At 37.5% G+C, this 121,896-nt stretch overlaps 1 protein-coding gene across 1 annotated transcript; it reads left to right on the top strand.

Moving 5' to 3' along the window:
* Window positions 1-18,250: 18,250 nt before the first annotated feature.
* Window positions 18,251-61,375, top strand: gipc2.S (GIPC PDZ domain containing family member 2 S homeolog; the record flags this gene model as incomplete). The annotated part of the gene is given in 6 exon segments (NM_001088817.1): window positions 18,251-18,694; window positions 37,081-37,266; window positions 40,164-40,344; window positions 49,274-49,380; window positions 52,480-52,561; window positions 59,257-61,375. Coding segments are annotated over 6 exon segments (996 nt in total). The 3' UTR covers window positions 59,409-61,375.
* Window positions 61,376-121,896: the final 60,521 nt, after the last annotated feature.

Genomic DNA, 121,896 nt, shown 5'->3' with positions numbered 1-121,896 from the left:
TATGTGACATAATAAAGAAGTTTACCAAAATTGGCTTATAGAAATCAACATTTCCATTTATCTTAAGCCACCATGTTTTATCTCATATATTTTTAAAGAGACCTGCCCTGCAAGTATTTCCTTCTTACATCTTTTTAGTGTTTACTTTTCATGGCATATAAAAGTATTTTAAAGTACAAGAAAGCTTTACATAATAGTACATCAATATTATGTCGTTATTACTGCAGGCACTGAATTGAAAGTTCTGATGATAAGTCATCCTGCATTGTTAGTCAGTCTAAGAGCAGAAGTTGAATGTTGGAATCTTATCAAAAGAGTAACTGCACCTTTTAAGGAAATAATTCATACTAGATCTAGTATTAGGCTGTAACATAGGTCAGGGGAATTGAACATAAGAAACCAGTTGGTTTTAACATTGCACAATGTGTCATTTCTCTTTTTTGTTTCTTTTTCCTCTTCTTATATGAAATAATTTGGCAAAACATCAGACAGAAAATTGTGTGAGATTGATATAAGTACATAAATGGACTGAGCACAACAGATTGTTTTATCAATTGAGAAATATAATAAACAGAGTATTTTAGGGGAACACAACCTTTTGACATACCATTAAAAAATAAATAAAAATGAAGTGTATAGCTTATTGTGTGAACAGAACATTTCCTCATATTTGAGTTTTTGAAGATTTTGGACTTTTTCATGTCAGGGGCATTTTCTGGGAGGGGGGACTATTAGTTTACTAGGGAAACTATATATCATTTTTTTCAGGGCAGTCAAAGCTTTCAAAATATGTTTGAATTTTTGTGTAATTCCACTTTTATAGAAAGATATTGGCTTCTAGATCTCATCTCTGAAAAAAATGGCCAATACCAAACATTTAAAGTCTTTCTCATTTGAATGAGATTTGTATGTATGTCCATTAGTAAACAACCAAATTTCCAAAGCACAATAGATTTACCCTGGGTGTAACCCATCCCCATGTCAGAAACCTACCTCCCGTCTGAAATCATCTCAAAATTACAAACAACATCCAGAAAATTTCATTACAATAAATAAATCCATTATAAATTCATTTTCAAATCTAAAATTTCATTACAATAACATCAATATATATATATATATATATAATATATATATATATATATATATTTACCAAAATTAATCATGGATATAAGTGAATAATAAGTAAATAATCCATCAACCGCAGTAAAATCTTTTTAGGGAGCGGTGTGGCTACCAGCTTGATGTTGAGAAGATTAAAGTCAGCTCTGCTCCGTTCCAGTGGTCTCAATTTGTTATACCTACAAGCCAAGACACTGCCATCACGGATCCGACAAGACAGGTGGTATGCAAGCAAATGCAAACAAGATGGCGCAGAGGCCACGCCGGAGCTCTCTGTCTCAACATCAACTATGCCTACAGCTGAACCCACGCTGGCAGACCTCGCTGAACCCATGCTGGCAGACCTCTTTGAAGGCACACTTCTTTGTATCGCCACAAGAGGCTGCCATATGGATAGACGGCCGCAGTCCGACGCAAATGAAGTAGCACGCCTGGAGTGATTGGATACATGGAATGGATTTCGGCCGGAGCACCGTTCCTCTACTAAATGTTTCTATACTGGCAACTCTAGTACGTGACAATCTAGAAGAGGCAAGCAACAGCTATTGACAAAAAAAGCGCCGGATTGCCTATGTCTTCACCACAAGCATGCACATCAGGAGCCACCGGAGTGGCCTTTCTCCTCTCGCTTTTCTATGGCTTGCCACTGGTATTGGCCAGTACAGCCAAGCTGGCTATTATTTGTTATCTACACCCTCAGGCATCTCTAGAAGGATGCCTATGGAACTGGTTCATATTGTTCCCCTCAAGTTGGAGGAGGTTGTTTGGGTACATTCTGCTTTACTGTTGTTTCTTTTTAAACAGAACGGGCAGAAAGGACAGATGGACATAACATCTTAAAGAGACTTTAAATGGTTAATTTTCTACAGCAGCAACCATCTGGGCCTGGGTTTGATTATAGTTGGGTTGAAATAGTGTTGATCAGGCAGATTGGACAGAGAGCAATAAGCAAGTGCACAACCCTACAATGGCATATGGTCTTACTACTGTATTTCATACAACATAAATGCATAATATGTCTCTTGCTGTATTGAGCTGGAATGTCAGAGGGCTGAATGATCTAATCAAGAGCAGGATTGTTTTAGACTACATCAAGAAACAGCACTGTGACGCGATATTTTAACAAGAAACGCACTTCACAGGGGGTAAACTAGTGTCTTTTAAAAAACCATGGGTTGGTTGGTGTTATCATTCAGCTTACTCTACTTATACAGCTGGCACCACTGTGCTACTCAGGAAAACGGTAAACTTCCAGCTCTTTACATTGAAGACAGATCCCAGGGGTTAATTTGTATTTATACAATGTCATATTAATGCTTCGAAATTTGTGCTAGCTAACATGTATATACCTCCTCCTTATGCAGATGAATGTATACACCAGTTAATTGCATTTGCAACCTCCAAGCCACAAGCAAAAGTAATATGTGCAGGGGATTTTAGTACAGTACTAAATCCGCAACTGGATAAACTGAATAAGAGACCCCCCACACCCCTGCATCTCCCTCTAGATTAGCTAACTTGATGGAAGCAATAGGGCTCACAGAGGGCTGGAGGTATTTACACCCAACTTACCTTCAATATACCTGTTTCTCTACTTCCCATCTCTCACTGTCTCGAATAAACTATATTTTTCTCTCAAGTGGACGCTTTGCAGGCTTAAAGCAGGTGACTTATTTACCATATCAGATCATGCACCTCTACTTGCCACTTGGGAAGCTCCCACAACCAGTATAGTTAAGAGGTAATCCTTAAATCTGGTATGGCTGCATATAATAGACAATGATGAACAAATAGCGGATGAAATTCAGTATTTTTTTAAATTTAATACTAATACAGCTATCCCCTCAATACTATGGGATACGTTTAAAACATATACCATGGGAATGTTGCATAGAGAAATCACATCGCAGAAGAGGGGGATCTGGCCCATCAGGTAGCTGTAAGTGAAGCAGAGGCTGTTCGCCACCCCACGCTTCAACACTTCAAACCTTACAAACAGCTCAATCCAAACACACTACACTTCTTGGCCAAAAAGCGAAACATAAGCTGCTTTTCACTAAAGCTTCCTTTTTTGAGCAGGGAGAAAGAGTGGGCAAGGGCAGACAGTTCCCCCCCCCGGTTATAACCGAGCTACTAGATAATTCTGGGACTTCCCATACCAACCCCAATAAGATTGCATCACTGTTGACTAACTATTATACTGAACTATACAGTACTAACCATACTACAAACGAGGCCGAAATACAGGACTTTCTGACATCTCTTAATCTCCCTCAACTATCCACAGAACATCGGGAGACTCTGGAAGCAGACTTTTCCTTAGTGGAGCTGTATAACTTGATAGATTATTTTCCTTCACACAAAACTCCAGGCCCTGATGGGCTCCCAATTGAATTTTATAAGCGCTTTAAAAGTTCAATTGGCCCTCACCTTCTATGATTGCTGCAACATGCAATAGATGAGGGTACTCTCCCAACCTCCCTATATAAAGCCTCTATTGTCTTATTACACAAGACAGGGAAAGACCATAAGTGGATAGACGCCTACCCTCCCATCTCGCTGCTATGCACACATATTAAAATATGGGCAAAGCTGTCCTGCACACGGTAATATCAGAAGATCAAACAGGCTTTATGCCGGGCAAATCCATGGCCCTAAATATAAGGCAGCTATATCTAAATTTAGCAACCAAACATGATAATTGTAGACATTTGGAGAGCGGTGGCGGCCTTAAGGTGGCCATACACGGAGAGATCCGCTCGTTTGGCAATGTCGCCAAACGAGCGTATCTCTCCCCGATATGCCCACCTTGAGGTGGGCAATATCGGACTGATCCGATCGTGGGCCCTGGGGCCCAACGATCGGATCCTAACGATGGCTAACGGGCGTTCGGATCGCGGGACTGTCGGCAGCTTTTATCGGCCTGTGTATGGCCACCTTAAAATATAGCCAAAGCCTTTGATACTGTGGAACGGCCATATCTATGGCAAATTTTGAGCTTTTTTAATATTGGTTCTATATACGTACATGGCATGGCTAAAGCTACTATATCATTCACCTAAGGCCTCTGTAGTAGTTAATGGCATCAACTCACAAGCTTTTCAGCTTGGTCGGGGCTGGGCTGCACTATGCCCCCGATATTATTTGCCATAGCCATGGAGCTATTTGCCCAAGCTATAAGACAGCATGCTGGATTAATGGGTTGGCAATACAGGTATATATATACCTGTATACACACAATTCTTAACAGAGCTTTCATTTTTTTAATTAAATACTTGAACCAATTGATTTTACTAGTTGTTTGCTAGTGTGGTCTTTAAAAGATTGGGGGCATAGTTGTGATGAAATATTAACCAGTTTTATCAGCTCTGCTCAACTCATGCCTGATATGTACTGTAACTGTTAACACTGATGATTCAGATATTCCAAAAGTACGACCGTGTCTGGGAAACAGTCTCCACTAAAATATCTTGGAAGATAAACAAGAATGCAGGCATATGATAACAGGGCAACAAAAATATTTTCCAGATGAAACTAGCGATTGTAAGCTTCAAGGTATTTTTTTAGCCAATGTAAACGGTCAAAGTTGAAACTTTTGTTCCTGTTTGTATTGCAATATTTTTCATTTGGATGTTGATTACAAAAACATTGCTAGACCTTTAATTAGTTTATCTTATAATAAGCTATATAGACTGAACAACCATGTTATATGGTGCATCATTATTTATTATTTATTTGTATTTTATAAGAAGAGACAACAGAAAACAAAGGGGGGAATGGTAAGAATAAAAAAGAAATATGAGCAGTGTGGAGTCAAAGGGAATATTAAACCGTAAATATAATTACAACAAATTAAAAACTAGAATAATGTTGAGTAACATTTCACGAATGTTTTGGATAATATGTATTCTCATCTTAACTAGCTCAACATATAGACTATGGGGGTTATTTACTAATACCCGAAATTCCCCAAAATCCAAAAAATCTGTGATTTTTTTAATAAAATCGGACTTTTAAAAAAATCACGAATTTTTCGGAATTTATTAAACCCCGAGGGCTAAAAAGCCTGAATATAAAACCACGGCATCTCAAACCTGTCGAGGTTGCATAAAAGTCAATGGGAACAGTCCCATTGATTTTTGGTTGTGTCGGGGGTTTCGGGCAATTTTACGATGTTTTTAGAGCTTTCGAAGGAAAAATTCGGAGTTTTCAGGGAAAACAGTAATTTTCGGAAAAATTTAATAATAAATAAGCGTGGAAAACCCGAGCTAGATTAGGTGAGATCGGAGTTTGTAGCAGCCGATATTGAGATAAATTCGGACCTTGATAAATAACCCCCTAAGGGTTTGCTTTCCTACTTTTTTTCCTAATTTATTCCTAATATATTATCATTCAGAGTGTATGTCTGGGACCAGAACCTCCTGGTTTTTACTAAATTCCAATATTTGTGTAAAAAAAGTAATTTCTACTCTGCATTTTCTGAAAGCACTGGGAATAGATAGAGGATACTACTTAGCTAAATGATTAGATGCTAAGCACCACCTAATTAGTAATTTGAAGAGTCCCTTGAGCAGTGTTTTTGCAAAGCACAAAACAGTGAAGAGAAAGCTATTTTGCCAGTCTTGATAAGTCATATCTACCCTCAGTTTTCCCCTGTGCTAGTATATGCTTTAACATAGGCCATATACAACTTTTTTTTACATATAAGATTCTAAGTAACAAACCCTTAAAGGAGAACCAAACCCTTGATTATAAAAACCCCTACCCACCTACCCAACATAGACCTCCCCTCCCTGCTCCCCCCAAGCCCTAACTCTTTACTTACCTCTTTTTGCAGATTCAGAGCAGTGGAGCTCAAGGCCGCCATCTTCTTCTCTTCGGTCTTCTGAGTGAAGTAAGTGACGTATCAGTGTATGCGCAGTTAGGCCGGTCTCCGGGTTTCTGACAACTGCACATGCGCCAGAAGAAAACCCGAAGATTACCGGAGTGCAGAAGATGGCGCATTTACTGAAGGTAACAGCTAGGCTAGGGGGGGAGCAGGGAGGGTGTCTATATAGGGTAGGGAGGGGGTAAGGGTTTTTTTAATTAAGGGTTTGGTTCTCCTTTAAAACTGGAGGGTGGATAAAAGGACTTTCTTGAACCCATAGATCATTTCTAATGTTTGATCTCCTAATAAAAGAATATTTCCTCTGCATGTGAAATATGTGAACTGAAGAAAAAAAAGTCTATGGATATAATATATCTGAACAATATCTTACACACAAAGTTTTTCTTTCCTTCAAGCCACCTAAATGCTTTTCTATTTGCTCCTGGACAAATACAGTATATCAGTAATTTAATCTATTATTTATAGTACAGTATAACTATTTTTTAGATTTATCTCTAGGGATGCACCCTATCCACTATTTTTGATTCTGCCGAACCCCCGAATCCTTCGCGAAAGATATGGCTGAATACCGAACCGAATCTGAATTCTGAGTTGTATATGCAAATTAGGGCTGGGAAGGGGAAACATTTTTTACTTCCTTGTTTTGTGACAAAATGTCACGCGATTTCCCTCCCTGCATATGCAAATTAGGATTCGGATTCGGTTCCGCCAGGCAGAAGGATTCGGTCAAATCCGAATCCAGCTCAAAAAGGCCGAATCCCGAATTAAATCTTTTAATAAAGCTTCAATAGAAATGAATGCGAACATGGCGCCAGGGCTAGATGACATACACCCAGGGGCGATCTGCCAATGAGGCGAGCTGAGTAGGGTGGGTCTCCAGGGGTGGCAAAAAGCCGCTCCTGGTGCCTTTAAGAGCCGAATTTCCGGGTTTTAAAGCAATTGCTCTCTCTGCACTATCGTTGCTGCCTCCCCCTGGAAATGAAATTGGGCTGGGGGGCGGCATTACTGGAGCCGCCTCAGGCGGCAATGTACACGGGAACAGCGCTGCATACACCCCGGTTTCTAAGAGAGCTTAGTTCCATTTTAGACCGGCCTCTATTTCTGATTTTCTCAGTTTTCCTTTTATCTGGTATAGAACCTATGAATTTAAGGAAAGCTGATCCGGGGACTAGTCCAATTGCCGTTTTGGAGTCAGGAAGGATTTTTTTTTTTACCCCTGAGGCAAACTGGAGAGGCTTGAAATGGGTTTTTTTTTTTGTCTTCCTCTTGATCAACTAACAATAGAGAGAATTTAAAAGGTTGAATTTGATGGACATCTCTCACCCGCTTTAACCTTCTGTTTAGGCCATTTCTTTAGCCTACAATTTTCTCTTTCTTCAGTAATTCAAAATAATTCAAAATGATTGGGGAAATTCCTTAACTGTCACATTACAGTTCATATCATACCTAATTATTACATAGGTTGAAAGTGTGAAGACCTAGTGCAGGGTATAGCAGAACTACAAAGATCCACACAGGGATTCCAGAATGCAGGGAAGAAATTAACGTTATTCCTGGCTGTTCTCTCCATACACCCTACTCCTTCTAACTTCCTCTTCTGATGTTCACAACTTTTCTCAATAGTTCAGTTCAGTGCACAAAATACATATTACAATGTATTACAAACCTTGCTACTTGATAGGAAACATATTAAATACATGCTCCTGGCTGAATGGATGTTCTGGTCAGTTTCTGGCCAGATACATGACTAAAGCAACTGGTCCCATGGAACACCAGAGGTAAATCAAGTTCAAAGAAAGCTCATTTCAACAGTTTTTTTGTGTTTTAATGCATAACTATTTCTACCTCTTAGTAAGATAAGGACATTGTGCAGGACTAGTGGGCCTCTGCAAAATACATATTAGTATGATAACATTGTACTGGAATATCTAAGTCATATTATTTCCTCATAGAAATAAATGGTATTTGCTTAGTTTTTCTTTGTTGCCATTATTGACTTGTGCTCTAAAGCTGTACAGTGAATGAATGGGACTGGGGGTTACACAAGGTCTAAACAAGGTCCCTTTCATCAAAGAAAAAACACAAAATTGTAGTTAAGGTAGTTATCTAAATTCCCAGAAAATGAATTTATGCAAAGTGGTACTAATTTGCAGTATGGCACCTATTCATTACATTAGTAAATCTGCTGCATAATCGTTAGACATTTAAGGTGGCCATACACATAGAGATCTGCTCGTTTGCCAATTTTGCCAAATGAGCAGATCTCTCCCCAATATGCCCACATTGAGGTGGGAGATATCGGGCTGATCCGATCGTGGGCCCTAGGGCCTAACCATCGGATCATAATGCTGCCAATACGGATGGTCGGATTGCGGGACGGCATCTACAAACAGATGCGGCCGCAATCTAACGGGATTTTTAACCCTGCTTGATCGACTGCCAGATATCGATTGGGGAAGCTCGTTGGAGGGCCCCACACACGGGCCGATAAACTGCCGACTCTGTCAGCTTTTATTGGCCCGTGGATGGCCAGCTTAATAAATCAGGATAGGGATCTGTTATCCGGAAACTTGTTATACAGAAAGCTCTGAATTATTGAAAGGGCATCTCTATTTTAATAAAACAATTTTTGAAAATGATTGCCTTATCTTTTGTTATAATAAAATTGTACATTGTACTACTTGATTCCAACGAAGATGTGATTGATCCTTACTGGTGGCAAAACAATTCTATTGGGTTTATTTACTGTTTAAATGATTTCTGGCAGAATTGATGTTAAGATCCAAATTATTTAAAGTCCTCTTATCTGGAAAACCCCAGGTCTCAAGCATTCTGGATAACAGGTCCCATATTACAAATATAAGGAAAATATGACAAGTCAATGACCCCCAACCATTACATGCAAGGATATATATATATATATATATATATATATATATATATATATATATATATATATATATATATATATATATATATACCCCGTCTCACTTCTCATGCTTCTCACAATTATTTCATCATGTCAAATCTGCACCTGAAAAATGTGTTTATGGCAATAGGTAACTTTCTCTGGTAACATTTATTATTGGCCACAAAGAGATAGGTGACAATTCACACTTTGTTCATAGGTGAGTTTCTCAACTCGCCCCATGGCAGCAGCAGCATCCCTGGTTAAGGGTAAGGGCACACGCTAAGATTCTGGGAGATTTAGTCGTCCGTCGACAAATCGACTCTTCTTCGGGTGACTAATCTCCCCGAAAAGCCTTTCACGCCTGCTAGAATCTAAATCGCAAGCGGGATGGCTCAGACTCAGAGCGATTAGTTTTCCGAAGTCGCCCAAAGTTGCCTTACGAGGAAACTTCGGGTGACTTTGAAAAACAAAGCGATCCGAGTGCCATCCTGGCGGCGATTTAGATTCTAGCAGGCGTGAAGCCGGATGGCACTCGGATCGCTTCGTTTTCTGAAGTCACCCGGAGTTTCCTCGTAAGGCAACTTTGGGCGATTTCAGAAAACGAATCGTTCTGAGTGCCACCCCGCTGGTGATTTAGATTCTAGCAGGCGGGAAGGCGTTTCAGTGTGATTAATCCCAAGAAGAAGAGGTGATTTGTCGCCGGGCGACTAAATCTCCCCAAATCTTAGCGTGTGCACTTACCCTTATATGGAAAAATAGCACAGTATTTTTTTTTAGAGAACACTAACATATCCTATATATTGTTTGACAGGAATTCCCTTTGTGCTCATGGAGGCAATGGATGTACTGTCCAACAGAACTGGAACCTCAGATATATAGGCAGTTTAGCTGGGCCTTTTAACCCCCTGTTGAGTTTATTAAGTTTTCTGTCTCATTACCTGTGCATGAGTTATAGGCCATAGAAATGTGTCAGTCATAATCTGTTGTAAAACAATGGTTAAATTGGCAGCCATAGTGAGAAACGTTTTTTTTTTGTTTGTGTCTTTTCATGTGATAAAACTTGAGATAACCTTTTCTCACTGAATTGAATCTGGGCCAATATATGGGAAATGTGAGCAAAAGGCCAAATGCAGGTGCAGTTTGAACCGTAATCCTATAAAGTAGATTAGTATTTCCTAACTAGCCCAATTAAAGTATTCCTATATATTTACATTTTTTTCCTGTCCCAAGGCCAAATTATGGTTTGGTGTAAATAGCGATGTAATATTTTGAGCTTAAGCAGTTTCAAGATGCTTCTCTTTTTAAAGTAAATTATTTGGAGAAAAAAAAACATTTAAAGATATTGATATACTTGAATTGCAAGTAAATTTGTTAATTCACCTTTTATGTACTGTAATGACAAGTGTTATTCATTAGGGCACTTTGCATACAGCAGCTGCTTGATGCTTATACTCTGTGGCTGCACAGCTTGCAAGCATGACTCGAGTTACTCTGAGATGTTTATCAGCTTCTTCATGTTTTATGAGATTCTGAGAGGCTCTTTCATTCTTACAGTCATGTTTTCCAGAGGTAAGGTAGGTGTGACCTGCAAATGTCATACAGTTCCAGTTCTATCCTGAATCTAAAGATGCTGAATCCAATTGTTTGTTGACAATTGGACCGGCGAGGTTCTCTCCACTGTACTGAAACTGCACAGCAAACCAGCTTTGTAAAAGGGAAAAGTAGTTTAGTGATGTTATTAAGAGCTACAAGTCTTTATAACTGACAATGTTTGTATGGACCAGTGTACTTATATTTTCTAACAAGTTTAAAAAGAATACGCATGGGAGAATGTATAGACTAATACAGTGATATACAGGTATGGGACCTCTTATCCAGAATGCTCTGAACCTGGGGCTTTCCAGATAACAGATCTTTCTGTAATTTAGATCTTCCTACCTTAAGTCTACTGAAAAATCATGTAAACATTAAATAAACCCAATAGGCTGGTTTTGCCTACAATAAGGATTCATTATATCTTAGTTGGGATCAAGTACAAGCTACTGTTTTATTATTACAGAGAAAAAGTATATTTTTAAAAATTTTGATTATTTACTTATAATGGAGCCTATAGGAGACAGCCTTTCCTTAATTCGGTGCTTTCTGGATAATGGGTTTCTGGGTAATGGATCCCATACCTGTATTTGTATGGGGAACTGTTTAGGTGCTGCTGTTCCTATTGCACTACTGTGCTTTGGGGGTTGACAAATACATAATTTTTCCAGGAGACGGCTAATTAAAAATAAAAGGATGCTAACATTTGACTTTACATGAAATAAAAGAATTGACTTCCAGGTCTCTAAAATGGTGCTTAAAGAGATACTGACACCAGAAATTAAACCTTTTTTATTATCAGAATATTGTTTTTGCATGCTATATATATAATTTTGACATTTATGACATTTATTGACATTTATTAATGCACAATTTTTTAATGGTGTCTATTTTGATACCAAAACCCCCAGAAAGTCAAGGTAAAAAAAAGACACAATTTTTTTGATGATTTATGATGCCCCGAAGTTGTTCCAAGTCCGAATCTGAAAATACACCATCTAAAACCTGTTGAAATCATGTAAAAGTCAATGGCAGATGTCCTCTTTACCATTAGAAGATGTTTTTGGGGTTTGACGCTGGTTTTTCCGCTAAAATGCAAATTTTTTAAATGCGGAAAAGTTTTACATGTAACAATCTGAAAAAGTCGTGTTTTTTTCCCAATCCGATTTTTTCAAGTTTTTTTTATTGATAAATAAGGGCAAATCATGGATTCTAGTTTGGGCTGACTTTTTTCATTTAAAAAATCTGAAAAATTCAGATTTTGGTAAATAACCCCCTTGATGCAGATTAATATTTTGAAAAGTATTTTTTTTGTGTCAGTATCACTTTAAGGAATTTTATTACATTCCATTATTATTGTGTATTTACTGTATTACATTAGCTGGGACAGTGGTTATTACATACATATATCTATTTTTATGCACTAAATATAACCCAATTTTTAAAGCTAAAGTGACAAATATATAATCCATGGTGTTTATTTAGTTCTAATCATGTTCAAACATGGATAAATCCAGAAATATCAGTAACTATGCTACAAGATCAAACCTTGTTGCAAAGCTATTAAAGCAATAGTTTGTATAGCATAGAATTGTGCTGTTTATGTGGAAATGGTACAGCTTATTCTGTTATCCATTATACCAATGATATGTGCCTTTCTCAAGAATGAAGCCAGTTACATAGCGATGTGTTTAACAGAATTTCACAACATTGTTTTGTGTGTGGGCAACCTGGCGCACAGTGTTAAATGATCCATATGCTGTCCCATCTGGTCACATTTGGCCAGTAAGGACTGAAAACCTGGTTGGCTGATCACTTTTTTTGCAGCTGAAGGTGATCCCCCTGAGACATGAACGGATTAATCTGACTGAAATGTAGTCTGTCGATCTGAACTGAAATTGTCAGTCTATGCCTCCCATGTCACTTATTGGAGGCCAAATGCTGTACCTCCTCCCAATAATTTGGCCACCAATCTGATTGCCAAAAAACTGACTCATGGATTCAAAAATGTATTACCTTTATGAGAATGCATTGGGCAGGTTTGAATATTTAATCAGTTAAAGAATCATGCCTGCCAGTGTATTGTGTATCAGAAGATGAAGCCCTCTTCCCTTTCTGTTGTTCCGATTCTTCAGGCTCTTTTTTTCAAATATCTTCAGAATGCTATCAATATTTGAAATATGTGATATATTTATGAAACAAAAATGAGAGTATGAGAAAAAAACATTTGGATGGGTCTGCCCCAATAGCACCTACCTGTTCCCCCTTCATCCCGCCTATTACCTTTCTCCTCAGTCACTTAAGCCTCAGATGCCATGGCCCTGCCCTGGTGCATCATAGCCCCATCTAGCTATCCTATTCCATGAATCTTCCCCTTTCATTCCTGCTGCTACTACATCATCATCTGGTAAGGAGCTGATGAAAAGATGGTAACCCCTACCTGGGGAAAGGAAGACATTTCTATCGGCCTTGGTTAGTTATCCATACAACCTAGTGTAAAGAAGGGGAATCCCAAAATCTCAGACTCTGGGCTCTGATTTACCATATTGTGGAGAAGAGTGGATGGTACCAGGAAGCCTGAAAGGCCTCAGTAAAAAGAAAAGACCAGAGAGGTTTGCAGAACATTTCAGTGGAAGTTAGGGAAAGGGACCCTGTGTATGAGAATAAGAAGGTTTGATACTAGTTTCTAATATAGCACACTCTGTAAGTGTGAGGGAGGTATAGGATAGCTCATAAGAGTGGTTTTGTGCTCCATGAGAAGAATTGTAGTGGGGTAGTTCCCTATGTTATGGCTGCCAGAGTAGGGACTCAAATTAATAGGTCCAGCATAGTGGCCAATCCATTTAAGCCAACAATGAAATCAAGGATCTTTGTTCTTTTCACCTTTGTGTGAGAATAATTTAGAGAGAAAGAGAGAGGAAGAGAGTTGTATCTAACATCTGCTCTTCTCATACAGCATCAAGAAGCTGCCTAAAAAAGGACAATATATTATTTATTAATAAATAAATAAATAAGTAAAGCTAAAGACTTCTTATCTTACTTTTATTTTTATTATTAAAACCAGTGGCGGAACTACCGGGGGAGCAGGGGGTGCGAGCGGGCCCTCACCCCCTCAGGGCCCCCCGCCAGTCCGCGCGCCGCTTTGCGGCGCATATTCCCGGCCAGTTCCGGGTGTATGGAGGGGGGCCCGGCTGCGCGCCAGGGCCCGCCCCCCTCTAGTTACGTTTCTGATTAAAACTTCATTATCCTTTAATGTAAATTAATTTTTATATTTTTCTGTGTAATAGTAACTTCATCTTAAAAATAATAAACACAGGTTGGAATGTTAGGGCTGTGGTTTGCTAAGACTAAAGTGTTTTGGCAGCTCTTGTGTGTGTTTCAAGTTAAGACAAATAGGAGATGAATTTTCTCAGATAAATGGCAAAATGGGGAAGTATTTATAATCAGGGAGACTGCACCATATATTAAGCCATTGCAATATTTATGTTCAATTCCACCCTAAAATTCTAATGTGTGCTTGCCTCTCAAGTCAAGTCAAATCAAGTCAAGTGGATTTAATTGTCATTTCAGCCATATACAGTAATACAGTACATAGTAGAAACAAAATAACTTTCCTCCAGAACCCATGGTGCTATACATAAGACTATACTGGGTACATCAAGTGTGAATTATTGAAGTGAACAACCCTAGCAGGTACATGGTCCCACTGGGCAAAGGTGGACATACAAGGCGGCATACATTTATGTAAAATATTACAGAGGTTTTATTATGTTCCTTATGAATGTATTCAGTTCAGTCCTTGGGAGTTGAGATGCCTGATTGCTTGTGGAAATAAACTGTTGCACATTCTGGAGGTCAGCGCCCGAATACTGAGGTATCTTTTACCAGATGGCAGGAGTGTAAAAAGATCGTGTGCAGGGTGGGTGCTATCCCTGACAATGCTGGTAGCCTTCTGGAGACAGCGGGTGTGGTAAATACCCATAATGGCGGAAAGCAAGACCCCAATGATCTCTTCCGCTGTCCTCACCACCTGCTGCAGGATCTTGAGATCTGATTTAGAGCAGTTTCCATACCAGGTAGTGATGCAGCTGCATAAAATACTTTCAATAGAACCACTGTAAAAGATAGATGGTGGAAGGTGGGCTTTTTTCAGCTTTCGCAGAAAGTAGAGACGCTGCTGTGCCTTCTTCACTATAGAGCTGGTGTTAAGGGTCCAGGAGAGGTTCTCCGCCAGATGTACCCCAAGGAATTTGGTATTCTTGATGATTTCCACCGGAGATCCATCAATGTACAGTGGAGAATGATCCCCACATGTTCTGTTGACATGTTCTCCTGAAGTCAACAACTATCTCCTTTGTTTTGTTTGTATTAATAGACAGATTGTTAACTTTACACCAGTCCGTTATCCATTTCACTTCATAAGCTGACTCGTTTTTCTTGCCGATGAGACCCACCACTGTTGTATCGTCAGCGAACTTGATGATGTGATTCGACCCATGACAGTGGACTAAGCACACCGTCTTGAGGAGCCCCCGTGCTCAGTGTGATTGCACTGGAGATGTTTCTTCCCATTCGGACTACCTAAGGTTTCTTGGTCATGAAGTGTCAGGCCTCACCTGTCTAGAGTCCAGATGAAAGGAGACAAGGTCCAGCAGGGGTGTCACAAGCTGTGTCAGACAATAGTAGTAAGAAGGAATAGGCAGAAGAGTAGTCGGAAGGCAGGCCGGGGTCGGTGCAGGCAGAGTTCAGTCGTTATCAGGAAGGCAGGCCGGAGTCGGATGCAGGCAGAGTTCAATAGTAAACTGATAAACATGCTGGGGTCAGATGCAGAGTTCAGTCGTAAGTCGAGATCCAAAGCCGAAGTCAAAACCAGAATCAAAAATAGTCAGGGTTCCAAAAGATACAGGAGCAGGTTTTTATCAACAAGCACAGAGCCTTCCCCTGAGCGTCCTTTTAAAGAGGTATTTTGGCGCCAAGCGTAATGACACCTGCGTCCTGCGTCCTCACGCCGTGCACGTTCACGTTAGTGGACGTTTTTACACCCCACGTCCGTTTTGGCGCGCAACGTAAGATGACGCACATGCTTCTGCATTGGCGTGCGTCTGCGTCGGCCGTGTGTGTCGGCGTGCATCTTGCCATGCGCTGAAACCTCACAGGAAGTCCAAAATCCAGTTGCAGATAGAGATGTTCAGGCCCAACATGTTCAGCTTAACACTCAAGTGCTGAGGAATAATTGTCGTGAATGCTGAGCTAAAGTCTAAGAACAGCATTCGTACATACGTATCTCTATTGTCTAGGTGAGTAAGTGCCAAGTGCAAGGTAGTGGCGATGGCATCGTCCGTTGAGCGATTGGAACGATAGGCGAACTGCAGTGGATCCAGAGATGGTGAGAGCAGGCCTTTGATGTGTCTCATGACCAGCCTCTCAAAGCACTTCTTTATGGTGGATGTTAGTGCGATAGGATGATAGTCGTTATGGCAGGACACATGGGACTTCTTTGGCACAAGAATAATGATGGACTCCTTGAAGCACTTTGGAACAACAGCAGTGCTCAGGGAGATGTTGGTGAGAACATCAGCCAGCTGGTCTGCACATTCTCTGAGCACTCTTCCAGGGATATTGTCTGGTCCCGCAGCCTTACGTGGGTTGACTCTGCGGATGGTGTTCCTAACATCAGTCTTGGTTAGACATAGCACCTGGTCATTGTGTGGAGGTATGATCTTCGTCACCTTCGTGTTGTTCATTGCATCGAACCGGGCGTAAAATTGATTTAGCATATCTGGAAGGGAGGCACCATCACCACAGGCTGTTATTGTCATCTTGTATTTGGTGATAGCCTAAAGCCTTCTCACATGCTCCTGGTGTTCCCGCTGTCTTGAAATTGGCTATGTATTCTTTGACTATATGCATGTTTGGCTTCCTTGATAGCCTGGGCAGTTTTTCCCTTGCCGTTCTAAGGGCTGCCTTATCACCTAGTCTGAAGGCAAGGTTCCGAGACCTCAGCAGTTCACGTACCTCAGCAGACAACCACGGCTTCTGATTGGGACGTATGGTGATGTTCTTGGAGATAGTGAAATCATCGATGCACTTGGTTATGTAGCACATCACAGTTGCTGTGAACTCTTCCAAGTTTGTACTATCCTCAACAGTCGCAGCCTCTCAGAATATGTTCCAGTCGGTGTACTCATAACAGTCCTGAAGAGCAGGGATAGCATCTGCTGGCCAGGTCCTCACCTTCCTTATAACTGGTTTGGAACGTCTGACGATCGGTCTGTAAACAGGTATTAACATAAGAAAAATGTCATCTGCTTATCCCAGGTGCGGGCGGGGCTCTGCCCGGTATGTTTGTGTAAACAAGATCCAGTGTGTTTTCCCCCCTCGTAACATGTTGGTAGAATTTTGGGAGAGCCGACTTGAGATTTACATTGTTAAAATCTCCGGCAACAATAAACAATCTGTCCGGGTGTGTGTTTTGCAGATCACTAATAACTACGTACAGCCCACAGAGTGCCCCTTTAGCATTTGCACTGGGGGGGATATATACCCCAATGATGAACACAGTGGTAAATTCCCGTGGCAGATAGAAAGGTCTGCATCTGACAATCATGAGCTCTTCCAGTGATGAGCAGTAAGTGGAGACTAGTACAGAGTTATTGCACCATTCCACATTGATGTTAACATTCCCTGGGGGGGGGGGGTTAGGCAGCTAGGCTGGGGGGGACGAGGGAGGGGGGTCTACGTAGGGTAGTTAATGGTTGAATTCTCCTTTAAAGGAGAAGGAAAGGTCTTCTAACTTGGGGGTGCAAAAGTTAGGCACCCCCAAGTGATTGCATGTTAAAAAGCCTCTTTGATGCGCGGCAAATTTTTTTTACGCGGGACTCCAAACAAGTCTATGGGCGTAGTTTCTGCAGAAAAAATTTGCCCATCCCTAGAGCTTCAGTGCATGAGATCAAAGAGAAACTCTTTTTAATAAAAATCCAGGACTGAGAGCTGAGCTGTCAAAATCGGGACTGTCCCACAGAAAACAGGACAGTTGGGAGGTATACAGAATTTCCACTCGTAAAGATATCAGGATGCTTTTTGCCTCCCCTGGTTATGTATGTGGGCTGCAGCCTAAAGGCACAATTCTCACCTTGTCTCATGATATCAGCACCCTTGTCCTGCGCTTACATTTTTAGCATTGGAAGGTTTCTCAACTTGCCTCACACCAGTGACACCCCAGGCTTTTACGTCCCCTTAAAGGAATATTACCACAAAAATACGTTTATGTCACTAACAAAGTGACAAGTGTAATAATAAAACAGTACCTTGTACTTGATCCAAACTAAGATATAATTATTCCTTATTGGAAGCAAAACCAGCTTATTGAGTTTATTTAATGTTTAAATTATGTTCTTTAAGGATTTAAGGTATGAAGATCCAAATTACAGAAAGATCCATTATCCGGAATACCCCAGGTCCCAAGCATTCTGAATAACAGGTCCCATACCTGTAGTTTGTGATTCAGTTTAGATATAAAGAGGTAGCATTCCTCGTTATAAAACTATATGAGTGACTAGCTGAATTGCCTTGCAGTTTTGCCAAATGCAGCTGATTGCAGGGAGGGGAGGAGAGCTGTGGGGATGTGCAGGGACAGAGAGGAGGAGGAGGGAAGCTCCAGGTTGGGGCAGTGGGAGGGGAAGAGAGGGAAGTTTTCTCAAGCTGACTGAATGAGGAAGTGTCTGTGCAATTGGTGCGGTTACCTGGGAGCAGCATGTGAGGAGTCAGGACTAAGGAACAGGAGGCAGGTGTCGGATAAGTGACACCGTCACAAGGAGGAGGGGGAGGGTGAAGTGGAGCCAGAGTCTTAATTAATTCAAACTCATTAATTCATTTCCTTCGCTGAAAGAAAGATGCCTCTGGGATTGCGCGTAAAGAAGAAAAACAAGAGCAAGGAGGTTTCCTCTAAGCTGGTGGATAGTGACGAAATAGCCAACAGGGCGTCCGGCTCTGCTGGCAAAGTCTCTTCCAGTGCCAATGGTGCGGCTGGCCTGCCGCCTCCTCCGGTCAACCTGCGACCCAAGCTTGTGTTTCACACCCAGTTGGCACACGGCAGCCCCACTGGCAGGATAGAGGGCTTCACTAATGTTAAGGAGCTGTATTCTAAGATTGCAGAGGCATTCCTAATCACTCCTGAGGAGGTAAGTTCCAGAGTCAGGCACATGGGCACAACTCTCTAGGGTGCCAATAAAAGTCTAGGTGCCCTATAACGCTACATGATAAAAAGCTATTCCTGAAAACAGCCTACATCTCTCCTACATTCTCAGCTAGAGTTTATTGGGGGGAAGTTGAGGGCTGTAGTTCAGCTTCAGTTCTGTGTTGGGCATCACAGATCTCAATGACTGAACACGTCACATTATAATGATATTAATAGATTCTAACACAATGGTAAATTTAGGTTTTGCAAAATAAAAAACTCATGAGCACTGTCTAAAGGTCACATACAATTAATCTCGCTTCTGTTCGCGTCACTATGTCATAGGTATAGTAATAAACTCATTATCATAACACTCTTATCAGGAGAGTACTGCTGGAGCCCATTTGCTGTCTGAATGAAAAAATGTGATAAAAGGCATAGGCAACTAGTTCTTACTCGTCTTGTTGGGCCAGCCCTTCCCTTTTAACCTGTTGTATTTATTATAATGACTTGACACTTTCCACTTATCATAGCTGTGTGTACATTCAGCTGATTAATGGATATAATTTATTCTTACGTCTATGAATGTTTAAAAACACACACATACCCACACAGTTTCAGGAAATTAAGGATGTAAAAAGTTACCTGTTTATTATATGTTACATTTACAGAAATCTATTATTTTAAAAGCTTTTTCAAATTATAAGTTTAAATAATACAAAGTAGGCAGCCCTATACATTTATCTAACCAGCCAACAGGCATTTGTTTGTATTCTGGTCCACTTTATGGATACATTCCCCTGTCCCAGACTAATTAGTGTTTACATTTTATAGAAAGGCACCAATAATAGCCAGGTCACTTTTACCCTTCCCCCACCCGCATGGCTGTCTTCTGTGTTTGTAACATACAGTTTTTTTATTACAAGGGACAAGAGGAAACTGAGGAGGCTTTATTGCATCTAGAATTTTGTAGGCTGAACTTGGTGAACATTAGGAGGAAAGTACAATATCCTCCCCATAGATTTACATGTGTGGAGGTAGTTTGAGTTTTATTGATGGTGCTATTTGTCAGAAAGAACTACTGTGATGAACCTCGCTTGTAATACACTTTCTGTTTACATTTATTGCATACAATGTTAGACTGGGTCACAAAGAGCCCATTGGAAAACTTGATATCAAGGGCCCACAGACCACTAGTGAGCCCACAAATATTTACTGAGAAAAACATTGCTCCACATATTACTTTTCTGAGCCCTCTGCATTTAACTTGTAGCCCTCCCCCCACCCTGAATGTCATATTGTGACCACCCCTTTCCTCCCATGCCCATGAGTCAATAGAGCAGATGGAATGGGTGCAAGCAGTATGGAAGGTGCTGGGACCTTTCTGATACTCTGGCCCTCCATTTATTTGCAGGGTCGGCTTATACATAGTGATGCCACTGTCCACTTTGAGAGATTCATTGTTCAAGTTAAATTGTTTTATATAGCAAAATAAGTTGCTCGTTAGACTTGTGTAATTGTTCAGTGAAGTCAATGGGAAATATTTTATACATAGAGATTTGACAGCAAAAGGCGTGGCATCTACCACAAAGACCTGTTCGGCACTAATGCTTTGTATTCAGCTTTGTATTTTTCTGTTTTCTATTTGTTGCTTAGTCCTCCATTTACTGGTAAAGCTGTGTGAGAGCACAGAGCAGTTCACTGGATACAGACTGACTGCAGGGGATAACACAGACAGACAGTGAGAAACTAAATAGGCCAAACTTTTCTATGCCTGTGTTGTTACCGTCCAGATAATATTGATTGTATCACCAAGTACTATGTAAAGCATTGGCTCATGCAAATTATACCTGACAAACTTGTTCGTCCTGTATAACTGTAGGCTCCCTGGATTCTAATACTTATTTGTGCCAATAGTGCACCTTGCACCAGTTTGTAGTATGGAACAATATGTGAAGTGCAGCCTGCACTGACATTTGGGGCAGTCATATTTCTGTGTATGCCATGTGTAAAAAGTATGGGGCTTCGATGCACCCAACAGAACAGTGCTCTAGATCTTAAAAATATGAGTGCAGCTTTTACTGACAATTGCCACAAAGTGCTCTGTGCATGAGTCTTACAGGGGAACTGAATTGCTGTGCATGTGTCAGGAGCGCCTGATGCCACAACCGTCTCTGACAGTGCCGCATCCAAGATGGCAAGATGGACCCACATGGGTGAAGATGCTGGCGCGATGACTGCATGCACTTGGTGTGAAAATTTAAAACATAAGGGCTTCCAGGTCACGGGTTCAATGCCCAATTATAGGAATTGCTACCTTGGTTTCTGGGTGTTCCTAAATTGTTTCTGGACTTTGACTCTTGCCTGAACCTGTTTTCACGATCCTTTGCTGCCTGCCAATCAAACTACTGCCTGGAGTTGACTACGATTACTCTTGAACCCTTTTTGATTACCATGAACTTGAACTTTGTCCAGAAGCTTACTCCTTGGTCCGGACTGGCCCCTGACAGCATTATATAACTATTGCTGCCCCTGTACAGTCCCACCAGTCCTCTTCTATACAGCACCATAATGTCTATATGGAATGCAACATGATGCATTTGGCCACTAGGTGCACCTGTGTAAGAAGAAAGATTAGACTGCATTTTGGCCTGTGATCCCCTGCAGTGGAATGGAGAAAAACTTACTGCAAAGGAATGCAGGGTGAAATGGCCATAAGCAAAAGCCCTAAAAGGCTGCCCTACACCCCACATAACTGACCTCCTAAAGGAGAGTTGAGCAGCATCGTTGGCACCACCATCTTCAGGTTCTCTTGCTGTCATTATCAAGCGGTAGCATATGGAGTGGAATCCAGTCTTGTGTTGGCTTCCACTGCTCATCCTCCTGAGTGGCGATAACCTCCAGGAAACCAACGTGCATGCTTAACATGCATGGATTTATAAAACCGCAACATATTCTGCAGCGTTGTACAGTAATTGGGTGTATACATTAAACAGACAAAAGCAAGAAGTAAAGAGGGCCCTCCCGAAAATCACTTACAATCTAAACATGCACTTTTCTTTATTCTCGTTTTATATGATGTTCAAAGTTTGTGCAGAAGTTAATTTCATCGCTGTAAAATTTAGGGGGATTTTACTGGTAACATTTTCAATTAGAACTATGCTCTAGATGTAATTAAGGTTGGTACAGATATTTTACCCTTCTCCTACCTCTGCTTTTTTTTCAATAAAGTTTCAGACAGAACTGTATATAGGCCATCTTATTTACATATTTGGGGCTTGAAGGGGTGATAAGCTCAGCTGAATGGGCCACTTAGCCCATATATTTGGGTATGAAGGATTGATAGGGAGTTTAAAGTCACTTTTCAAGCTTAATTAATTTAAGTCTAATTCTCCAGGGTTGCCCCATAGGTATATACATCCCCTCTACAGCAAGTACATTATACATGTATTAGCAAGAATATAAAAATGCATTGTATTGAATTTTTGCCAAAACATTAAGGAGGCATTTTCAGTGGCAGTATAGCTATTTTGAGATATATATCATCATTTGAACGTGCCCCTCCCCCCAGGGTATAATGAATACTATACTTTGCCAGTTTCATTCTGGGCTAAAAATTATCATTGGCTTTAGTAGCTGATTGGTTCCTATCATACAGTGCAGAGTGCTCAATGCCACCAGCTCCCCTGCACAGCGTGGGAAAGGAGGCAGAAGGAACTGGAACAGAAGGATGATTTTAGTAGGAATTTTGAATAAATACATTTTTAATAAATTAGCCCAACACACAACATTTCTCAGCATGTTCCTTTTATATGTAGAGACGTATAATGCACTTTTTTTTTTTTTTTACAAAATATGTCCTCTTTAATGGGCTTATTGTAAATTGAATTTGATAACTTTGTCATCTGTGGGAATGTCTGCACCTAATTGCAGGTTAGTATATAGGTGACAGAGAGGGTGGTACACAGGAAAAATGAGTGGAGGCAAATCTCATAAGATAGCCATACATGCCTAGATATGTCAAGCTGTTTTCAACCTCTAATGTGATCTGCTGATGTAGTTTATCCCGGACTTCATAGTGTTACAGATGAGGAGCTGCAGCTTCTCTTCACTTCTTGTCAGATCTGATCATTTATGCTTATGGCATCAAGAGCAGCATCTGGCCATCCACGTATATGGCCAATTTTACAATACCTGTCTTTTCATCAGATGGATATCTTCAATGGTTGGCCCATGTATGGATACCAAAAGACAGACCTGGTGCACTTTCAATATTACTTATTCCTATGTGATATATTAAATGAAGAGAAGCACTCCAACACCATACTGCTACTGTAAGTGATAATTTATTCAGGTGATGTGTTTCATCTGTGAAAATGTAAACAGTCGCAGAAAACGTAGTTCACTGGTAAAACATGCCCATGTGTCCCACCCCCTCCCCCTCAAATCACAAAATTCCAATCCGGTGTAACGTAAGTGTCCATTACACAGTCCAATAAGTACATAGCAGAGGCTTGGTGTGCCGGAACTGCAATTAGTGCCATCTTAAATCTTAAAAACATAATAAGCCAAACATTCTGAAACCCAGCTATTATTAATCGTATCAAGTAATATGAAAAGTACCTTTTTTTTTCCATAATCTACAGGATGGAATGCATGCCTTAGGTTCCGTATACCAAGTATTTCGTAATGTTTATGAACATGGTTTTGAACTGCAGCATTCGTCATTCATACCCTTTAGGAATGTGGAATAAAATTTCTCAATTTGTCCTATATTTGCAAAAGAGCTTTATTTACTGTAAATAGTCCCATCTCATGGATCTTTTGACCATTTTTAGAATACAGTTCACCATCTTAGCTGTGTAGCATTCATGTTGCATGAAACGCTGTGCAACTGGGGTGTCTTTTCTACACAATTGCCCCTTTGGTCAAGTCTACATGGGAAAAAGTTGAAGTTAAGGATACAGGAATAAAGAAGGGATGCTAGGAATTTTGAGCCTGATACTGCAACAGACACCCCAGTAACACGGCATTTCATATCATATAACCAAAAATGACTGCCGTGCTTTTAACATTACCAGGACCCCACTGTTTTTTGCCTAAATGTTTCTGTGGTTCCTTCTTTTTATCAAAATGCCTTTTATTAGATATATAATTGTTACATAGTATACAGTAGAAAAACGTAAATTTGTTTGTATACCATGTCAAAGGGTTAGCAATCATTGTGGTGGACACATTGTGGCAGTGAATAAAAGGGATTTTTTTTCCTGTTCATCTGTGAAAGAATATTGCAAAATTGTGTGTGTACATTGCTAAAGTTAGAATAATAGACAAACCTGCTCTCAGGCAGCTGATGTAAGGGGTACTTTCACACATTTGTTGAAGAACAAAAGACACAACTATAATGTACATTTCTGTGTTAACCCTAAATAACACAATATTTTCACTTCCTCATGGAAAGTCTAAAAGCGCACGGGGCATTTTGACTACAGCAAGATTGCTGATTTTCTAAACTGCTTAGATAAGATAGGTAACACAGATGACTGCATCAGCTTCATCTCTTTCTAAGCACTGTCCACCATGCTTTAGAAAAGTGTCAAGTTGTAACAGGCATCTGTTACAATATGATACATTTGTTCCTGGTATATCTCTGATATATGGAACATCAAATGTACTCGGGCCTTTGCTGCTAAAAATGTATGTAAAATATAATGTTGTTGCAGTTCATGAATATTATTAGTTCTTCTTTACACCTGGTTGTTGAAAGTATTTTAAAAATAGAAACCAGACAATTTTCACTGTCTTTTCTATGAAAAAATATAGATTCTGATTATTGCTGTGAAATATTTGAGCTCCACCTCTGTAATATATGTTAATGTCACATTATGTTCTTTAAATATAGGATATCCTTTCCTTTTACACTTGTTAGACAGTATATATAGTGAATAAAGTACCCCCTATTGTAAAATATAAGTGTAATACTTTGGTTTGTGACTTTTATATTGTCATGAAACTCCTTGATGACTTATAATATCCTCATTTTTCAGGAGGGGTTACTTTATTATAATACACAAGTTTCAGTGAGGCTTGTGAAAAATCACATCACTAAGTTTATAACTGATTACATAACTAAGCAATGTGTGAGGTGTTCATCCCACAGGAGGCTGCCCATTAAAGTCTCCAGTGTGTTTGTGTGTGTGTGTATATATGTATATATATATATGTTAAAAATAAAGAAAGTGGATTGCACACTCTATATATTAAAAGATCAATGTTTTATTAGCCAAAAAAGTTACATATTGAGGTAACTTGTCCTGTGCATTTCTACTGTAAAGCAGTCATCATCAGGGGCCTCTCATTTTGTATTTTTCGATATTTTGTGCCCTTGATGAAGACCGCTTTACGGTCAAAACACATAGGTCAAGTAGCCTCCTTTAAATGAATATTAAAATGTATTTATATAGCTCCAGCATATTTCTCAGCGCTGTATATATAAAGGTATTAGTAGTCCATGTGTAATGGGGGCAACTGCATTTCTGTGCCACATTATATAACTTCTACTTCTTACCGACCTGTAGGGTGGGGAAAATCAATCAAAAATCTGTATTGTCAATATGCTTGTTACAGTATATTGAAATTTTCTGTTTCTCACCCAGCCCCCCCCCCCTTTGGTGCAGACATAAAAACAATATATTTAAAATGATGCTAAAGTTCAGAGTTAAAACTTTGACAAATCTTTCTTAAAAAGAGAGGAAAAATATGTACCATGTACTGTTGTAACATTTCCTTTCAGATGTATGAATATAATTTCTAAAACCACCCTCCTCCTTTCACTTTAATATAACCAAGTGACATAAACCTTACACATTCCTTTCACTAGTAATTAATTTTTTCCAACCCTACCTCTTACAACCTCAGTTTTACTCAATATCACCAAAATATGTTGAATACTTTTGCATCTACAAATAATTTACTTTTTTCTATACTACCCCATATATATCCAGTGATAAATATATTTTAATTTCCCCACACACACACCGCTTCATGATATGTGCAAAGTTATACCAAAGTGACATGTGCACCCTTCTATAATAAATATCAATACCTTTAAAAACCATTTACCTATCAACCCATTTACAGTATATAAATATCCATAACTCTAATCCAAAACATGCACACTGTGCATACCACCCATATATATCCAGTAATAAATGTATTCCACTACCACACACACACCTTCATAATAAGTGCAAAATGATACCAAAGTGACGTGCATCCTTCTATAATAAATACCTTTAAAAAATATTAGTGATTGGCTGTTGTAGTCTGAATCCACCAGAATCTTCTGCCCAATGGTAACAAAGAAAACAGTGTATGGGATGGATGGAAAACATCCTTAACTATACTTTTCGCCCGTCGGGTGACATGTTTTTTTGTATAGTTCAGAAATCGGTAGTAAAGAACCTATTATTCCCTCTGCTGTTCTAACTATTCTCTGTAGGAATTTTTGTTCAGCAACTGTGCATTTTCCGTACCAAACTGTAATATAACAGATCAAGACACTCTCAATATTGCCACGATTAAAAGATGTAAGAATGGAGGAGGAAAGACTAGCTTTCTTTAACGTCCGCAAGAAATACAACCACTGACTTGCTTTTTTAGTAATCAAAGCAGTATTTACATTCCATGAGAGATCATCTGCTAGATTCACCCCTAGGAACTTCACATTCCTAACTACCTCAACAGCCATTCCCTCTAAGTAAAAGGTCCTCCAGTAACGACACACTGCAGCGAGTTAATGTCATGGCATACATCAGCACATCAGTTCACCAACAGGGCTCTATCCCCTGGTCCTTCAGGTTTACCTCTCACTGGAATGCTCACTCTCTCAGGCACCCATCCTTGGGACATGACCGGCACTATCAGCCAAACCTTGCCTCTTAGGCCCTGACTGGCAGGTACCCCGCTGGACACACTATGCCCACTATCTCCTTGTTGGGGTTTACAGCTGCACATGCTAGTCCCTGGCTAATTTATGCCCACTGTAATGTACTAGTTAACATCAGCTTCCTCACTACCTAAAGTCACTATCTCTTCCAGGGAATGGCTCAACTGTCAGAGAGTCTGCTGCTCTCTTTCTTTCCCATGATAAATCTCTATTTTTACCTGCAACCTTCCCTTTATCATCTTCTACTCTCCACCCACTGGGGATTTTCCCTAGCAACAGCTACCCTCTAGTGCAGGGGTGTCCAACCTTTTGGCTTCCCTGGGCCTCACTGAAAGAAGAAAAATTTTCTGGGGCCACACTTGAAATACACACTAATGCTAGCTTTTGAATTAATTTATTGTAAAAGTAAAAGAAAAGAGGGTATCATAAACCTAGTGAGATTTTTGACATTTTGTTTGAGAAACTAATGTATCTGGTTGAATGGAAGTAGTTGCAATTCTCAGTGAATTCTCAAGGTGCTCATTAGATAATCTGGTTCTAATTTTACTCTGTGTTCATTATTGAAAAAAGTTGCTCACAAATGTAGGTGCTGCATATATCCCTAGCATAGTGGGCAATGCCGCTGAGGAATGCTTACCTGCCTTTGTAAGTAACTGAACACTCACTTGTTAATTGCTTTTTCTGCTCTAGGAAGCCACAAACGCACACCCCATGTAAAATTTAAAGCACACACGCACACAATTAGCGACCACATACATACACATTGTATCACATTGTAACATGACGTTTCCTGGATTGGTGGAAATTCAAGCTGGGCCGCATTCATATTCATCCTGTGCCGCATGCGGCCCTTGAGCCGCGAGTTGGACACCCCTGCTCAAGTGGTTCACCTGGAAATACCTGTATTAACTATTTATTACACATTTGTACTTAAACAATTGCCAATTTTACCCTACTACAAGTGGACTTGTATGAAAGCACTCAGGCCATGGCCTTGTGCATTTATATAAGCACTTGACTACTAATATCTTAATTATCCTCTATATAATAAGATATTTAAAAAAATCCATTATGCATAATAATAAATGATTTGATTTGTGTCTAGGGGACAGTTTTTGACACTTAAGTGCATCATCTGATGCACTTTCTTTTTTTTTTAGTTGATGGTAAATTCGTACGATCGTTCTGAGAAGATCGTGGTCTCACGATCAGGATCTGATCTTTTAAAAATCTCAACATCTATGGCCAGCTTTACATGAAAAAAATACTTTTTTAATATCAACATGCCAGTGATTAGGCTTATTTAAAGAAGAGTAAATATGAACACCATTGTTAAGACACTATATCAGTATGAAAAGAAATAATTGTCATTGCCCCATGATCTTTCAATGAAATTATACTTATTGATTTCATTATTTCTGTTTGAAAGTCATTTTACATAGAGATGTTTGTAAAGTCTGCAACTGCTGTCTGTTACAGGGGTCAACTGTAAATCTGTTCATCATTGTTTAGCTATTCCCTGCCTATGCCACATCATCTGGTTGTAATTGTTGTCTGCAGCCATCCTTATAGTTTGGCCCTCTGACCTTATATTATAACAGTCCCCATGATGAAACTGTGTGGGTTGCTTCTTTCTCTGGGAAAATGTCCTGACTTTACTAGAGGTCAGAGGTTATGACACATTGCTTAGGAGCCAAGGCGCTGTGGCAGATAAAAGCCTGTGAATGTTTTGTGTGTCTTGTCTAGATACGTAACAAAGCATGTTTTTTTTTTTTTTATGAAATGCATCTATTTATAAAGTTAGAAAAGGTAAACACACAATATACTCCTGTTCTTCTACTTTCTCTAGTGTAGTGATAGACATAACATCCAATTGTCCTAAGCAACAACTCTGGCTATCCCAAGGTATAAAAACAACCAACCTTAGGCGAGGATACATGGCTTATTTGGCAGCTTAGAAGGGCCATGTCATATGTAGATTCTACTGTGGGCAGATATTCTTGATAATTGTTGCTGGGCAGTGACTGTGAGTTAGGATGTGCGCCCTCGATGACATTACTGGTTATGTCATGAGAAGACTTATTATTATAGACTAAGAATAGCAGTAGTCGGAGTGAGTGTGTCTGATTACATTTTGCTGCTGTGGCTGCAGACTTGGTTCAGCGAGGTTGATATTTCCTGGTTTGTATCTTCAGTCTCTTTGACTGCTTGTTGCCAAGTGTACAAACCAGGGACAAATGCTGTCATTAACAGAACTTTTTCTTTGTCAATACCTGAATACAGGAGTCACCTAAACACATGTTGCTATCAGGGACAGTGTTAGCCTTAACCCCTTTAAGTTCCAAGCTGCTTCTTCTTTATTTTGCTGGGAGAACACACATTAGGTTTAAGGTTTTGTATGTCATGCATGTTACATTAATTGTAATTTAAAGTTGCAGTTCACATAAAATAATTACATAATTATGTTAGTAGCAATGTATGGATCAGTATACCATTATTTATTTACATTATTCACTACTGAGTGATAATGCCCATCACGTCTTTCAATGTTTTCCTGTGTGATGTTATATCCAGGCCTTTTGACTCATTCTGCATGCCATGGGGATGACTCAGCCTTAAAACGTCAAAACTACAAAAGCAGCTGAAAAAAACAAGTATGAACACTCACTTAAAATGGGTGTGTATATGTTCGCATATATAAATCAGCAATTAACGTGATGTTGCCCATGTACTATAAGATTTGCTTGTATGTAAGGGTGCAGACAATATCTATATATTGACCCAGCCAGCTCAGCTGCCCAGTTCCAGAACTGGTCCTACACCTGGACCATCACCTCTCCCTGCCCCAGCCATCCCCTCTTCCTGATTGGTCATAGGCAGAAAAGGAGGTAAAAATGTATGGTGGGGGGGGGGGTTGTGCGGGGCCTTAAAGTCAGTCCTAGTAGGCCTCAGACGTCCCTGTCTGACTCGGCATATATGTAGTATAAATCATGAGATTGTTAGACTTCATTTGCTCTACTAACTTTAGCCTGATTTCAGCTTCACTATGCTGTTGGATGTGTCGGTCATAGCTATATAGTGAGCCTTTTAATCACATCTGACCAGTAACCATGTGCAATTCAAGGTGATCCAGTTCTCACTAAAGCCTTTTCTGTAACTAGTAGGTTCAGTCGCCACTGTGGGGTAAGCACACGTCAGTCAGCCTGTCTCCCCACTCAGGACAAAAGCAGTGTTCACATACCTGTACCTATCCAAATCTCATCAATAGACCCTGGTGGGCCCCATGGGTGGTCAAGTCGGGGTGTAGTTTAATATCCTTTTACTTCATGAACCTGATTAGACCTGTGAGTTATCTTTGGTAATCTAGAACATCTTAAATTTACCTGTTTGCCCTTTTTAGCTCAAGAAATAACCAAAACCATAGGCTTAAGTGGGCTCAAGCCCTATTTACTGAAATAATGTCGGACAAAGGACAGGCTATACTGGGAAAAAAAGAACTCTCAAAATTAATCTGGTTAGAAATACTATATTTTATATATTGAGCTTACTGCAGCAGCCGGAAGTTTGTTATTGCAGTAATGATCCAGGCTTGTAGTTGTGTACAGGGGGTCACTATGGATGCACACATGCAAAAAGCTAAGCTTAGGTGTCATCTCATCTCAGAAAATAAGGTTTGTATGCAATAGAAACTGATGCTACGTGGCTGATTATTACATTTTTATGCAAATTGCACAGGTTTCTGAACAGCCATGTAATTAGAATGTGAATTATTTATCCTATATACACATTCTGTTATGAGTTGGCCCCTAAGCTCAGTAACAAACAGCAGCACAGAGCAGTGAATTAGCAGAAAAGAAGATGGGGAGCTACTGGGGCTTCTTGGACTCGCAGGTCTTCTCTGCTAAAGGGCTGTGGTTACCTTGCACTGGTAATGAATCTCAAAACATAATATGCAGCATTTCTAGCATAATTCTTTGTTATGCTTTGGTTCTCCTTTAAACTCTGTGGAAAGGACTTATTTTTGTTGTTTGGTAGTTCTTTGAGAGGGAGTATAGCACTTTTTTAATGACATGTAACAATAAAAGGGTTCTTGTTAGTGTTTGTCCTCAAAACGTCAACTGGAACAAGGTGAAGCAAAGCACACTCTGGTATCTTTCATAGAGAACGCCTGGTGCACAGTGAAGAGAGTACGGCAACCCCCAATGTATAATTGAAGTAGAAATACGCTGGCACTCAAGGCAAGTGAAATGCAGGGTTACCCCTTGCTGTCTGTTTTTGTGCGAACGTGCAACGTTTCAGGGCGAACCCATTTATCAACCATGATAAAGGGGTTCGCCCTGAAACGTTGCACGTTTGCACAACAATAAACAGCAAGGGTTAACCCTGCATTTCACTTGCCTTGAGTGCCAGAGTATTTCTACTTCAATCCTCAAAACATCACTCATCCTTTATTTGTGGAACTGAAATGTTGTTCCAGAAAAGGGCAGAGGTTTGTTGTAAAGAGGAGGTGGCAGATGTCAGCGCAGAAGTATGTAGATCAGCTGGTGAAGAAAATGCTTTGTGTGACGTGGGCCTAATCCCAGACACAAGTGAAGTGGGACCAATTCTAGGCTTTCTAGGGTATTTTATTGATTTATAGCTGCACATTGGGTCCTTAATAATAGCTTAAGGCAACTAAACCCCTACTAGAAGAATAAGCAGAAAGTGGCAAACCACTATGACAATACAATGGGCAAAAACAGACAAATAGGGGCAATTCCTTTATAATGCTTCATTTACTGTTTCTTCTATTACCCTTTTCTTTCTCTGGTTGCTCTAGCATTTGACAAACTGATTCATAAACATCTTTTGTCAAGCAAAAGATCTTATTTTATAGGACACCTAAAATAAAAGAAACCATAAGGGCAGCAGACCAAATATATGAGATTATTTATTACTGAAGAGAATAAAGACAAATATGAATAGCCACAAACAACCCAAAAATTGTATCCTCATAGATGGTGCTTATTGATGTCCTCATTTACACATAGAGCTTATGATGCTTCTTGTATCACATTACTCATGATATTATGTGCTATAAGTAATAATTTAAAGTGTCACATACTATGCAATGAACAGGATATAAACCTGTCTGGCTACATCTATCCTGTTTAATTAGGAAGAAAATTAGGATGTTATGAAAGAAAGTACTTGATTTCACAGTGACTGTATACATTTAAACATCAAAAAATATACCCTTAACATAAATAACACATTTGCCAATGCTAGTCAGGTGTAAAATGCGTGGATAATTAATGTATTCACTTTTATTTCAGGAATGCATATGATGGTTTAAAAAAATAAAAAAGTTGCCAACCTTTGGTAATAATTTCCAGGAGTAATTTGTTACAGGACCTTTGCACCATACTAGCATTGCTTAAAAGGTGAGCAGCAACTGCCACACCTAGCTTATATGACATGCCTAATAGTCATGATTATATCATTACAGTTAGTTTTAAGCACCACGTAACTATAGGTTATAGAATGCAGAGACAATTCTAGTCATTGAAATTCCCTGGTCTGTTTTTAAAGCAAAGGTACAGTGTGTTTCCAGGGGCAGAAATTCCCATGGAGGGAGAATCAAACAAAGCACTGCTTTTGGGAACATATTTTTAAGTGTTAAAATTTGTCATTTTCTGTTTTATCAGAATGGGTATTTAGCATTACCATGAATTAAATGAGGACAAAGGAAGAAATTATTGTGTCAATAGTTATGGAATTAATTTCAAGTGCTTAATAGGAAACCGCTGGTTTCAGTGTTTTAACAATCGTTGAAGCTGTAGGGTGGTGAACATGCAGTTGTCAGTGTATATAATGAGGATTTGGTTACAGAGGATGAACTGTAGATATAACATTCTGACTTGTGTCTAAGGTTATGGTTTTAAATAGAAGTGTGCAGATTGGACTTAAAACATTGCAGCAAACACAAGCAGTGTGAATTAAATGACGAGAGGGTCCTGCACTTCTAACAATCCACACACATCTCAATTACACAGTTGTACAGTTTGTTTAAATAAGTAGTGATAAATCAAGAGGCGGTTGATATTTACAGCAGTGGGTGTGGCCTGATGATGGTATACTATATGCCATAAAGCACAGGTGCATTAGGAAAAACCTGTTTTTCTGTATTGTTTTAGAGAGCCCGTATTGCTAGTTAGTTTCCTTGACTGGCTTCATTATTAAGTGACGTCTTTAGTATTACTGTGTGACTCATAGTTTGTCTATTGTAGCTTTACGTCACTTACTCCAGGAAAAAAAAATATAGTTTACATAGTTTGCTACTATGTTGATGGATTTAATTGCAGGTGTAGCAGCAGAACGTGTAATGAAGGCATCTGTTCTGTGGATAGGTACAATTTACCTATACTGGCATTGTAATTCAGCTCATTTCCACCACACTGTATGTTTGGGAAGACTGCAGTCTTGCTTACGTGCCCAGGTGCTTGTAGTTCTATCCCATATTTGCAATAGAGCCTACAGGCCACAGAGACAGAATGGAATAACAGTGTTGTTTAAACAAATTATCCCCCCACCCCTCCTTTTGTGGGCACGTCTTGTTGATTTAAGGTGAGTTCTTTGTGGTAATGATATTTGTCTTTAGCACTCATAATCATAAATGAAACTTTATATCTTCATACATCCCATTTGTCCCGTTTTCTGCGAGACCGTTACGATTTTGACAGCTCAGCCTACAGTCCCGGGTTTCTTATTGAAATTTTCCGACTTTCTATTTGATCTCCTACACTGACTTGAGAAAAAAAATAGATACAATATACAAATATTAACCGATTCATGAGATATAAAAGGCCCTGCTTATTGCAGTTTACAAAAGCTTTGATTTTAGTCTCTAAAGAGCAGCCCCCTTGCCTGAACATAGGAAGATGATGCAATGCTAAATCTTTTAGTATCAACACTAAATATGAAATACATCTCCCAGCTTGGAGACCCGGGGGTCTCTCTCTCTCTCTCTCTCTCTCTCTCTCTCTTGGAATCCTAATTTGAATATTAAGGGTGGGGAGGGAAATCTTGTGATTTTTTGTCACAAAACAAGAAAGTAAACATTTTTTCCCATCCCTAAATTGCACATGCAAATTAGGTTCGGTATTTGGCAGAATCATTCCCAAAGTATTCGGGGGTTCAGCCGGATCCAAAATAGTGGATTTGTTGCATCCCTAGTGGGAACTAAATACCTATAGTACACAATATATTATTCACCCAAGGGGCCCCTGCAAGTGTTGTGCTATGTTTGTTTGTTTTTATGGGATAGGGTAATTTAACCTTAGTGGAGTGTACATAACATTTGTTTCTAAAATAATTTTTGTAATTTTGTCATACATGGTTAATCATTATTAATCATTAATAATTATGCTGCGATACTCGGGACCTACTGGAAAATAGTCTTTATTTGGTGGGGCTGGCAAATAAATGTTTTTCCTTTCAAGATCTTTGCTAGCGGTAACAATTTGGTTTGTATGTATCAGCTTCAGTCTATATGAGGAAATGGCTTATAATTGCTTTCCTTTTTGGTATTGTTTTTTCTTTAACTGGAACCAGGATAAAATAAAAGCAAAAAATAATCTATCTCAATACATGGGGACTTATTGCTACCAGAAAGTAGATGCATTTGTGTTTCTTCCCGAAAGCATCCACTTTCTGGTAACAATTTGATCTATAATATCCAGGGAATATGTACATTATGGCGCTATTGTCTCATGTAATTCTGATTTAACTTTTATTAACTATAATTCATATGGATTTACTGTGAGTAAAAAGTATAATTTTTTCATTATACCACCTTGCCTTGACATTTTGCAGTCCAAAGTGTGCAGAGTTCATGATCTATAGAACAACTTAACTAACTCACAGATGAGTGGATTGTTATTCTTTAACCTGCATGCCCTTTGTACTGAGCCACTGTCTAGGAGAAGAATTTTGTGAATGACAGTCTGAAGAGCTGGAATCTAATCCAAAAGTGCACATGTTGAATTTCCCAGTTTCATTCTGAACTTCTTAACTCACTTTAATTCATAATATTCAAATCCAAGCAAATTGTACCATACCAAACTCATATATTTACTAACACAAACCAGCTTTCTGCATATTAGAAAACATTTTGTAAGAAAAATTATATAGACCTCTGTGTTCCCCCCAACACTGGGGGTAAGAAGTGGTAGGCAAAAGAAAATCTGCTTCCTCCAGCCAGGTTCAAACTGGGCCATCGGGATACTGGAAAAATAACCATGGCTCTTGTGAGTACTGCCGTCCCAGGCCTGCTCACTGCCAGGAACTTTGGCCACTTCACTCTCTCATCCCTGATTGTGGATGCAAGTTAGACTGAGTCCTGGAGTGGAGTGTGGTGAGGTTCAGGAGTGGAGAAGTTCACAACTGGGGTGGTGGGGCCTGAGGTGGCAACCCCATTGGGCCCAGACAACACAGTTTGACACTGCCCCAACCGTGCCTGCTGAAAAAGAGTTTTTGATAGAAGCCAGCAGGACTGCGTATTTATGTTTTATGTGTGCTTCTTGTACTTAAGCTGCAGGGAAAGCTGTAGAAAATCTCAAGATGATATAACAATACTGCTATAATAAATGCTTCTACATTAGGTCTGTGGCACATGCAGATGTTGAGGGCTGCATTTTATTTGAACATCCTTTCATTTTGTACACCCACACTAGTATGTGGTCATTATTGAAGATTGTATTGCACTATTTTCTTTTTTCCTTTCTTTGTTGTTTTATTCCCTTTTAGCCTATCTGTTGACTAACTGACATTTTTTAGAATTGTTGTTGGTTTCCTCCTTGCCTTCTGTTCTGGTGGGCATAGAGTACTGTTTTGAAAAATATGGTACTATAGGTGGGGTGGGTGTCAAAAACCCAAAGAGCCACCACTTGGATTCCTACCACACATGTAGAAGTGTTGTGAAATATTTCAGCTTAGGTTACAAGCAAATTTTTGCCGTTTGTTTCTGCATCTGTGCCTGGACTTTACTATCACCAGCCATTTTCAATTGGCCATGCACCAGTGCTTCTAGGTCACACTTAGGGGATTATTTATTGCATGTCGAATTTGTGTGAATTTTTTTTACTCTAATAAATTTGAATGTACTCACAACTCGAATGGGATATTTATGAAAAAACTTGAATGTCTAATATTCAACCAAATAGTTCCCATCCAAAAATTCAAATCGAATTCTAAACGAGTTTTCCTCCGGAAAAAACTTGAATGTTAGGAAGGCAATTAACATATTCAAAATGATTCAATGGACCTCTGCCATTGACTTGTAAATGAACTCAGCAGGTTTTATTATAATATTCGAATTTAGGTGTGCTAAATCTCACATTCAAATTTACATTCGAATTGGTGCTTTTAAATTCGAATTTGTTAGTTTTGACACAAAAAAAAAATTAGGAAATGTGAATTTACCATTCAAACCTTAATAAATCTGCCCCTTAAATTTGGCAAATTTTTTTAATAATAAGGATGCTTAACGCTAAAGCTGAATTTTATGCAACCGCTAGCTTATTCATCATGAAAGTTTACTATTAATTACGCCATAAAATGAGAATACACAGAAATATCCCTTGGTGCTCCGGTTTCCTGGATATATGGCATGATATCACCACACATAGGGTAAAAGCATGACTAGAAACTTCATGGCATTGAAAGTTTATTCCCCTAAGGCAAATAGCACCCTGGGTCTTTTGACTGTTGCTGCCCCCTGGCAATGTATGGCAGCTGTCAAAATGCGCAACATTTATGGCAGTGTATGTGTATGGCAGCTGACAAAATATGTTTTGGTGCTATATAAATACTTGTTAATAATAATTATAATAATAATAATGCTCTATTGGATGACATATTTTGGTTCTAAAGTCTGCCTGTCACTTTTCTGTGGTCAGACTCGTGCTTTATATTCTGGTCACCCAGGATTGTTTCATTCTAAAAGTACCAGATACAAGTTTAGTAACATTACTGATTGGTTCCTAGGACAGCAATCATGTTAACCTCGGCCCTTTCCAAGAGTTTTTATTAGTTGCCAGAGATGAACAGTGTCAGAATTCTGAACTCATTGCACTACTCTGCAATATTTTATTTTTTCATACATTTTTCCTCCTGACAACACATCTGTAGGTACTAGGCTCAAAATATGTTACATTTTTGGTGGTTTGTCTTTTATGCAATCTTTTATTGAATGTTTTAATATGTGCCATGGCAAAGTAGTCAGATAGATAAACGGCTCATATATTCACTATGAAATGATGAGCAGGAGGTAGGGGTGACACAGATAAAGTCAACAGGACCCAAAATGACTGATGAATGCAAAACTGAAAAGCAGCACTGCTAGAAATTGTCTGTAGTCTTTCTAAATGTCTGTATTTTGATTATTGTTTTTCTTTATGTAGATCCTGTTTTGCACTTTGAACACCCACAAAATTGATATGGATAAACTCCTGGGTGGACAGATTGGGCTTGAAGATTTCATCTTTGCTCATGTAAAAGGAACAAAAAAGGAAGTGGAAGTTTTAAAATCAGAAGATGCCTTAGGACTTACCATTACAGACAATGGAGCAGGAGTTGCTTTCATTAAGGTACACAGGTTTCCTGAATTGGGGACTTCTTCTACTGTTAAGTGTTATTTGATGTTTCAGTCCCATGTATATCCACACACTGTTCTTTTTACAAAATGTATTGGCTCTGATTTAGTAAAATGTGAAGTTACTGTATTCATGCACTTGAAATGATGCCGAAGCACATTATTTACCGGAGTAAAAGTTTAATAAGAAAATGACCATCTTGTGTCATCTACTGAAGTGCATGTCTGAAATCTGTAACAAATCTTCTATCACCATATTTAGCATGGAAAGCTTTGGCAGATGCACTTATGTCAGCATAAGTGGAGCATTGCAACAGCTTTATACTGTTTATAAGTGTTATTTATTATTATGATGGTTATTTACTTGCATTGGTGGTGGCCAGGGGATCCAGTCATCATCATTTATCTATTCAATAGTACTTTAAAAAGTACTTAAAATGAGAAATGAAAGGGGAGGATTTGAGGGTCCTTCTTCTAAAAGCTTACAATTTAAAGATTAAGAGGGATATGTAATAAAAGTCACAAAGAGAAAAACAATTCACATAAATAAGAATAAAAAGTTGAATTTTGCAGTTGTAATATTCTTCCTTAGACTATTATAGGTGGTGTAATCTTTTGGTGCAAATATAACAACTTTATAGGTTTTATTATATATAATGCGCACTGGAGCAAACTATAAAATTTGCAATTTTGCTTTCTTCCACTGTTGGAGGTGGTCGCTAAACAGTTTCCAGGTTTGCAAAAGCTATATTAAATTTGCGCAAAGGAAAATTTGTTCGGACAAAGGCATACATTTTTGCATTGCACATATGCAGAAAATGTAAAGTTTGGTGATACCTTTTATTGGCTAACTGGAGTTAACCAATAAAAGGTATCACCAAACTTTACATTTTCTGCACGGTACAACATCTTAATGCATTGCACATAGTAATTCCTTTACTGACTTTTATTGCATTCTGACAGTGACTGGAAAAGTAATGGACCTGAAAGTATATTATGCAGGTAAGTTGCAAATAACAAAAATCTCCTGGTGGAGAATTTTCAAATGCATGAAGTGCTCAATATGAGAATTCAGAAACACATACACTGTGTGTTAGTATGATAACACTAATAATGAAGGGATTGTGATCCCTCACAACCTCTTTAGTGCTGCAGGAAGGAGGAGCTGTACACAGAGTGCCTTTGCTCCACCTAGAGAGGATGCTCGACTGCTTCCTGGATCCTTGTGTGAAAGAGAGGCTTGGCAGAGGGAACGCTTTGTGGTTCGGTGACATTGTGATGCACCATGAATTTTCTGTTATAGTTCCCCACAGAATATACTTTCAAGCCCATGTGTTTGTCCCACGTTTGGTGGGAGCTGCATTCAAATAATTATGCTATGAATACAGCGCTGATTTTTCTGCCTTTTTGTTGGAAAAGTAATACACAGTTACATAGTTAAATCGGAATTAAACAATTTGTTACTTCACAAGAATATGTCACTCACCACAGAAAAACTCACTCGCTTTCTATACATTCCTATGTGTATTTTAAAGGCATATTTATCGAATAGTGAACTCCATTTATAAATACAATTCTAGGAATCAATAGAAAGTGAGTGAGTTTTTCTGTGGTGGTAACTTCACGTTTTGATAAATTTGCCCCTATGTGTGTACAGTAAGTCTTGGCTTGTGTTATTCGCTTGTGTAAAGGCACAATAAACATTAAAAAGTAAATAATTTCCCATTGTGTAATGGATAAGGGAAGAGTATTTAATTTTATTTCTTTGAAACAGAAACATTATAATTGAATATCAGGGCTGGGCCAGAGCGGCTGTGCACCCCAGGCAACCTGGCCGGCCGCCTCACCCCCTCCACCACGCATGCATGTATATGAGCGCACACACTTGCGAGCAGAGAGCAGGACGCTTTAGACCGGACTTGGGTAGGCAGGAGTTCAGGTATGTACCGGGCGCCCCCCAAACTTTGCGCCCTAGGCACATGTCTACTCTGCCTACCCCTAGTTCCGGCTCTGTTGAATATCCCTACTGCAACATACTATATAGGTACTCTTTAATTTCTATAGCCCTTAAAACTTCTCTGCAGAGAATGGTTTCTCTGAAAGAAAAGCACATAGTTGACTTCCTAGTACTTGTTATTGGAAACTCATCTTTCCAACGACCTTGTATATTTCTTATTAGTTATTAATGAGCAATTGTTCTGAAACAATCTGTTCATTGGTGTAAACATGTAAAGCTTGTAACTACATAGCCAACACAGTGGATAACTGAGGATCCCAGTAGCTTATGCCAGTGTTTAACTATTATATTATTAATCTACTCATGCTGGCAGGACTCCTGGTATCTGCTTAGGTTTATGATTTTCTGTCTGTATATAACATTATAATAACACATCAATAAGCCATGAAAGCTTGGCTTTTGTTAGATTTAGATTAAATGGGATACGTTTCAGACCTTCTTTTAGGGAGTATAGGAATTAATTCTATAGGAATTAAGTTTATCAAATATTATGCTGTCTTTTATGAGTATTATACTGTTCATGTTAAACTAAGAATCTTAAGAAATGCTCTTGTTTTATCTCAGTGACGGTAAAAGGCTAATAGCTAAGAGTTTATTTGACCTTTAAATGCAGCTGCACTTGTAACTGTGTCCAAGGAATTAAGAAATAATTTGTATTCTACTGAGCAATATTCATTCAAATTTCTGTCTCACCTCTTATCAAGTGATAGCATTGCTACTGAGCCTTACCTTTCCAGTAAAAATCATCACTCGATACAGTTATCTTATACAGCCTCTATTCTTTTACATGCTATTATCTAGCTATACCTGTGTTTGTATCTGTTACAGTTCAGATGCCTTATAATATAAACATGTGTCAATATTTTGCTTTGTAGCGCATTAAAGAAGAGAGCACGATTGACAAAGTTAAAGTAATAAATGTTGGAGATCATATAGAAGCCATCAATGGAAAGAATATTGTTGGATCACGCCATTATGAAGTTGCCAAGATGTTAAAAGAATTAGAAAAGGGACAGCCATTTACGTTAAAGTTGATAGAACCTTTGAAAGCTTTTGGTAAGTAGAGGTATCGGCTATTTATAATGTGTATGTAATTAAAGGCAATAAGTTTGCCCAGGAGTAGATGAACGGTAAATACGTGCGGGGTTGCATGATCTACCTGTGTTCTGTGTGCTGTGCTATCCCTTTTTCTTAACTTACACTTAAAGGAACAGTAATATCTAAAATGTAAAGTGTTTTAAAGGAACGACAATATAATTTACTTTTGCCCTGCACTGGTAAAGCTACTTCAGAAACACTACTATAGTTTATATAAACAAGCTGTTGTGTAGCCATGGGGGCAGTCATTCAAGCACAGCATACACAGTAGATAATAAATAGGTTCTGAAGAATCCCATTGTACACTACATAACTTATCTGTTATCTGCTGTGTATCCTGTGCCTTTTCTCCTTTTTTCAGCTTTGAATTGCTGTCCTCGTGGCTACACAGCAGCCTGTTTATATAAACAGTAGTAGAGTTTCTGAAGCAAATACACCAGTTGTACAAGAACAGAGCAACAGTACATTATATTTAAATTACTTTGATATACTTTCAGTTTTTGGTGTTAAGGTTCCTTTAACTTACTTGCTGGAAGTAAGCAGGAATCAAAGTATCAAGTCTTCTCTAATGTCCCTCACATGGCAATGAACAATTGAACATTTTCTTGTGGGCATGCTGGCATACTGTGGAGTGTCTAATGTTGCCTTGACCCAGCACGGCTTTTTGCTGCCAAGGGATTTAGAAGGGAGATGAAAGATTGCTGTGCACTAAGTAACAGTTCCCTTTTTATTCGTTTTTCTGACTCTGATACTGCCTGTATTTGCTGCCAGGAAATCTGAAAAATAATACATGTTGTTTATTAACTCATGAGTGTTTGAGAAGGCCTGTAATCCTCTTAATTTTCCATCATGAAGAGTTTTTAGCTGCAACTCTCCTGCCTACATATTTGCTGATGTTGGAAGCAATTTGTTAAGCAGAGAAAACAGTAAGCTGATCCTAAGAGAAAGATGAGAAGGAAAATGGATAGAGAAGATACTGAAAAGTGTGTTCTGGAGGTCTGGGGAAGGAGTCAGGTTCTCAAAGGTGGGGGAGGAACAAAGGAAGATCAGAGTTCAAGCAGACAGCTATAACAAAGTGAAGGTCTAATAATATATCACATGCAATAGGGTCAAAGAAGAAGGGTTTGATGTATAAAAATAACATTTGACCTCATGGTTAAATTACCTGTTTGTTTACATCCTTTGTGTCCCAGGGTGCTATGTCACATCAGTTGTAGTAGCCCAAAGACAAGGAGCAAAGTGCCAAAAATTGCCATATGATCATAATGTAAAAGTGCTTGCCCTATGTACTTTTTGCCAAAGACATGGGTCAAAATGTCTGATATAGCCTATCTTTGCTTTCATTGCCAAATATGTTCTGAAAACAAGTAACATTAAATTTCATATTTCATTAAAGCATTTGATTGGAGGCATAAAAATGGTAGTCCATTTGGTCTCCCATATTCATCTCATATCAAGTTACCTTATTAGGTTTCTTTGTGTGCAAGTTTTTCCTCTAGATGGTGCTGCTACATTTAAAAAAAAAATATGTTTATTCGTTGAAAACTCCAGTATGTCCAGTATGCAATTTCAGGTCCTACCGTCTTACATTCTGTATTCATTCTTTGGCAAAATTATCTGATTTAATCAAATACATTTTACATAAAAGATCAGCATAACATTGGGCTAATGTTGAATAGCTGCACTACTCGATTCTGAAAAAATAAATGGCATTTTCCCGTGTCAATTGAGCAAACAAGTGATTTGCTATGTTAATGTATATGTAGGTTAAGCTTTAAAGTTTCAATGGTAAATAAGCATATAATAAACATTTTACCCAGGAGCACCATTCCATACCAGATAGGCTCTGAGACTGCAGTTTCAGGGCAGTATTAGGGCATTTTATACAAGAATTTAGACATTCATCTCCTTTATCTCCATAGCTTATTTTACACAAGTATTTTATTTGAAAAAAGAGAGATATAAAAGTACCCCAAGCGGGTGCAGATTTAGCAAGCAGAGCACTGGCCTAGAGTATCAGGTAAGTTATAAGTAGGTGATTTCCTCCAGTTTTTCTTCCTTTTTTGCCCATTTTACAAAGGGGCCCCATGTAATACCAGCCTTCACAATCATCACACCACCACTTTCCTCATGCTTACACAGAATCATTAGTGATTCTTAATCATGTGGCTTATGTATCAACACAGAACACCACACTAGTCTATAAAAAAATAGAAACTTAGCATGGTGGACTGTGTAAAAATGTAGCAGTGTTGGCATGGTAAATTAACCCTGCATAAATTCCAGAATGGCTCTTTCTCCTATAAAGCCGTTCATGAATTATTCAAGGAAGGGAATACACAGTGCAGTAGACCCAATCCTTGCAATATTATTCACTGCTCTGCAATTACATATATATCTATATATCAGATCAATAAAATACTATTCAGTGTTCACTTCATCTTGGCCTTGTAATTAATGAATCTCCATTAGTTATTTTTGCATTGATGACAGATCTAACAGTATGGCAAGGCTACATACCATGTATTTATTTTTTAAAAAACTATTTTAAATGAAGGGAAAGTTTCTGTTAAATGGATTCATATAATTTGTGCTAACAACTGTAGATTTTACAATTTGTGGCAGACGACAGATTAAAGGAACATTAACACCAAAAAAAATTGTGGGCTTTAAATGACAATTTTTTACTGGGATGGGTAAATTGGTTAACTACTCTCAACAACCTACAATTAGGACAAGGAACCAGAGAGTTGCCATATGAAAGTGTAATCAGTTTATATCATTCCATGAGATGAGTAGGTGGCAGCCAGCAAATCTTGAACAGTGAAATAATTTTATAAACTTAATCTACCACTTATAAAAATGTAGTATTGTTATTGTTGTTATTACTACATATTTATAAGGTGACAACATATTTTGCAGCGCTGTACAAGAACTGTTTCTTGTAAACCAGTGGATTAGAAAGGGCAATTTTTCTTTTTAAATATGTTTTCCTAAGTTGTAACTAAGAAAGGAAATTAATTTCTTAATAGAAGACTATTGTATTCGGTAAATGTAATATCCGTAAAAAACGAAAGCCTAAATGCAGGTTATTATTCAATATGTGGTTTGTCTGCGGTTAAACCATGTTACATTCATGTTCATTAGTAAAATGTATTAGTTGGTGCATTTAGGTCAAAAGCTTTTTCCCATATGCTACTTATTAACTCTCTTGGGTAATTATGTGTCATTTTCTCTTTTTTTTCATTTTGTAGCTTCATATGTTGATTCCTGAGTTTTTGTTCCCTGTCCTGTAAAGCCCTTCAAATGGCTGAAAGTATAGCTCTTAACTGCTCCCAACGGCCCAGCCTATTCTTTCATTTCTCAGAAATAACTTTTTGATATCCTGGCAATGTCCAAGAAGCCAGTCACTTTCTTTAATGGTCACAAAAACTGAGATACACATTCAGAACAGTTTGTTGTATTTTTGGATTATAAAGGATATCTGTAAAAAGAATACTTTTTTGTGATATTGTTTGGTCTACATGTTTGGCTTTTAATAATCATACTAAAAAATGCATGGATAGTCATGTAATGCCCAGGCAGTATAGGTTTTGCAGGAAATTCCCTTAAGTACATACAGTATGTTATTGTGTGCTTCTGAGTGGCTGTGGGCTCTGCTTTGCTTGCTGAACAGAGAAATCCAAAGTGTATTGATTGTATGGGCAAGTCTTTTCTGGTCTGGACTTTTCTTTGCAAAAAAATAGCATTGACAAAATACTTTGTAATTGCACCCCCTGCTGGGAAATATTGAGAATGACACACCAGAATAAATATTGCCTGAAAACTGATATCTGTGTTGTTACCTAAAATATGTTCTATCTCCATTCTCCTATCTACAGTATATGTACTGGTAACAGTCAGAGGAAGATCTATGGCAAATGGCCATATGTAACTTTACTTTTAACAGTATTTGTATGTTTTTTGTATAGGCCTGAAGAATATTTTGATGCTTTTAAAATACGTTAATAGTAATTTTTATAACCATAGTGAATCTCTCTTGAAAAAGCAGATTAAGGAATTACAGAGAAAATGTTATTTTAGTAATACATAAAAGGATAAAACTATGTGAACAACACATTTTGCAAATGACTTTTAAGTTCTACCCCAAGATTGCTTACATGTGCAAAACTCTTTTTTAAATAGGGAAAGAGCGATTTATTGTGCTATACCTTTTTATCATCATTGCCTATTACACCAATTGAATATCCAAAGAATATCCACTTCTGTCTGTGTTTGACATGACTGTACTGATGCTTGTTGTAAGTTACGAAGTTGTGCCTAAACTGTACTTTTCCATGTACACCTCTAGGCCAGCCTCTCCTCCGCTTCCCTTCTGGTGTCCACTGAAGAGCAATGTTGGTGGTTGAGTCTGTATTACACCTTAGAACATGCCCAATCCACCTTAATCATGTTTTTTAAATTCAAAATTCGACCCTTGATAAATCTGCCCCTCTATAAATCTGTTTAAAATCTGTGGCCAGATGATGCACAGAATCCTTTCCAGACCTGTGCGATGTATATGCATAGCTGTAAATAAAGCTAATCAGGGCCGGAACTAGGGGTAGGCAGAGTAGGCACGTGACTAGGGCACAAGGCGGGGGGTTCCAGGCACGTACCTCCTGTCGCCTACCCCAAGTCCGGTTCCCGACTGTCTGGTTGTTATTGTGTCTTTTTTCTGCGCATGCGCGAAAACTCAATTTCGCGCGTGCGCGAGCGCAGGTTCACACATGCGCACGCAAGCGTAGATTCGCGCATGCTCAGATTCGCGTAGGCGCCGTTACTGCCCGGCTTGCCTAGGGCCACTGGCCAGCGTGGCCCGCCTCTGCAGCTAATGCCCTACATACAGGGACTAGGTTATTATTCAGATGTTTACAAAGCTAGGAGAGGCTACAAAGAGGCCAAATTAAATGCTGCAAGAGCTGCATTGGCTGTTTTTTCATAGATCGAACTGAGAATGCAGAAAGATTCCCTGCAGTTTGACCTTTTTTCTAATTTATCAACACTTTGCTGACTGTCAGGATGTTGTGTTAGAGAGCTGATATTTCTCAAAGGAGATGAATGAGTCAGTTTGTCTGAATGTGTTTGACTGAGCAGTTGGGACATTCATATTGAATGGGGTGTTTATAGTAGTATATCCCCAACAATTATCCCTGAAGCTATGCATGGATTTATGATACGATAACAAATCATTAAATAAAATTAACAGTAGCTTTTTAATAAGCAGTGAACATCTTTTCCATTCTATAAATTTAACTGATTGTTGGGAATGAAGTCCACTTTTTTTTGTAAAGACTGCTATACGTATGAATGTGCTGAACCAGAAATATCCAAAGCAGTTCACAGGCGTGTGTGATGAAGTGTATAGAAAGAAAGCATTCAGTTGTGATTAACAATAGAAAAAGACAGTTACACTTTATAACACAAAACAACAATCCCTACTGCAGCATACAAACATGCAACTACTGTTCTCCTTTGTAAGAAAAAAAAATTGCTGCTTGGTTGTTCCATGAGACTATTTACTAAGCTGCTGTGGCTAGAAATGTTATAAGGGTATATTGTGCAGTTCAGAAAAACCCCAAATATAAGGCAGATTTATTAAAGTGTGACTGTACAACTCACCACAGAAAATGTTACTTTCTATTCATTCCTATGGGATTTTTCAAAGCATAAATAACTTGGGTCTGATACTGCTCAGACACACCTCCCCACAAGGTGGGATCCAGGAAGAGCCTTGAGCATGTGTTCTCCCTTTTAAACTTTTGAACACCTACTGGGCAAACATTGAACTACAGTGGACCCAGGAAAACAGTAAACCTCACTGTTAGTGGCTGAGTAATGGAGTATGAGTAAGGACCTGTGCTTCCTGCATGAATACAGCTCTACCTGCATTTAGCAATGCTGTATTCATCAGAGGTGGACAGTGGGAGGCACAAAGCCACCCCCTATCCTTCCTCTTCACACCCCTACTTTGTGCCTCATTCAGACATACAAGTTTGGGAGCACCGGTGGATGCAGGATGCAAAGGAGCCTTTTACTTGCCACCCGAAAAGGACAAGGAAAAGGACACTGGCATTGTACTGCTCACCTCATAGTAGATTTTTAATTTCAGGATATTGTCCTTGTGGTTTAGTGGTGATTACATAAAAAAATATTGCTGTGCAGTCCAGTAACTACAGAAGAAGGGGTGCTTCTCCTTTAAGTTAACTTTTAGTATGTTATAGAATGTCCAATTCTAAGCAACTTTTCAATTAACCTTAATTTTTTCTTTTTTATAATTATTTTATAAGTTATTTGCCTTCTTTTTCTGACTCTGTCGAGCTTTCAAATGGGGGTCACTGACACCATCTAAAAACCAATGCTATGTAAGATGAAGAATTTATTGTTATTGCCAATTTTTATTGCTCATCTTTCTAATCAGATCCTCTCCTGTTCATATTCCAGTTTTTTAATTAAAATCAATACATGGTTGCTAGGGGAATTTGGACCCTAGCAACAGATTGCTGAAACTGGAAAGCTGCTGCATAAAAAGCTTAAAAACTCAAAAACCACAAATAATAAAAAATGAAAATCAATTGCAAATTGTCTCAGAATTTAAAGGTGAACACCTAAATCCAGCTATTCGTTTTATAAAATTTTTGGAGGAGCACTAAGGTACAAGGTTTTAGGGAGTCTCCAAAAGTTATAAACTGCCTTATACTGTATAAGTACAAAGCTGTAGGATCTCCCATAGAAAGCCATCTACAGGTTGCTTCTCCAATAACAAATTTCACCCCCCCGCCCATGCCTTGCTCTAAATAACCACTTATTTCTGATTGATGAATCCTGCTCTGTAACCTATATTTTAGACGTTAAGTGAGAAAGGCTGAATAAGCATTGCATGTTTTTTCTTCAAATTTGTAAAATAACATTGGATTTGCAATAAAGATAGAAAAATGCAAAAAACTGCATTACAGATCTCTACTGTCGAATGATGACTGGGACAATTTTGTTATTTGGAGCACCATAAATTAAGCCTAAAACCCAGTTGGTTTGTTTTGCTACCAATATGGATTTAAGCAACTTAGTTATCATTAAGTAATATATACTGTATTGTTTTTTGTTATATTATTACAGAGAAAAAAAAACATATTGGCTGAAAAATAAGAAACAGTGAAAAATGTAAAATCACATTTTTGTATGTAGGAGTTTTCTGTAAATGCTTTTCTTGATGTTTCGTTGTTTGTTAATACTGAACAAAGGTGGGCATACATGGACCAGTCCCTCAGGGTATTTCACTAGGATGGTATTTATGCCCAGTGCTGCCCTAGGAGCTGGACCTCAGCCTACCCCATCCTTCAGCCATCAGTGCATGTGCAGACATTCTTGCTGTACTATGCAGCACAGGTCATTGTGTTTCAAATCTACCCTAAAGACAACCAAGGGCTGCCCCACAAAAACTGCTACCCTAGGTGTGGGCCCTGCTGTTCCATATTCGCTGGTGGTGCATTGACACATACAATTTTCAAACCTGCCTAACCAGCCTATATGTATGGTACAAACATATTAGTCAGGGTTTATCTGTACAGCATACACTTGCTGATACATTTTAAAAGAATTAGGCACATTCCTGATTTCTGCGTGATGAAACATGGTTGACTGACACTGTAAAGATGTGTGTAAGATTGTTATCTTTGCTCTTTAAAATTAGCCACCCGTGTAAATGATGCTAGTACTAATACTGGTAGATCGTCATGCTTGCTGTTTTTGAGTTTAGATTTTGAGAATTGATGTCCTCCAATACATCAGGGAATGTTACAGGGATGGTAGGATCGTAGCTCAACATCGCACTGTAGGCTACCTTTTTATAGGCAATTGCCAGATTTCTGCTGGTACATCAGATAAATACAAAAGGCACATTTTGTAGTTATTTGATTTGTTTCTGCAACACCAGCGTAATAAACATCACCTTTTCACCATCAAGTTTGACAGATGACCCACTGAAAAATATAACCGCTTCGTTTGGAAGATTGTTATGATTTCTTGTCATCTTTTTATTTGTCTTTCAATTGCTGATGCTTGAAAATAACTGGATGTGTATTGGTTCTGCTTCCTCGGGCAATACTAACAGTTGTGAATAATAGACTTGTAGGCCATGTTCCAATGTTTTCTCAGGTTTCTTGTATTTATTCCTTGTGGCAGTCAAGTGCTACATGACACATCATTCATTCAATTGATCAGTGGTGTCTGTTCAGTTACTACTGGAGTGACAATTGGATGATTATGTACATAATATACACTGGAAATATACTTGAGACATGACATATTCAGCATATTGAGTCTGATAGCATTTGGAACAGTCTTATTTTTCTCAGTTCTGATATTTGTTCTATAATTACAAGCTGTGGAATCCCTTGCTAGCTGTTTAAAGTTTGTGCTGCAACTAAAAATAGTGAGGCCAGCATGCAGTGTTGTGGACCAGGCTGAAGTGGCAGCTGGACACCGTTTGTTCCAATACCCTTACTTAGATTGTAAATATCTGCCATTACACTGATGAAAGCATAGACGGTTCAATAAAATGATGACTTCAAGAAAAAAATATAGGCACATGCTGGAAAGAAGTTATTTATTTAGGTGCATTCAAATGGCAGCTCCTCTTTTTTGTTGTTGTTGCGACTGTCCCTTAAAGGTAAGAGTCACATGACGTGGCATAGGTAGAGATAACCCTCTCCCTGAGGTGTTTATGACTCATAAATAAAGTTTGAAAGTGAGAAAAGTACTGTGATGTTTGCAACCATCCCTTTTGCTGTGTCAGTATATCCTGATTTTATTAGACTAACTGAAGTCACTGCTGTTATGCTTCTTGTAGAAATGATCGAACCAAGAGCAAGAGGTGGTAAAACAGAAGGAAAGATTTCAACGGGAAGAGAAACACTACGGTTACGATCAAAAGGACCTGCCACTGTAGAAGAAATGGTAAGTGAAATCTGTATCCACAGTATTTTTTTGAGGTATAGGTTTTAATCAAATTTTTAATTAATTTGATATAACCCTGTATTTGATGACAGTCACTAATTTACAGGAATCTTCCCTTTTTTGAGCTCTATCTATCTATCTATCATCTATATATCATCTATATATCTATGCTATGTATGATATATTATACATAAGATATATAAAAACTTGCCTGAATAATTATCATCCAGAATAATTTACAGCGCTTAATTTACAGTTTACTTGGATGTCCAGTTTAATGAGTTACAGTTTAATTCCATTCAATTCTACATTCTGGCAGATATACCACTTAAGTTAGGACAGTATCTGCCAACATCTGAAAATTATTTCAAAGAGCTTTTTTATTTCTTAGCTGTTGCATCACACAAAATTGTGAAATGGTGCCTCACACAATATGAAATATGCTAGAAAAAAATATACACACTCAAAAGTGAAAATGTGAGGTTTAAAGGTCAAAATTAATTATAATAAAAAATAACCTGACCAGCACTCTCTTGTTACAAGTATGTGTCCAACATTTCGGTTTTCATTAGGACTTTTTTCAAGGATTAATTATTCAGGTATGATACTGTATCTATTATCCAGAATGCTTGGGACCTGGGGTTTTCTGGTTAAGTGATTTTTTCATAATTTCATAATTTGGATCTCCATACTTTAAGTGACCTATTTATTCTGGTAGTTTTTTTAAAGGGGAAAAACTCAAATTTATAGAGGAAAATGCTGTGAAGCTGCTAAATATCCGAATCCGAAAATACTCCAGCTAAAACCTGTTGAAGTCATGTTGAACTCAATGGCAGTTGGTCCCTTTAGCGATTGGAACATGTTTTATAACTTCAGGATTCTTGATAGTTTCGGGCTGTTTCATGCTGGTTTTCGTTTGATGATCTGATAAATTCAAGTTGTCAAAACGACAATTCGATAAAGTCAGATTTTTGGATGACAATCAAAAAAGCCTGAAACTATTGAGAATCCTGAAGGTAAAAAACATGTTCTAATTGTTAAAGGGATCATCTGCCATAGACTATTACATGATTTTGACCGGTTTTAGCTGGAGTATTTTCACATTCAAACTTTGAGCAGCTTAATAAATCTCAAAAACTTCAACATTTGAGTTTACCCCTTTAAAAACTTGACCAGAAAAATTTGAGGTTTGATAAATAGGCTCCTTATCAATACTGTTCAACTGTACTCCAAAATGTGTCTTTAGCACAACTGCTATATATATATATATATATATATATATATATATATATATATATATATATATATATATATATATATATATATATATATATATATATATATATACACACACACACAAACTTTTCATCAATGTATTATCAATTTGCACAAAGCCTGTTAAAACTGGTCAGTAAGTATGTGACATAGGCTAAGGCCACAAAAGGCAAAATTAGCCTGCTGAGATCCACAGGCCCATTTTAGCTCTTGACTGCTTGCTGAATCCTCTTCTGTGTTTGTGTCCAGATGCCTTGTGTTGGCTCGGGTGCGGAAACACTCTGGATTTCAGCGAATAAATGCAAGCCTTTTTATTTTAAAACTAAATCCACTGTGTTCTCCCCAGAGCCAACACAAGGTTTCCAGACGCAAACACAGAAGAGATTCAGGCCTGTGGATTTCAGCCCCTGTCTGACCCTTGCTTTAAACTGTTAGATCCCAATGGTGGCTTGGGTTAAATAAAGACTTTTAGAATAGACTGACTCACCAGGTGCTGAGGAAAAAGACATCCATTGGTTCTCAGGTCAGGCTCGGGCTTGCTCCATTTTACCTTTTAAAACGAAATTTAAGAATCCATACACCAAATGTAATCAATATTGAAGGAATTGTTCAGTGTTAAAATAAAAATTGTGTAAATAGATAGGCTATGCAAAATAAGAAATCTTTCTAATATAGTTAGTTAGCCAAAAATGTAATGTATAAAGGCTGGAGTGACTGGATGTATAACATAATAGCCAGAAGACTACTTCCTGCTTTATAGCTCTCTCGGTTTACACTGACTGGTTACCGTGGTCAGAGACTTGAGGGGGGGGTCATATCTGTTGCTATTGAATCTGAGCTGAATGCTGAGGATCAATTGCAAACTCACTGAACAGATATGTCCCATGTGGCCCCCCTTCAAGTTGCTGACTAGCTCAGAGTTATAGAGCTGAAAAGCAGGAAGTAGTGCTCTGGCTATTAATGTTAGACATCCAGTCACTCCAGCCTTTAAACATTACATTACACTAACTATATTATAAAAATTTTTTATTTTGCACAGCCTATCTATTTACACCGTTTTTATTTTCACACTGAACTGTTCCTTTAAATTTCGTCAGTGTCATCAAATCAGTATACTAGATTACTTAATATTGCACCATCCAATAAATTAATTGTTCCTTAAAATCAAATGGTTCATGATGGCTATATATCTTTAATGAAATGCAGGTGACATAGATTATACTAGTGGAATATAAGAATTTTTAAAAGTCTCTCCCAAAAAATCAAAAGAGTAATCGATTTTTTTTCCACCAAGGTCAAGCTCCTGCTCTTACCATTTGCCATTGATTATAATAATAATGATGCACAAATGTACAGAACTTTGAAAAGGAAAATAAAGTCCTCTCATGTTGCTAAAAGAAAAATATGGAGAGACTTTTTTTCTCTTGGGGAAATTTTGTTCTCTAAATTCCATTAAAGGCACCATTATCATGAACAATTTAACTAATGGGATGGTGTAATATTAACCTAGTATATTGATTGAGGGGTGTTGCAATATTGACTAAGTCTGGTGTATTGATTCATTCATTATGTTTTAAATAAAAATCTAATGTAATACATTGTATTTATTTATGCAGTTCAATACGTGAGTGCCAAAGTATGGATTCTTTCCTTATTACCTGGTGAGAGGGTCATTTGTTTTCTTACATGAGAAGGTTGGTTACTTAGCTACAAAACAAATAGTTATCAAAAAAGCATTGATTTTATGAACAACTTTGAAAGCTTGCATAGAATTCTATTTTGACTCTTTTCTAAAAAAATATGTATTTGGTTGTAACTTTCTAGCCCTCTGTATTTGAAGAAAAAGCAATAAAAAAAGTTGATGACCTTCTTGAGAGTTACATGGGTATAAGAGACATTGAACTGGGTAAGTTATTTTCCTTCATCTGTAACAAGTTTATCATTTTTGTAGCACATCCTGTTTAAAGTGATTTATGTAATTTGTTCTGCTTTATTTTAACTATAACTCTGATAAAAAAAACTCTAGTTAGAATAAGATGTAAAAAATGGAAAGTAGTTTATGGATGTAACTATGGCAATGCCAGCTAGTTATTTTGACCATGTGGGACATGGACCTGGCCAGGCGCTGCATCTGCTTGAGTACTTTTTTCAGATGAGTGTATATTAGTGTGTGCTCCTGTAGAGATTACATTCTAAGGTCCCTTGTACAACAGCACAAATACACACACAATCTATGATTAATTCGATCAAAATACATTTTAGGCATTCAACAGACCCATGCTAGTTATATTTAATATTGTACTCTATTCATGCATTATTTTAAATCCTGACAAATCCACTGTTTGTGCCTTATTAGATGTAAACACATAACTTAGTAACCACATTCTTAAGATGAATATTAACCTGGAGAGAAATATCTAATGTAGCCACTAGTTTGGGCCAGGATTAATAATTGGACTCTATATATTATATTATAGCAGCAGGCGTGTACTGTATTTTCTTAGATTCTAACCTTTTTCTCGTGCCAATGCAAATACATGCTGAAAATGGTGGTGGGGCCTGGCTCATCTGCCTGCACCGGGGCTGTGGAGTTGATTACATTATTGGTTGCACACTGGGAAGTTTTGGCTTGAGCTGAGCAGTGCCTTTGATATGTGTCTTAATTCTAGTCAAAACGTATTTCTTTATTTGTCTTATAAGTGCCTTTTTCATCTGCATCTGCAAATTGCACAAACTAATTATTATGTATAGACAATAGTAATTCAACTAATTACACTACCTAATTACAGCAATTGTGTGCTCCAAACTAATTTTAGGCTTGTTGTTACAAATTACTTTAATTCTGAAGAAGCCACGTTTCTAAACTCAAGATCTGCAATGTTATTCCTGTACTGAAAAAAAATAGTATGTGCAGATAACTAAAGGTTCATATTGATTGATTATGCATTCTGAATGCAATCTAAGTTAAATGCAGCCTTTCTTCAGATCTTTAAGAGTACTGCTATGTCTAAAGCTGGAAATACACTTACCAAAAAAACCTTTCCTATAATTTCTGCATATGTATGATAGCCAGATTACCTATGTACCATATATATTAGATAAACAGAGCACTGGTGTGTGAGAAAGTGAAACAATAGAATGGTGGTCATATCATGTATGGCCACTTATAGAGTTCTCTACCCTTTTCTTGTTTCTAAATGGTACACAATTTTATAAATAAGCCTCTTCATTGTGCCATATTTCAAGTACTTTCAGTTCTGATCAATAAATTGCCAGTGTACATAATTTCTATTTTATCCCTGCTGCTGTCCATTAATCTGAATCGAACATGGCTTGTGAAATCAATCTATAATTAATTAGTATTTTCATTGTCATGTAATACAAATATTTATCAGGCACCAACAAATGGCCCAGTTTGTTTTTTTTTTTGGCAAACTCCCTCAGCTCTGGTCTTTTAACTTGATTTCTTTTTGTTCTTGTAAAGACACACATGTTACAAGCAAACTTTATTTTTAATTGCTTAATTGATTTAATAAAACCTAGCAACTTTAGCATGACTTTTCAATTTAGTAACTTGGAGTAGAAAAAAATCTTTACCCAATTTATTTAAATTTGTCAGAATGTGAGCATTTCCAAAATGTATGGTTTTCTGTGTTTGACTGACACTTTGGATCACTTCTGGTCCTGCATATTTCTGGGTTGTTGCTTCGAATATTTTGTAGTGCACTGCTGTGGATTTTGGATACTTAAGAGCTTTCAAATTCAATTGTATTTTACTTATACAATAAAATATATTTTTGAGATGTTTTCTATATTATGGCTGATTCTAAAAGTTTTTTTTCATAATTAGGTTATTTAGAATCATATGTTTGTAGTTACAAAATTGAATTTACACAAAAATAAACCTAATAGAAAGCCTGGAAAAAATAGTGTGTTTTCCTAGCGAAACTCAAAGCCTGTCCCAGCAAATTCCACTAAAATGAAAGATCACCAAGGGGCACATTTATCAAGGGTCGAATATTGAGGGTTAATTAACCCTCAAATTCAACCCTCGAATTTAAATCCTTCTAATTCAAATATCGAATTCAAAGGATTTAGCGCAAATCCTGCGATCGATCGAAATAAAAATCGATAAAATCCTTTTGATCTAATGATTTGAACGATTTTAAGCGATCGATCGAAAAAAAGGTTAGAAAAGTGTTGGGGAAGGTCCCCATAGGCTAACATTGTACCTCGGTAGGTTTAAACTGCCGAAGTATGTAGTCGAAGTATTTTTTAAGACACAGTACTTCGACTATCGAATGGTCGAATAGACGAACGATTCTAGTTCGAATCGTTCGAATCGAAGTCAAGGTCGTAGTAGCCTATTCGATGGTCGAAGTACCCAAAAAAAAACCTTCGAAATTCGAAGTTTTTTTCATTCGAATCCTTCACTCGAGCTTAGTAAATGTGCCCCCAAGTGTGGAAATGAAAATAAAGCACAAACACTGACTGGAACTGATAGGGGGTTTGTATTCATTCTGATAAATATAAGATTCTTTTTTTTTTTTAATATAAACTTTTTGAAGTAAAATACAACACGCCTGGCTAGAAAGAAATCTTACTAAATAACTAAACAATCACTTAGATATGTGTGTTTTTATGGTTTGAGCAAATAAGTGAACAAACTGTTCTCAGCAATTGATTTGTACATAATGTTTCAATAGCTGCAATTTCATTTATTAGTCCAACCTTTAATTATATGCACAAAGCAGATGAAAGACCTAACTGTAACAACTATAACTGCAGGGCATTAGTGCAAAAACAACCCTGCACAAGCAAAAACTATTTGCTTCCTTTATACCAGTAAAATATGTATTACTAAACTAGAAAATAGTGTATTGAATGCAACATTTACCATAAGCTTATGGCATTTACAATGAAAATTGTATTAAAAAATAAAAATTGATAAAAGCTGACATTGCTTTTTATGTACACGATAAACTATGTTTCTAGGAGTATAAATACACATATTTGGGCACAAGATCTTTTAATATCTCATGTTCTCAGTTGGAACACTCTCTGCCAAGTTTCAAACTGTTTTCAGAAGCAGTGTCAGCACAAGAACTATTTTTCTGGAAAAAAAACCCTCATAAAAATCATAGGACCCCTCCCCACCCCCTTCTGTACAGCACCACTGCAGACCCCAAATACTGTTTGCTATACCTGTTCTAAAAATTCAGAGCAGTGCAATGGCGTCCATGGCAGTCATCACAACACAACACCATAACACCAAGACATCTTGTCCCAGAAACATGTGCAGTTAAAGTCTGGACCCGAGTTCAACAGTGCAATCGCTTAACAGAGGGCAATCACTGAGAAGAAGATTTGGTGTCTGCCTACCCCACTGTGCTAAAACCAACCCCTTTTAGGAGGGAGGATTGTTGAGAGGCCTGGGGCTTTAAAATGGTTTCATTCTTGTTTGTAGTGATGGGCGAATTTATTCGCCAGGCGCGAATTCGCGGCGAATTTGCGCGTTTCGCCGCCAGCGAATAAATTCGCGAAACGCCCGGGAAAATTCGCGGCAAAAATTCGCCGGCGTCAAAAAATTTTTTTCCAAAAAACGGGCGCCGGCGTCGAAAAAACGGGCGCCGGCGTCAAAAACGAGACGCCGACGCCGTTTTGCGAATTTTTCGCCGTTTCGCGAATTTCGCGCAAAATTCGCGAATTTTTCGGCGAAGCGAAACGGCGCAAATTCGCCCATCACTACTTGTTTGATTGGTGAATACCTTCACACTAGCCTACAATCACCATTTTGTACCATTTTTGTGTTGTAAAGGTAACTGTCTGCAGTGGAAATGTATTCTTACTCCACATGCTCAGTTCAAAAGAAGGATAGGTATATAAATTTTATTTAACAATAACAAGCTTTCTGCTTTTTTTAATTTTTTGTGCCCTTGTAGACCTTGTAGACCACACATGGTGAAAAGCATTGGGTGTGTTAAACAATGGCATTATTATTTAAATAAATTTGCCCTTCTTTTTTAATTTTTTGTAGTCTGAGTTCTCATTTTTTCTTTTTAAAGTGATCAGTCTGCTACACATGTTTGGGTTTGACTTGTGTTGGGACTTGGGAGTGTGACAGAGGTGGAGCAGGTGTGGCTCAGATTTACACAGCTTCGGTTGGCCTCTCTGTAAAGCATCAGCAGATCTGAATTGTGCACTGCAGCTTTGAGCAAAGGAATAAAAAAGCAATTGACAACAATGGTCAATTAGTCAATGGACCCATCCTACTATGAGTGGCTGCTTTACTATTCCAAAAAATAAGACAGGTGAACAAAGGATTGGTCAAGTTCAACCTTCCACAACTCTCTAAGGCTCTGGGCACATGGAGCGTTCCATCCACAGCTGAGAGAAATGGATCTGTTCTCTTCTGCATCTCTCTGTAGCTGTACTGACAAATACACCCAGGCTGAGAGCAACAGAGCCAACATTCCATGTGCCCTGGGCCTTAAGCTAGTGACACAGGGGGCCACAATCGGCTTTCTGAAATATAGTGGCTGAATTCAGACTCTATGCCACCTCTGCTTTTCACATTGGAAAACATGTAGGGGCTGAAATCAGACTACATATTGCAGAAAGTTGATTTTGGCCCAGGTGTAGCACTAGTTGATATGGTGCAGTGCTTTTTTTTTTTTTTTAGTTAGTTTGAGCCCCACTTGAAGGTCAGTTCTTTGCAGAGGCCTCTTAATACAAATAATTATGTGCATCAACTTGCATTATTATTTTCTGTGCAAATTTTCATCCAGTGACCTATTCAAGTGATAAGGCCATGAACCAAAATATCGCAATCAATTGTGTTATTTTTGTGTTTTTCATCCCTTACTCTAAACATATTGTCGCAGATGTAATAAACCAACACTGTAACTGTGGTCATTTGTTTAATAACAAAGCCTCCTTTGTTGTTTCATAATAATATTATTTCACAATTTTATTAGCTGTTACAAAAATATACTTACTTTATACTTTTATATTTTTCTTCCATTGCTGAGCACAATTATTTTGAAACTAATTTGTAAAATGTGTCTGAATATTTATGAGTAGAGCACTGTGTATCATTTATATACATTTCTGTAAACTAAAACACTGCATTAAGCACAGAAATGTTTACTATTTATTGTAAAATCACCAAAAATATCACCCAAGCCTTGAGCTTACAAAAGGGATTCCTTATATTATGGTTGTATGATTCAGGCATCTCTATATTCCTGTACATTAAATCATACAGTCTCAAACTACAAACTACTGCTTGGTAAATTTTTTACTTTCCTCTAGATGTGGTGGTTGCTTATAAGCACAGCTGTCCAAAGTCTTGTGGTGGTTTTACAAGGGTAGTCTAATAAACATGACCTGTGCTTGTTTGAATTTGTTTCATAAAATGAAAAATAGTACATTCTTTCTCTAATTTATACCTATCTGCAAAAACAACTGCCAAATTTCCCAAATCTTTACTTTCAGCCACACTTGTAAAATACAAATGATAGAGTCCTAAGGAACCCAAGTTACACCTCTTTGGGCTCATACATAGAAGTGTCATTTTACAACTACAGCTCCAAGTATTCCATGACACCTGCTGCCAGCTGTAGGATAGTATTTGCTGCAACTGTCACATGTTAAATCTAACTGGCTTTTGGGAGAAGCTATAAACCTAGACTAGGAGCAGCATTTTTAAATTAAGTCAAACATTCAATCCATGTTCAAAGGAAAGCCAAAAACACATACCTCCTGACAATTAAAGTGATGTTTAATTAAGAGAGAGGCCCAAAACACCTTATGGAGATCTGATTTCTAAATTAGGACATACTGAGTCAGGTCAGCACAAGCTGTCACTACTGTGTACTCTGCCCTGTCTCTTCCAAACTCATTAGTTCAGCAATAATTTTATTTGCTGGCAGTATGATTATCTCTATGCAAATATGCCAGGAAATGAATGGGCATGTGATTTACTGCTGGAAGCTTGAACAACCCTGTATCATCTCGGGGAAACAGCTGCTGATCACTGTGTGAAGGTACTGAATCACTGACCATTATTTTGGCAATAGGTACAGAAAGGGTAGACATCCACTAAAGATGAATTTCCTCTTTGAATTATAATTAAGGGGTGTATATTTTAGACGGTAATGGTTTTGTGAAGCTTGTGGACAGGGATTACTCTACTATTTATATTTCTAGTACCATAGTTTAATAGTAAAGGTGTATGTACATTCCAAACAAATGCATCATATTTATTACAATTTAACCAGCTACGATCAATTAAGGCCCTATTTGTTGATCTTGTTGCGGTGTTGTAGTTTTCATATTCTGGTATATTTATATTTCTTTGAATAACTCAGTATTTCATGAATTCTGAATTCAGTGTCTTCTATTAATAAGGAATTATAACCACACAATTGTTGGTGAGATACTGTTGAAATGATGTCATCAAATCCATTGGAGGGCTACATTTAACCTCAGCCCTAATTAGGTTCATAAAGTTAACGAACACTGAAAAGCTCATGTACGAAGATGTATTTTATCCATGAAGTTGCAAGTTTTAATCTTAATTTTCTTTTGATGTTTTAGCTGCTACAATGGTTGAAGCTGGGAGAGATAAAAAGAACCCTGATGAGTTTGCTGTGGCACTTGATGAAGCTTTGGGGGATTTTGCTTTTCCGGATGAGTTTGTCTTTGATGTCTGGGGAGCTATAGGAGATGCTAAACAAGGACGCTTTTAATGCACCACACTGTGAAACTTTTAATTACTTATGTAATTACATTATCTTAATTTTTTAATAGTATTACATCTGGATAAAAAATGGATAATAGGAATTGTATAAACCAGCCACTAAGGATATAGGGCGGTGGCAATTAAACAGTGCAAAGAACCTTTTTTGGTTCATATAGCCCAGTTCTCTGTGGGAAAATAATAAGAATTCAACCCAAATAGAAATGTGCCCACACTAACCATAAGCAATTATACAGGACCAGCAAACTTAGTCTAATTTATTGTGTAACTGCATAATACCAAACTAAATTTTGCTGTGACTTTTTTATGTTTTGTCTTTATTACTTCCAAATAAAGCAAATATGATCAGGAGATTATATAAAGGCCACCGCATGAACTCTGGAGTTCAAAAAAACAAGAACTGTCACACATATATATACATGGACCTATATTATTCCGTATTGTTTCTTGGTCTTTTTACTTGACTTTACTTGATTTTTGCAGATTCATCCTATTTCTTTCTTCCTATATACAGTATGGCACCTGAAAAGGGGTGAATCAGGTCATTAAAGTTTTAAATTAGGAATGTTTGATACTCTGTCTTGTCATCCTCCATATATTTGTCTTTTTATGCACCGGGTTTTATACACTACTCCACACTTCCAGTATATGTACATTTCAAACTGTGTATAATAACCAACACCAGCTTTACAGATGTACAAACACAAAAACAGATTTACGTTGAAACCACCTGATGCATAAAGCACCAACTACAATATGGTAATCTAGGAATAATCACAAACATTGTACAGGTTATCCAGAATGCTCGGGAACTGGGGTTTTACGGATAACGGATCTTTCCGTAATTTGGGTCTTCATGCCTTAAGTCTAGTAGAAATTCAAATAAACATTAAATAATCCCAATAGGCTGGTTTTGCTTCCAATAAGGATTAATTATATATTAGTTGGGATCAAGCACAAGCTACTGATTTATTATTACACAGAAAAAGGAAATCATTTTTAAAAATTTGGATTATTTGGATAAAATGGAGTCAATGGGAGACAGCCATTCTGTAATTCGGAGCTTTCTGGATATTGGGTTCCAGATAAGGGATTCTATACCTGCAGTTCTATCTGCATTTTAATTTACTTTATTAAATTAATTAGGATTTTTTTTATCACATCCCTACATTCTTATATGCTGTATATGATTCATACATTCCTATATATACAGTCAAGGTTTTTCTCCTAAAACTGCAACTGAAAGTAATATGTTTATTGTAATTCTTATTAGTTTAGGCAGTGATGTGTAGCACATTTTCTTCAGTGAAATGCAAATATAATCAATATAAACATGTTGCTACTTTACACAGCATATTGAGGGATATGTGTAGAAGAAATTATAGTTGTAAATTTGATCATAGTACTTTCATCAAAACGACATGAAATGGTTTTGAGGGAACTTTTCAGTTTGCAGAAAATTCATTAATCAGTGATAGGAAAAAGTAGTAGCTACGTCTATTTGTCTCACTGATTTACATTTGTTGTTGCCTAGTTTGTAGGAATTCTCTTATCCCTACGTTGATGTGAATAAGTAAAAATTATAAACAACTTTTCTTATTATTATTAATGGTACTGTGATTTTTTTGCTATACTTTTTCTGATAAATAACAATGGTCCCCTTGTACATTAAACAAAAATGTTTACTTGTATAAATGTGATTTCATGTAGTGCATTCCTTAAGCCTTTCACACAGTCTTATTCTTACAAGAAATTACCCTTAATGTGATTTTTAACCTGTATGTTTTGTACAAAGTATTGTTTGGAACATTGTTATATATTTTTGTTGCAATATCACAAAATAATAAAAATATTACAGTGGATAATGTCTGATTTACACGTCAATTTTTAAGTATTACAGCATTAACTTTTATTGCCATTTATCATACTCTGTTTATTAAAACTGAAACACAGTAACAGTATCACGTCTTCTCAGTTTATTGATGAAAAATTCAATTGCAATAGTGTGATCTAAAACTCTATATAGAATCACTGTGTACAGTAGAAAAAGATTTAGGCTTATGGCACACAGGGGATTTTGACTGCTGCTGCTGTTTGGGGGAAAATAAAACATGCTCTGTTTTTCTTTCCTCACTACTGGTCCTTCAAGCTAACTTTTCTTCTTTGTTCGCAGAGTTCCTTCAATCCCATGGGCTTCTTGTGTTAGTAACATTAGCAGTGATGACAGGGATGCTTTTGACTGCACCCGTGCTCCCGTTTTGGGTAGTTCTGTTGCTGTATCCACTGTTTTTTTTTTATCCAAAGGCAAAAAATCCAGCCTGATGCCAGTGCCAATTATTCCTTAAGAGTCAAAAAATTCCTTCCTGACCCCAATGGTGATCGGAAATATTCCTTGGATCAAGCATTTGACATTCATTTAACATGAATTACTACAATGCTGACTCTCATTTTTACTGTGTAAAGATACCATACAAAGCTCCATACAACTGTTCATTCAGGAAAACATCCACATTCACTATTAATATCTATATGAGAACATAAAGTAGAAAAACTCTTGAGATTTTCACAAAATATGCAAAAAAGTGGAAGGGTGGGATTTCTACCTGCTCAGAAGAAACAACTTTTTCCAGGCCTTGTACTTGACATTCCCATGGTGGGTAGTGGTTATGCACAAACACAAACATTTATTGCAGTTCTACCTCCTTGGCAACATAAATATATTTTAAATAGTGTATGATTGGCAGTCATTGTTGGGCTGGTGGGGGCTACTGTACAGAAGCCAAATGCAAATGTTATAACAGCAAAGGATATACCAAAATCCATTGGCAATTGCTAGGAAATCCCTCCTAAAAATATACCATGAGCTTTTTATGGTGTTAGACCCAGTGAACTCCTGTAATATTTAACATTTTATTATTTCTTACTTTATTCCTTCTACTGAACTCTCCTTCCATCTTTAGTTTAAGTTCAGACAGAGTCCAAGTCCGGTTTCTTATTCCATTTAGATAACTGCAACCAAACATATTCTATCAAATTTCTCTAAAATGTAAACATTTTATTTTGCCTGCTCAATTCTCTCAGTAGTAGGCTGTCCTCTTTAATTTGTCATTCATTTGGCCTTTTAACTTTATTAAATTACTCCTAATCTTCTCTTTTCTAAAGACAACAGAATCCATTGATTGACCAGTTTTGTCAGTCTTATTCCCAGTTAAGGACCTGCAAGCATTCTTTTTGCTATTCATTTGCTGTTTGTCTGTTAAGTCAGGTAAGTCATTAAAGGTTACAGTTCTTCTGCTAGCATTATTCCAGTGATTCTATGATTGTGAATTATTTTGCCTCAGAAACTCTACTTGTTGAAGCATGTCTTTCAGGGTTGCATTATACTGAATGGTTTATGCGCCCGTTAAGAGCCCTATAAAGTAAGAATTCTATTTGTCATATTCTTTGATGTCTGCTCTGGTTTCACTATTTGATTAATATCATTCTATCTGCTACCACTTTCTCAGTCATGGATTTGCACATTGTTTATGCCTTATTGCTCTGCACTGATGTTCTCTGTTCGTTTTTACAGCTTTCCTATAAAACTGTCACCCTTGGTTCTTCTTTTTCATGGTATTGCTAGGATTATTTCAGAAAGAATTGTTTTCCCTGTATATACAATCCTTTCATCTCCACTGACCCTCATTTCCTCAATTGTTTTTCAATTTATTTCTTCCACCTTTATAAGCCACTATATAGTTATATACTACCAACTAGCTAAACCCACCATGTAGTTAAATAGTTCTCCTATAGTATCTTGTTTTAAAAGTCCTTATAGGATTTACTATTGGGGAGGGAGTGTGGGTAATTATATTTTAATCTTTTAGAAAAAGCAGATCTCCATTCAAAAACGAATTCTGCATTGTGGAAAACACTGTTCCGTTCTTAAGTAGTCCAATTATATTTATCAGGCATTGCTAACTGGAGCATAGGATTAATTAGAGACCTTATATTTCAATGCATTTTTAAAGATTTTTTTGGAGTAACAATATACAGACCTTGTGCACGGGGCACTATTAACTTTAAACAGGAAAGGGCATTCCTCACCTGTTGCCACAAAGTATACATGGAATTATCAAGACTATTAGAGTATACTATAGCATTGAGGTTTGCTATCATTTGGACCATGGGGCCTACCTTGAAAACAGCCGCAGACCATTATTTCTCTTTAAACAATCTTTATTAATTAAGTAAAGTAGCTTTCTCATGGCACCCACCTAACCTGTAAATGTATCCATTAGTTTGTGGCATCATTCTCTGCCTTTGCCTTCTTTGGTTTAAACTCATAACATCAGTCCCATCTGCAGATTGTTCTGCAACTAGGAAGCCGTCTAAACCTACCTCTCTCCCCCTCCTAGTTCATTGAGCTTCCTTCTGTGATTTAGTGTTTATAACCTGGCCAAGTTACAGGAATCCTCAGAAGACTAAAATGTCCACGTAAGTGTGTCTTTCTGCTCTGTCCTTATAAAGTAACTTCTGATTTCCTTTTTTGGACCCCTGGCCTGTTATGCACTTGTTGTGCATCTTTTATCTTATGAACTTGCTATTGCTTACAACTTGCACTGACCAATGGCCAACTATATGTTGACTAATCACTTTGCCTGTCATCCTTACCATTGTCTGCAGTTAACTGTATAGAGAAATTGAGCAGGCACTTCCAGGAACCAATCCTCCAGGCAGACTTTTCAATTAAAAAAGTATTTTATTTATTAAAGAGCACTAGGACACCGCCTAACGCGTTTCAAAATAACGATAATAAAACAATGTACATGGCTCACCTACAAAGGCTCTTTCAAATGTGGCAGTACGTAGTGCATTACCTGCCGTTATGTAGTAGTGGGGAATACTTTCCTATCACACACCACAAAAGAGACGCACAGACTTAGGCAATATAAGAGCAATGTAATATACCTTATTCTTGCCTATTCTCTGGGAAACTGTATGTGGGTCAAACAGGCAGAATTTTATAAGAAAGAGCCCGTGAGCATATAAATAATATAAAAAACAAGAATGAAACTAATGTGGCTAAACACTTTTTATTTAGCTAAACCTTACCAACAAGCCAGGAATTCAAAAATAACCAGCTGCTTTGGGGACACTGGGCGCAACATTCAAGAGGATGGTGAGCAACTTTTTTCTTATGAACCGCTGGTTGGGGATCACTGCCCTAAAGGGCTTTTGAAGCCACAGATTAATTCCTCTTAAATACTGTATATTCTTATGTTTATGGTGCATAGGAGAAGCCATTTTTTCATGTAGAAATTAATTTCATTCTACAGAATTATGACATATTCAACAGCTCAGAGGTCAGGAAGTTTGCTGTACAAATGTCATTAATAACCCCCATCATTCACATGCAGAAAAACATGCAAAGAAGGCTTGTCTTTTAATGATACATTATTTTACACAGGAGCAGTAACTCATAGCAAACAATAAGATGTTCTAAGATGTGCTTTAAAACAAGTGACCAGTAGATGCTACCTGCTGATTGCTTGCTATGTGCTACTGCACCTGGGCAAACTTAGTGCCTTTTATTAAATACCCCCCTAAGACTGCAATTCAAATCAAAAACATTAGAAAAGTAATTTATGTAATTCTTTTACATGTATCTGTACAGCCAGAAAAACATGACATTTCACTTCCAGGCCAAAAAGAGCCACATCTCTATATATTAGGTTCCACACTGGACAAGTTGTACCATAAGGATCCGTCTGTAATAATGTCCTCCAGTTACCAGATAAACAGGCCTTAGAAGAATTCTGATGGCTGGAATCAGACCTTGTATGTTATGCTAAGTTACTTATTTGGACATTTGCTGTGCAATGATTCTTCACAACACATTCCACCACAGCTGAAGCCAAGATCCACCACTTGCTTATGGTGATTAGAAGAGGTTAGTGATTGAGCAGAAGTTTTTTCGAAGTAAGACTTCAAATAATAGTATTCTTCACCATTTTCTATAAGTGATAGATAAAAAAGGTTGCTAATCTAGTAACACATAGCTGATTAACTTCATTGCTGTAGTAATTTTCACAGAAAGAGCCAGATTCAAATCAAAGAGAAAACATTATTTTATGGTTTATTATGTAACATTTTTTAAAAATATTTTAAAATACTAAATTTATACAGAAAAATGTATATGTTCGAGACGTTTAAAAGGAATAAACTGGAACAAATTCAACATTGTATATCATTTTTTTTCCGCTCTTCATCTCCTTTTCTTTATATGGACATGTTTTGTTCTGTATATGAAGCTGTATAAGAAAATCAACCGCAAGAGGGAAGCTGTCTGTGTCTTTTTTGAAAATTATAAATAAAGAATTATAAATTTTTTTTTTTAAAATACTGCTTTTTAATTTCATGCAGGAGACAAGTCTAACTATAGTGAACAATGACAGAAGGCATCAGGTAACTCTTGGTAAGCTCGGATAGGGTACAGCACAGACCACACCTGGGACTCATTCAGGGATCTCTTTTTATAGTGAGACCTCATGAAAAATATTGTGGTGCTAAAGATGCAAATTATCAAGATGCAGGGAATTCTTTAAAATATGAGAAATACTTAAAATACATAGTATTACTGCAATAAAACCGGCAATTAGGCAAAATTTGCAAAAAAGTATCCCTTAGCTCAAAATTTCATATTATTCAAAGCTACACATTAAAAATTTCATATGTGCAGACCCTACAGTACTCTGCCTTATGCATTTTGTACCCATCAGTACTTAATATTAATCATTCATTGAATCACTATGGTGTCTCGTGGCCTACGAAGTACCAGTGGGTACGAAACGGGGAAGGTACTGTGGGGTATTGTTCTGCTTATGGTTTTATGAGTCTCTCAGAAATAATTCACAGACTTTATTACAGGTAACTTTAATAAGAAAATGCATCACCGTTTGAGTTAGCATCATCATCTGCACCAAGCAACTGGGAGATGCCAGTTCAGTCGACAGAGAGGTCTCAAGCGGGAGCCAATGGTCCTGGGAAGCATGCATGTATATTCCACAGGAGAGATCTCAGCCAACAAAATGGAGAACCCCAGTTAAATGAGCTCATATCATTTTCAACGCTCTTAGTCAACAACAGATATTGCTTCCCATGCGCTCATCAGGATCTGGCCAGGCTCCCAACAAGCACTTCCGAAGCAGAGATCTTATCAGTTAGCAGTATTTGAGTACATATTCTGCCCCAAGCTATAATAAAGGAAGTTCCCATGGGATTTTCCAGAAGTCATAAACATAAGTAGCTCATTGACTAATTGAGTTTAATAGTTCTTTCCTTACAAAACTGTCATCTCTCATTACAGGTATTCACTTATGTATCTTTAATATGTAACTTTGACTAAAGACTTTGATATTTTTATATGAAATGTTGAGCTATGGCTAGTGATGGGCTAATTTATCGGCAGGCACGAATTGGCGGCAAATTTGCGCTTTTCGCTGCCGCCGATTAAATTCGCAAAATGGGCGCGAAAATTCGCTGGCGTGAAAAAAAAATGTCACTGGCGTAAAAAACGGATGTCGGAGTCAAAAAACGGATGCTGGCGTCAAAAAAGAGACGCCAGAGCCGTTTTGCCACAAATTCACCCATCACTAGCTATGGATAATTTTTTGATAAACTGCCTTTCTCCTTTGCTTCTGGGGGCTCATCCTGTTCTCTTTTAATGGCCTTATATGTTTTCCAATATTAAGAATATTAGACAAAATGATCATAAAACAATTCAGCATAGCAAAAATAATGGGACAAATATTTGGGATCTCGGCTATCTGAGTTTGCTGATGGACAACACCTATAAATTGGTATTCCCTTTGTAGGGAAAACTCGCCTTATCACTGAAGCTTCTATGTTGGGTTGCCAGATGTCTGCTTGTATACAATCAGGGTACGTAATAACTAAGGTTACCCTGACTGGCAAGTAGGTGCTATTTCACTCCTATTACATTGGCTGACTAATTTTAGCTAAAAACTAAGAATTCTCTTGGGGAGGGCCTACTCCATGGAGATTAAGGATTTATTCAATCTGAACATCCGCTTGCAGCAGTTCCCTAAAAAGTACAGTAACAACAAAATAAAACTGCTGTTCATCTTTTATATAGAGCCATGGAAGTTTTATCCCTCTCCAAAAGACAATTGATGACACCATTTTTGTCTTCACATATCAGTTGAAATTGGCAAAAAGGATGGATATGTTGCACACGTTGATGCAACATATAAGATATATAAAGATACTTTCTTCCAAGGCTGCTCCTTGCACATGGTTGCACTATGTCCAACAACCAGATCTAAATAGCTCACAAATGCATGGACTGATGCAGGGGTACCCTGGAGCTACTGCAACCTTGAACATGCTGGAAGCTCAAAGGTTCTCACAATAGGTTGCACCAATATATGCAATTCACTTGTGCCTACAGAATCATGAGCTAACATTATTTTGATGCAAAGAGTCTGGAATTATGCTATCCAGACTTACTGCATCCCACTGCAATTGCATAAGTAAATTGACTCTTGCTGTCTTTTAAAGTTCAATTTCTAAACAATTATTCACAATTAAAGGGATACTGTCATGGGAAAAGATTTTTTTTTCAAAATGAATCCGTTAATAGTGCTGCTCCAGCAGAATTCTGCACTGAAATCCATTTCTCAAAAGACAAACAGATTTTTTTATATTCAGCTTTGAAATCTGACATGGGGCTAGACATATTGTCAATTTCCCAGCTGCCCCAAGTCATGTGACTTGTGCTCTGATAAACTTCAATCACTCTTTACTGCTGTACTGCAAGTTGGAGTGATATCACCCCCTCCCTTCCCCCCCCCAAGCAGCCAAACAAAAGAACAATGGGAAGGTAACCAGATAGCAGCTTCCTAACACAAGATAACAGCTGCCTGGTAGATCTAAGAACAGTACTCAATAGTAAAAACCCATGTCCCACTGAGACACATTCAGTTACATTGAGAAGGAAAAACAGCAGCCTGCCAAAAAGTATTTCTCTCCTGAAGTGCAGGCACAAGTCACATGACCAAGGGCAGCTGGGAAATTGACAAATGTCTAGCCCCATGTCAGATTTCAAAATTGAATATAAAAAAATCTGTTTGCTCTTTTGAGAAAAGGATTTCAGTGCAGAATTCTGCTGGAGCATCACTATTAATTGATTCGTTTTGGAAATGTTTTTTTTCCCATGACAGTATCCCTTTAAATGAATTTGAGCTCTGCAAAGTTTATATAATAGTTGTATATTTAGAGGCACATTTATCAAAGGTCGAATTTCAAATTCATGTGAGTTGTTTTAAACGCCTCTAAATTCCCATAATTTGTTAATAAATTTTTTCAGTTCAGACAAATTGAATAGATTCGAAAACTCAATTTGAATTTGTTTTGCATTATAAAAACTTGAATCGAATTTAAAAAACTCAATGTCAGGAAGGCTTGAAACATCAGCAAATTGATCCCTGGACCTCTCCCATTGACTTATACAGCAATTAAGCAGGGTTAAAGGAACAGTTCAGTGTGAAAATAAAAACTGGGTAAATAGTTAGGCTGTGCAAAATAAAAAAATGTTTCTAATATAGTTAGTTAGCCAAAAATGTAATGTATAATGTATAATGTGTAACACAATAGCCAGAACACTACTTCCTGCTGTTCAGCTCTCAACTAACTCTAACTCTGAGTTAGTCATTGACTTAAAGGGGGCCACATGGTACATTTCTGTTCAGTGAGTTTGCAATTGATCCTCAGCATTCAGCTCAGATTCAAAAGCAACAGATATGACCCATGTGGCCCCCCTCAAGTCTCTGATTGGTTACGGCCTGGTAACCAGGGTAACCAGTCAGTGTAAACCAAGAGAGCTGAAAAGCAGGAAGTAGTGTTCTGGCTATTATGTTAGACATCCAGTCACTCCAGCCTTTATACATTACATTTTTGCATAACTAACTATATTAGAAACATTTTTTATTTTGCACAGTCTATCTATTTAGCCAGTTTTATTTTTATACTGAATAATTCCTTCAAGGTGGCGAATAGTCAAATTCGAGTTCTTAGAGGGCCAGAGTATGATAAATCTCAAAATTCTAATTAAAACTCGAATTGAGTTTGGATAATTCACAATTCAAATTTGAGCGTTTTGACCAAAAACTTTGAAAAGTCTTATTTACACTTCTACCCTTAATAAATCTGCCCCTAGTGTGTAATTAGAATAAGTAACCCCTGCAAGATTAAAACTGTGCTCAGCTATCAATTCAAACATATTATAAAGGGGTTACCAAAATAATAGCTCTTATAGGCTTAGTTCTTAAATATTGGGGCTTATGTTCTTTTGGATGCTGATTGCTATGTTTTTTTCCCATAATACAGTGTTCTCCCAAAATGCCAATGTCATTGTGCTTACACACTAAATCACATCTGGAACAATTGTGGAAACAGCAGTATAGATTCAAAAGTAATGTCTGTTTCATAAATTGTGTGTAAGTTGTGTTGTCTCCAAGAAGCAGTTCTGTTAGCCTGGATACTAACTCTAGAAACTGTTACAAAGTCATCCAACAGTTGATACTAAAGCTTCAAGTCAGGCGACATGTTTGAACTAACCTTATACAGTATATATAATTGTACCAATTTATAGAGCCAGCGACCAGGCCTCTTGAGCTGCTACTGGTAAGGGGTAAGTGTCTGTGTGTTTATAGAGGGGGATTATTGAGATGGTTTTAAAATATACATTAAAAAACTAAAAATAAATTGAAAGCAACATTAGAGTGGTTACAATAGTTACCATCTTACTGCAGAAATTGTAGACTATGTAACATAGTAACATAGTAAGTAAGGTTGAAAAAAGACGAGTTCAACCTTTTTTTTTTTTTTCTTATTAACTACCTATCTGCCAGTTGATCCAGAGGAAGGCAAAAACCCATCTGAAGCCTCTCCAATTTGCCTTAGAGGGGGAAAAATTCCTTCCTGACTCCAAAATGGCAATCGGACTAGTCCCTGGATCAACTTGGACTATGATCTATTTCCCATAACCCTGTATTCCCTTACTTGCTAAAAAGCCATCCAACCCCTTCTTAATATTGTTTATGTTAATGAGAATTGGCTCAGCCACTCAGTGCCAAGAGCTGTAATCTTCATTTGCTTGTTATAACCACCCATGGAAATTCAACAAATTTCAGAGAAATCTGTTAAGCAAAGATTAGTAAGTAAACCCATTTTGGCTCTGCTCTATTTATCTCACAAATAATGAATCAGGCATACAAAACTTTCTTTTCCTGCTGAGAGATTATTCAACTGCTACTCAACAAGACTTCAAAACAAGTAATCACGCTAAATGCCACTGATTATGTTTAAATAATTATCTTGAATTAAGTCTGTTAAACTGATCAGAATGTCCAAATCAGAACTTCCAAAATTCTACTAATCACTATAAATCTTTGTGCTGACTTATATATCACTTGTGCAGTCTGGAAGTGTTAAGATTCAGTATGTGCCACAAGTGTGTGCCAAATGCTGCAATCTTCATTTACTTTTTATACACTGCATGGAAGTTCAGTATTTTTTTTAAACATTTCAGAGAAACATCCTTAGCAAAAATCAATTTTTTAGCTCTGCTGTTTTTATCTCCCCCCAAAATGAATAAAGCATACAAGATTGCTGAACAGCACTGGGTCTTGGACTGTTCAAAGCAGTTACATACATAGTGGCAAATTCTCACAGGTATCAATGGATTTATGAAGGTTATGTAACAGTGTCGGACTGGTATGCCAAAGGCCCATCAGAAAGCCTTAGACCTTGGGCCCTCCAGAAAACCTAAGACAGTGGACCTTTTCAAACTATTATTCCTGCTCACTCAACCTCTTTATTCTCCTAGTTTTTTATATATACTTACAATATTTTCGCATTATTAAGCATTTCCCCCCAAAAAGAAATAGGAAATGACCATGAAATAGGCCAAATGAGGGCCCACAAACACCTGGGCCCACCAGGAGTTTTCCTTGTATACCGGTGGGCCAGTCCAACACTGTATGTAAATGTACACCTATGTAGAGCTGTACTTATGTCCAATGATGGCTTAGGCATTGAATGTTCATCTGCTCCCAGAAAGCCTGTTCCTGTTGTATGTTTGGAGAAGGTTGTTCATTTTGGTTTGTGGTTTAGACTGAGATAACCAATACAATATTGTCAAACACCTTTCTCTACAAGTAGTACATTTCCATATGTTATGTATTGGGCATCTTAACATTTTTGAAAGACATTTGGCTCTGTAGTTGAGGATGCACTTGTAAAATTACTGGGAACATTTATTAATGAAAAATTCATGTATCCAATGTCTTCAGTACTTTCCTGTGTGTACTCAACTGTATTATCATGGGATGAGATTATATTGCATTACAATATGTTCTGGAACTACAGAGATGTCAACTTTGCAGAGTATGTAGTTGGGGACTTGTGGATTGCGCCAGGCCGCTGGCGAAAAATTTCCGGCTATTGTATATGATGAAATGCCACAGAAACCATGTACAGATCAGATATTTACTGAAAATCATGGGAATTGTCTGAAGTCATCAGAAATCAGGGGAACGCGTAAAGGTGGCCATGCACAGGCAGATAAAGCTGATGATATCGGTCCTTTAGACCAATTCAGCAGATTAGGCTTCCAACGGGTCTTCCCGATTGATATCTGGCCACGATTTCGATTGAGAAGGTTTAATTTTTCCGGCGACCGACCCATCGGAGTACATTGCTCCTCATTGTAATCCGTTCATTTGGCCCTATGGCCGAATGTTCAGATTACCCCGATATAGCCCTCCCGTTGGTGGGCATATTGGCGAAAAACAACCCATCGGAGCCCATTGTAATCTGATCATTTGGCCCTAGGGCCGAATGTTTGGATTACCCCAATTTAGCCCTGCCATTGGCGGGCACATTGGGGAAAGATCTGCTCGTTTAGCAAGCACAGCGGTTCTCTTTATGTATGGCCAGCTTAAGAGTGAAAAGAGACCAGAGTACAGGTATGGTATGTATGTGTGTGTGTGTGTGTGTGGGGGGGGGAGGTTGACCGCTCTGGGACTGTTTGGTTTCTCTGTTTTGCTTCCATTTTACTTTAAAAACTGTCCAGGTTGTTTTGACATTCTGTTCAACCCCAGATCTGTGTCTAGTGCTGTAATCTTCATTTTCTTTTATACCCTATTGAAATGTGGAATATTTGGATTCTAACCAATTAACAGAAACAAAGTAATACCAATTATAGTATAGTAGTATATCGTAGTTATATAGCAAACTACCATAAATAAACCTCTTTTTTGCTGTGCTCTTTTCATCACCCATACAGAACGAAACTTCCTTTCTTGCTGGGAGATTATTCAGATACTACTCAACAAATTTCAAAGCAAGTAATAACTCTAATTTATTATGCTGTGTAAAAAAGCAATGACCAAATACACCACACATCACCATCTGATCATCAGTAATGGTGGTTTTCTGCAGAAAATTCCATCATTAAAAGAAGCAGCTGCTTGAAAATGTTGTGCAAAAAACAGTGATCATCCAGCAGAACAAAAAAAAACAAAACGCTGATTTTTACAGGGGGGAGTTAACTTGCTCTCTAAATTTTTCCAGCTGACATAAATTGTTTTTTACCATGAATAAGATGTAAGAATGTTGAAAACAACAAATTAAAAATGGTCACGGTAACAGAAAATACATAGCTTTATAAATGTGCTTTTTATTTTAAGCTGCTTTTTACACAGTCTTTCTAAGGCACATCATTTTACTCAGGAGTTGATGAGGTCGTTTTTCATGTTGAGAATAAAATATGTGTAATGTGCACTATTTATATTGTCACTGTTAAAACAATCTGGAGTTCTACACTGCTTTCAAATCAACATCAAATCTAAAAGGAAATGAAATGCTGCATAGCATAGGAAAAGGCTCTGAATATGGATACCTCATGGAACAGGAGGTAAAAAGAATTGTGGGCTCTCTGTAGGAATGCACAGGCAACCTTTCTGACTTTACTCCAGACAAACTCCACACTGTTGGTCTAGGTCTTGGCCTAGGTCTTGTGCAGAAACATTGTGCAATTACCCAATTCAATTGAGGATGCCTCAAATACACTTTCAACAAACCAAACTGTTTATGTTGTTATAGGTGTACATATGGGTGATGATAAAACTACTAAATGTGTTGCCATCAAGCAATATGATGAATATCATTGTACACTTCAATCAATCAATCAGCAAATGACCAATGTTATACAGATAAACAACAAGGTGTTAGGTTTTCAATTAAACTGACAAAATATAAACTGAAAATTGAAGCCATGATTAACAGTGTTCGTTGGAGCACTATATTGCCCATCAATTGAGTGAAAATGTTCTTATAAAAACAAGTGTCCATATATCAAAAGCCCCTGTTTCCTATCAAATATCTCCATCTCACTTACCCTTCCAAAATCACATCCTCTGTGATAGAAAATAAAATGTGCAGACATGTTAATTGTTAAGAAAAAAAGGGAAGATGATATTCTTTATTTCGATCAACATCAAAAATCTGTCAGTTGTTCATAAAGTTGATATTTATGGCAAAGCTGTTTTTCTTAGACTGCTTTTAACGTAAGCCAGCAAATAACGAGTTCAAAGCTTACAATTGGAGAGCCAATTTTATATTTTACATTTCCAGAGCTGGTCATGGAGTACAATGCCAAAGATTCATCATATTTTAGACAAAAATGCTCAATCTATCATTGCTAGATATACCCTTTTGTTTATTCATTCACTGTTGGGGACAAAGCCACCTTCCTTTTGCACCTGGTGAGGCATGACTTCATTCCAAAAACATTGTGCCAGTAACACTTCACAGTACATGAATTGCAATTCTGGAAACAATTATTTTCTGTTATTTGTGTAGGGATTTAGATAAATGGAATACTTTACTACTATAGTAATTTCCAATAACTGGCATATGACGACTAATCTCAAGGGCAGGGTGCTTGCATATGTAGGAGGCAGGGTGTTGTTGAATCACACTTCTTAGGAAGAATTCAATAAATGGACACCTGAATTTAACAGTTAAGACTTTATTAACTGAATCTTTGAAGAGCCTTTACAACACATCGGGTAGGATACAATGGCTCTGCATATACTAAGTACTCTTTTCAGAAATTGATGCTCACCAGGGAACAATAAGAGCACAATGGACATAGTCACTCAAAGGGTCACCCCAAGTTTTCAGGCCTCTTAAATGTAACATAGTTTGTAAGGCTTCTAACCCTATGTCTGTACACTATGTCTGTACACTTGAATCTCTAGTGTACATAGTGGACTATGTTCTGTATTAAAACTCCGTGGTAGAGCTCAGGGCAACTATTTTATCACTCCCCAACATTTGCAAACCATTTCCCTAAAATCAACTGACTTCAAAATGAATCCTATGTTAGGGTTTTATAAAACTAGCATTCCTGTCAGATAACCGCAAACCATGTATATAAACTGAAAGTATACTCTTTGGGGGTGATTTATCAAATTTTTGCCAGAACTCAAATTTTTTTTGCACGAAAACTCACAAATTTGAATTTAATTTTAAAAAAACTTGAATATCTGGTATTTATTAAGCAAAAAAAATATCAAAAACTCAAATGTAAACAAATCAGCATCTAAAAACTGGTGAGTACATTTAGAAGTCAATGGGAGTTGTCCAAAGCAAAATTTAAGCCATTTTTTAAATTTGAGTTTTTAAATTCGAGTATAAACTCAAAGGGGGTTATTTGTGAAAGTCTGTTTTTTTTTCTAGTAAACACTGTTTTTTTGTAGAAAAAAACCCTAATTTGTTGCCGACTTTTTTAAAGTTTTAATAAAAAAGTACTCCAACTAAGATCTGCTGAGTTCATTTAGAAATCAATGGCAGATGTCCTGTTGACATTTTGAAGATATCCTGATCTCTGCTGGGTTTCATTCAATAATCCAAAGATTTCATGGTTTTGGGCATCAAATCCGAAAAAAGTCACAGGTTTCCGGCGTCTGGTCGGATTTGGCCGGAGTGGTTTTCAGAAAATAGTGAGAAAATTTTTGGATTTTAATAAATAACCCCTGTTTTTTTTTTTTTACTTATTTAAGAAAAAAACTCACAAATCTTACAAAGAAGATTTTTGAATTGAATGAAGATGAAACCAATAAAAGTTAAATGAAAATGAATACTAAATATATACACCATTAAGGTGAAATAGATTAAATCCTTACGTCATGTATCCTACAAAGTTATAAGTTGTTAAAAACACACAGATGGAAAGTGTGTAAGCCAGGTTTCACTTGAAAACAAGACAATAAAATGTATAAAGTCTTGGGAACTGCATCAATAGGACTATAAGCCTTTAATGCCACTTTCTCACTATGATAAGCTTTACTCAAAGCCCTCATGCTATGGAAGTAAAGGATAAAATAAGTTATTTTTAGAAGCATAGAACACAAATCTTGAACAAAGATCAATTCTCATTGATTTGCCTATTATCGCACATTGCAAGTAAATGAACAAGCTGCAGGAAAGACCTTACACACCTTTGAGACCTTGCCATGTATTGATGATTCAAGGCAATACACAATAGCTACGTAAAATTCATTTCATAAAGTCTTATAAAGAAATTAAAGCACTTATGGTATTTCATGTATCTTACAATGTTTTTACATGTGTGATTTCCTCTTAAATGGAAAGTATGAGAGATTTAATTATATATTTTCCAAAACAGTATTTTGGCATGACCATGTTTGTGAATATAGTTTAATAAGTCTCCGTAGTATTTCATTTAAAATGCCTCAAAACATTTTCCTATGTTATTTGCCTAATGGAATATTAAGAGGTGTTACTATTTTCCACTGAATTGTTGTCTTTTGCATCTCCTTTTATGTAAATTTCCATTCCTGATTTCTAGATAACTACCAACAATCTTACTTGTCTCCTCCATTATCTCTCCTGCAATCATATTCTAAAAAGCCAGAATATTTCTGGGGTTAAGTTAATTCTCAAACAGCTGAAAATCACAATACTAGCGGGAAATTAGAATCTGTACAGAGAGGTACCATAAATATTTCAGCAGAGTTATTCCCCTTTATTGTGTAAAATATCTCCAATTATTGGTAAGCAGTATTTAGTCTGTTTGTACTGATTCTGGTTTACTATAATGTGAAAAATTGGCACATTTTTAATGGGACACCATTTGGTTGTAAGATATTGATTTTGGAAATGGAATAACTTTCCAACAAATGAGCTGGATGAGCAGAACAGTATAGTTTCCCCTCAAATACTCACTCTGAAAATGAATATGAATAATTTAAATAGTGTAGTTAGACCCAGTTATTGAATAAATATAGAGAACGTATTAACTCTTTTCAAAACAATTAATCACCATATAAAAGCTGGCGACCAGGGCACAGAATTAATTCAATGCAATTTCATTTGCATTGAATTAATTCTGAGCCATGGCCAGCATTCTCTTTCATGTCTCTTGAAGGGTGTTAGTCTACAGACAGAGAGAAGAGGAAACAGTGCCTGCAGCCATTGTGGTTATAGCATGACCCTCTTTAGGAACCTGAGCAACTAAGTTAAGGAAGCAACATGGGAAAATCAGGGTGGATCCAAAGATTATTATTGTCAAATGAGAACACAATAATTCCCACCTTGTGTCAATATCACTTTATAACTTCTTAATGCTTTATCTAGCCGCATGTTTTAAGTATGGGTAACAGCTGCTGATATATAAGAAAAGCTTAGAAATCCTCAGGTTTTATATTATTGTTTGCTTTCCTTTTATGTGCATTTAAATCAACAAAATAACCGGGATATATTTATACAGTACATGTTGGAACCTTATATTATTATCGTGAATAACTCATCTCTGTCATGAAAAAGCTTTCACTTTTCCAGTGATCCGGAGACTTTAGCTTGAAAGGCTGTGATTCAGTTACAACCACTGCAAAGAGCGAAATCACATTTGGTAAATTGCATTTGCTTGGTGGTTATTTTTTCTCCTGTTTAATCTCTGTCTAGACAGCTTATTTTCTAATAATTAATATTGTCGCATAAATGTTTTCTGCCCTCACATATTCTTTGAAATATGCTTTTGTTGTTTAAGCACACACTCCAGTAAAGCTCATATGCCTGTAATTTTGTATAAGCCTGAACATTTTACAGAAGCTGAACCGCGGTGCTTGCACTCCGCAGGAAAAAAGATATAACTTGCTTATAAGGTATGACACCATATACCTGTAGAATAACATGTTTTTAATGGCTCCTTTTATATTTAGACATACAGTTCTAGTGTGTCGTCTTCTAAAGGTCATTAGCACATTTTAATATAAGGCAGCTGAGTGCTAAAGGAACTTTTTAGACCTGCAGAAGTAATTATCAAGTGAATGATGATATACAATCTTTCAGGATTGCTTACTGACACGAGAAACCTCCTTCACTTTGAAAATATAAAAATGAAATAGTGATAGGTATAGCTTTTTATGGGTTGTTTACATTCCCCAAAGAACAAGCTGTTTAATAGTTTTTTGGTCCTGTTATTTACAACACCATACTGCATCTTCGGCAATCATTCCCTTACTTCACTGCAATAAATAGCACATGGGATGTGTACTTTAAAATGAGCTTTTTGTTCTCGACTGTAAGGCCTCTAAATTCAGTGAGCCTCTATAAGGAGGATTGGGTGTCTTTAACTATAAATAAAGCGGTTATTAATATTGCATTTCTGACCTTAACATAACAGTTGAAAGCATAAACATGTTTGTTACAAGCATTCTCCACTTCAAAGCCTTAAGGTCACAGCAATATAAAGAAAACAAAAAATATTCAGAATGAAATTAAATGATCCATGGGTAGATTTAAAAAATGTTGATAAAATACAGATAAAATATTTTAATAGTCACAATGAATTCACTGTCAGCTAAACAACCCACAATGAATTCACTGTTGGCAAAATCTTTACATATATGTACCTATTACAGAATGGCTACTATAATCATGGACAGTTTTCGGTTCTGTGACATATTATGGGGCTCATTTACAAATGCTAGTGCATTGTGCCAAGTTCAATTTTGGATTAATTTTGCCATGTTTTTTTTTTTACCCCAGTTGCAGTGTTTTCCCCACAAGTACATGCTCATTGCCATATAAAGGGAAGCTGCATCTCAGGTGCATTCATTTGAGTGTGCATTCTGATGACTCCTGTGCATGAGAATTTAGGCACAGGTCTGCTGTATGGATCAATACAGCCTGCAGTGGGAACACTGGAATTTCTGCCAGCTTCAGAATGGCAGTATTTTCAGGGGTCTCCTGCATAAATTAGAATTAGAATTTTGTGTGGGATTCATTGTGACTGACGTGGCCACTCATTTGGGCTTGGTGCAACTGTATGCAATGTTAAAAGGTATCTGGAAATGGTATGCGCAAAACAACTGTTTCAATTTTTGCTTGACCACAATTGCACTAACATTTGTAAATGAGCTCATATATTATATTAAGAACCCCATAGACCATTGCAAATATTTTGCTGGACAACAGATGCCAGTAAGGCAAGGAAAAGGAGAAACAGGTTTTTATCAATGGTCACTTGCCATGCATATAAGCACCAATAAATTTGCTCTTGAGTGTCAAGCCAAAGGCTACTGTCAGAGGTTAGGGGCACAGGGACGTTCTGGTACATTTTGAAAGTGGCACCCAGGAAGAATCCAGTAGTGCTCCTGTAGGAGCTGGTCCACTCATCTGAAAGTGTACTGGACATACCCATCACGGTGCCCCTTTCCTTTTCCAGAACTCTCCAGGGGTTCCTAAAACTTAAGAGAACAATCTGTTTAGATTGTCAGTGTGAAATGTGAACATTTAAAATTTTCAGTGTAAGCCTGTCACAGCCAGCAAGAGGGAGTAGTCTAGACCGAGGAGGAAGCCCAAGGGGTTAAAGTCCGAGTTCGTGGTACAGTTTGGGATCAGGCAGAATCGTAGTCAAAAGTCCAGGCAATGTTCAAAAGGCAGGCAGATAAATAGCAAGGTAGATAATCAGGCAGGGTCAAAGTCCAGAAATCAGTTCAGCAAGAATAATAGCACACCCAGGAATGTTCAGAACAAACGCTATAATCGAGCATTGAACCCATGACCCGGAGGGGTTTTTAAACTTTGAATTTCATGCCCTGCGCGTGACATCACCGCGACGACGTCAAGATGCCGGCGTCCCCACCTGTAGACAATGGGCACTCCCATCTTGGATTTACGGTGGCGCCGAACGGAGTGACCGCCGAGCGGTCCTGACAAAGCCTTGGGAGTCTACAAATCCTAGCATTCACACTGTGAACCCATTCTCAAGAACCACTTCTGCCTAACACAATCCTGAATAACTTCTGCACAAAAGCAACACACAGATCATACTTGTATCTTTTTAAAATGAGCAAAATGGAATTCCTTTAGGTGACAGACAGATAAGGATGTCTTTAAATCTTCAAATTATGATTGTCTTTTTTTGGGTACAAAGCAGTTAGTGGGTTTGAAGCCTTGATATTCATAGTCTTATGTCAGCACTAAGGATGCTTGCATTGGTGCTTTTTCTTTCTGTGATGCTCAAAAAAAACAACAGGTATGGCCAATTTATGGACTTTGAGCAGATGTGAACTCTGTAATTGGGATAAACTTTTGTCAGTGTGATACGGATTAGATCCAAACTAACTGTGAAATTTGTGTTAATGGAAAGATTAACACTTGTACAGCAGAACTCGTTTTCAAAAGGCACTGTTTATCTTCTGTCAGTTCTTGTGAGGATATTAAGGGCACATTCATTTTGATGGTACAGTAAAGGGAATTTTTCTTTTGCTAAAAAATAGTGTTACAAACTGCCATATTGCCTTTTGTCTATGAGAGTGTTTTTTGTTATGTCAGGCTAATTCATTTCATATTCATATTTATGGAATATTCTTACTGAACCGTGGTTTGGTCGGGTACTCAATATGCTGTTTAACTGTAGACAAATGTTAGATTGTATCAAATTACAGTGGCCGGTTTATAACCCTGTCTGTATGTGCCAACTGCCAAGTCTTTTAAACGCTTAATTTGAAGTTAGTCATTCAAGGCTACTTTGCTGGTATACGTATGTGTAGTCTATTGAGCCAAACAAATAACTCAGCAATTTCTTACTTGATAAATGAAAAAAAAAACAGAAGTTGTAATTAGAAACCATCATAGCACTCTGGGGCATGGTATGTCATACTGGACAGTATCGTACATCAGTTTTCAAGGGCCCGTGGAAAGATGATCCTAATATAACTGGCATATTTTATACCTAATGACTGCCCTGGATAAATTTGCCATTATTCAGGTGTTTTTATGATAAGAAGAGAACACTCTATACCAGGAGTGCCCAGACTTTGTTACCCTGAGATCTACTCTCAACACCTTGCCGCCATCAGGAGATCTACCTTGATAAAAATAGTGAGCGGTCTATCGTATGGCACAAGAACAAGTATCCCAAGGCCATAAAATTGTTGGATGGTTCTCAAATGGTATGGGGTTGTGGAAGCTTATATAATTATTTGCTAGGTTCCCATATCTCCATGTCTGTTTCACAGTAAACCTCTTGCTGCTTCTATGTAAACTGTTTAGATTGTGTTCTGCGGTTATGAGACTTGGCTTGTGCACAGCCAGGGTCATAGAATACAAATCTTACCAAGATTTTGAAGTCCTGGCTGCCAAAATATGACCATTGCTGGTTTTTATGTGTTATTTTACCCATGTATCTCCATAAACAGTAGTCCCCAAAATGAATATTGAAATTTACCAGTTAATTCTGGCTGGTGGTCAGCAGATCACAATAGCAGAATGTTGCCCCAAAACAGCCCATGAATTAGTTCATGAATATTTTGCGTGCTGTGGTTCATTCTGATGTCAATTTCAGTGCTTGAGAAACAAAAAAATTTGCATCTTTTTTTTTTTTTTTGTTTTGCTGGATTTACAAAAAAGCATAATCTGAAAAAAACCATCTATTATCTTCTAGCAATCAAGAGAGAAAATTAAGGATTTTGCCTTTTTCTATACCTTTCATCAGATTCTTTTTTCCCCTCCACTACTGAAAAAAATGGAAGCTGAGTTGCTGAGAATCAATAACAAAAGTAGAAATATTTTTAAGTTAGAAACATGAACCAAAGCTTCAGAACCTAAATGGAAGAGAAAACATTTTTTTTTTCTCCATAATGCCAATACTCCCGACAGTGAGGATTAATCCCTAATTTCTGAAAAGGCTTGAGGCATAACAACAAGGTTAGAAATTAAGCACTAAAGTTTAATAAATGAAAGGACAGACTTAAAACTTGTGTTCACTTTCTGAGCTGCAAATAGTTAATCATTTCTTGGTATTTTTTTCACTTTAACATTAAGGGGCAGATTTATCAAGGGTCAAAGTGAATTCGAGGGAATTCTCAAAGTAAAAAAATTTGAAAAATTCAAAGTTATTTTTTGGATACTTCGACCATCGAATAGGATACTACGACTTTGACTTCGAATTCGATTTGAAGTAAAATAGTTTGAATATTCGACCATTCGATAATCAAAGTTTTAAAGTCTCTTTAAAAAAAATTTGAATTCAATACTTCACCAAATTAAACCTGCCGGAGAGCTATGTTAACCTATGGGGACCTTCTAGAGCAGTTTTCTAAGTTTTTTGAAGTCAAAGAAAAATCTATTGCTGAAATCCTTCGAATCGTTCAATTCGAACGATTAAGGATTTAATCGTTTGATTGAATGATTTTACTTCGACCGCAAATGCCCAAATTCGATGCAAAAAAACTTTGACTTCGATATTCAAAGTCGAAGTAATTCAATTCGATGGTCGAATTTCGAACTATTTTTAACTTCGAAATTCGACCCTTGATAAATCTGCCCCATGGTCATAACTTGCAAATTAACAAGCAATTGGTTGCTCAAAATACAAACCTTAAGGCTGGGGTAGTAGCATGACACAGTCGGGTAGTTAAGAGACACTGGCCTGGACTAGGGACACTCAGACAGCAAGGCAGCAACGCAGCAGCACAAGAACAGAGAGGAGTGGGAGGGGTGGAGCCACGCTGGGAGATGGAAGAGCGGTCTTAGAGCCTGCTGGTTGTGCTGAAACAGCTTCTGAGCCTTAGTTACGCTACTGCCCAAGTGTTCCCCATCCCTTCTTCTCTGGTCGGTCGCGGTCTACCAGGAACAATACAGGGATCTACTGGTAGACCGCGATCGACGTCCTGGGCACCCCTGCTCTATACGAAGGAACTATGGACATGGCAAGGACATTATAACAAACACAGAGGCAAAACACAAATTGTTCTTGTTTTCTTGGTAAGGGGTTTCCTTACAATTAAACTAATTGTTATTTATCCTTAAGCACTTCCATAAGTGGCAGCTGAATTCTCACTGAAAATTCTCCACTCCATTCTGGCTCTGAATAAAACCCAATAACTTACAAAATCTGTTCAATACATTTACAGGGTATAACAGTGATAAGTAATATGATATATCATTCTATGCTTATTACAGTACAAACTTTGTGGTCTATCTTGCTAAGTGTGTTTGTGTCCAGAAGTGTGTTGGGAAAAAGGTTAGGCCCATTAGGAAATGTGTAGGTTAGCACATAAATGGTGTGGGAGAGGTGATACTTAGTCCACCTTAGCTAAACATCTCATTTTGATAAAAGTTTAAATGTACATTTCCAAGTTATTGATTGCGTGATTGTGATAATGTTAGTAAGGGTGATCTCAAAACTTCTCTTTTTTTAAAAAAATAAGTTTTTTTGATATTTACCCTGGAAACTGTTGTCCATAAGGGTTTAAATAGGGAGCTGAGTTGTTTTACAGATTGAAAAAGGAATGAAATATAAATAGAAAGAATCAATATATGATATGATATATCTTCACTTTGGGATTATGGGATGATGATGTTTTCTACAGGGACTTAAAGTAAATGTATACAATATGATTGTACCATCATGTATTCATATTGCCTTTTAATATTATGCAATGTACTTGTAGCTTTACTTGGGTTTTATTTACATATTTAGTGGTATGAGTGTATATTTGATTTGGATTATACTGATACATATATTTCTTTTCTCTCTAGAAGTTTAATGTAGTTTTCAGATTATTTATTTGCATCATAAATTGTATTCAATGTCTGAAACTTTTTTGTGGCATTTGCTACTTTTGTCCAGTATTGTATCATATTTTGTATGCATCATAAATTAATCTAATGTGGCATGTTTATCTGTTTTGTGCACCTTGACCTGCTGTAATGTGTCTGAACTGTTTGTTTTTTAAACACTCACATGCTCTTTTCTGTAAGTATAAATGCTCCCTTTGTTTCCTGCCCTATTCTTAAACTGTTAATGATTTTTAACAAAGTTCATTGATTTTTGAATGCATACAGATACTCTCCTTGCTGGTTGATCATGTGAGTGTCTCCTTTGTCTCGCAACTTTGGAACTAGTATAGCTTGCATATTATCATATGTGTAGTGGAGTTTAAGGATTGCTTTCCATCCACTGATCTATAATTTAGATTTCTTAGAAATCATTGTACTGCTAGCTCTACAGAAATATATCAGTATTGCAGCGGACTAGAGACAATTTAGGTAACAAAATATTTTCTTAGCTTTTAATCCTATTTATGTATCAGCTTTTACTCCTATTTTTGTATCAACTTTGGGGCATATTTATTAAGGGGCAAATTCATCAAGGGTCGAATATCGAGGGTTAATTAACCCTCGATATTCGACTGGGAATGAAAATCCTTCGACTTCAAATATCGAAGTCGAAGGATTTTGCGCAAATACTGCGATCGAACGATCGAAGGAATAATCGTTCGATCGAATGATTAAATCCTTTGAATCGAACGATTCGAAGGATTTTAATCCAACGATCGAAGGATTATCCTTCGACCAAAAAAACTTAGCCAAGCCTATGGGAACCTTCCCCATAGGCTAACATTGGGTTCGGTAGCTTTTAGGTGACGAACTATGGGGTCGAAGTTTTTTCTTAAAGAGACAATACTTCGACTATGGAATGGTCGAATAGTGGAACGATTTTTAGTTCGAATCCTTCGATTCGAAGTCGAAGTCGTAGTCGAAGGTTGAAGTAGCCCATTCGATGGTCGAAGTAGCCAAAAAAACACTTCGAAATTCAAAGTTTTTTTTCTTCTATTCCTTCACTCGAAGTTAATGAATTGGCCCCTAAGGGTCGAATAATAAATTCAAATTCTAATTTTCAAATTTTTTTTGGTGTCAAAATTCACACATTCAATTTTTAATCCCCTATTTGAATGTAAATTTGAATGTGAGATTTATCATACATTCATATTCTAATTTGAATATTTGCCACCTAAAACCTGCCAAGCTCATGTACGAGTCAATGGCAGAGGTCCGTTAAGATGTTAATAGCCTTCCTGACATTCAAGTTTTTTTTTCGTACGATTCGAATACGATTTGAATTTTTGGGTCTGAACTATTTGATTGAATAATAGACATTCAATTAAATTACCTCCCAGTGGAACTGTGAAAAGAATTCACATGAATTCGAAATTCGACCTTTGATAAATGGGCCACTTTAAGTTTACAGAAGAGAAGATATTTAATCAGGTTTAAGCATTCCAGCTTTTCTGTAAGATTGAAGCAGCATGTAGGGAAAAGGATCCTAAAACTCTCTATAAATTAACTTTGCTGAGTGGTGAGGTTGTAAAAGGATAAAAACTAGGGATGCACTGAATCCAGGATTCAGTTTGGGATTCAGGCAGGATTCCGCTTTTTCCACTTTTTCCTTTCCTGCCCCTAATTTGCATATTCAATTTAGGATTCGGATTTAGTTCGGTATTCGGGCGAATCTTTCACAAAGGATTCCAGGATTTGGTCGAATCCCAAATAATGGATTCGGTGCATCCCTAGTAAAAATATACTTTTGGTAATTACATTTCATTAAATTAATATGTTGAGCACCTTTTCACTAATAGCCCTTTAGAAAATGTATTAAAGATTACTGTTAAGGGAAGCTCACCACCTTTCTTGGCCCTCTCTGTACAATTTAAAGCTATGAACGCCTGCCAATAGCTGAACTTTACATGCTGATTTCAACTCTCACATTTTCCAATTGGCCATGGTGAAACCTTGAGTTATATTTGTTTGCCCTCAACCTATACAAGAAATCTTCTCTCTTGTATTGATATTTACTTGTAGTTGTAAATGCACTTACTGTGCTCTTATTAAATATGCAGGTTTTCAAGAATTGCATGCATAACACTTTGAAAGCCCTGCAGTCACTAATGCGACAGAATTCAGTTTAAGTGCATCATCCCACTGTGATGTAAACAGATCATATTAAAGGACTGAATAAAAATTAATCTAGGTGTATATATGCAGTAATAAAGGAAACACTCATTTAAGGGTTCCACACACAGGAACACTTGGTATGTAATGAAGCCACACAAATTGTGATCAAATCCCCAGTAAACGGTGCAGCAACTGGGAACTCTAATCTGTTACTGGAGTCAAATTCCCAGAACATAAATGTACGTAGAAATGGAAAATAGCAGATAAGTTATATTTAACTACAGGAAAACACCCGGGGGGGGGGGGGAGGTTTGCTGTCTAAATACAGACTGTTATGTTTTGGTAGCCGAGGATGAGTAGAGTATAACAGTACTTTATTAGCAGGTTCATGCAGCCATTATACTTCAACAGTAACTTCAACCTTTTTTTACTTTTAAGCAGTATAAAAAGTACTATGTACACAGTATAACTCTTGTGCACAGTGACACCTACAGGCCCTATGTATAAATACCACATATTCCCCCTATAGTAGGAAAGCATTTGGGCAAATATAATAAACAACAACAATTAAACAGTATGCATCTTAAAGCAATATTATGCATTATTCACATCACATAGTCCTTGGTCCATGTAGGTAGTTTTCTGATTCTCTCATAGGTTCACTTTCTTCAGGTCTATTGCAGTTGGCATCAGGAGCAGGAAAATATCCTTCATCAAATGGAGCTTCTCCAAAGTCATTCCTAACAGGAGAAAGATGACTTGCATTCCATATCAGACAGATATGTGTATGGTCCTCGCTGGTGTCTTACTTCAAGTGGTGTAGTAAATTTAGATTGTCCTTGCTTCAGTAGTCCTGGTTTCTTAATTTTGAGTAAAGATCCAGGCTGAAAGTGCACTTCTCTTGCACCATGTTTTCTGTCCGTATAAGCCTTGCATTTGGCTTGTTGACATTTGACAATGTCAACAGTAGATGATTTTGTAGGTACAGTATTTTGTGGAAGTTTGATGTCTGCAGCATGTAACTTAGTGTGCATCTGTCTGCCATGTAATAATTCAGCTGGAGGTGATTGGGTTGTTGCATGGTGAGTTGCTCTGTAGTTATGTAGGAACTCTGTTGTAAATACTTTCCAAGATTTCCCAGTAAGAATCTTAGTGCTTTATTCAGACTTCTGTTGATTCGATCGATTTCTCCATTTTCTTGTGGGTAATACACTGAAGATTTCCGATGCACAATATTCCTCTCTCTCAGAAAGAATTCAAACTCAGACGAGACAAACTGTGGTCTGCTGTCTGATATTAACTCCTTCAGATTACCTTCTCTGCTGAAGAGTGTAGACGGAAATGTTATTACTGTAGCTGATGTTATATGAGAAACAAATGCAATTTCAGGAAATTTATTGTTATAGTCTATCAAGGTTATAGCATATCTACAGTCTATAGGAACATCTGCAAGAGGACCCACAATATCAATAGCAAGTTTTTCCCATGCTGAATCAGGAAATGGTACTGGCTGAAGTGGTGGTGTAGGTGTGATAGCTGGTTTGTCATGATTCTGACAAGTAACACAAGAATGAATGGCAGTTACCACATCGGCATCCATTGCTGGCAACCAGTATAGTTTTCATAGTCTATGTTTTGTACATACAATCCTTTGATGACTCGCATGTGCAAGTTGTATGAGCTTTTCTTGCAAGGTGTCTGGTACCAGTAATTGGTGAGCTCCACGGACAACATAGCCATCTACTGAGGACAGTTCATGTTTTATCCTGTAGTAAGGTTGAAGATCAGGACTGAGTTTCTTCTCAGCATTTGGCCTTTTGCTTTGTAAGATGTCCTGTAGTTTTACTTGCATTGGACATGTGAGGCAAGTTTGCTTAAAATCAGCAGCTGTAAATGTAGATGATAGTAAATCAGTCAATGCTACAACTTCTATGTCCTCATCCAGTGTATCAGAAGTTGCAGGTAAAGGTGACAAACAATCAGCAATAACATTTTTCAAACCTGGTTTGTATTGCATTTTGTAGTTGAAATTCAGTAGCCTTGCTGACCATCTAGCTATATGCATTCCAGCTCTTCCTAGACCCTTTGTTGTAAGCAGTGTAGTTAAAGGGCTATGATCAGTGCATAAGGTAAATTCTTTACCCCATAGGTAGGTTCTCCATCTTTCTGTTGCCCAAACACATGCTAGAGCTTCTTTTTCAACAATTGAAAACTTACGTTCTGCCTCTGTAAGTGTTTTGGATGCAAATGCAATAGTATTTTCTCTGTATGATCAGCATGGATCTGTGTAAGAACTGCATCTACGCCATAGTCTGAAGCATCTGTAGTAAGCAAAGTGGGTAGTGCAGGATTAAATAAAGCTAGCGCTGGACTGTTCACAATTAGCTGTTTCACTATTTCAAAGCTATGTTGAGCATCTCTGACCACACCAGACTTAAAGTTCCACGTAGTGTTCTAAGTGGTGCCACAACTGAAGCATAGTATAGGCAATAACATAGGGAATAAACTTAGAATACCATGAAGTAAGACCAAAGAAAGCTTGTAAGGTCTGGAAATCAGATGGAGTAGGTGCTTGTGTAACAGCATTGACATGGTCAGGGTCAGACAGTAATCCATCTTGTGAAATTATATTACCCAGAAATGACAGTTGAGTTTGTCTGAAGTGGCATTTGGAAAGGTTCAGTTTCAGACCTGCAGAATCAATGCATTTAAGAACATTTTTAAGGTACTTGTCATGTAGATCCATAGTTGAAGTGTAGATAATTATATCAGGGATGCCATGGAGTATAGAAGACATCAGTCTTTGAAAACAACTCGGTGCTGAAGCCAGTCCATAAGGTACACCCTTGAACTGAAACAAACCATCATGAGTGATAAATGCAGTGAGGTCTCTGCTTTACTAGTGCAGTAATACTTGATGATAAGCAGTCTGAGGATCCAGGGCAGAAAAGAATTTTGATCCTCGGAGTTCTGAAAATATTTCCTCTATGTGTGGCAAGGGATGATTATCCATAACAACTGCTTTATTAGGAGAGATCAACACACAATTGACTACCTCTAGTTTTCTTCATTGTTACATTGGAGGATTCTGATTTTTCAATCACATCTTGTTTCTTTAGTTCCTGTGAGACAGTCTCCCTAATAAAGTAGGGCAATCGCCTCAATTTCTGGCATACTGGTTTTACATCTGGTCTCAACTTAACTTTGTGTACAAAGTTCTTTGCACAACCCAGTGAAGTGTTGCTTTGTGGTGAAATTTTAGACACTGGCTGTGTGGCAGGCACTGGTGCTGTAGTAATGAGACCATCAACTAATTGTAGGTTTAATGCAGCAAAGAGATCCCTTCCAAGTATAGCAATACCCTTATTTACAATGTAAAAGTCACATTTTGCAGTATTTGATTCAAAATTTACCATCACTGGCAAGCAACAAAGCACAGGGATTGGATCCTTTAAGTAACTGACCAGTCTCAGGGCAGGTGCAACAAGCGGATCTTTTGCAAAGTATTTCAAGAAAACATCCTTTTGTAGTATAGAAACAGCTGAACCTGTATCAAGCATCAGGTTAATGGAGTGTCCCTTGTCAGCAGATGCAGTACTGACACTGACAGAGCATATAAACTTGTCTGGAATAAATGTACCAGCTTTATCCACACTTAATACCGTAACATTTGAAGCAGTGACTTCATGAACATCTTTAGCAAGGCTATGGCAGATCTTATCAAAATGTCCTACCTCTTTGCATTTGCTGCACTGTGCAGCTTTTGCAGGACATGTAGCATAATTTGCAGTGTGTTGTGTTGAACCACAGCGGAAGCAGTATTTTTTATTTGCATTTTTGCAGTGTAGGTAAATCCCTTCCCTTAGCACTGTATTTTGCCTGTGACTGTGCATTATTAGGCCACATTGCTGAATTTACAGTCTGTACATTCTCAGCAGTTCCCTGACTGAGAGTTCTAGCCTCTGCTGTTTCAATTTGACTAGCAACTGTAATAGCCTTTGCAAGGGTTAAATCCTGCTCTAGGAGCAGTCTCTCTCGAATGCGAGGTGAGTTTGTTTTTTCCACTATTTGGTCTTTTAGCATTTCATCTGTTAGATTCCCAAAGTCATAAGTAACAACCAGCTCTCTCAAAGCTGCTACAAATTGTTCTGTGGATTCGCCATTACGTTGTCCACGTTGGCAGAATTTTTATCTTTCAGCCACCACATTCACTCTTGGAACAAAAAAGTTCTTTATAGCAGTAAGAGCAGTTTCATAAGTATTATCAGCTAATGGTAATGTATAGAATATACGCTGTCCCTCTGCTCCCAGGCAGTGAATAAGTAAAGCATGCTTTCTAGCAGCAGAAATCTCCCCTTGTTCAGCAGCAATAATTTAATTTTCAAACAAATGGATCCAAGCAGTAAAAGGTATGGTAGGCTCACCAGGGTTTGGAAGAAAGGCCAATATGTTATGTTTTGGTAGCCGAGGATGAGTAGAGTATAAAAGTGCTTTATTAGCAGCTTCATGCAGCCATTACACTTCAACAGTAACTTCAACTCTTTTACTTTTAATCAGTATAGAAAGTACTATGTACACAGTATAACTCTTGTGCACAGTGACACCTACAGGCCCTGTGTATAAACACCACACAGACTACCCATTTGCACCCAGTGTGCTTAGAACCCACCTCACTTTCCTATCTGGCTAACAACCTTGTGGTATAAAGAAAAATAATTTATTCGGCCATACATGCTATATGGACAAAAAGCTTAATATATAATCAAAAAGTATGTCTTCAGCTGCCAGAAAAATCATATGTGTAATAAGTGTAGGCTACTCAAATGTCTAAAAACATCTGAACCTACAATATTAATAACTAACATAAAAGTTAGCCCATTTAAGGCCAGACAAAATATTTATTGTTCAGAAAAGAACTGCTGGTACAAAACAATCTGATAGGGCCCAGTGCTCTATCATATAAAGAAATCAGGTCCTCCCCATGAAGTATGTGAAAAAACTATTTTTAACCAAGGTTTGTTTGTGAACACAGTTCGTTTCAGCTCATTTGATGTCATATGTTAGCAATGCTGTTAGGAAACTTTGTTTCAAAGCAAATAGAACATGTCTGAACATATGGAAATGATAATGCTAACAGCTGTTTGACAATTTCAATGGTCAAGAAGTTATTTAGAAATGTCATTTCTGGGGGAGGAAGGAATGCATTATTAGCCAATGTTACAGACACATATGGCTTTGAAGAATTATTTGTCAGCCAGCTTTTACATAAACTTCTAAGGCTCAGCCACTTACTTCTGATACTTCAGTCGCGTCCTGACTAGGCTTTTAGGTTCCTTTTTGCATTTTTTATATTTGGTCCATTAGAAGAGTGATATGATTGTATTTTATCCTGTGTGAGTCAAAGAAAGAGAACAATAGCCGATGAACTAATGCAGTAAAGGTTCTTCTGTTTGAAGAGTAGAAATTCATGATAAAAGTATACTTTTATTTTTGGATACCTTTTCTGGTCAAAGTATACAAATTGTATGTCCAAATAGAGTTCCTTAAAGGATAACTAAAGCTGAACTAAAGAAGTAGGCTAAAAATGATGTGTTGGGCTTTTCTACCAGCCCAAGGCAACCACAGCCATTTAGCAGGGATGATCTGTGATCTTAATCATTGTTGCTATTGAGAAGCTGAAACTTTACGATGGTCCAATAAGTTCAGTATATAAATCATGGCATTTTTAAATCCTAAAGATCTTTCAATCCTGATAAGGGCAAGCTTGTAATTGAAGCACAGGGAATAGTTAAGCTTACATGACTTCAGTACTGAGTAAATGTTGTCACAACACCACTGCGTGCAATAGACAGCAGTTTATTGTACTTCGTTATATTGGAGGCATAGTTACATTTGCAACAGGAATAAAGTTCATATGTAACTGTAAATTCCCACCTGGTGCTTAGTTCAGTTAGAAAATAGGTGCCTGCTACTTCTACTCGCTGTGCATCTGATAGTGGTTGCAGTTGTGTTGCCATAATCATAAAAACCCTCCTGTTATGTAACTGAACTAAATTCCAAAGAGAGAGTTCACAATCACAACTTACATCTATCACTGCTGGGAAATTGAACCATTCAATTCAGTGTAAATATGCTTTTTAGTGTAAACATTGCTTAAAAATGGAGGACAGAGTAGCACATGAAAGTGAATGGATAATGGGGACACTGGACCATGAAAAAATTAGACTTGACTGAGGAGAAGGAAAATGACATGCAGCTGAAAGAAACAGACATAAGAGGGAAAGGAGGATAGAGTGGCATATTGGGGGATATAGTCATATATAAGACCTTATAACACATGGGGAGAGTAGAAAAGAAGAAGGCAATAATGGCACATTAAATGCTACAGAAAATACAAGGAAAAAAAAGAAAACTTTGGGAAGAAGGAGCAGTGATAAAGAATAAATTAGGGGAAAAGTAATGGGAAAAAAGAGAAGAAATCCTTAGTAGAGGGACACAGAAAGAGGGTAGAAAGGCTGTTAATTTGCTCATGTGACCAAACATGTATGGTTTGTTTGTGTGCACAGTGAATCTTATGATCCCAGGGGGCAGCACTTCTTTATTTAAAATGGCAATTTTCTATTTAGGATTACCCAATGGCACATACTACTAAAAAAGTATATTATCACAAAAATTGTTAATTTACATGAAGCAGGATTTTACATATGAGCTGTTTTATGCTATATCATTTTATAGAGACCTACATTGTTCGGGGTATAGTTTTCCTTTAAGTTAAGTTGATATTGGACAGCAAGTAGCAACTCATCCATTTTCCCTTGGGTATCTGGTTTAGACTTGGTCTGTTCTGACTAATACTCATGGAAATTTTGGGCGACTCAAAAACATCCCTATATTTTACAATGGGGGGGGTGGTTACATGACTTATTTTTTATTTATTTATATTGCTTTGCTAGCATAATTTTTGAAAACATTAAATTATTTGTGCACACAGCCTACAACAAATTATAAGAATCTTAAAAAATTGATATGACAAAAGCAAGAATGAATTAAATAATTTATCAACAGATTCAACACTTCTAATCTCCAGCTTCCTGTGCTCTGTGTTGAGGTGGGTTTGTATTTTTAAGCTGTTGTAGCTCAAAATATACAACAGTTTTGACTGCCATGGCCAGGATATCTAGTGGTGTCAGTATTGATCTAGAAAAGTACATTGAAGCATATTTATTATTTGGCTGTTTGCAGGGATTGGCAGCCTTCAAAGCTCAAGCTGTCACAAAATTGCATCTACCAGCATCCCCACTAACTGCATGTGGGTGTTATAAAAGAGTTCCTATTGAGCAATTCAGAGATGTATGAAATGTGTAGGAAGGCTGTAATAACAATATAGTTTAAAGAAAGCCAAGGATATTTGCACATGGAGTAAAATAACTTTATTCAGTGATATAATTCACTGTGTAAACTATGCTGGTTAATTGTATTATGCTTTGAAAGCTATTTACAGCATCACTAGGCCACAGAATGAGCTTGCCTTATGATTGCCTCCCATTGTCCTAAATGTAAGTTTGTAATTCCTGCTAAACATAAGTTATATTTCTTATTAAACAAGATTATGAGGAAATGATTTCCTATTAATCTTCCCTGAATATCAATATATTTTGAAAATCTGTTCACTTAATAAAGAACTATAGTGTTATCATAGGTACTTGTATTGTGCTGCTTAATTTCTATATCTAGTAATAACTGGACATATTAACCATTTTTGGTATGCACCACTATCACAATGCAAAAGGTGGAAAAACTGGAGTTCCAAATGGTCTGGCAGATGAGCACAGGAACATTTTATTTACATAGTACACTCCAATAATTACTGTTACACTAATCCTCAAGCAAATATCAACTTACAGAACAAGGGTTCACAAGTCACCTGGCATCCTGTTGCACCTCTTCAGGCCAAGGGTTCTGTACTGTACAGGGGTCAGGTTCCTAAGGCCTATCTAGTCCTAGTTTAACTTTTCTCTGGAACCCTGTCTGGCGAGGTACTGTACCACCATGCAGGGTCAGACTGGGCCGACAGGACACTGGGAAAAAACCCAGTGGGCCCCAGCCCTTATGGACCCAGGCCTGCCCCCCTGCTGCCCCAGAAAGGAAAATTGTCAGTGCCGCAGAACATTGCGTCTATTGCATATTCACGTCGTATCTATTGCACACGTCGCGGGCAGGGGTCTGCCATTCAGGAGGTGGTCTCCAGGGATTGCCGGGAGGGGGGCCCTGAGACAGCAGCCCACGGCTGGCCCTGGGCCCCCTAGTCCAACCCTGCCACCGTGACACTAGCACTTTCCTTACTCCTTGTTGGAGCTTCAGCTGCTCAACTAGCTTGCCTACCACCACCTCTCCTCACCATCTCACCTACAGTGAGCGCCATATGTGTAACCTACAAGTAACAAACCTAACTATTAACTCACTTTGGGTACTTCACTAAGGTGGCATGTCTGGTGTCATTCACTCTTCTTCTCACAACAGCCAAAGAAGAAGTGTATCACAGAGGAGAACCTGCTGTCAGAGGGACCCCTACCTAAGCTCACCATCTAGTGACTGGAACCAATATAACACTGTTTACACAAAATAAACTATTCCTACCCTTTACACACTACATCACCTCTTTAGATAGTGTTAAGTAACTGCCACAGTGACTGGAAACCCCCTAGGGGAAGGTATATCGCTCCCAGAATGCAGGAATTGAAGATTTACTTGTGCAAGAGTTTTTGGAGAGAGCTAAGGAAAAAAAAACGAAATGTGCGTTTAGCTTTAATTTATATGGAATACATTTTCCTGATAGTGACTGAAGCACTAGCAAGGAGCAGGTACTATATATGAAGACTTCCCGTGAACCAGTTTGCTTCATATGTTAAGTGCTATTGAAACATATTTTGTGTGGAAAAACTTTGTTGTGAATAAAAACAGGTGAATTTTGGTTTAAACCTACCCTAGCATCTCTATTACTTTAGAAAAGTTATTATTAACTCTGTCATTTGTAACATAAAGCCCACAATTTTGGGCTGTCGGGACATCAAATTTATAATGATATAATATATCATTGACGCCTTTGTTATTCAGGTTCCTAGGCAGCAATGTAAGCAATTGTAGGCGCCTTTCCATAAGACCTGCATGCAGAGCCAGGGGCTGTGGAAATGCCTAAATCTTTTAACCACTGGGGTAAGTGGGGTCACAGCAGAAGCTATGGATAACTGTTATCATATGTATTAGCTTTTCAGAGGCATGCATATGAACTGAAAAAGCCATTTCCACTGGAAAGCCTCATACTGCATGTGTTAAACATTTGCTCTTATTTAATCTACTGGCTGGCAGGATTTATTGCATTAACAAGAATTTCATTAGCTCTCCTGGCTATCTCAATTATTGCAGGCAATAGCAGAACGCCAATGTCAAATTAAGCACACACAAAATGTATAAAAAAGTAGAGGAGCGTTCATGCGAGTAAAACATATTCCTTAAAATTATTGAGATAGAACTTTGAAAAATATAGCAATTGTAGAAAGGAAAATAGATGTTTAATTTCAACTTCTTTTTATTTATTTGAAACATTTATTTGAAATGTTTTTTTCTCTTGTGGCAAGAGGCAAACTCAGGGTTTATCAACAGGCAACACAATAAAAAAAACATAAAGATGAGGTTTATTTATTTAAACAAGTCAAAAACAAAAATGTAAATCCTTAAAAATGTAAATCCTTCCAACCCCACCTTGCTTCTGATCACATAGTTTGTATCTTATGTTATACAGTATGTATTATTGCTACATTTCAGTTACTGCATCACAAGTTATCACACATTCCCTGCAACATCAACTACAAAGATGACTATATTACTATAATATGTTGGGCCAAAATATACATTTGGGTACAATATTATCTGATAATGTCTGCTACCATGGCCTCATTCACTCACATTGAAATGAGTCAGCATAACAGACAAACCTGGTTTATTTTCCTTTTTGCTATTTATAAAACATTTAAAAAACGAGTCTGTTATAGGAATCCAGAAATTAGAACAGTTTTTGGAAGTCTAATTTAAAGGGCATGTAAAGGCAAAAAATAAAAGCCCATTTTTACTTTCTTTAATGAAAAAGAAACCTATCTCCAATATACTTCAATTAAAAAATGCATACCGTTTTTTATAAGAAACCAGACTGTGTGCAGTGAAATTCTCCCTTCATTTACTGCTGTGGATAGGAATTGTCAGACGGTCCCTAACTGTTGAGCGGGGAAACAATCATACTTATGAACAGCAGGGGGAGCGCCTTCCCAGTCATGCAGAACTCAAGCAGCTTTTTTTATGACGATCCCTAAGCAGCCCAGACCAAACTGAGCATGTGAACAGTCTTAGTCTTGCAAAGATGTTTAACAAAGTTACAAGATGGTGACCCCCTGTATCCAACTTTGAAAGTATAAATTATTTGTTTGATTAGACTTGAGGTGCAGTAAGTTCATGTTTATATTTAGTATACAAAATACAGCATTTCTAGCCTTATTCTATTTTAGACTTTACATGCCCTTTAAAGGGTAAACTTGGTAAAATTGGCTTTAGGACAGAATCACCCTAAAAATCTCATTCATTCTGTCTCTGCCTTTTTTCCCTTTCATTTACGAAAAGCTAACTGAAGAAATATAGACATTCCTAAAACAAAGTAGCTTCATTCAACAGGTGGTTAACCAGACAAAATAGATTAAATACTGAAGCTAAAGACATGAGGGGCCATTTACGACCTGCTGGGCTGGTGAGAAGTGCAAAATGTTTTTGTGCATTGATACTATTGCTGTATGTGTTTGCCCAATGATACAGTGCTGCCTGTATTCAATTGCCTGTGGGCAAGGGGTGGCATGCAGGCTGCTAGCCCCCCTATAAAAAGTTAGAATGCAGTCCTATACTGTGCAGGTGTACTGTACTTTCCAGCTGCCTTGTCCCCACTGATAATATGCTATTCACCTTTACCCTTGATTTTTTAAAGAGTGTAAAGTGCAGAGCACAGCCAGACCATGGACTCAAGTAAATTAAATAAAGGCATGATTTTAGATGAAGTGCTTCAGGATATCTCACATATCACCACAGCTAGAAATCTGCCATTTATTTTTTCCCTTAAGGCTAATGCCACATCAGTCTGTATCTACACCTGCCAGCATGTCATCAGCCTTTATACAAACACAAAGCAGAATTTGGCTAATGCCAAACTAGGCTGTTTCTCAAACTAGGCTGTTTCTCTGCTCTGTATATGTACTCACCAAACAATGTGAACAAAATGTGCACAAAATAACAAAAAAGTTAGAGTAACTGATTTTGAAAAGTAGGCTTTGTATCTGGAAGATAACATCTGTAGGGGAAAAAATCAACACTGTGGGCTAAACTGAACTGGTTTAAAGACATGTTTTACTTCAACATCAGTCTTAAATTAATCCACTCACAACTGCCAAAAGTTTCCCCTACTATAACCTTATTTTAGTATAATTATAATATATAGGGCAATAATCACAGTAATGCCACATAATGAGTGCACATTTTATTTTACTGGAGGCAATGGTGCATACTTTCTTATTGTAGGAATGCTTAAAATATCACTTATTGCAGTACTCATTAGCATATTTTCAGCATGCTTCAAATGTTTTGGTGTTCTTCTCTCGTTTAAATTTTGAAGCTCTAGGCAATGAAATGCCTTTTATTTTAGGGGCAATACTGTATAATCTGAATCAGAAATTCCTTCTGTGCCAAAGCATCTCAGTCTATGTAGCCAAAACACACTGAACATACGTAACCAATGTTTTTTTTAATAAAGTCTTTATTGTAAACACAGTATATCTTTCTTGTGCTTTTTACATGACATGTGGTTTCCTTAAGATGAAATCTGAAATTTGCCAACTGGGCAAAAACAGAATTTCCATTTTTACCTTGTAAAACATCATGTAAAACATCTTGTCTTTACTCTGTATTTTGAGCTTATTATTGTTATAAAGCCGACCTGACCCGACCCTAACCTGTTGCGCCCCAGTCCGCACCCAACCCTAACCCTGCGCACTCCCCTTTTGACTCACGAGTATATACAAAAGGCATGTGAAGAGGCAGAAGTGTGGGGTAGAAGAAGACTTCGGGCGTGAGAATGGAGGCTAAAGTTCAGCCTGACGCCATCTGGAAAAGGGAGAAAAGAAAGCTAATGCTCTTGGGGTCCATTAAGGTCAGGGCCCACCAGGATAAGTCCCCATTCCCTGGCAAGCGAGTCCAACACTGATGCTGCCTCTGTGGCCTAATGGTAAATAAAGAGAGTTCAGATCAAACCAGGAATTCACAGTTAATACACAACAGGCTGTATACTAGGAATAATCTGCTATTCCCAATGCTGTTTAGTTGTCATTGAACTAAAACTCTTCTTAGTCTTAGGTTAATAAATGATTCAAAATGTTGGAAAACATGACACATAGTATACAAATAAGTGGCATCATGATTTCTCATTAATATACATACATATAGTATCAGTACATAGCATGACTAATTATCATTTAATTGCCTACTTTAGCAACTGTTATTCTTATATTTGTAAACATATGATCAAAATAATAGTCACCCCTGCTGCTTGATTAAGTATAGGCATCAGTAGACATTTATGTTGGAGAGATCTCTAGGATGTGATTTAGGTATTTGTACAGCATGCTAATTCCAAAAAAAAGCAGAAAATAGGAAAGTAGCTGAAACTACTATTTACTTCTTTAGTTGGATAGAGACCCAGGATTTGTTTAGCTGCTTACAGTGAATCTGGAGAAACAACTATTCATTTTACTATCATGGAAGTCGATTATAATAAATAGCAATATAAAATCACAAGTTTTTTATTAGCTAAAAATATATTTAACTTAAATATCACTTATAGTGCAGCATTATGTTTACCCACTTTTTCTTCTTTTGAGTATTTTATTTATTTATACCTAGGAATCTGTCCTAGGGTTGTGGCCTACCTTCTTGAACACAAAAGTTCAGTTTAAGGGGTAAAAGGCTATGGCACTGGCCTAGCCAAACGCCAGCAATTAATCCAAATGCAATGCTACATTCTATACACCCAACCAACCAAATAGTCCTAGAACATGACATGAGATACATAAACTTCATAGGACCAGATTTCATTCTATACAAAAACAGTGTTTTATGGTTTGTCACATGAAAACTTATGGACAAGACTCAATTCAAGGAAAGCAAACTTTTCTCTTGATTCAGGTTTAGTTTTCCTATAGATTTCAATAAAGTTTTCATGATATAAATAGTGAGATTAATTTTTCTGAACTGCATCTGGCTCTATGGGAAAAATCTGAAATTCAAGTCTAGGTGTAGGAAGGAAGGGTTTGGGTTCCTAGAGCACTGGGCTGATTTTTCCTTGGGGTACAACCTATACAGTTGTGATGATTTGCACCTCAATGGAAGGGGGTCCACGGTGCTAGGGGAAAGAATGGCTAAGAGGTTGGAGGAGTGTTTAAACTAGGCAAGGGGGGGTGGGTGAGATAAAGAATTATGGGGAAGCTAGGGTAGACGGGGCAGTGGGATTAGTAAGGGGTCATGGGGGAGGAGTGAGGGGGGCATACAGTTTACCAGCTAAGGAGGTCCCTCTGTTACAATGAAAACATAATAATACTAACTTAACATATAATTCTCCACTAAGTAATGCAAATTTCAAAAGTAAAAGTAGTAATTTACGCTGTATGCTGGCAAATGCACGGAGTTTGTCAGGGAAAATGGGAGACCTTAATTGCATGCTCTAAAATTTATTATATAATTGGTATCGCTGAGACCTGGCGGGATGAAACATGTGACTGGATTGTGAATTTAAATGGTTACACCCTTTTTAGGAGGGACAGAGGGATTAAAAAGGATGGAGGATTGTGTTTGTATTTAAAGAAATAACCATAGCTGGCACTGGTGAGGGTGTAGAATCCCTCTGGGTAGAGATTTTGACTGGGCAAAAGGTTACAAAAAGAATTATCATTGGTGTATGCTATAAACTACCTCGTATAAGTGTTGAGTATGAAGCCCAACTACTCTTGCAGATACAAGCGGCTTCACAGCTGGGTCAAGTTGTTGCTATGGGTGACTTCAATTATCCAGACATTGACTGGGGTAATGGGGTTGCTAAGACAGAAAAAGCTAGTAGGTTTGTAAATATGCTGAATGACAACTTTTTATTCCAGCTCGTTCAAGAACCTACTAGGAATAACTATCTTTTGGACCTTGTAATAACTAATAATATATATATAAGGTGCAAGGAGGCCAATAAATCATGCAAAGAAGCTATAAGGCAAGCTAAAAGAGACTAGAACATGTTAAGATTAACAAAGGTCCGGGGCCAGATGGTATTCATCCCAGGGTAGTTAGCGAGTTTAGCTCTGTGATTGCCAAACCTCTTTATTTAATTTTTCAGGATTCATTGAGATCTGGCATAGTGCCGAGAGACTGGCGAGTTACTAATGTGGTGCCTCTATTCAAAAAAGGATCCCGTTCTCAGCCTCAAAACTATAGGCCAGTTAGTCTGACATCAGTGGTAGGAAAGCTTTTCATAGCAAATCATAAAACTATGAGTTTGTGCCAGCATGGTTTTATGCTTAATAGATCTTGCCAGACTAATTTAATTTCTTTTTATGAGAAGGTAAGTAGAGACTTCGATTCTGGGATGGCAGTGGTTGTGATTTACTTAGACTTTGCTAAAGCATTTCATACAGTGCCACACAAAAGGTTACTGGTTAAAGTAAGGAATGTTGGTCTGGAACATAGTATTTGTACCTGGATAGAGAACTAAAAGATAGACTACAAAGAGTAGTGGTAAATGGAACATTTTCTAATTGGACCAGTGTTGTTATTGGAGTACCGCAGGGCTCTGTACTAGGTCCCTTGCTTTTCAACTTGTTTATTAATGACCTGGAGGTGGGCATTGAAAGTACTGTTTCTATTTTTGCAGATGATACTAAATTGTGCAGAACTATAGGTTCCATGCAGGATGCTGCCACTTTGCAGAGTGATTTGTCTAAGTTGGAAAACTAGGCATCAAACTGGAAAATGAGGTTCAATGTTGATAAATGCAAGATTATGCACTTCGACAAAAATAATATAAATGCAAGTTATATGCTAAATGGCATTGTGTTGGGAGTTTCCTTAAATGAGAAGGATCTAGGGGTTTTTGTAGATAACAAGTTGTCTAATTCTGGGCAGTGTCATTCTGTGGCTACTAAAGCCAATAAAGTTCTGTCTTGCATAAAAAAGGGCATTAACTCAATGGATGGAAACATAATTATGCCTCTTTCTAGGTCCCTGGTAAGGCCTCATCTGGAGTATGCAGTGCAGTTTTGGACTCCAGTCCTTAAGAGGGAGATAAATGAGCTGGAGAGAGTGCAGAGACGTGCAACTAAATTGGTTAGAGGGACGGAAGACTTAAATTATGAGGGTAGACTGTTGGCGTTTTTTTCTATGGAAAAAAGGCACTTGCGAGGGGACATGATTACACTTTACAAGTACATTAGAGGACATTATAGACAAACGGCAGGGGACCTTTTTACCCATAAAGTGGATCACTGTACCAGAGGCCACCCCTTTAGACTAGAAGAAAATAACTTTCATTTGAAGCAACTTAGGGGGTTCTTCACAGTCAGGACAGTGAGGTTGTGGAATGCACTGCCGGGTGATGTTGATGTGATGGCTGATTCAGTTAATGCCTTTAAGAATGGCTTGGATGATTTTTTGGACAGACATAATATCAAAGGCTATTGTGATACTAAGCTCTGTAGTTAGTATAGGTATGGGTAGATAGAATTTAATTAAAAGTAGGGATGGGTGTATGTATGGATGCTGAGTTTTCATTTGGACTGGTTGAACTTGATGGACTTTGTCTTTTTTCAACCCAATTTAACTATGTAACTATGTGACTATGAATAAGGAAATAAGCTTTTTTTCTTGAAAATGAATCAGGTCCCATGTCATGGCTGATGGGGAGATTTGTTGTCTGCAATAAAAATGCATGACTGTATGTGGCAAATCTCCTGGAAATGCTTCTCTGTCGGCTATAATTGAAATTGCTGATAGTAATGCCTAAACATCGCTTTGTTCTTCTGAAATCACCTGAATTTGCCTTGCGAGGAAACTTCAACTGACTTTGGGATTAATAGGTTTTACCATTTGCAATTTCATTTATAGCTGGCAGAGAAGCATTTTTGGGAGATTTGTTGCCTACAGTTGTGCAATTTCAATTAAAGCTGACGGAGAAGCATTTTTGGGAGATTTGTTGCCCGCAGTTGTGCAGTTGTAACACTGACAAACTCAAATTGAATCCAGTCTATGAGTTTTCACACCATAAACCTTTTTCTCTCTGAATTGAATTTGGCCTATTGTATAATACATTGCAGCAGGAGCTTTTTACTGTTCAATTACTATGGTAAATGCCTTTTCAAGAAATAAAAATAATTGAATTTTCAAACAATCAACATCATTTTTGTCTTTATTTTGGTGTAAGTGAGCTTTAAACAATCTAAAACTTTTCACTTCCCTAACACCTGTTCCTTTTTGCAAATCAGAATAAAAGCCTGACAATAATGACCTATGGTTCAGCAACACCTTTTATTTCATTTGTCCCATAATGCTCATGGATCATGGGACAGGTGGTCATAATACTGACCATCTGTGGTGGCCTTCTGCAGCTATGGTTTTGACTTTTTGTCATTTGTTACAGACCTATGAAGTAGCTGCATTTCATAAACAGAATAAATTATATTAGAATATATTAGAATTAGAAATATATTCTGGTGTGACATTGCAATAAAAGTTATTTTTCTTCAGGAACTTTCTGCCATTAGTAATTTTAACATGTCTTGGTAACCTTAATCCATTTCAGACATCAGCATTGCAGTCTACTGGAGATTCATCTCCTTGCATTTCGCTTGCTAAAATCATCTTTCCTGCTTTATCTTATACCCTTGTTAACATTCTGGACCATCTTTTGTCTGACCAATTTTGATGTAACGGCACCACAGGTTGTGACAAAGTCTATAATGTGCAGATAAATGGCTATATTGTGGAATATTATTTCTGCTATGCCCATTTATGCCCAGTGTAACCAAAACACAGAGGAATATAACAAATTCCAGGCAACAAAAAAGGGCTGAATTGTTATAGTAGCTTGTTTTTAACAGCTGAAAAATAAAGATTTTAAACATGCAAAGCTGAGCGTCATGGTGAGGCAGAACAGAATCAGAATGCACAGTACTTTCTGCATTCAGTGTCAAAAACAATTTCCAGCAAGCAAAGGGCTCACTGTAAAAAACAAACTGTATCAGTGTATTGTAACCAATGGATTCTCATGAATGCATTATGGTACTTCTCCATAATATACCCATGTTATGTTTACATTACATTACGGTTTATCCTACTTGGCCTTGAACTGTTTTATAGCATTGCATATAAAAGTGATGCCAAAGCCTAAGAATGATTAATTAGACATTTGTCTTTTATCTGGGAACCAAACCACACTTTTATCATACTTTATAAATAGATACCTCATCTATATACTTCCAGTAATGGAAGCTTAGTAAATGACATTCTGGTTTATTTTTTGTACACACAAAGGAGACATCGTAGGCTGTTTGTGTTTATTTAGCTGCTATAGTGCCACAGCTAATATATATAATATAGAATGCAAATTTCATCCTTTAATTTAATGCCAAGGGATAAACATTACTTACTTGATGAGGGGAAAATTAAATGGGTAAAAACAGCAATCTCTGTGGGTAGAAATATTTATTTCATTCATTTCTACAAAGGGCCACAGAGTAGAGCTGACCATGCATGTTCCAATAATGGTACATGCACAGTAGTCCTTCAATTAAGGTACTATGGGTACCAGACAGGTTTAAAAATTACCTCGGCTGAGGCACTATGTTGGCCATAGCATGATACAAATGAGGAAGAGAAAAAGTGAAGCTTCACCTTGTGATCATTCATAGTCACTGCATGAATGATTGGATCAATGAAGAGACAGTAGCAGTACTGTGTATGGATTGTGTTTGGACCCTTGTATTCTCCCTATCCATTCAGCCCAAATTGTGGTTGAGGCTCCAATGTTCCCATCATTGTCAAGATAGAGATACAGGGTGTCTTATTAAACAATATGCTTAAAATCACTAGTATGTCACAGACTATTAAGAGAAATTTAGCAAAATATGGGAGTCCTTGATGTCCCATACAGCTCCATGTAATATGGACCAGGCCATATTCTCATTGTAGTGGTTCACAGCAGAAGTACATTATATATCCAAGGGGGGAATTTCTCAACCCCTTTTGTCTTAGTTTGTTACCATCTGATCCTTGTGGATATTCTTGAATCTCCTCTGTACTCTTTATGAGATAGAGACATGTACTGAATTTTTCTAAAAATGTTCAGGTTCTTCCTTGCTTAGATATGTTTGTGACAGACACTGAAACATCCCTATTTTACATTTTGCCCAATTAACTTTATTCTTGCTTTAACAAACCTACTAATAATTCTCCCAACCATCCAATGGCAAAACTATAGAGAACTATTCCTCTATACAGGGGACCCACAGGAAGGGTTTGTGGGGATTTTGTGGTGGCACAAACAAGCCACTGCAACCATCCCTATCCTCTCCAACCCATATCTCAGACAAAATAAATAACATATAAGTTGTACTAAGCTATACTTTAAAAATTGTGTAATTACACAAGGACTGTAATACAGACACTATACTAGACATAGTTTTTGGCACGTTGGAAGGAAAAATACCTGTTATGATGGAAAATTTGAGTTCCATATCAGCATTTTTATGCAAGAAATATTTAGAAATGCAAATCTCGTGAGGCTAGTACAGTATGAGGTCACTTTAAACTTGTAAAGCACAGTTGAATTTGTAATCACTTGTCTATTGATAAGGAAGAAAAAAAACTTTCTCAAACTGCAATTCCAAACTGAAAGGGCTTAGTTCAATTCCAGAGCATCACTGCTAAATCACACAGGACATCATGTAGGGACCCATAGGGTTAAGTACCCCTATTGTCCTAAAAGTACCTAAATTCGATAAGGGAGGGTGAGTCCCTTTGTCCCTGTGCAGTTGTACCGATTACCTGGTAGGAGGAGCTCAAGATGTGAGGAGCGTCTTATGCACCACACAACGAGCACAGCAGCACCTGGAGGTGGAACAGAGCAGATTACTGTGAGGGGAAGCAGAAGAGCTTAACCAAAATAAGCTGAGGTCTGGGGCAGGCGGAGATCAATCGGAGTAGGTAAGCAGACCAAGGTCAGGTCAGGCAGAGTTCAAGGAGAGTAGATAAACAGGCTGAGGTCAGGTCAGGGGGAGTTCAAGCAGAGTAGGTAAACAGGTTGAGGTTGTGTAGGTCGAGTAGATCAGAACGCATAAACAAAGAAGTCCACACAGCTAGGATTATTACCAAGAATCAAACGAATGCGCATGTACCAATGCTGGGTGTATCGATGCTTGAAGTACCGATTATGGGCGAACTGACGTCTGCATTGGACTGCACATTGACCCGTGAACAGGTGCACACATGCACCCTGGTGCCCGTGCAGCTGTCTGTGACCCCCATCGGCCAGGACCCCAGAGGTAAGTTTTACAGCAGAGTGTTCTGGCAGATTCCTGATTTGACCAGAAGGTGTCACTATTATGTAACTTCTTCATAAAATTATAGCTGAACAGCTATGTGCTCAGCCAGTCTACTTCCTGTTTGAGTACAGGCATTGTTCTCAAGCCTGCTATGTGGGAGCAACTACCTCTTTCCAGCAGGAGAGGTATTTGGGCAGGTAGCACTACCTGGGGAAAGTTCAAGTGCTCCTGGGGGGGAAAAGGGACTGTGACTCTCTTTGTCCACCAGGAGTGGAGTGTGGGACTATACCTGGTAAGGACTGTGCCAGGGTCGGACTTCCACAAGAGTTCCCCAGGGTAGAGGTATTGAGAGTGTTTGTATGTTGTCTGCAATGGTGTGGTTAATCATTTGTTCCTAGTGGGCCCACCTGTAGGTGTATCTCCGGATCCCACTAGGTGGAAACGCTACCATGAGAGAAATTCCCAGTACCCTTTCATTTAGCAAAGGGGATTCAGGACCTGTGGATCGTAAGAAATTTTTGTATTTTCTAAAATGCTCTCAGAGAGATGGGACCTATTTCTTCTTGAAAATTCCCATCATAAACACTACCTTTCCTTATTGTGGGCGACCTGGAAGTCAGCCATTAGAGGAGAAATCTCTTCCTATAGGGTCCGCCTCTATTGTAAATGACAATTTTTTGAAGTTGATTAAGTAACAAAGAGATTGCTTTTTGAATATAAAAAAACTTTCCCTCACCCAAAATTTTATAAGGAGATAACTGATTCACTAAAATCTTGGATTACTTTAAGAGATTCCTTCTTTGCCCCGGTACTCAAACGCAAAATTGGTCAACTGTAATGACAAAGCGACTAATGTTTTGGTTAACCTTTTTAAGAGCTGGAATAAAAATTCAAAATTGATAAAAGTGAAGGACAAAAATGGCTCTCTGACCAATAGCCCTTCAAAACTAGTTAATATATTTAAGGAATTTTATGAAAGGCTATATTCTTCTCCATACTACAATATTGATAATAGCATTAAATTCTTTGAAAATGTTCAAATCTCATCGATTTCACATGAACAACAAGCCAATTTAAATAAACCTATATCAATTGATATGGTCCCAAATGCTATTAAACATCTTAAGAAGAAAAAAGCAGGAGGGCCAGATGGTCTACCCCCAGTATTTTACAAATTATTAACTACTAAAATCTCTTCTTTTCTCACAGAGCAAAAGATATTTAGTGATATTTTACTTACGTGCAAGAAGTTCCCAACCAGTACACTACCTAATTTGATAATCCTCCCTAAGGAAGGAAAAGATCTTTCTCGACCTACATCTTATAGACCAATTGTGGACATCAAACTCTATCCAAAATTCTAGGGGATAGAAACCCAGAATAGTTTCTTAAAGGGATACTGGCATGGGAACATTTTTTTTTCAAAAATCAAAACGCATCAGTTAATAGTGCTGCTCCAGCAGAACTCTGCCCTGAATTCCATTTCTCAAAAGAGCAAACATATTTTTTATATTTAATTTTGAAATTTGACATGGAGCTAGACATATTGTTAGTTTCCCAGCTGCCCCCAGTCATGAGACTTATGCTCTGATAAACTTCAGTTACTCTTTACTGCTGTACTGCAAGTTGGAGTGAAATCACCCCCTCCCTCAGCAGCCTAACAACAGCAAAATGGGAAGGTAGCCAGATAACAGCTCCCTAACACAAGATAACAGCTGTCTGGTAGATCTAAGAACAACACTCAATAGAAAAATCTAGGCACCACTGCAACACCTTCAATTACATTGAGTAGGAGAAACAGCAGCCTGCCAGGAAGCAGTTCCATCCTAAAGTGATGTCTCTTTCTGAAAGCACATGACCAGGTAAATGGCTGCCTACACACCAATATTACAACTACAAAAATACACTTGTTGGGTTAGGAATGAAATTTTATATTGTAGAGTGAATTATTTGCAGTGTAATTTAGAAATAAAAAGTACATCATAAAAATCATGACAGAATCCTATTAAGGAAGAGGTCTGGCATAAAGAATATCAGAGTAGTACTCTCTGCTATTTCCCATGCCAGAAGCCACAAACTCCCATGCACTATAGTTAGTCTTGATGCTGAAAAGGCGTTTGAATCATCTCTTCAATTGCCTGGAGCTTAAATTGAAATACAAGGGAAGATTGTTCTTTTTAAAATGTTCATTTTTCCCAAACAAATCAACCTTCTGATTAATTTGCTGCTTCTAGTAAAGCATACTGGTATTAAGAAACTAGATTCATCATTGGATAACTTCATCTGTGGGAACTAGAAGCCTAAAATTGCTCTTTCAAAGTTACATTGTCCAAAAGAATTGGAGGGGTTCAAGGTTCCCCATTTTAGAGCCTTCAACCTAGCTTCTATTACAAGATACCTTATATCTGCAGGAGAAAGATTTACAAACCCAAAAATTTAAATTTTTTATATCAATTACCCCAACATCTTGGCTATTGTACATAATAAATGGAACGAGGTACCCACTGTTTTTAAAACTAATCCCCTATTCAGAGACTTGCTTTTTACTTGGAAACTTTTGTTTTCGAGCCACAATTTAATCATATGCAGACCCCTTTTATGCCTTTACAACTCCTTTGGAGAAACTCAATATCTGGCAATCCTTCTTTCCTTTCTTGTAAGATGATTGACCTCAACTGATGAAAGATGTGGTCGATCCTGCTAATGGTAACTTATTAAACTGGCATTAGTTTAGATGTCATAACAACCTGAAGCCTGTCACTCCAAGTACATGTTCATTAAGAGTGGTTTGATTGGAGTCCAAAATAAAGAATCTTTTGCTCTTCAGAAACACTGGTTAGCAAAAGTCAATTAATGATTTTATTGAAAATCCTGTCTTAATGAGCATTGATCTCATTTCTCAAAAACTTTGGTCTTCTTGTAATAAGCACAAACATCGTCTTAAAAATGTGCCAGAAAAATGGCCGGGTTATGTACAAACAGAAATCACTCCTTCCCAACTCTCACATTCCATTAGTAATTAAAACAAGTACCTGGTGTCTGAAAACTGGAGAGAACAGCCTAATTTTGTTGTTTTTGGCTGGATCCACTCCTTTATTAACATATTCAGTCCCTTTTAAATCAACTCTGCTGGCAATAAGGATTAAATGAGCAGGACCCCATCCATAAAGAAAATTACTGAAACTTATTCTGGGGCCAAATAGATTCTAGTTTCAAACCACATTCTCTGGGTTTGTTATGGTTATAATTTACCTAATAGTGATAAATGTGTCCATAAAATGTAGTTTTCATTTCTTGTTGTATGATTGTAACAGTTAAGAATTTTGCTAAATTGTTTAGGTGGCATCACCAATTAAAAACTAGATTTTATTTTCCTTTCTGTGCATTTAGCCACAGTTGTATAGGTGTGCCTCGTTGTATAGCTTTGTTCTTTTACCTTTGGTTTAAAATCCTGCTTGTTTAATATGAAAAACAATAAAAACATTTAAACATAAGAAATTAATGGTGTATATCCTATGGCACAGCGGGTTGGCCAAGATGAGGTTACAATCATTTTCCACTGTCTGTATAGATGCAAAACATCCACAGAGTTATCTAAAAAAAACAATTTTTAGAAGATTTTACCTTACATAACAAATTTAATGAGCTTACATCCTCCTAAATAATGATAGAATAATGAAAACTCAGCAGCTAGAATGTCAAAATGTCCCAAGTCTAGAAATTGCTGCAAATATTATGGATGTCAAATTACATTGCTTGATCCTTGTGCCATGCTATAATAATGCAGACAGAATATTCTAAACATTTTTATATATGTATATTCTGTTAGCATCAGGGCCAGAAGTAGGGGTAGACAGAAGAGGCATGTGCCTAGGGCGCAAAGGAGTAGCGGTGCCAGGCATGTACCTCTTCTGCCTCCTTCTCCTAGTTTAAGCCCCAGCGTTGCCCATCTCTGCCAGCACTCCCTATTTCTTTCCTGATGATCGGTGTGTGAATGCGCTCTTCCGCACATGCGCACGTGAACGTGTGCTCGTTCACATGCATGCCCGACAGGAGAGGGGTCATAGCCAGCAGGGCTGCCTAGGGCACCCAGCCGGTTTGGATCGGTTAGCATACATTCATGCAGGGGTCTATTTATTAAAGGTTAAGTTTTGTGGTCAAGCTTTTTTTTAAGTTTTTTAGAGAAAAACAACAAATTTTTAGAGCATTATTAAGCCCCAAAGCAGCTAAAAATCCAAATCCATAAATACTCCAGTTAAAACTTGTCAAATTGATGTAAAAGTCAATGGCAGAGGTCCCTTTAACCATTTGAAGATGTTTTTTGTCCTCACGATTTTCAGGTCTTTTTGAGGTGTTTGAAGCTGGTTTTCGGTTTGATTTGAATTTTTCAGGTGTCTAGCTCTATAAATATGAATTTATTGTGCGACAATTTGAAAAAAATCACAAGATTTGATGCTCGATTTTTTGAGTTTTTTTTCCTGATCTGATTATATCGACTTGAATTATTAATAACTTAATAACTTACTAACACATTCCTGGATGTGAATGCAATATAACAAGTATAAAAGCATACATTTATATGAGTTTTCTTTAGTGGGGGGGGTCATATTTTAAGCATGAATGACCAGCAAATAACCTGTATTATTGCTCAAAGCTGTTTTCACGCAAATGATGAAAAAAGCCAAGGACTGGTAAATTCATTGTTGCTGGATTTATGATTATGCATATAATAGAGCACAAAATAAAAAATGAGCTAAACAGGAAAAGTTCTATATTTTTAAGAAGCTTTCATGTATTTTTCAATAAATATTGCACAAGCAATCGGCTCTTCTAAAGAAGAAAATATTGGTAAAATTTTAAATTATCCGTATACTTCAATTGAGCTGTCACCCTAATGGCTGGAATATCTTAAAATTGTAGAATATTTGTATGGCTTTACCAATTTATAATTTATACAAATAGATTATATTGGCAGCACCTTCCATCATAGAGAAACAATCAATGGTGGGCAAGGTCAATTAAATTAATGTAAAGTAATATTCTGGAGAGAAAGATTGCACCATCCCATTCAGGATTAAGTAATTCCCTTGAACAAATTGAAAATAAAACGTAACTTTTATTGTTGGAAAGTTAAAAATAATGTCCAGGAACTTCAGGGCTAAATATCGAGGTGTAACTTGGCAGCTGAGGGGTTAACCTGATCGGTATTGGCACACTGCCTGAAATGTCCCCTCGCCAGGATCATCTACTGCCCTGTTGTGAACTTGGAGCAGCCCATGCAGACAAGCAAACTCAACCCCCACTATCCCCAGGAGCCTGCAGCCGCACTAACCTAGTGTGCCTGAATCAGAGGCATTCTATTATCTCTCTCACAGTGCCGGTTATGCCGTGCTTCTACCCTGGAATTTAGTCCAGCACACACAATTTTGCATAACACAGCCTTTATTGGTGCAAGGGCATTACAGCAACGTTTCAGACCATGCGGTCTTTTGATAAAAGCCCTTGAACCAATAAAGGCTGTTTTATGCAAAATTGTGGGTGCTGGACTAACTTCCTTACCAGTATTGCCAGTGGAAATTGGCCATTGGGGAACGTGCACCTAGCTAAGGAAGAAAGTGAGAGTCCTGCTAACTACTATTCTGCTAAGTGCTTCTACCCCGTACCAGCCCCCCACCATTAGCGGGTCAGCCCGCATCTATCTGGTGCCAGCTTTTGAGACCAATTGAGCTAAAAAGGATCAAGCGACTGACGCGGGTTACGCTCACTCAGCGAGCTTGGTCAAAGGCAAAGCTTTGCTACCGATAATTTGTCAGCGTCTGAAACAATAAACCGGCCAGCATCAAAGTTTTTTCTGGGATGGTTAACAGATGTCCATTGACTTTAATTGGCGACGGCGTCAAAATCTGCTACTTTTTCACCAGTTTTGCGAATTTCGTGGGAAATCCGCGAAATTCGTGGCGAAGCGAAACGGAACTAATTCGCCCATAACTACATTTAAGCTTAAAAACATAGAGTATCTACACTGAAGGGAAGGCAAATCCAGACTCCATAGGTAGATATATTAGAAATCAATATTCCGGAAGCAAGATTTATTAAATATCCTTAAAATCGTATTTTTAAAACATACTGTACATAAAACTGTGTTTATTGCTTTTTGCTTTGTCTATAAAGGGTAAAGAGGAAACAAGTCAGCTAATTCTAAGTTTTATTTTATAATACTACAGTATATGTAAACATTTAAAATAAGTATTAAAATTGCTGCAGTAATGTATGCCACTGCATGTTGATTTACTGATAAATTGTTCACTTTCAAAAGCTCTGAAATGTGTATATATTTTAATAACTTTTCTGAAAAATACAGCTTGTATAACAAACAATTCTTTCTGATTATGTAACTAGTACGCTCTGTAGTATAAAAAGTCCTGTAGACTGCCAATACTAACCTCTTAGGTGAGCAAGAGAGCCCCGGGAACCCCATTCAGTAGGTGGTAAAGATTCAAACGTTCAGGAGCAGGCAGAGGGGCACATTTACTTAGGTCCTAATTTTCACTTTGGATAGCTTTGCCATACTTTGTACAACTACGTCAGACATTAATTTGCTGCGACTACGCATATTCATCAAAATTCGAAAATTCGTCTTGCCAAATAAACATACTTCTCTTAACCCTTATGGCATTAATATTGATCTGGCATGACAGAAACATCAATGAAATGCTCTGTTGCTCTGGAACCCAAAAACACGTGGGGGGGGAGACTTGGAGGAGCAGGAACAAAAATTCTTGAAAAAAGTTTTTCTAGGAGTAAAATTTTCTGCTAGGGAAGACTCCCTTCATTAAACCTTGATCCATGTCAGGATTTGAGGGGATGGCTACTCTGTCCAAAATACAGGTAGAGAATTTCTCTCTTCTTGGAAGACAGGTTGCTTCTAACTGCATGGGCTCCTCAGGTTGAGTATATTGGACAGAGGGCAATCCTGGCACAGGCATAGAAGGAACTATAGGTTTATGAATGCGAAATTCTGCATAATTGCACAATTGTGTACAAATGCGTAATTCTGAGAGTGTCTTTCCTTTATTCCGGTGTCTATGCAGATGACAAGAGATACAAGGTCTTCAAACTGAGAAGGGAGATCCCTTGCAGCTAGCTCATCCTTAAGACTCTTCCAAAAGTCTGCAGCAAGAGCATCATTGTTCCAGGTGACCTTGGCCACCAGAATTCAGAAGTCTATGGCATATTCTGCAGCCGATAAGGAGACCTAAGTAATTTCCCTGAGTAATCTTCATATGATGGACAGAAGCATTAATCTTCTGGCCCAGAACATCAAAGATCTCATGGAATGTGGAGATTAAAGCTGAAGAACTATGAATAAGAGGATCATCTCATTCCCAGAGTGGAGACATCCAGGCAAGAGCTTTACCATAAAGCCGGGTTATGATGCATGCCACTTTAGATTTGTATGCAGGGAGTAGTGGTTCCAGTAGTGGTTCCAGAATGTTTTACAGAGAACCCACAGTCTGAGAGGGCTCCAGTATGGTCCAAGCTTAACTGTAGTATAGCCCTGTAGACTGCCAGTACTTAGGTGAGCAAGACTGCCCCACCAACCCTAGTTTTCATCAATGCCCTTTTGAGGTCCCAGAACTTTCTGCTGCAGAGCTGAGAGGGATCCTATCAAAGGATCAGGCAAAGACAAGGTCAAGTCCAGCCAAAGGTTCAGAGGCAGGCAGCTCAAATGTTCAGGAACAGAGTCAAAACTAGTAATTCGAAAATAGTGAAAGGCTTGAGCAAGATCAGAAATACACTAAACCAGCTTGGTAAAGGAAACTCTTTTGGAAATGCTATTTATTTAGAATTTTTGCACCAAATTGTGATGTTGGCACATCTGCTGACACCACAGCGCAACATAATTGCTGTAATGTGCCAAATCGCGCGGATGCTCATGAGCCAATACGAGTTGATGCTCATGAGCCAATACGAGGTAGATCATGCACTGGTCTTCCAGATTTCTTTGGTAGAAATTCATGAAATAATTGCTGATTATGTGTGATTAGAGGTTGATTGTCTAACCTGATTGCATGTTAGTCAGGAGTGAATTTATTGTGGTGCAGTTGACAAATTGCATATTATGGTTTTTGTTTGCTTTCTTTTGGATCAAAATAAATATAGAGTCCATATAAGTTTGATCCCTATGGACTTGAAGCATTTTAGATTTGGGTAAATATATGTTAGAGTGACAAGCTAAAGTGTGAGCTTGTAGTTTGGGTGACAACATGACAGAGTGACAGTAACAATGCGATAGTGTCACCCTGAATCCGTATAAAATTTCAATGCAGCAAGGTGGTACATTGGGTTATCCTTTGCACTTGGAAAGTCACTTTGATAAAGTATGTAATTCTAGCAGTCAGAAGTGGAATCATGATTAAAATGCTCTAACATTAGCTTAGATCACAGAGACCATTGACATTGCAAGGTTACACTCATAAGAATCCTGCACCTAATCAGTTTCTAAAATTATGTGATTCTCTTTTTAAATTCACTTGATTGTTCCTAGTGTATTACAAGTACTTCTCTCCTTCTTAATCAGCAAGCACTCAGGTCTCTGTGGACCCTTGTCAAGTTGATATTTTATAAAATAGTATAGTACTGGGCCCATACTTTATAAATGAACTGAAAACCATACCTGTGTATCACGGTTTCTAAACTGAAAGTTGTGGAGACATCCATATTAAACCAGTTCCACATCCAGGAGAAGTTAGGTGTTCTGGAGTATTGTATATAAGAGGTTTTAAAGACTTTAAATGAGCTACAGCAGGGCGATGACCCAAAAAATACAGCATAGTTTAAAAGTCATACAATAACACTAATCTTTTTTTGTTTTCAAAGTAGCACACTTTTCTTAAATTTCAATAACATCAGGGTTATGTTGTTCTAAAAAGACTGTTTCTGTTCTTAATATTTTCAATCCTCACGTGTGTTGCAGTATTGCTCTCTTTATTGACTTGACTTGGTCTATTGTTACTTAGCAATGTGATATAATGTTTGACCTGTAACCCTGTGTGATTTTCTTCTTCCTCTTCCTGTGTATGCTCTCTATGGAAAAACTCCTGTTGCAGAAATGTTATGCTGAAGTGTTTATGCTGAGTTCTATAAAGCAACCAAGTTACTGTTCACACAGAAGTTGTTGTGTCTGTCCTCACTTACAAAGAAGCTGCACATGCAGTTCAGATCAAAGTTATCTGATGGATGGACAATGTGTCTTTAAATATGATACTTTTAAAGGCATTCATTTTAGCAAAATTCTGCAGTACAGATTTGTGCCCCAGTCCTCAAGGAGGATATTAATTTTTAGATTAGAGTTCTGAGACATGCAACTTAAGATGGCCATAGATGCAAAAATATAGTCATACGAAATTAAGGTTTGTACTATTTTTAGATCATGTGTGGAGTGTCCCAACATTTTTCATACCATGGCAATAGTCCTTTTAGTATATTGGACAGATTGAAAGATCTGATGATATCAATGGGTGGACCCAGGTCCCCAAATAAAGCCACGCATAGCAGGGGGGACACAGGATGCCCTAGTGACAGTGCCCTATTTTGCAAGTAGACATTTGTGACTGGTATTCAGTTAAGTAGGTTATCTCCATTCTATATCTTGTGATCAGCTGGCATACAATATTACTTCAGGAGTCAGAGCTTAACATGAAGAGAATGTAAAAAAGTTGCTTTTAATGTCAATTACATTTACAAATAACTGTAATGGCTATTTATTAATTATACATGCACTGAAAAATTGCTTAAAGTTATATTTTCTTTCATTATGCAAAAGCAGTTTTTGGCTGAATAAATCCAGTTCAAGAAAACCCAGTTTCCTGAAAAAGGACTTTCACATAAAAATAAGACATTTTAATTTCTTTGGAAGAACAGTATGTAGGAACGAGACTCATATTCTTTATATAAAGTAGATTTGCCAAGATGAAATATGCAATAATTAAATATTCACACTTTGTTTTAGCATCCATTATTGATGTGAATGTAATTGTCTTCCTGATTTAGATTCAGATGAAGTGTAATAGTTTGTAACAAGAGTCTATAATAGTTCATCACCATTAAGTAGATGATTTAGACATTTTATTCAACATTGTCTAGAAGGTAAATTGCAAATTGCAGATTGAGAAAAAGAGACAATAGTCAATATAATACTGGCTCAGAATAAGGAAGAGCGTTAAACTATTTCTATTATTTTTGGAGGGCATCTCACTGCTTTCTCTGTGTGTGTGTATATGTATATATATATATATATATATATATATATATATATATATATATATATATATATATATATATATTTATTTATTTTGATATATATATATTTAGTGATGTGCGGGCCGGCCAGAAACTCGTGGGTCTGCAGGTTCAGACTTGATCCTGTACAAAATCTTCAGGTCAGGACTTAGAACTGCTGTCTTATGTCACCTAAATTTATAGACTAATGCCCGCCCCTTATGTGACATCACTGTGTGGCAGACATGGGTCTATAAACAGAGGGGGAATGGAGGGCCGGGTGCGGGTTGCGTTGGGGATGGGTTACGGTCGACCCGCACAGCACTAATATATACACGTATATGTATAAATACACACACACGTTGTAGAACAATAAGTATAAAAACCAAAACCCCTAGAGGGAATTTATGTCTCTACCAAAATGCACTATGGGACAGCCCCTGTAGGATAACAGGGGCTGTGTTCACTCAGTCTGAAAAGCCAGTACACACATAAAGGGATGGGGCTGGGAGAGAGGTGTCTGAATGAGACAAACAAATACCCATGTTAGTGTTAATGTCTGCATATAAATGTTTTCACCCATGCCCATGTAAGTACAAATGTGCATGTATTCAGCCTTCTGTGGATAATCAAGAAAATATTTGCTTCTGGCTAATTACTACACTTCTTGAATCCATTTGGCCAAGTCATTCAGCCTCTAAGACCATGCTGCTACTGTAAATTTATTGCAATCACTATTTTCCTGTTGCTCTCAATTTATGGCACTTTTAAAACAAAGGAAATCTATTCTGACATCTGGGTTTCGTTAGTGATAATGAGCTGGCAGATTGTGAAATATGAGTGTATATATGCTTGCCATGATATACAGTGATATACAATGGATAAATACTAAACAGACCCAGCTGCTACACAAGTACCACCAATCTAAATGTGTCTAGATCCTATTCAAACATAAGAATGTGCATACATCTGAGGAAATCAAAAGCAAAGCAAAAAAAAAAACATATGGCTGCTCCACTTATGAAGTAGCATTTTATTATTTTATAGTTCAAAGCCACAGGAAATAAAGCATAGCAACTCTTCACAATGATACAGCCTTTTATTGGCCTTTCTGTTATTATTAAAGGAAAGTCATCCTGCACTCGGGGGTACCAAATGTTAGGCACCCCCAAGTGATTGTATTTACTTACCTGAAACTCGGGGACGGTGCTCCTATCAGCAGAAAACTGGACTGGCCCAAGGTTATTCCAGGGAGCACCATGGATCGATCCTCTTTCTGCGCAGTTGAACAAAATAACAGACTAGTAAATGTTCAGCTTTTTGTTCTACTGCGCATACACAGCCATGCGAATAAAGAGGAAGATGGAAGAGGATCGCTCCGTTGTGCTCACTGGTATAACCCCCGGGCCGGTGCAGTTTTCTGCTGATAGGAGCACTGGCCCGGAGTTTCAGGTAAGTAAATACAATCACTTGGGGGTGCCTAACATTTGGCACCCCTAGGTGCAGGATGACTTTCCTTTTCTTTTAAGTATGATGCAATGTGAAGCTCCATAGTGCATTCCAAACACCTATCTTTATTAATGAATGGAGGGGAGAGTTGTAAAGTCAGACTGGGATAATGGCCACTGTTTTACATAAGAGGTCACCCACTTACCCACCCGTTATATAAGATGCTTTGGCTGCTGCAAAGGAGACAAAGAAGTAACCTAAAAATTCAAAACTGCATTTTTTGTATGTGATTTTCTCAAATCATAGAAAAACATCTTCAATTGTATTAAACTTGCTCTATAGTGTGCACTTTAATGGTACCCTAGAGTCACAATAGTAGTAGCAGTATAGTGTATGTTTCTAGTTATTCTTCTTTAGCAACATGTCACTAAGTTGTTGAAAAATAACTATCTTGCTAAACCCTTTTTCTTATCCTTCAGCCAGTAATTGATTACATATGTAGAAACAGCAGCAATTTCATGCCATAAAATAATTATGCAATAGTGATTGATGGTTGAATAATATTTACAAACAATCTCTAACACTGGAAAACATTTTGTACTGTATTTAATCCTTTCTGTACCTGTAATATTAAACAAATTCAGTAATAATTCTAGTTAATTCTTAATACATAAGTAGGGGCAATATATCATATGCCTTGTATTACACATATTTAATCTGCCTTAAAGGAATAGTTCAGTGAGAAAATAAAAACTGTGAAAATGGATAGGCTGTGCAAAATAAAAAATGTTTCTAACATAGTTAGTTAGCCAAAAATGTAATGTATAAATGCTGGATTGACTGAATGTGTAACAAAACAGTCAGAACACTACTTCCTGCTTTTCAACTCTCTAACTCTGAGCTAGTCAGCGACTTGAAGGGGGGCCACATGGTACATATCTATTCGGTGAGTTTGCAATTGATCCTCAGCATTCTGCTCAGATTCAAAAGCAACAGATATGACCCACGTGGCCCCCTTCAAGCCTCTGATTGGTTACTGCCTGGTAACCAGGGTAACCAGTCAGTGGAAACCAAGAGAGTTGAAAGGCAGGAAGTTTGGCTATGTTCTGTTATGTTAGACACCCAGTCACTCCAGTCTTTATACATTACATATTTGGCTAACTAACTATATTAGAAACATTTTTTATTTTGCACAGACTATCTATTTACCCAGTTTTTAGTTTTACACTGAACAATTCCTTTAATATGATTAAACATGTGATTAGACATGTGATTATATGCTAAGAATAAATAAATAAATTTTTGCCCCTAAATACCAAACCCCCCCAAAAAAACTGTCAACTTTGACCTACTGAAGACAAACTGAGGAAGATTTAGATATGCTCTATCCCTCTTTCCTCTTACACAATCTAGTGCACTTTCTTACACTTTTACACAGTGATGTCTAAAAAGGGAGGAAAACATTTTGATACAAAGATATCACAATGGGCACATGCATTAGTAATTTGACATTGGAGGTTGTCTTCAGAGTTGTTTATAATGGATGCATAGAACCTCCCCCCCCACTGCATTTTTACCTTCTGGTAGAGTGATCAGTGTGAACGTATCATTCTTTTTAGTGAAACTATTTGATCTTTCATTGCATTAAGCCATATCTGTACTGGGTGAATCTATGGCTTCTCTAAATGTTTGTGGTACATCATATGCTTTGTAACAGTTGTCAGTGTTTGTCAGTATCTGATCATCTAAGTACTGAGGAGCTTTTCTGTCCCTTGTGGGGTATCTTGTCTTGTATTTGATCATTATTATTGCCCTCTGCATTCTCAACTTCAGATACTGGGACCTCCCCTGAATTTGGGTGTATTATAGGGCATACAGACCTTTCCCTATAAATGTTATCATCAACATTTAACACATTCGTTTGAATTTGTCTCTCAGTCACACTCTTTGTAATGAACTTTAGTAGCCTGTAGTAGCCTGGTTTAAATACCTTTCCAGACTTGGGTAATACACCAGGTATGAGGCGAGGGACTATCTTTGTCAAACCAAAACTGTACAACAACCGATGAATAACAATGAATATATCCCCTTTCTTACATACATGGTTCAGTTGTTCTTCTTGTTCTCCTACATATATGCTGTCTGAACTTCCATATATAAATATAAATATTTTTTAAACAAACTTACCTGTTTGTACAGATTGAAGGAAACTATAAACCCATTGAGCTATTTCCCAAGATTCTTTATGTTTATGCTTGAAATCTCTTTCAATGTGCAGCACTGGCTCTTTCTGAAAGCACATGACCAGGCAAAATAACGAGATAGATGCCCACACACCAATATTACAACTAAAAAAACTAAATTTACTGGTTCAAGAATAACATTTTAAATGGTAGAATGAATCATAATCAACTGTAAAATCAGGTGTGTGGAAAAATTAAATACACTGATTTCTGGAAGTGCAGACTGTATTGATGTGTTTTTTCTACAAATGGGTAATGCCACATAGTGTATGGAACGCTTCTCTCTGCCTGTTGAATATCAATGAGGCGGAGAGAAGTGGATGCCTTGCCCTAAGCCCAAATTAATGAGCTCTTGTCAAGATGGGGGTTATATTTCCTCTTTTAACAACTGATTTGTTTAGGCAGTATCTTTACTATTGTTATTGAATGGGTATTTGTTTCTGATGGTAATTACAGATGCAATGATGCTATAATAAGAACAATCAATCCACTTCAACTGGCTATATTATTATCTTATTCACATACAAAACCTTCAGGATTTTATCTTATTTTTGAAATCAGCAGTTATTTTTCCTAAGACAATGCTTATATACTGCTTTATTGATTCCTTCTCTAATGCATTCAATTACCTCTATCTTCTTCATCAATCTATCTATTAAGCTCAGCGAGTTAAATTGATCTTCCATTTCCCAGTAAAACCCTCACTACACTTGTGTATCAATTTTTGATCTACATTAAACTTTATATTCCATCCAATCTAGGAAACTTCTCAATATTAATTTTAACTGATTAAACACTAAGAACAAATAGATAACACACACAGAATAAATTTGAATTTGCTTGAGAATGTGGAGAATGTAAGTATGCCACTTGTTACTAGCAAATTAATATGACATTGATTGAAAAACACACATGCACACACATACATAAATACACACACAAAGACACAACCATAGGTGGAGGGTGATTTTTTTGTTTGGAGAGGCTAAAGTTGACCATATAATGGCTAACTTAAAGGGCACCAGTCACCCTGAATTTCTTTTACCCCACCAGATAATAGAGTCCGCACTCCAGTTTGGTTAAACAGTAGTTTTTTTTCTCAAAATGTACTCAGTGAGAGACATTAGGTACTGGCACATTATACTCAGTGAGAGACAGCTGGGTAGTGGCACATTATATGCAGTGGAAGATAATGGGGTCTGGCACATTATACACAATAGGTGCTGGCACATTATACCCAGTGAGAGACAGTGGGTACTGGCACAGTATAAAAAACCTTCAATACTTATTCAAGCTGGTGGAGAAGCTGCTGTACAGTATACAGTACCTGTGAGTGGAATGAAGGTTGCTGCAAACATGCCCAGTTGGATTTTTCAGCTCCTTCATATCAGTCTTCCTTTCTGCCGTGCCATCAGTTGGTAATGTTTTCCCAGCCCCACCTACTCTGTACCTGGTTGATATATTCACTGAAAAACACTTTTTTAACACATTGGAGTATATTTTTGCAGCAAAACTTAGAAAACAATGACGCTCATCACTAGGTTTAACCAATAAACAGCATGAATACTAAAGTAAAATTAGCATAATGCACTGTTGTATTCAAATATTGAGGAATGACAAAGGCAAAGGGCATGCAAGCACCAGACTACTACTACTCCTCTACAACTTTATGCTTTTAAAAACTACGTGTAATATTTTGTTATATTAGTGCTTAAAAATTAATTTCTGTTTTTTTATAAAGATAATTCTTTCTGATTGCATAAAGGAATGTAATTAATTGTACTTTCACTCATATGTTTCTAGCTGTCTTTATAGCAGAAAATAAAGTACAATTAATACAGGCTGGGGATATCAGAACAAGTAAAGTGATACTGTAATCATATGTGTTTCTTTATATAGATATTGCCTCCATTTTCCGCGTGTGAACAAATCTTCAGATTGCTGTGTTTTGAATTCATGTGAACAAAAATTCAGATTTTCCTTCTTCTGTTTTTTCACCTCTGTCTCCCTTCTACAACTCATCCTAATTCTCTTGGAATATGTTTTGTTTTGCAAGAAGAATGGTTAAATTTCCATGTGTTTGTAGCACCCCCACACCCATCTCTATAATGGTGATCTTAAAGGGATACTGTCATGGGAAAAAAACATTTTTCAGAATGAATCAGTTAATAGTGCTGCTCCAGCAGAATTCTGCTCAAAAATCCATTTCTTGAAAGAGCAAACAGATTTTTTTATATTCAATTTTGAAATCTGACATGGGGCTAGACATTTTGTCAATTTCCCAGCTGCCCCGTGTCATGTGACTTGTGCCTGCACTTTAGGAGAGAAATGCTTTCTGGCAGGCTGCTGTTTTTCCTTCTCAATGTAACTGAATGTGTCTCAGTGTAAAGCAATAATTCCAGCAGCACTCCGATATGTGAATCAATGATTATTTATTCATGCCATTAGCATCAAGCTTGATAAAGGGCTGGAACAGCCCGAAACATCGCTCTGCTAATGGCAT

This window comes from Xenopus laevis, chromosome 4S (genome assembly GCF_017654675.1).
Source record: "Xenopus laevis strain J_2021 chromosome 4S, Xenopus_laevis_v10.1, whole genome shotgun sequence".
NCBI lineage: Eukaryota > Metazoa > Chordata > Amphibia > Anura > Pipidae > Xenopus > Xenopus laevis.
Note: the sequence above shows the minus strand (reverse complement) of the source record. Positions and strands in the feature narration are given on the sequence as shown.